This window comes from Puma concolor, chromosome C1 (genome assembly GCF_028749965.1).
Source record: "Puma concolor isolate L17-30 chromosome C1, mPumCon1.1.hap2, whole genome shotgun sequence".
NCBI lineage: Eukaryota > Metazoa > Chordata > Mammalia > Carnivora > Felidae > Puma > Puma concolor.
Window position 1 is genome coordinate 194,011,902 of NC_141674.1, and position 144,179 is coordinate 194,156,080.

A 144,179-nucleotide genomic window follows, 5' to 3' on the forward strand; every position below is an offset into this window, starting at 1 on the left:
ACAGATGTGATCCCTTATGTTGACATTAAAGTAAAACCCAAGGAGGGGCAGAAAGAACACTCCGTTGGGAACTGAAAACCCAAGTTCTATTCGCACTTCTTCCCCTAAACTAACCTTAGCCAAATCACAGTCCTCTAAATATTTCTCTCTTCATCAATAAAATGGGGAGGCGGGGGATAGGCCTGTCCTGTTTATATCACGCCAAAATTGTGTGAATCCAATGAAAAAGTTTATGTAAAAGTGCCCTGAGGGGCCGCCTGAGTGGCTCAGTCGGCTGAGCGTCTGATTCTTGATTTTGGCTCAGGTCATGATCTCACGGTTTGTGAGATGGAGCCTCTCTGAGCTGACAGTCTGGATGGAGCCTACTTGGGATTCTCTCTCCCTCTCTCTCTGCCCCGCCCGCACTCGTGCTCGCTCTCTCCCTCTCTCTCTCAAAATAAATTAATGAACTTACAAAAAAAGTTCTCAGAGAAGCCAAAAGTGCTATACGATGTGCTTCCTATCATTTCAGGACCTTATCTGCTCCTTAGAGGATGGGGAAGGTGGATGGGTCATACCTCTATGCACAAAGGGACATAGAGTGCCACTCCCCTCTCCAGCCTCATTTTTCACTCCTATACGTTATGGTTCTACGCTGCTTCCCTCTGCCTGGAATGTCCTTTCGTCACTGATCATTCTTTTGTGTCATATTTCGAAACCCATCTGGAGTCTTACTTTCTTTGTTCCTGATTTCCTTTTTGGCAGAGTCCTTGTGTGTTTTTAGAGTGATCTGATAGATTTCTTTTATTGAGTTCATGTAATTATAGTGCCATTATTTGTTTATATGTCAGGACATTGGGAGTTTCACGAGAGTTGGGATTGTCCACTCTTCAGAGGATTGTCTTCTTCACACCCCTCCTCTAGTGGCAGCTCATTTTCACCTTCACCCACGTGGTTATCATATGACCCATCCTGCTGGTCCAGTGTAATATCATCCCTACCCCCAACCAGTTGGTTACGAGTGAGTACCTGACCAAAGCAGAGTATCCTGCTCCAAGGGGCAGAGTCATATGACCTAGGGTGAGCTTCTGGTCCAGTTTGGGGATTGGAACTAAGGAAAGGAGCCCAGTCTCTTGGTTTGAAAGTAATAAACTCCAGAGTTATCAGCAGCCATGTTATCTGACATGAGAGCAAAAGAAGGGGAATGTTTAGAAAGACAAGAATGAAATAAATGGGCCGAGAGGAATAGAGCTGAGACAGAGGGTCCTGAGTGTTGGAATTACCATTTCTAGTTGTTTTAGAAGCCATATTCTACACCTAGGGTTTCCACAAATATACTCTAAGATCCCTATAGTGAATTATATCCCAATCCTTATAATGTATTCCCTTTTGGGCATAGACCATTTCAGGTTGAGTTTCTGTCACTACCTAACATAAATAAGTAAACATAAAAACACAATTCTAAAATATTTGCCTGGGCACCGTTGAATCTTCAGTGTTGAACACAGTCTTTAGCTTATTGTACCCATCAGATGAGCTAGTCAATAATTAATCCTTGTTTGAATTCCTGTGTCATACCATTTTCACAATCCTAAGTAAAAATGCCCGATCTTATAAATAACCAAATGTAATAATGCAGCTGTGTTTTTAATCTTTAAATATGGACCAGTTACTTAATAAAAATATAGCAAAACTCATTTTTGAATAAACTTCCAAAATATGAGGATAACTTAATTATAAGCATAAGTATCTATTAAATGAACCACATCTTTGGGTAACGTTTGCTTCATAAAGTGCTGATGGGCCCATGGTAGATGAGAGAGAGAATTAAGAGAAGAGAGATGTTATCATGTCAGCCCTAGAGCTTAGCGCTTTTGTGACTTCGGACAAGCCACCCAACCCCCCCGGGCTTTACTTTCCTCATTCGAAAGCGAAGAAGGGGCAGGGAGTTAGGCTTACATAATATCTACCCTCTTGACTGCACAACTGGTGTTGTGAATATTAAGTGATTAGTATATTCAAGCTATGGGCAAGCTATTTAAATAATAGCTGCAGTGGAAGATAACTTTTGCTCTTATCCTAGTATGTCACTAGTGAATACTTGGATAAGTCGTTTTCCTTCTTTCTGTGCTTATGGAGAGCTGACATCAAAAATCTAAATAATCAAGTCAAATCAATCAATCCCACAATCCTATGACTGCTGTACTATAAGCACTGTGACTTGTGATTAGCTGGTGAAAAGCTCTACAAAGTTATTTTTAAAGAGAGGCGGGGGGGCGGGGCATGTAGAGAATGTCTCAACGTATTTTTCTATAACTCTCTTTGGTGCCTTTCCCTTTTGAAGATGTCCTTTCTTCACCTCTCACTGAGTGCTACCTCCCAAGACAGAAGCCTTTTACAACAATAATATTAAGCTAGACTTGCCTGCCATCTTATCCGGAGGGAAATCCAAATCATTTATCAAGCACATATCGTCTGTTTAGGGGCTGAAGAAACTAGCCCAATGAGACACGGCTCTTGGAAAGCCACTGCTGGTGAGTGACAAAACTGAAGGGAAAATGCTGAATCTTCTGCTCATATCATCTGGGGTCCGTTAAACAAAGGCCCTGTTCTTTCTATACAAAAATAACCAATACAAGAACATCTCAAAACCCTTTCCTGCCGTCGTGAAGGAAAAGGATGGAAGTGAGTGGGCACTTAATCACTGCTCCCCTCTGTGCTGAGTTTCCTGACCCCTCTTCCTCCTGGTACTCTCCAAGAATTGCAGGAAATCGGACCTCTAATATGGAAAAAATAACACTTAGCAAAGAAAATGGCAAACATTTCCACCGGGGTAGTGTTTTGTGAGAACACACCGATTGGCTTTTCGGGGCTGAAGTCTCTGGAGAAAGAGAAGGATTGAACTTGGAAAACACTCAACCTTCCCCACCACCCCCCGCCCCAACCCCCGCCTGCCATTCCCCCTAGCTTCTTCTCTGGCGATTTCAAAGTCAAGAATCTGAGACGGGTGAGGAGAGGTGGGGGCCGGGGGTGGGCACAGCAGTTGGGGTGGCTGCAGGAGAGGAGGGAAAAGAGAGGCTGTGTGCTATGAATGGAGATCCTCTTGTGGCCTCTCCTTCTCTGAGCCCAAAGCAGAGGCTGCCAGTCTAAGACTTGGGGTGCATGTGAGCAGCACGGCCAATTTCTCAAGGACAATGATTAGATTCAGATCCAGGAAACTCTTCTCTGAAATGTTTAAGCTTGCTATTAGTAATAATAATGACAGCCAGAACTTACTGAGCATGTGACATACGCCAGTCCCATCATTTCCATGTATTAATATATAACATGTAGCACGCAACACGTAAGTACTTGGCTGAGCATGTAACATGCGCCAGTCTCATCATTTCCATGTAGTAACTCATGATTCCTTTTTTAATTAAAAAAAAATTTTTTTTGACATTTATTTACCTTTGAGAGACAGAGTGGGACAAAGTGAGAGCGGGGGAGGGGCAGAGAGAGAGGGGGGACACAGAATCCGAAGCTGGCTCTGGGCTCTGAGCTGTCAGCCCAGAGCCGGGTGTGGGGCTCGAACCCACGAACCATGAGATCATGACCTGAGCTGAAGCCGAACGCTCAGCCGACTGAGCCGCCCCAGTGCCCCTTAACTCATAATTCTTAAAGCCACCTTCAAGTTGCTAACAGAGGCTCAGCCAGTCAACGTGGGGGGCGATTCATAATCAACATGTGATCGTGTTTCACAATCCTTTTACATTTGTCTTTGGATATAAAGGCTTCTGGTGTTTTTAGAACTTATTCCAAACCTGAAAATGAAGCTTCGTTAGGAAGACAGAGATGGGACAGAGATGAGCTAGCACTCAAACGTTCTCAATAAAGTTTTGTTTAAGGAATGAAAAGAGTGGATGAAAAGAGGAACCATTCTTGGCGACCACTCTACACCTGCTGTCCTATAAATTTTGTATCGTACATTTCTCGAAATTGTATTATCACAGAATTTAAGAATAAGGAAGGACTTGCCGATACATCTAATCTGTTCTCTACTGAGGAAGAGAAAACGAGGCCCAGAAAGGCTCAGTGCTTTGCCTCAGGTCCCACAGCTCACCAGAGGCATCATTAGAGGTAGGAAAGTAGTTCCCGACTCCTTATCCACTGTTTTGGGGTTTTTGGTTTTTGGTTTTTTTTCTGCCTTCACTGCCTCACATATGAAGTAATAGGGAAACTCGTCTTTGTCCTTAATAGAATTCTATGTTTTTCCCCGTTTGTTGCAGTGTCTCTCTTGGTTCTCCTGATGCTCTGATTTTTTTTTTTCCCTCCTCACTCAATCTCTTGAAAGGAGATGTAGCAGAAATGTGAATGGGGAGGAGCTGGAGGTTCTGGCAGAGTGAGTGTATCAGTGCAAGTGTTGGAGTAGAGGATAAATGAGGAACCGGAAAGAAAACCAAAACTATTTGCAAGGCCGTGTTGGATAGTTCAAGACGCCTGACAGAGGACAAGGCCTTTTACGTTGTCCCGAGGAAGATCGTCAGAGCTGCTGGTGTTTTGACATCTGGGGCCCAGAGACTGTGTCCGTTCCTGAGGGTAACCAGGCGACAGGCCCTGCAGAGGCTGGAACTTGAGGAGTTATTTGGGGGCCGCTGAAGGGAAGGTATCCGGACTGTGTGTAGTGAGTGAGAAAGCGAAGAAGCTTATTTGTGGGAGGAAGGGCAGATCAACAGGTCAGGGAAAATGGAATTCAATATGGGAGTGGGAGTGGGGGACCCGATGACTCTCAAATTCTCTCAGGGACAGCTGACCCAAATTCCCTTGAAATTCATCTTGAGACAATTGTAGTGAAGTCGCGTCCTTTGCAAAGAGAGGGTGACTTCTGAGAAGAGCCAGGAGAGGAAAGGGGCAGGTGAGCCAGTGCTGGAAGGGGCATAGCACTCAGAGAATGAGGCCGAACGGCAGAGAGCCGACAGACACAGGGACTGGGACGGGCAAGACCAAGGCCTGGCGGAGCCGAGGGGAGAGGGGTGACGATGGCTGCCTTCCAGATCTCCCACAGACTCGGTGCCCAGCCAGACTCACTTTGCATCCCCAAGAGCCAATCAGCGGCTCCTGGCCGCTGCGCAGGGAGAGCATCAAAGGGATTTAATAATGGTTGGCAAATGTCAAATTACATTGAATCGAAACCAAATTCCAGACATTTCGGGCTGCCTAGTCATTAGCCACCAATTAGTGAACTCGCTTTTCAGTCAAAGCATTTTTTTATGCCCTCTCCTTTCCATGACAAGGAAGCACGTGCTGGGGCGGCCGGGGCCCGCGCATCACTCCTCAAAGCTTAGCCAAGGAACAATCTAGTCCCTGTTCTCTCGCGGCTCTGTTTCCTTGCTTGCTCTCCCAACAGCACTTTCAGGAGTGGAAGGGAACATTGAGTGGCGTGTGTACCTCCGGTCCCGCAAACGTGAGGAACTCAGAGAAAGAGAGAAATGGGTCATTTTCCCCTTTTCCTGGGAATCGTGAAGTCATAAAACGTAGAGAGGACGTGGAGAATCATCTAAAACCTTTTCTCTAGGTGGAAGCAAGGGACTTTGGCTCCTGTGCATGGAAGAGCGATGCGTACCAATTACACAGGCCATGTTCTGATGCAGCGGCATTACATTCCAGCAACAGAGCTGTAAACATTTACCACAAAACAAGACGACGCTCTATTGATTGCTGAGTATCTGCTTCATCCTTCCCTTTCCAAATTAGCTCAGATTTATGGCGATTCCCTTCCTGTTCCCTGAGCCAATCACCTCATCTCTGGGGCAGTACGGGTCAGAGGAAGGAGATAAGCAGGAAGCTGTGTCCACATTTTCAAGGAGAGCTTTTGCAATCATTTTGAAAATTCCCCTTTCCTCCTAGTTTTCCCTGTTCGGTCTTCCACAGGCCTATTTTGGGAATGGCTTTCTCAGAATATAGAAAAACCCACATTCTCCAACTGTGGCATGGATTTCGTCCTCTAGTTTAGTTGGTAAAACCTGGAGGAAAAACCAGGCTTAGCTCAAGGGCTGCTTGACAGACAGCGGACTCCTCTGGGGTCCTCAAGCTCTTAGGGCCGGGGGACTTCTGCTTAAAAGATGAACTTCAGGGGAATCAAGGGGCAGTGATGAAGGAGGCAAAGGTATAAAAAACAAATAGGACTTGACACAGAGACGTTGTTGTTGGCATCTCAGAAGCCAAGGACAGGGTCCAGACTTTGGTCTTATGCCCAGAGGGGATGGGTCATTAAGGCCGGGTAATAGGCTGGCATTTCTATGCCCAGGTTAGGGCTCTGCTAGAGATCATCTCTGCACAGGGCATGAACCATATAAGAAGATTGAATCAAAACCAACAAAGATGAACCTTACTATCCCCAAGGAGTTACCACCAGAGTTCTTTACTTTTTTTTTTTTTTTTTTTTCAATGTTTTTATTTATTTTTGGGACAGAGAGAGACAGAGCATGAACGGGGGAGGGGCAGAGAGAGAGGGAGACACAGAATCGGAAACAGGCTCCAGGCTCCGAGCCATCAGCCCAGAGCTTGACGCGGGGCTCGAACTCACGGACCGCGAGATCGTGACCTGGCTGAAGCCGGACGCTTAACCGACTGCGCCACCCAGGCGCCCCCAGAGTTCTTTTCTAAGAAAAGACCTAGAGGCCATCTGTTTCAGCATACATTCAGGGGAAGGTCCCCGGGACTTCACCTGATCAACTGCCCTGTTGGAGGTCCCCCAGTAGTCACTGGTGGAAAGGCAACTCTCATAGTGACAGATCCTAAACAATACGGTCTGATGAACAGACACACTGTCCTCTCAGCAAATCACAGGTGCACATGAAAATCCATATTTCCACCGAATAAAAACTAGAAAACACTTACATGAAATTTTAAAATGTTCCTTTGCTTTACATGTGAGTGTTTCTCAGGCTCTGAGATGCTCTGAAAATGACCCCGAGAGAACATGCTCGGTCCTAGGACCTAGGTGGGTCTAGGTCCCACCCCCAAAGAATCTGATTCAGATTTGGGATGAGACTCAGGAAACTGCATTTTTGAAAAGAACCTTTGATGATTCTGATGTACGTGGTCATTGGTCTGCCCTCTGTAAAACACTGCACACACCTGGCCTTTGTATGCATTGAAACCGAAATCAATTGCTATGTGGGGCTCAAATATGTCACATAAATCAAAACCCACCTATGTTGTAATGGACAGGACGGTGAGCTAAGAGAGAAAATTGCCATTGGGCATTTTACAATCCTGACTCTCTAAGATTCATTTTATTGTTATTACTTTATGACTGCTTATGTGTCTTGAGAAACATTCAAACAGGTATGCGTGTAGCTGACAAATCTTCTACAACGCACATATCCAGGCAGCCCTCCTGCCTGGAGATCCGTGTTTAGCAAACGAAGATGCGTTCGAATCCTCTGTGTCGTCCCGCAGATTTCTAACTGTGCCTAGGGAAACCAGGAGAACAACTCAAAGCATTGTCTTAGTGGCATCTTTTTAAGTTATGCTGAAAAGCGCACACACCCTTCCACAGGGAAACAGGGATGCTATAACGAGACAGAAGAGGAAGAAAAAGCACCTGGGAAGATGAGGCCAGCTCACTGGGACAATACCAGAGAAGGGGGCCCAATGTGGGCTTTGGGGCGAGTTCCTCACAGTGATTTTCTGAAGACACCAGGAGGCAGAGAGCAGGGAGGGAGAAAAGAGGAAAAGAGAATAAATGGGACCACAAGTGGGAAAAAAAAATCAAGATTGGGAACAGAAAGGTGTTAAGAGTCCCCAGGGCCAAAGAGAAGATTCACATTATAGTCATTCATTAATATTGTCATTGCACAGTATATACATTAGGGTGGGATTAGCCATTTCCAAGCAGGGATGGAAAATGATTTTGTGACAAATTCGACACTGAATCCATTCAGGTAAGGTTTCAAGTGACAAGTCTTTCTGTTTTCGTTTCCGTGAGTCCTCCAGAGCATGTAAATAAGATCAGGGTGTTTATTTCTTATAGCCTGGGTTCTTTGACTGGCAATCCCATGATCCTGGGTCATGTGCTTCTGAGAACAGTCTGCGAACTTAACCCCCCAGTGATGCTGCAGGAAATATATCCTCTTGCTTTGGTTTTGATATTATTTAGAGTCCTTCGGTGATGACCCTTTATTCCCCCAAACACTCAAGCACATTCCCATTTTTACCGAGGGAACCTGACCTTCCTCTCGTAAGACCAGGACCCAGGAAGTTGTTGCTTCAAGGAACAGAACCCAGCCTGGCAACTGAGGGTCTGTCATTGCCATTATTATCTAACTAGAAGCCACCCATTTGCTGGTAGCTGTTTCCTGTGATAAGCTCCGCAGGCCAGCTTCCTGGAAACTCTTATTTTGATCATGTAGCAGACTTTGCCAGCAACAAAATATTGTTTAAGTCCCTTTATGAACTCGTTTGACTCTCCCGTGGTTCTGTAGTGATGGGCAAAGAAGTGCCTGCCTGAGTGCTAACCTCTCTCTATCTCCCGAGTCCCAAAGGTAGCCACCTGTATCTGTGATTTTTTTTTTCTATCCATGATCCCCATATCTCCCATCCACCTTGCACTTGAAGCCTTTCCTTTGAAAGGATAGAATAAACTTGAGCCCAGTAAGGTACACATGATGGATAAGGCATAAAGAGTCACCTCTTTCTGCCTAGCTGTAGTTTAAATACAGGAAAGCCACTAGGCAAAAAATAAATATTTAGGAGTAGACTATCAAGTGCCTGGAAACTGATTGGAAAAATATTTGGAGGGTCACATTGTGTATATGTGTACACGTACAGATGGTGGTCTGGGAATTTCAGAAAACATGCCGCGGAGGTGAGCACATTTTTTTGCAGTTGTATCTTACAGCATATACATTTATTTCTAGGCATTGACTATTGACGGGGGACACAAGGAAAAGGTGATTTCCTGGATTCAGTCAATGCCTAATGTCCAGGGCACCATTTCCAGGATAATGGTATGACCTGGCCATGAGCCCATCCACTGAGAGCGCTTCTCCCTGAGGGAAGATGGGTGTTCCAAGGATGGGAAAACAAGGCAGAGAATGCATGCACACTTCACTCACGGTCACATTATCTGCTTCCTCCTAAGAGACCTCTGGGTCCTTAAGTAACTTCCCAGTCATCAAATCAGTCTTTATTAAATTTTCACATGCACTTAGTTTTAGATTCAATTTGAAATGTGCTCCAAGGAGCATCATATGGACTAAATAATTAGCTAAAGAGAAATGGAACAGAATAGATCTCAGACTATGGCACAGAACAGTGTCTCTAAAAAAATACATATTAAGGAAATAATAGCGCAAGGATATCGCAAGAATCTTGAAGTTCGTACGCAAGTGACTAAATCTGGTGAAACACTGCCGATCTTAGTTGAGCATTACTGCATGTCAACAACCCTGGGTTGACTCCTGTTCTGCAAAGGATGTGCCGTATCACCGTGGGCAAGCTGCAACCTCTCTGAGCCACAGTTTACTCAAGTACAACGGTGGCCTTGAAAGAGATCTCCAACTTCCCTTTCAATTCTAGCGTGTGATGACTTACTCATATTCAAAAGTACCTTTTGTAATGAATCGGGGAGGAAATGGAAATAAAGTCAGCGTTGTCAGCGGTGATGCCATGGCTAAGCCACACACACAAGCATCAAGTTAGCTCCTGGATTCTCCAGAAGCAGTACATTCTAGAGTTACCTCTTTCTGGCTAATTGTCCACTGGATTGAGAATCAGGGGACGTAGGAGCCAGCTCTGTCACTTACTCTGCCCCCTGGGCCTTCACAATTCGCTTACCCTCTTTGAGCCCCGGGTTCTCTATTTGTGAGGGCAAAGGGTCATGGCAATGAATGATACCTATTCCATTACCATGCAGTCTTGCTGGACAGCTTAAATGCAGCGCTTGTTGAGGAGAAAATTCTATACAGACATACGTCTTGTTCTACCACCCTTTTGTACCTGTCTGTTTCTTTCTGTTACTTTTAAACAGTATGGTGGTATGTATAACTATATTATAAGACAGAATTTCTTAAAAAGAAATAGGTCAAGTTCAAGCAGGCAAAATATTGATTGTCTTTGATAGCGCAGATAAAACGTTTAATGTTGGAGAAGGAATCATGAATTGGCTCCTCATGGATAACCCTGCAAACCGTCATGTAGCCGTCACCTCGAAATCTTGTTTCAGTTAAAAGTTTTAACCATCTCCTCTTTTAAGCCTCTACTCGTAAGCGGAAGACGAGCTACATTATTTGATAATTGACTAAATTATTTATCAATTGCACTGAGCTCTGCTTTTTATGAGGCTCCTTTCCATTAGCACAGAGTACCCCACTGGGTAGGCAACCTCAGATTACAACTGTCACGAGGCTTATGCACTTCTCTCCCCTAGGAGAGCCAGGTTACGCTTTTCAGACGACAGCCTGTTGAGTTACAATTATCCTTACGTTTGCACTCGCTAGTTACCAAGCTTGCTTCTCCAGTCTGCTAGTGGACGAGGAGAGAAATATTGCTGGAAGCTGACACAAAGACAGGCAGGACACAGCAGAGAAGGGAGAGGCACCCAGTATAAAGTCAGGAGTCATTTAGGGTGAGCTCAGGAATCCCAAAGTCTGGAGTCCTCCCTGAACTTGTATTATATTGCAAAAATGGATGCTCAAAAAGGTTGTAAAGTGGGTAATGTATTTTTAGCCCTATTTTAAGCAAAAGTTAAGTCTCTAAATGTGGAAGCTTCAGTTGTCTAGAATATCCCCTTATGTAAACCATCTCGTCTCCTTATGTGAAACGATCAGACTTACTACCCGCTCCTCCTTTCAGCACAATGCTGGTCGTCCCCCACCTAAAATATCCAGTTCGATCTCTTTTTTATCAGTCAGCTTCTTGGTACAGAAAAATAACCTTTGTTCCAAGTCGTACTGCAAAGCTATCTTATCCTTCCTCCTGCAAAGAAACATCTAGGCAAATGACTTTGGTTATGAGAATTAAATCACTCATCTGGTTACAGAGCTACTGAAGGACCGGGAACCAGGAGACAGGTCCGTGGTTCCCCCGCCCCCCCCCCCCCCCTAGATCTCAAGGTTTCTCCCCAGTCAACATTGGGTTGCCCTGTTGCCCAGCTCACTTGTCTGCTCCGGAGGTGTGGCAGCTGATACAATTTTCAAGACCCTTTCCTGGCCCCCGCAGCTCCTCCTTTTCCTGGTAGCCTAAATTTTATCAGGGTGAGGACACAATCACTCAGCTTCCCTTCCCAACCCACCGCCATCATCCTTTCTCCTGCTCTCCTCTTCAGAGACTGGAACATGTCTGTGCCAATGGACTAAGTTCGGTCACCGCACCACAGTTTTTCTCTTTTTCCTCTGTGCAAATTTGAAGAGTTTCTTGCTGGATTCATTTGACGAGGAACTGAGGTTACTCACCGCTCTAGCCGGTTCCAAATCCAAAGCGTGAAAAGAAAGCTTGAGTAGTGACACGTCCCCCGTAAGTGAGAAAGGTGCTTACTGTCGGTTCCAGTTAACGATACCACTTCTCTGGGGGAAACGCCCTGCAGGGGATGCTGGGATAACAACACGGGTTCGATTCCCTACCTTCCTCCTCACTCGGTTGTTCTTTCCTGGAGGTCGGGCGTGGGAGACAAGATTTTAGTGAGTGTTCTTTTCAGCTCTGAAGAATTTCCCGAGGCCTTTCACCCCACCCACCCCACCCTCCTCCATGTTTGAGGCTGCTTATATTTGCATCTCCCTCCCCGCCCTATGTCTGGCCACCTGAAGGTCTCCACCTCTGGTTAGCCACCTGTTCCCCACTTTGTTCCCAACTCTCTCCTGGGCGTCGACTCCCCCCCAACCCTCACCTCAGTTATTCCCTCTGACCTCTGCCTCTTTTCCCTCCTCCACAAACTGCTTCTGGGTAGCCTTTCCAAATAAGCTCCTATTTCACGCTGCCCCGGAATAAACTCTCGCCTTCTCGCACCAAACAAACTGCTTTCAATAAGCCTCTCCTACCCCACCCCCAAACAAATAACATCCCGTAACCCACCTCGTTCTGAGATATTGCTTTTCATAACCTCCAACCGTTTGTTCCCCTCCTCTCAGAGAAACAGTTTTCAGGGTTCCTTCTTATTGGGCACTGAGCTACCTCGGTGAAACCATAAAACACACACACACACACACACACACACACACACGACCAACAGCCTCCCAAACAAAGACAAATGACCTAATATAATCTTGCCTTCCCTTTCTCTCTCTGAGAAAGAAAACTCTCGTGAGGTGTATAAGGGCCCGTTTGGGTCCCAATGAGGATTTCCTTCTTCCCGACGAAATGAGCTAAGGAGAACTACAGTAAGGCATTCCAAGGCCAAACACATTCTACTGTTTATTACACATATTACATTCTTAAATAAAAATGCGTCACATAACATTTTTTGCATAGATATCTTACAATATACCAATTTAAAAAAGAATTATGAAACAGACCAGTAACAAAAATAAATTTTTTCTTCATTAATAATTTTGTAACATTAACATACCACCATCATATAATACAAATAATAGTTTTAAATCTTAAGACTTTTGTACAGCAAAAAAACTTGACAAAGTAATATATTTATATATATATATAAAAAGCTTAAAAAAAATAAAATGTCAAAAAAAGGCATAACCGAGGGCTATAAGACTGGGTACTTCTGTGATATATTATAAATACCAGAGAAGGCCTGAGAGAATGTGACCTGGGGGGAGGCGGGGGAGGGGAGGGGGCTGGGAGTAGGTCTCTCCTAACACACTTGTTAGACACATCTGGCAAAAAGAAAATGTATAGTGCAAAAATAAATTTCTTCAAGCAACTGTTAAGAGGATAATAGAGATTTGAAAGAAAGTGGTGGTGGTCGGGAAGTTGTGTGCTGGGTATGGGGACAGGGTGATGAGAGAGGAGGAGTTTGGGGCGATTCATGGAAAGGAAGGGCAGGCTGCAAAAACATTCAACATTTATTTTTGCCTCTGTGTTAGCAAGGAGATCTTGGCCATAATAGGTGTATTTTTCCTCCCTGGAATGAAGCAGAAGTGAAAGATAAGGAAATTAAATCAGGTCTGGGTTTAGATAGGAAATGCATGCTGGAAAAAAAAGAAAGAAAGAAAGAAAGAAAGAAAAAAGAAAAGGAAAGGAAAGGAAAGAAAACGGTTGAGAACCAGCCAATGAGCCCCAAAGCCTTTCGGAACCTAGATTTGCAGAAATCATTCTGCCTCCGGTCCCAAGGCCTAGGATTAAAATGTCCCCTCTCCCCACCCGCCGCCCCTCCCCTCCACGTGGAGCTCCCAGTGTGGTTTCAATATACTGGCATTATAAGCATCCGTCCCCCCCAAAAGATATTAGGCACTGGTGGCTACTCCTCTTAAACGTCAGTAGCCTGTTTTCCTTCTGCGAAGGTACAATAGGTACATCTGCACGCCTGTCTAGGCGTGGGCACACATACCACCCTCATTATTCTGACGTGGGGTCCGTTTTATGGCAGTAGACAGAAGCTGGAGTCAAAGCAGTTTACGATTCCAAAGCTTACAGTTGAAAAAAATTGTATAAACAGTCCCCAACAAAGAACGTATCACCCTTCCCTCATGCCCGCTGAGAGGGAGCCCTGTTTGAAAAGAGTATCTGGTTGGGGATATTAGTGAAGTGACCGCCTAGGATTTCGCTCTCCATTTTTGATACCTGTTTCCCGAGGACTTAAAAACGTAAATGCAAAACACCTGAAGAATACAGTACTATACTGGAAGGGCGCACAGAAGAAAAGTGAATTGCAGCTTTATTCTTCCCCCCTTTTCCGGGATCTATTTATCAGGAACCAACAGAGGGGGGGTTAAGAGTGTTAAAAGCAAGAGAAAACCCTGAAGCCTCAGGCCATTAGTCAGGGGATCTCATGTTTACAAGCAGTTTTTGTTTCCTTGGACGCATTTTTGTTATTCCGTCTCAAGTATTCCCGAAGATCCTCACTGAGGAAAGGAGGCCGTCAAAGAGGCATTGGTGTATGCTCAGGCCAGCCCCTCTAGTTTCCAAACTGAGAGATCACCATGTTTACCGAAATTTAACCCAAACTCAGAATTTGAATTCTCTCCTCCAGCCCCTACCCTCCCACGACCACCCACCCCCCCAACACTTGGCAGGTGGCCACTTCCGGAAGATGCCAGGGAAAGCTTCCACATGTACATTTCAAACAGGCTCTGCTTGACGAATTTTCACTTTGGCAAAGATCTGGGTGCAAAATTATGGCCAGAAACGCTGGCCCTCATGAGATCTTTTAAAAAGAAAGAAACGACAAACCTGATTTTTGCAGTTAAATACGTCGCATCTCTCTGACTTTCCCTACCTTCTTCCTTCTCCTAAAACCAACTTGTGCAAAAGAGAAGACAAAAGTACTCTGCACTGTAGTTTATATTTTATGAAGCGACTTCCATGGCGGAAATCATTTTGAACCAATGAAACTGATCACTAGAGGTGGTTGTTCTTGCCATTTGAGTTCATTCCTTTTGACTTTGCCATACAATTCGGGCATGGGGGCTATGGGCGGAATGTTCTGAATGCACTAGGTGAGCTGCCCTGAAAGTCCCATTTATTTCCCCTTTTGATGCAAATAGACATGGCTAATCTGGAAGCTTATCCCAAAGGAAAGTCCTTAAAAAAATCTTCTCTGGCTTCTGGATTCAAAGAAGATTTTTTTTTTTTTTTAAAGATAGGAATCAGTTCTGCTAATCATGCGTGAGGTTGGCTGTCTTTTTACCCTGTTATAATCAGGCAATCGAAGATGTAAAAAGGGCACAAGAGGTGCAGGAAGGGAGGAGATGGGGTGTCTGAAGGGCTTTGCAAGGGAAAGCACATAGAGAGGAGGAGGAAATGGCCAGCATGAGTTCATTTTGGGGTTTCCGATATTTTTATAAAATGCAGCTTTGTCATGGAATCTGAACATTTCTTTTTCTGGACATAGGACTCATCACCACCAGGCTTTAGGCTGGGCCAATTAACTGTTAGTGGGGCAGGAGGCCAGTAGCTAGGAGAAGCATGATAATTTCACGTTTCCACATCTTTGACTCACAGCCATGTGGCAGGAGGATTCAGAAGCACAACTTGAAAGAAAGGAAATGGTCAATGGCTTAGAAACACTCTTCCTCTGAACATCAAGCTCTGAACCCTGGATAAAATGTGCTCGAGAGGACAACCGCAGGAAACACCATGCCAGGTTTTTCCTTCCAAATTTGGGATCCCCGGGAATGTCAGGAGGTAACGATTTAAATGAGAAAGCGGTTTAATGTGTTTTAAATGTCCATTAAAGCACGGTTTTAAATAACCTGTCCTCTTGGGGGGCAAAGCATCTTCAGATGGTTATTTCCTGGAAAGCCTGCTCCCGCTCACAGGCTCTTACCAACCATCTCTGCCATTTCAGAGACGATGGACATTTTATCACGAATCCGTTTCCAAAATGATGGGGTGTTACCCTCGCTTTTGTGGCTAGGTCACCGATCACAGGTGTCAACCAGGCTAGAGAAGAACAGTTTCAAAGCCATACACTTAGCACCCACCGAATTTCAGGCCAATTCTCACAGCCCACAAAGGACTCTGAAGCAAGTAAGCCTCACCATCGTGGTTCAGCGCGCCCTGCTCCGACCAAGGTCAGGAGCAGATTACAAAGGACCTCACTGATACAAAAGAGAGAGGAATTACTGAACATTTCAGACACTGATGAGGACCAAAAGGGCCTTTGTTCCGCCACATTCAAATGAGAACTTTTCAAGACCACAGATGACAACAGGGAGCAAACAAGCAATGATTACTCTTTTGCGTTCTTTTTTTTTTAAACTTTCTTTTTAATAGAGCCTTGCATTGGTCAGTTCAAAAATTAAATTCAGTATTATAAACCCTTAATAATAGCATTTCGAGAGGCAAGAGCAGCTCCAGCAGGGGAGAGAACATTTGTAAATCGTGGCAGCCACGGCTAATGCCATCACTGGTCTGTGCGTGCATTCATGCTGGAGGCTGCTATAGAAAGGGAAATCAACGAACCAACAAAATCTGGGGTGTCTAAAGTTTCATCTAGTGCACTGACTGGAGGCGCTACAGTTTAATACAGCTGAGGTTTAAGGGTCCCTCACACATCCTTCATCCAGAAAGGATGCACCACACATTCAAATAGAATCCCATGATACGCCCTGATGGACTGGCCACAAAATGCACTCAAATGCAGTAGAGAACTAGAAGATTGTCAGCAAGCAGTGCTCCAGAAAATGTTTCTAAGTCATGTCTAGTTTTAAATCTTTGGAATAAAACTGATTTTTTTTTTTTTTAAATACCCTCCAACTAACATATACAGAATTGCCTCCGGCAAATGGGCAGATTTTATTTTATGTGTGTGTGTGTGTGTGTGTGTGTTTTAGGGTGGTTTTTCTTTTTCTTTTCTTTGTTGTTGTTGTTGTTGCTGTTGTTGGTTTTTGTTGTTGTTGCTGTTGTTGCTGTTGTTTTGTTTTTGGTCTACATCGGAAAAAAACGAAAAAGAGAAAGAAAACTTTAAGGGCCAGACCTCAGAACGCCCAAGTGTCCAACTGGCAGTTATAGCATTTGTGATAAGGAGGCTCCTTTACCCTTAGACGAATAGTTTCAACATCTCAGTGAAATCAAAGGTTGCAGAAAGCTGAGAAACCAAATGCCAAGGATCTTGAAGGTTGCTGTCAGAAATGTATTTGTGTTGCTTAGATTATTATTTCCTTTTAAAGACTTCAGTGTTGCATCCCAAATAGATATGGGGCGGCATTTTAACAGTCAATGAGTCAAACAGTCAAAGGAGGGCAGAAGGGGAGCCAGCTGGTATGAGGGAGCAGCAACCATGTGCGGACCAAACGCCATTTTTGTTTTTTTTTTTTAGACGTGTCTTGAAGGGATGGTCCCAGAATATACAAAATATACAATCTGTCCTAATAACCACCCCGCTTGCTTGCATAGGCCATTTAATGGTCCTAAAGGCAGTCTTTGGAGTTGAGGCCAGGGCCAGCTAGCTAAGAATGCGGGTAGATAGAGACCGATATTGGATGTGTGTGGGCTGAAAATGAGGAATGTATGCCCCCTTGGAGTCAGCTTGCAGAGTACGTGTGAGGCCTCTGTTGATCCTGGGTGCTCTAGGTCACGAGTCATGGGGGGTCTAGCCAAAAAGAATTAGAAATATGTCTTTCCTTTCAGACAGACCATGAGAGAAACTTCTCGACCCTTTCCTTAAATGTCCACCCTTCGTTCCCACAATGGCATTTCGAATTGTGTGTTTTAACAAGTGGGGGAATATGAGCTCAGTGGGTATGAGAGAGGAAGATAGGATGATGTTTTCGGAAGCCACTAGACTCGGGAGGCATCCTCAGTTCTCCCCACTCCTGGAAAGAGTGATATTTTTGGCTTTTTGTCAGGTCAGAACCCAGAGTTAGGCTAAATATGCAGCTGCCCTTTGAGACTAGCGACATCTATGCTGAAAGTGGTTCTAAGGTGGCAATGACACACAGCACGGGGTTGGTCACTATGAGCTGAGGTCATGATGCCTCAAGGGGGATGAGAGAACTGTGATGTCCCATCTGATTGGCTGCTTCGAGAGCTGGACATCCAGGTGCCGAGAGAGTCCTGGAGAGGTTTAGTCCATGGAGAAAAGATAAAACATTTAAGCTTCCAAATAAGCTTTTTCAAGTTTTCGTTAGCAAAAACAGAGAGATTAAAAAGAAAAAATCTAGCACTGGCAATAAGGTGAGGCTCAAGGGATATACTGTGATTTATCATCAAGGACTTTATTCTCTTGGCCACTTTGCAGTCATGCTAGAAGTTTCCAGAATCCCTAGTGCATATGGTGTGCAAGAGTCAAAAAGTAAGAAAAGAAAACTCCTCCCTTGAGAGTGAAGTCTAGAGAAATGCAGGCCAGAAAGGTGTAAGGTGTTATTCCAGAGTCTGCCGCCGCTAAGGCCGTTGGTATTGACTCGAAAGATCTCAATAGTACTAAGAAGAACCAAAACCGATCAACAGTTCTGTGAGGAAGTCGGACGCACGGAATAGTAGGACTTTTCACACACAAAGGACAAATAAACCAAGAGTTAATTTTGGCTACCAAACTGCAATTTGGTTTTCTAGGTCATTTTCCCCCAACTATTTAAAAAGAAACATCAGTGCTACACATATGCAACTTTAAGACGTTGTATTCTCCTATCAAGTTGCACTGAGAAGCAAGTTAAATAAGCCCCTCTTACTGCCGTCCACCTGCAGAGACGTCACATCCATTTTCTTTGATTTCCATTGGCAACAGCGGGAAATAATTCCAATAGTGCTGAAGTAAGCAGCCAGTCTGCCTTGCTGAGTTCACCTGGTTTCCTTCTTCTTCGTCTTCTACCATCTGGCAAGGGCAAGGCATAAAGAATAGACGTATATATTTTAAATATAGCTGAGTGCATGACAGTGCGTGTGTGTGGGTCTATGTGAGTGCGTGTCTGTGTGTGTGTGTGTGTGTGTGTGTGTGTGCGTGTGTACACAGAGGTTTATACGTGAGAACTTTCTTCTGCGAGGCAATGGCTCCCCGCCTGAAGTCCAGCCCCCTGCCTCACGGCATTTCCTTTAGACAACGGCCGACGCCATGGCAACTCTGGCCTTTAGGGTTTTTAGATATGTCTCTTCATATGGAGGGCAAGATGGTCAGACCTGGAAAAACACCTAGGAAATATAAACAACAATAAGGATATAAGAGGGGTCCAGGTAACAAACCCAACTTCCAGCACCGCTTAGAAAACGATTAGCCCTACCTTAAAGGGACCCGGTACATACGTATCGAGAAATAAGGCAGTGTGTAGGGAAGGTGAGCTTGAGGTCAGACTGCGTGGGTTCAAATCCCAGCTCTTCTACTCTTTGTGTGAGTGACTCTGAGCATGTTAACCTCTCTGGGCCTTAATTCTTCCTCAGTAAAATGGCAATAATTATAGTACTTACCTCACAGGTTTGTTTGGGGGATTCAATGAGATGATCTATGTAAAGTGCTTAGAATATTAACTGGCACATAGGAAGATGTCAATGAATGTTAACTGTTATCATAGTTGTCATTATTAAAGAAGAAACTAACGAGAAAGTGCTTCGGAAACATGGGACATGCCCGTATGCTGCCCGTAGTACGGCAGAAAGTGATTAGCTTGTGTCATTGAATGGTGGAACTCTAACAGTTCAACGCCCAGATTTTAGTCTTGAGCTTTACAGCGAAAGCACAGAAATGCTGCCTGTGATACCTACGGGTCTGTACAGACACTCTATTACATAGTAAGTCAAGAACAAGAACGGAGAAGTGAGCTCACATTTATTGAGAATGAGAAAACACGCAGGCATGTGCTTGGTATTTCCCCAGTATTATCCAGTAACATTCTCAGCAACCTTCCGTGGTAAGTGTTCACACCTCTTGTGTGTGTGTGTGTGTGTGTGTGTGTGTGTGTGTGTGGTAAGGAAACTGAGGCAAGGGTCCTGTAGCTAGCAAGCGGCAGACTTGGGATTAGAACCTAGGTAGATCGGCAAGCCCACTCTTTCAAATGCCCACTCTTTCGAATGCCCGGTTTCTTGTTGCCTGAGGTCCACCACTGAGTGCCCTCCTCAGGCTCAGATCCGGCACAGTGGTCATCTTCACTCCTCCCCCTTTCCTCTGGTCCCAGCAACTTTATCTTCTCTTGGCTAGCCATGCTTCTGCACTCCCAGGAGTACGGGGCTGACCCTCCTCCTAAGGCTAAAGCTACAGCCACAGTGGGCCGACAGTCACGTGACCCATGAAGATTCATGAGAGCCAGTCCTGGAACGCTTGCTGAAACAATTGGAAGACAGAAGCTCTTTTCCCACTCGGGCTGCTGAGCTACTAAGATTGAAGCTGGAGCTGCTGGTGTCCATTTGGCCACGTGGGAAACAGCCTGCTTAAGAATGAAGTCAACGGGGCAAAATGGGCAGGAGAAGAGAAAGAGAGAGAAAGAGTCCTGATGACCACATCTGAGACCCTGGATCCAGCCAAACCTAAAGACCAATCTAACTTTTGTCTTCTTAGTCAGTTGAGCTACAAAATCCCCTTAGAAGCTAACACCAGTCTGAGTCAGGTTTCTGTATCATATACCTAACAGAGTGGGCATTTCCATATGCCTGCAGCCTACAATCAATCTAAGGTTCTGGCTAGAATCTCAGTACAGTCAGCACCCAAGACAGCAATCATTCTGAGTTCTGAGTGTGTGCTCTCCCTCTGGATTCTTCTCTTGAAACTGGCCACTCTCTTACCTGTGAGAATATTCCCAGGCTCTCCTGAGGCCCAAAACATGCTCACAGTCCAACATTCTTGTTAGGATGTTAGCAAGCTGCCCTGATCAGGTTAGCAAGATTTCCTGTTTGGGGCAGGATTTCCCAGTGTTTGTTCATTCTTCGAAAAAACAAACAAACAAACAAAAAACCCACCCTACCTCCTGTGTTGAGTGAACCCACTCTACCCACTCTGTGTTGATTTTTTAAATAGGTACACATGCAGGATATAACCCCAAGGAAATGAAGCAAAACAGAACAAAGGCCAAAATGGAAAACATGTAAAAATGGGAAAAGTGCAGTAGAAAATAATCGAATCCAATAATGTATTGAATAATATAATTCTAATTCTAATCACACCCACTTATTTCAAGCCCTAATTTAATATGAGCGAGATATTTGGATAATCCCTTAGAGTGCCATCTAAAGGGGATTTAACTTACTATAAAATAGGGATAAATATTCTTTAAAAGTAAGTGCTTGATGTTCCTGGTATGCAGATTAGCAATACAGCCTATAGGGAATTCAGCAGTTAATTTCCATGACTTTGTCTTATCCTGAGGGCATACTCAGTGTTGACCACTGCCTGCCTGTTCTCTTTCTTCCCTCCCTCCCTCCCGTCCTCCTTTCTTCCCTCCCTCCTTCCTTCCTTCTTTCATCCCAACAGCCTAGGGAAAGAGGATCTAAGTTGGGAAGTTCTTTTTGTAGGCATTTTTTAAAAAGTTAACATCCTCGGGGCGCCTGGGTGGCGCAGTCGGTTAAGCGTCCGACTTCAGCCAGGTCACGATCTCGCGGTCCGTGAGTTCGAGCCCCGCGTCGGGCTCCGGGCTGATGGCTCAGAGCCTGGAGCCTGTTTCCGATTCTGTGTCTCCCTCTCTCTCTGCCCCTCGCCCGTTCATGCTCTGTCTCTCTCTGTCCCAAAAATAAATAAACGTTGAAAAAAAAAATTAAAAATAAATAAAATAAAATAAAATAAAAAGTTAACATCCTCAATAAAGACTCTATAAAGAAGACGCCATTCTTATCTCCTCCACCAGCTGAGACAGTCATCAGAAGGAGGCAAAGCCAAAATTTGAACCCAAGTAGTGTGACTCCAGAGCCCATGCTCTAGCCACACCTGCTGTTTAGACTGAGACGAAGGGAAAGCTGAGCTGTCAATTTGAGGAGTTTGTAGCAAGAAGAGTAATGGGTTTGCCCCCCACCAAATGTCTACACTGAATCCCTAGAAACTGTAAACATGGTAGGTTACGTGGCAAAGGGGAATTGAGATTGTGGATGGAATTAATTTGCTGATCAGCTGATTCTAAAATAGGGAGATTATTCCGGATTATCTGGGTAGGGCCAATGCCATCCTGGATATCTTCAAAAATGCAAGAGGGAATTGAAAGAGAAGACAGAGAGATGGCAGCAGACAAGAACTCAACAGCTTGGATGAGGAGGGGATGAGTGAGTAGGGAAGAAATATGGGCCACCCCCAGAAGCTGGAAAAGATGAGGAGATGAAGTCTAGCTTCTAGCAAAAAAATGCAGCCCTGCTGACAGCTTGATTGTAACCCAGTGTCACCTTCTAACCCACGGAAGGTTACTCGTAAGAGGGTGCCTATGAGAAAATGCACTTATAAAGTTAAATAAAAATGATACTAAATTTGTGGCAATTGGTAATGGCAGCAACTAGAAAATGAATCCAGAAGCGCATGCGGTCAGGCCTGAGTGGTGAGCACCCGTGAGAAAGCAGTAAAGCAGGCACCAGGAAAACGCTGGCTGTCTGAAAGAGGAACACGGGGATTGGAGATGGTGGCGGTAAAAGACAGGTCTTGGCCTGTGGACGGAACCTCTTTCCTTTCTATATCCTGAGAACCTAAGGGAAAATGGTAATCTTGATACGGAGCTTCATCTGAAGAAACCCCTCGGTGATGCACACGTTCAGATTTTTATTCTGCCTTTACCAACTGCCTACCACTACGTGCTGGGCATCCAGCGATATATGCGCAAGCATCTATCTTTACGCTTCGAGATCTTTCAGGGAAAAAGAAAAGTGAAAAAACAAACCAAGTCTTTCACGTGATATGAAATGTAACTGCACTCTTCCTGAATCGAACCAGCCTCATTATTTGTGCAAATTCTTGTAAGTGTATGGTGCTTAGAATTCAGACGAGGTCCCTCACCATTGGGGTTGTATTTAAATTCAATATACCAGCAAGATACTTAGTCGTGATTAATTTATATTTATTAATTTATACTTACGGAGAGCCACATAGGAATAGAAAAAGGTAATGCATAAACTCACCATCTAGAAATGCAGAATCAAATGATTCTAAGGGTAATATACCCCCAGAGGGTATTTATGACTATACAGCAGTCAGATGACCTTAAATAAGAAGGTCCTTAATGATTGAAATTTGTTCATTACAGAGGATTAGTCAAACCACTATTGTCATTTTGCCTGCTTATGAAAAAGGCACAGTAAAGTCATGAGGGCATGAAGTCAACGGCAACCCTCTAAGGCACCAAAGGGGCTAGAGATGGGTTGGTATTTGTTACCACCTATAAGTGGGCTGACGCAAAGATCACAATGTTTCCTCTCCACTGCCCAGGATCTCGAAGGTACTGTCCTGATAGCAGTCTCCCTGAGTTATAACTATGCTGAGTTGGCAGAACAATGGCCTATATATCACGGCTCATGGAAACAGAGCCCTGTTTACCAGCACCAGCGGCCTCGTGCCGCATGGACTGAGACACAAGACTCATCCCTCTAGCAAGTGGTCACTCCACGGGCTATCCTGTTCAGTCTGATGGCAAGCAAGTGGCAGAGGCTCACGGCTTTCTCCCCCAACCCACACCTAAAGCCAGAGGTCACAAAACCCAAAGTCTTCAGGGGCCGGGCAGATAAAGTGAACAGGTGCAATGGGCCAAGGACTGACTATCTGATTGTACTTGTGATAAGGCATGGCTGTGAAGCAATCCTGCTCTTCTCTAAGAGGAGACAACGGAGCAAGCGAGGATGCATGGCAACTGGTGGTCTGGCTTCACACTGGGAGACATGCGGTGTGGTGGGAACGGTGAGAGAGTAGTGAGCACGTGGCCACCACGAATGCGTAGTGACGACTGTTTAGCTCCAGAGAATTCTGGCCACACGGGAATGCAAGCCCAGCGTGACCGGATCTTCTGATTTTTCCGGACAAAGCCAGCGATGCAGACATTTTTGTGGCATCTGGTAATTTTAAATGTAAGCAAAGCAAATACACAAAGAAAAACTCATTTATTTTTTCAACTTCCCCAATCGGCAAAATAAAAGTCTAAATTAGACTTGGTACACGCTTTGCAGACAGGAAGCCCCATTCCAAGCTTAGCCTATGGAGTGGTCTGCTTTCTCAAATTACAAGAAGCAAGAGGGAGGTTTCTTACATTTATCCACGCTGTGGTACCAGCGGGACTCACAGTCCTGCTAAGGGCTACAGATGCCCTCTTTTCTGAAGGTTAAAGTCCTTTAGGAATGCCTGCTCCCCAGTCATACCAGGCTTGCCTTTCATCTGCTTTGGGACCACTCCAATCCCCCAATGCCACCTCCCAGACCTGCTCTATTCTTAGCACAATCGCCACCATTGAAACATAAGGTGCTGCCTGTCGTGAGACACTAAATGAGAATCCAACCCCTTATTCCGGACATTGTTGAGAATGCACTATTGGCCAATGCCACGGGACTTTGACCCAGACCTCTCCCAAATCGCAATCTCCCCCAAATACTGTGTCACAGAACTTGTACCATCTGCCCAGTGAATTTCTAGCTCCAGAAAGCATATATTTTGGAGAAGAAAATAAAGCAAAAGACTAACCAAATTACGCATCTCTGACATCTCCTTCACTGAAATACCCAGTGGGCTTGAAGTTATCTCTCCACAGAAATCATACAAACGGTCAGAGTTAGTCCTAGCATGTCGACTGCTGGACAGTTGTAAATTTCTTAAGAAGTCAGTTGATCTGAAGAGAGGAATACTAACTCTGGCCATTTCCCAATAAGAATTGTTCATCCATTTCTAAGGATCAATGCAGTCCACAGTGCACAATCTGAGCCACGGCCACACCACTCTTCAGGGATGGGCGTCTTTTGTGTATGCCTGCTACCACCACACTTGGACAGCTCACAGAGGATTCATCTTCATCCCAGTTGATATAATCCTCTCCCTCAGAGAACTGTGGGCAAAGAGCCACACGCTATGCAGCTTCTTTATTAGCAGCCAGGACTAGAGAGAAATGAACTTGAGATGGCAGTTGAGGGAAGATGTCAAGTGAGAAACATTACTGAAGTATAATCTGTAGAAAAGCAGCCGATGCACATAAATTCAGGAGGCCTTGGCGGTAAGGGATAGAAATTAAAAATCAGGTTCTGTTCTTGGGGAGCAGAAGAGAACTCCAAGGGAATGAAGGACAATAGCTTCATAAAGTGGACTTCCTCGGCCGGCCCTGGGGTGGGAGGTTATCTCTGGGCTCCAGGAGGCATGGGGGCTTTATTTAGTGCTTAAAGAATGAAGATAAGAGGAAAATAGCCTCTTCAGGAAGAAGGAAAAAAAGGAGGAAAAACATGAATGCTCCTTTACAAGCATCTTAAAGGAGCACCAAGCCAACCGGCCACCCATGAGACCTGGCTACTACTGCTCTGCTCTCCAAACACACACATGCGCGTGCGCGCGCACACGAACACACACACACACACACACACACACACACACACACACACACACGACTCCAGAGGAAGGCCTGGTGCGGGGAGGTGCCAGCACAGGCGCGGGGAGGCAGGATGTGAAAGCGATCGCATTTCCTCCCACGGAGAGCCAGGCCTCTACGGACATCCTGCGGGCTGGGGAACCCTGAGGCTTTCAGGGCTTTTATCGTATTAGGAGCATTTTTCTCATCATAACTGAGACCTTTAGTATTGCATTAAAAAGATGGTTAATTTTCTTAAGCTTCCTTTTAAACACAGAAATAGGATTAGAAGGATAACATGCTCAGATGCAAGCCCGTTATTTGATTATGTCTAAACCTAATCCTGCCTTCACCTTGGCCTGCAGAGTCTCCATTTTGGGGTTTATTGGTTGATAATGCCAAGGCTGTCAGATACTATTACTTGTGAAGTATCTGTTGCTACGTGCTCTTTCTTCTACTATCAAATGCTGAAGGTTTGAAACTGAATTATAGGATAAGTTCTCAAAGCCTCGCCATCTTTTAGACTTTAGTCCCTATTTTCAAAGGAGAATGAGTGATTCAGGCCCCCAAAGAACGGGGACTCTCTCCGGTAAATTCATGTCTACTAACGCTTCAGAGGAGAGCCTTATGAGCAGCCTTCCTTCCGTTCAGCAGGCTTTCCACTCTTTCATGTTATTAAGCGTGAGGAAAACTGCTATTGATGCTAATAAAAAGATCAGAAGGAGCAGCTACAGGTGACCATTCTCTAGCTTATTACTTTTCATATTACAGTAAAATCATCTGCCACATCATCTCCTTGAGGGTAGGAACTGTGTCTTATTGCCATTCAGTGACGAACACGATTCCTGGCCCAAAGCTGGCATTCGCTAATTACCCATGTTACCGGACCACGAGTCCATATCATCTCTTGATTTTACCCTGAAAGGCACCCTTATCTCCTCGGTTTTCTCAGTGGCCAAGTAAAAGGCATTCCCAGGCCTGAGTCTCTGGGACAGAGGCTTGGGATAACCCCAGAAGCATATGGGCAGTCCACCCCCAACCCGCCTCACCTTCTCCCCTCCCCATCCCGGAAGCTTCCTCGTTTCTTTACCTGTCGCAGTGGTTGCATTTAAAGGGCTTTGCACCTGTGTGTTTCCTGTAGTGCCTCGTGAGCTCATCGCTTCGTGCAAAACGCCATTCACACCCTTCCCATGAGCACTTATAAGGCTTCTCACCTGCAAGAAGAGACGGAACGACCATGGTCAACAACGGGAACAAAATGGCCACATACCTGATCAGGTTCTGCTCTCTAGCCACCGTCTTGAGAAAGGACCGTAGAAATCATTCTCGAAAGACTACATTGCCTAATACGCTGTGTCACATTTTCTTTAGTCTCCTGGTGTGGTGTCGTTGCTGTTGCTGTTGTGGTTTTTAACCTTCAAAAGTGGTCTCACAGGATCCTCTAATCTGGAGCTGTCATTTCAGTTCACAGAGTCAGAGCATTTCCTTCAACTGGTGAGGGATCAATTTTTATTTATTTTCTATTCCCTGGAGCACTTTGACCCCCACTGTCCAAGCAGAAAGGAAATGCGCTATTTTCGTCCGAACCGCAAATGCTTCTAATTCTATTTTTCTCCAGTACCTACAGTAATTTACCATTTCAGCCTTTTTAGCTTTCTCCCTCCTCTTCCCTCCTACCACAAACTGGAGCCAGGGACCCGACTGACAAGGCAAACAGCTCAGGTCTCCCAGAACCACTGTGCCTTCCAGTAAACGGGAGTGGATGGACAGTCAGGAGAAAGGGCTACAGTTTGAGAGTAAAACAGAAATCCCTTGACGATTCCTGCCATTTATGTAAAATACAGTCACAAAGTCCTATTTAAGAAGGCCATAACTTAATGGTTCCAGAGCTTTCATAGTAGAGAGAGATACAGAGTATTACAAAATATTTTTAAAGCCAATTTGTAGAGCAAGGTTTTAGCCACAGTGAAGCTGCTTATAAGTACGAAATTCGAGCTCTTGTGCTCAAGTGACCTTTTCGCACAGTAAATACAGATGGAGGGATATGCGAGAGAAAGACACGATTTTTCCCTAGACCTTTTCTTTTAACCCATCAACGTCTGTCACCAAACATGGCAAATATTTACCCTTCCAACTGTATGGTGGGCTGGTTCTGATTACGAAGAAAAATAATCTTGGGGCACCTGGGTGGCTCAGTCGGTGAAGCATCTGACTTCGGCTCAGGTCATGATCTCACGGTCCGTGGGTTCGAGCCCTGCATCGGGCTCTGTGCTGACAGCTCAGAGCCTGGAGCCTGCTTTGGATTCTGTGTCTCCCTCTCCCTCTCCCTCTCCCTCTCTCTCTCTCTCTCTCTCTCTCTGCGCCTCCCCTGCTCATGCTCTCTCTCTCTCTCTCTCTCAAAAATAAATAAAACATTAAAGAAGAAGAAGAAGAAGAAGAAGAAGAAGAAGAAGAGAAATAATCTTTACAACACGATGAAATCATGAGAGTTACCGAGCCCTCATAACTGACAGGTAGGTTAGCACAGTGGTCATGAGCTCTGAGGTCAACCTTCCAGGGTTCAGCTTTCAATGCTGCCCCTAACTGTCTAACTTGGGGCAAGTTAAGAAACTTGCCTGTGCCTCTGCCTCTGTCTTTCTAGAGATAATAACAGCACGGACCTCAAAGTGTTTGAAGAGCATAACTTAATACACATATGTATTATATGTTAATTAGAACAGCGCCCAGCACACTCGATGTTGACGTCACTGGTAAATATTACAAATTGCCAAACCTACAACTTCAGGATACACACACAGGTGCCCAAGTAGTCCTATGGCTGCTCCATTATATCTCTATTTTTAACAGCTAGACCTTCACTAGGCAGCGCTTAAGGAGACATTGCCCAGGTACTATACTTGACCCACTTTCTTCTTTCACCTTTCTCCTTCCCTTTATACCAGACTACAAAGTGTTCACGATTCTTTATTTGTATCACCTAGAATTGAACCAAACATGATTGAAAATTTTATTTCATTAAATCGATGCCCCAGTGAGCCACTGCTCTATAAGACCCATAGAGAAGAGGAATGAGAAACACAGGCATTTCTTTTAAAGGGAACCAAGAGGACATGAAGGAGGGCTAGAAGCACAGGAGGAAACCCATTTGGTTTTGGAAACCAGAAAAAAAAAAAAAAAAAAAGAATCACTGAGCAGTGTTAAAAGTTCACCTTCTGAATCCTTAAAGCCGAAATTTTAGAAAATTGCACCTGCTGAAGAGAAGGTAGCAGAATGGGGCTATCAAGTCAACTTTGGGGTTAACACACCTGGAAGCTGAGTTAATTACAGACCCTATGCCTCAGTGTCCTTCTCTGTCAAATGGGGCTGAGCTTCCCATGTTTGTTGTGAGGTTTAAATATGTTGTCAAATATAAGACACATATCCTGAAGCCTGACACGAGGTAAGTATTCAATCAATTTCAACTTCTCTTCCTCCCACGTTTACCTGTGTTCTCAGAAGCTGTCTAACGGCTGTCACCCAAAACTTTCAGAGCTCAGGCTCCAGACAGCTGAGCCTGGAATCACTCTGGGCAACCTAAATATTGGAAAGTAGTGTGTATTTCAGTTCTAAATATTTTCTCCGTATATCGATGGAAAATTCACCAGAAAAGTGACGTGTTCTCTAGATCTACTCTGAACGAGTGAAATGCTGAAGGGGAAATTGGAGACCTTAGTTGGGGAGAGGTGTGCCCTCTTTGAGAGGTGTGTTGGCATCATTCACTTAATGTGATTGATTACCAACCAGGCTCTGTTACTTCAAGGAAATCTGGCACAAACAAACAAACAGAATGAGGCACCAAAGGTGTTAGAGATTCACAATGCCCTCCACCCCCAAGGCCCTCAAATGCAAGTAAAATTGGGGTTTCCTGGCACCCAGGGGAAGCAAACACACCCCAAATGCAACAAGGCATCTGGAAATCCCATGACATTCTACAGCACCAAGCAGAGACTTCCAGTCCCCAAAATCAATCCCGCAATCGAACTAACCCATCCATCATAAGCAACCACATTTTGAAGGACACAGGAAGGACAGAGAGAAAATGGAGGTTCAAATGGATGTCTTTGGGTATTTTTTTTTTTTAAATTATTATTTCAAACTGTTTGGTTTTCCTCTTGGTGAATTTTTAAAAATAGTTTGGTTTCCTTTTATTTTGACAAATAATATGAAGGATCTATTCACTTCCTAGAAAATAATGTCGACTTTTAATTAATTCTGGCACAAACCAACTATCCTATCCAGTAGCTTTTCAGTGTCCCTTTCGCCCGTGTTCAGACAGAAACTGCAGATAGTTTGACTTGGCTTTGAATTGTATCACCAAACACAGTTTCCTGCTTGCACCCAGAACAAGTCCCTTTGTGCCCTGATAGTTTACCCAAGTTATATTATTGTGTCTCATCAAGCTATTTTTCCAGCGTCTGATTCATTTACCTACAAGCTGCCATTTCTGCAAATGCTCAATAATGCAAAATTTAAAAATAACCAAGAAAGAACTCAACCAAGTGAAGGAGGAGTGCCTGATACAGGGCAGAGTTCAGAAATCAGAGGAGCAAAAAAACGTTTAAAGAATCGGGAATAAGACTTCTTTATTTAGGGTTCAGAAATAGCGGGGTTAGGCTGGCCTCATTTCTGGGTTCCATATCGGCTTCTGTAAACCAATGTCTACTTGAAAGACAGCCGTGAAAACCCTCTGTCAGTACTTTGCATGGTCAAGATTACACCTCCCTGGACACCAGCACCCACTGCTTGATCTCGGGGTTGGGGCGGCGGGGCAGGGAGCAAACCATCTATAATCCACGATGCGTTAGTTTTCATCCGAACAGCCTACCTAAAGAATTCTGTGCATTTCATAAAAAGCTTGGCTTTCTTTCTTTGTAAAAGAATAGCTTTCTTTCTAAAAGACAGGCAGAAAGGAAGTGAAAGGGGCCAGAGGGAAGGAGGAAAGGAGAAAGAAAGTAAGGAGGGAAGGAAAAAAGAAAAAAGGGTCGTTCAGTTGTAACTGGAGCAGACCTCATGCAAAATCAGCTTATCTCCTTCATCCTGCCCTCTCTTTCACTCTCTTTCTCCCCCTGCTCCACTCCAGGTACTAGTTCGGGGCAGAAAGCAGAAAATGGCATGCCCTTGCCAACGCTATCTGGTATGGCACCTGCACTAATGCCCACCACTCAGCTCACTGCAACTCAATAGCGATCACAAATGTTCAGGAGGGGTCTCTATGAGACAGGAAGATGCAGAGAGGCTTAAAACACGAGGACCCAGGTCTGGAAGGAGTATGTGGATGAAGGCGGCCTACAAACCGGATGGACGAGGGAGCGTGCCAGGGCCTGCACAGCTCACAGGGCCACAAGTGAGGACTCGGTCAGAACCCCCTGAATTGCAGGGGGAATATCAAGATCTACTTTTCCTATCTGGAAATTAGCCCCAGGAGACGTGCTTCCCTCAGAGGTGATAGTAGGTCTAATCAGGTGTAAATGGATTTATAGCCATACAAGGGCTCTTAAGGAGAGCTAAGGATGCTTGAGAAACAGGACTTGACATTTAGCAAGGTGAATCATGGCAAGAATTCATGCTCTCCCACAGAATGGCCTCTGAGATGGAATGTGGGCTAAACCAGTATGGCTTTTTTTTTTCTTTTAGTTTCTTACAGAGTAACTCTCTCTACATCACGATCATCAAATGTGATTGGTCCAATGCACGTAAATACTTTTGAACATGCATCTCCGATATAAGTAGGTTTATTCATGAATTATATAAGTTTACTGATGTCCTAATACATTAGGATATTATAAAATATGCATTCACTATAGAAACTAAAAAGAATGAGAGTAAATTAAATATAAATAGGAGGTATGCATTTTTCTTCCTGTGCTCAAAAAGACTATGTTGCACACCCTACTTTAGAGACCAGTGCCCCATAGAATAATTGGAAGCAGCTTGGCTCCCAGCCCATTGGTCCTGGTGCTTCCATACTCGGTCTCTGCAGTCCATTCTCCCTACAACACTCAGACAAACCCTTTGAAAATATAAATCAGAGCAGGTGGGTTGTTTATAGGGGATTTTGGTCTTTTTTTTTTTTTAATTTTTTTTTTTCCAACGTTTTTATTTATTTGTGGGACAGAGAGAGAGACAGAGCATGAACGGGGGAGGGGCAGAGAGAGAGGGAGACACAGAATCGGAAACAGGCTCCAGGTTCTGAGCCATCAGCCCAGAGCCTGACGCGGGGCTCGAACCCACGGACCGCGAGATCGTGACCTGGATGAAGTCGGACGCTTAACCGACTGCGCCACCCAGGCGCCCCATGGGATTTTGGTCTTTATATTGCCATAAATTGGTTTCTCTGACATCCCCTGGATTTTACTTTGTGCATTTGAAAACATTCTATGAAACCTTCTACAGATTTCACCAGACTGCCAAAGAAGTTCCTGACCCAAACAAGGTTAAGAAGAAATTAAAGTATAAATGCTGCACTGGCTTCCTGTCATTCTCAGAATCCAGGTCAAAAGCCTGTGCAGCCCTGTCGTATAGACTCCACGTGATCTGGCCCCTTTTTAATCTCATCTCCTACCCCCATCTCAGGGCCTTTGCACTTACTAAACCCTCTGCCTGGAATACATGCTCCCTCATGCCATTCAGGTCCCTGCTCCAATGTCTCCTCCTCAGAGAGACCTACCCTCATCGTCCTCCATAAAACAACAGGTTCTGTCACCTTCTCCACTCAATCACTTTGAAATTAGATTGCATACTGTTTGTGTGTTTTACTGCCTGCTTCCCCTACTAGAACGTAAGTTTTGGGCAGGCACCTGTTTCGTTCACTGTGACACCAACAGCACTAAGGCAGGGCCTGGCTCAATCCTGTAGAATACAGTGAATATTCGAATACGACATCCTGATCTACAACAAAGAACCGAGTGCACCCAGAGGAGCAGGGCAGCCCGTGTGATTTCAGTCCCTGTCTTTCTATACATTGAACTGGCCTAAGAGTAGAAGATGTTTGTTTGCTGGCTAATCCTCTACTCCAGGGACTAAAGTATGGAGCTACAATGGATTAAGTATTCCTTCACCATCAAAGGTCACTCTTCTTCTCTATCTGCCTGAGCCTAAAGAAAAGCATATCCTGAAAATCTCCCTGTAATATTCAGCTCACACCTGGGACCACAGTCTCCTGGGCAACATCCCCTCTGGGAAGCCAAGTGCGTCATTTTATGGAACTCATTTGTAAAGGTTCTCACTGAATATGTGTTTGGGAGAGCATAAGTGATATGTCAAATGTATTGTGCCCTAAATTTGCCTTTAAGATATAGATTGTAGAATAAAATATGAACATGTCTGAATCTTGCATACCAGGTTAAAAGTCCCTTGAAAATAAACATCGTTAATGCAAATTTTCTGCATTCATTTCCTGATCTGCAAATTTTCAAGTCCCTAATCCAATTCCTAGAGAGACTAAGACCTTGACGCGCCCAGATTTCTGTTAAAACTAATTTTATCTACCGCTTTTTACTTTTTAAAAAGTGTTACTAGATTTCTGTTATCTGGGCATGTCAAGGTCCTAGGCTCCTTAGAATTTGGATTAGGAACTTGAAATTTTGCAGATCGGGAAATGAAAAAGTAAAATGGAAAGGAGGAAGAATACTTCGTAATGGGTTTGTATTGCCACTGAGTACATGAAGAGGAAATCAGCAAAGACCCATCAATTGCTTTCACATCACACTCGGCGGCACCAGAGAATTTAAGCCACCTGGGGAATAAAGACACCGAGAGAGAAAATGTCACTAAGCTTTCTTAACACTGGAAAAAGAGTAAGCAGTAAACATCACTCCCCAGCTTGGCAATCCCTTCTCAGGGTATATAAGCAGCAAGTAGAAAAACCCTGTTATTAACTCGGCTTTGGAGAACCGGCTCAGAGTTCCTCTTAGATTCCAGCTGAATCTTCAATATTTTTTTTTTTCCAAGGAATTTTAGTCAGGTGATTGTTGGAAAACGAGACCAAGGCTTTCTTTTCCAGAACTTGAAACGCATTTGTAACCACACCATAAAAGAAAATGTGTACTCATTTGTTCATGTTCCATGTTGGTTTTTTCATTCATCCATTACTTGCTCACCCAGGAGCTATAAGGCGCTAGGACCTGAGTGGTTCAAGTTGCATAAAGCAGCGGTCACTGCACGGAGCACACGTTTCCTCTTTTTTTCTTTTGTTCATGAAACAACTAATAAAACAATAACTGGCTGAGGTCTGGATAAGTCCTTACAGCCTGGATCGCCACCTTAAAATGGCCGTTTAAAATGTATAACCTAAAATTTAAACCATACCCTCCGTAAGGCAGGGTTCCTACTTCAGCATGTGGAGAGGAGCAAGAAAGAATTCTGACATAACCCCACAAATACTGACGTCTTGGTGTCCAGCCACTAGCCCCATGTGGCTACGAGCCCTTGAAATGTGGCTAAGGCGACTTAAAGAATCGAACTTCTAATTTAATTTTAATTAAAAGTTAAAGACTGAACCATGATAAAGCATAATTTATATACTCTTGTTTTGGTAGGGCTAACTACATTTAGCTTTAACCGTGGAAAATTTAGCATATGGATTTAAATATGCTGTAAGTATATATAATACTCACTGGATTTCAAAGACTTAGTTTTAGAAAAGAATGCAAAATATGTCTTATTAATTTTTCCCATATTGACTTTATGTTGAAATGATCGTATTTTGGATATATTGGTTTGGGGTAAAATATTATTATTAAAATTAATTTTACCTATTCCTTTTCACTTTTTAAAAAAGGTGGCTACTGGAAAAGTTTAAATTATATATATATGGCTTGCTTTCTATTTTAGACAGCACTGGTTTAAAATACATTTTCTATGTGGAAACTCCACCATCACCTCAAGCATAAGGATTCAGCCTTCCTAAACTTTTCCCCACGCTCAGTCCAAAAAAGCTTGTTACCACCTTGCCTTCCAGATCCATGAACCCTAGCATGCGTTATCTCCAAAACACCTCATCTCTGTCCACAGCTGAGCAGGCAAGGTCAAATACCTAGACCAAAGCCTCATTCATGGATGATGAAAATACAGCCTCTTCCGTGTGACAAGTTGGATTCAATCTACATTAATTGTTGGCTCAAATCTGTACCGAGCAATGACACTGCTGGAGATTAAAGAAAAGCACAGGGTCTCTGTAGTAGGTGACTCCCATGTGGGGAAGTCCCACGCATGCATACAAACAACACAAGGCCCATGTGTTTGATAAATGCGTGTGAATGACATGTGGAGGAGGGGATCCCTAAGGCTCTGTAGAAACATTAGGGTAGCCATGCCTTGATGCCTTGATGAGACTTGAATCATTGCTCTATTGGAGAAAAATGGACTTGTTATCAGAAACAAGGACTAGCCATCAAAACCACCTTTGCTGCCTAATAGCAGTGTGGCCTTGTAGAGTCAGTAAACTTCTTTGGGACTTGTTTTTAACTGTATAGGGAAGGAACAGAAAAAAAAAAATCTGTCCTACTTCCCTTCTAGTTATCAAGATGCGATGGCATTTACCATATAAAAGTGATTGGTCGATTACAAAGTCCCAAACGCGTGAAAGATGTTCTCACGATGATGGGGATATCAGAAGGGAGTGTGCAGGTGCGTGGAGGCCAGAGAAGGCTATGGGCGCAAGGGCTTCTCCATGAGATTTAAACTAGAGCCCAAGCATCACTTCTCAGACCCACTTTACCTTGCGAAGCACAGCCAGGAAACACACAGTATTAAACAAATCTTTGGGGGCCAGCTTCCATTTTTAATGACTCAACTTTGACCAAAAAGTTTCTTTGGGAGGGATGTGTTAGGTTCTTGGTGAATTGGTTTGAAATGTTGGAGGAATGTTTGAGGAATGTTTGAAATGTTGGTCATGAAAACTGGCAACTATCCCAGAGGCTGGAATAAGTATAGCTGTTGGCAATTGGAGTTTTTGCAATGTGCAACCCATGATTCCAACACGCGTGTTTCAGAAACCATAGTGTGTTTCTCCTAGGCCAAGGGGTATCATAATATTCTCAAAGTCAAACTGAATCTTTATTTAATTAGAAATGTATGCAGTGTTCTAATATTTTGAGTGGGCTAATACCCTTCCCCCCAAAAACAAAACAAAATCCCACAAGGCTTAAGATAGGAATTATTGTAATTCTCAAAAGACGGTAAACTCACTTAAAAATTTAGATTTCAACACTCGTACCTAAAGTTATATGTTCTCAAGTCATGACACAGATAAGCATGACTATGTAGGTAAACTCCATGCTTTTCTGGCGTTGAGGTTAATTTTTTTTTTTTTTTTGCATTTTTTCTTATTTGGCTTTATTCTTCTTTGTCTTTGTTGCTTTAATTTTTAAAAATTATTTGTATCAGCTTTTTTAGAGATAAAGCCAAAGAAAGTTTAATGTCAATTTGGAAGCTTAAGTATATTTTGGTAATTGCCAAAGTTACAAAAAGTTAAAAGCTAGACAGAAACTGAATTTGAAGACGAAAGTTAAAACATTTGTCTTTTTTCCTGTGAAGATGATGACACCATGTAAATTTACTGAAAATGAATTTATAGGAGACTTCTTCCACTTAGTAGTAAAGGTACTATTCTGTAAGCCAATTTCCCACAATTCGATTTGATGTATTTAGATAGGAACATGATTGCCTAAAAATATGAATTTTAAGCTCATGGCCAATCTTTCGTTTTTGCATTCAAATGTGAAGATTGTGCATATCAAATGTCACATTGCAGAGGATGTATGCAGGCACAGCCTAAGACCACCACGTGACCAAACTACTAGTTTCTGAATCACTTTTAAAAAGGTAATTTTAAGAATGAAGAGAAAGAAATGTTACTTTAGCTCCACACATGTTCCAAGTTTAGTTAATATCCAAAGTTATCAACAAGCCACTCAGAAAGTGACATCTCCAAATGCAGACGGGCGCCCTCAGAAGCAAGCCAGTCCCAGGTGGGAACGCTTCCCCCGAAGGTACAGTTCATTGCAGAGGTGGGCAACTCAGGTGTACAACTCCCAGCGAGCACTGCAAGAAACTGATTCTTCTGCGCGGAGGGTAGTAGTAAGGAAAAGAACAAATGTGGAGTGCACAGCTTTGAGGAAAGGTAGGCTTACTGGACACTTTCTGGGGAGGATTTGAGGGGGCCTGAGGTCATTGTGAGAGGACTATACCTGGGAGTGATGGAAACAGGGGGTGCGTGAAGGTCCAGTATAGGTGGGTGGGGAGGGTGGGGAAGGCTGAAACAAGTCTCATCAGACCCAGGACCCATGGTAGCCATCAATGGCACATACACAGTAGTTGAAGATACCTCATCTATTATCCCTGAGCACACTGAATTTTTTACTAAATAAAAATTGGAATATATAAGCCCAAAGCATTTACTATCAGGATGAAAGTTAACTTTCTGCTACATATTTGATAAATATGAAAATAAATACATCAGGGTGCCTGGGTGGCTCAGTCGGTTAAGCGTCCAACTTCAGCTCAGGTCATGATTCCACAGTCTGTGAGTTTGAGCCCCGCGTCAGGCTCTGTGCTGACAGCTCAGAGCCTGGAGCCTGCTTCGGATTCTGTGTCTCCCTCTCTCTCTGCCCCTTCCCTGCTCATGCTCTCTCTCTGTCTCAAAAATAAATAAAAACATTAAAAAAAAAAAGAAATACATCGATGGTCTAGAAAACCCATGGGAGTAGACAATCCAAAACCCACCTCAGATATGATTTGAGAAGCTAGCAAATGATTGGTTTCAGCATCCTGAATTTGTTCTGATTATGATAAAGTTAATATTAATTGTTATTCCCTAATTATATAAATGCAGATGGTGGAGAAGTGACCCAAGCATATGATTATTTTATATGGCAATTTGCCCTAAAATTAAAAAGAAAAAAAAAAACCAGGTAAGTTTATCAGTCTTCAAGAAGCACAAATTGGATAATTTACATAGAAATGATAAAGAGATGGGCCCTCCCCTGGACCAGCTACTATTCAAGCATGGATCTAATTCTCCAGAGATTTTTAGAAGTAAATATTAAAGCAGCCAAGCTTTAAAACATCCATTTGTCTGTGTAACTCTTTTCCAAGATGATCAAACACTGTTTTTCAGAGACTGAATTTCCTCATTAACTAAGGCAACCCAAATATGTACCTTACCTGAATATGTAATATAAGGAAAGGGTAACTCAAAAGGGAAAGCTCAGCGTCTTATTTTGACAAATAACAACCTAAGACAGAGATGCTCTTCACATACCACTGCCTATGTACTCAAAAAAGACGTCCACAAAACCGTCTCACTTATTTTTCTACCCTAATCTATCCGTTGCTCCTTATATAAACCCCTCACTCTCCATCATCCTTGAGTAGCCCTCCCCAGCCTGTCCCACTTACCAGAATGTCCTGTACTCAGAATTTAATCTGTCTTCCACATGTCACCCCAGCCTAATGGATTTCTCCCGCTTAGAGAGCTGAAATCTTGTCAGAGTTTTCACTCTTTGGCTACTTATTTATTTACTATGTCCTGTGAGATATTTAATTTCTTACGTCTTGATTCCTTGCCCTGCTTTCCCTACCCACATTACATAGAAAGTGCTTTTAACATTGGAATGCCTTACACCTCCAATTCAATAAATGGGATTAAGAATCCAATGTGTGTCCAGGAAAGGGGCAAGGTGAGTCTCACTTGCTTCTGTGTCATCATCCGCAGCGTCTAGCACAGGCTCAGGCACGTCATACGGAATCAATACAAGGCTTGCGAATTAACAGATTGGTGATCCATCAAAAATTAACAGCCCCAAAAGTTGTTACCACCTTGCCTTCCAGATTCAAAACCCCTAACACACATTATCTCTGAAATACCTCATCTCTGTCCACGGGTGAGCAGGCAAAGTCAAATGTCTAGACTTCTGGTCTCATTCACTGAGGGTGAAAATACAGCCTCTTTAATGTGACAAGGTGGATTCAATCTACATTAATTATTGGTCTCTTATGTACTGAGCAATGACAGTGCTGGAGATTAAAGGTAAAAGCAAAGGGTCCCTGCATTAGAGGAGTTCCCGGGTGGGGAGGCTCCGTGGATGCATACAACAACAACACGAGGCCTGATATATCTGGTAAACGTGTGTGCATGGACATGTGGAGGAGGGAAGCCCTAACACTCTGTAAGAACATTATGGCAGGCATCTCAGGGGGAAGGAACAGCATGTGCAAAGGCTAGAAATGAGAGACAGTGGTTTGTCATAGCTGAGGCCAAGGACGAGTTTATAAGGAGGAATTTCAAGAATGGCTGAAGAGATGGCAAGACCCTTGTGGGGTCTCGATGACATGCTATCCCCCCAGGAGACTGACTGCCTTGAGGTCAGAACCCATGCCTCTGCATATCTGATGCCTCAGAGCCTCCCCCAACACATGGCATTAGTACTTTAAAGAACATATCCTGTGCGAAGTGGTTCTAGACCAACTCTGATAGAGTTGGGTGCTCCTTCCTCTTTGGTCCCATAACTTCCTTCCAAAGAGTCTTATCATATTGCTTGAATAATTTTTTACCTGCTGTGGCCTCACAAAACCAAATGGTTCCGTCATGGACAGAGACCAGGTTTATTCACTTTAGTGTTTCCAACACTCAGAACGCTGAAGACAGGTCAAAGACCCTCGACTAACTTGACTGGATGAACATGCGCATACGTTATTAGTCCTTCAAAACTACTTGAAACACCGCAACCTAGATTCTCCTACATCCTCTTTCTGCTGCTCTGTAATATGAATAATTAGGAAGAAAACCAATGGTTGAAGCCACCCATGGAATCTATATTCACACATACACATACACACACACACACACACACACACACGCACACACACATACGACATCCCCCCCAAATCTGCAAACAATTCAGCACAAACATATTGACACCCACATATATAGAAACACCCCCACACAATCTGTCAGCCTACATACCTCTAACCTGAAACAGCCTTGATTTTGTCTGTGCTAAACTCACAGCCACAAAATACTTTCTCTTTATTCTTCTACTTAATTTTCATCCTGGGAAAATGTCTAGGCGATGTGACTTTACCCTTTACCTTTTGGGGGGGTGATGCAAGAAATATTAAGACGTGGTTATTCTGACACTTTAAGCTTGCTCTCCCAAGTTATTAATTTCCCATTCACTTCATATTATTCCAGTAATGGGCTATCCTCATAAAATGCAAAATGTAAATTAAGTTTCCATTCAAAACTTTTGGCATTCCACAGACACCTAGTTCTCATGAAGTTATTTTGATTTTGCAATGTGCCATGAACTAGAATATACTAAAATTTTTCCCTTACTGTATTATACATTTAGACTTTCAGAACTCAAGTGTTTCATGTTCAAATGCCTGCATTACAAGCTAAAATGGAACTATTCTTAAGACAAAGAGCATAGCACAATGGCCAGGTGACTTTCCATATTCATTTTCCCTTTCTCTATAAGAGAACCCCCAAATTTTAGTTGGGCTCACTGCTACCCAGAATAAAGACTATTTCTCAGCTCCTTTGCAGTGACTTGTTGACATATGACTAAGTTCTGGCTGATGAGATGTGAGTGCAAGTGACAAGTGCAATTTCAAGCTGTACTTTCAAAGGTTGGGACATCCTCTCCCCTTCCCATTTTCAAAATAGCTGTATGAAAACTAGGTTCCTGGAAAGCAAGCCTGGTGGCAGCCATCTTGAATTGTGTGGACACAGGCAATTCCTGAAGGGCAGAAACCCTAGGGATGGGGGACAAACAGGACAGAAGGAGTTTGGGCTGCTGACAACTTCTCAGAGTACAGCCGTCTGAGATTCTGGATTTTTATGTGAAAGAGCAAAAAATCTGATATCTTTTTAAGCCCCTGCTAGCCTGTGTTTCTATTACAAATAGCTTCATTTATGTTCTTAATAATTCAAAGGGTAACGGAAACTGATGAATGAAAACAATACATGCCTAAATGGCCCATACTTGCAGTGTAAACATTATTTCATATCTCAATCACTTCTTTTACTCAGAAAGGTTATCTGAGCTCCTGTAAATGGTGTCTCATGTGTGCAGGTACAATTTAGTAGAACACACACACGTACACACGCACACACATGGCTCACAATCAGGAGACCTGGGTTCTAGTCTCCATTCTCACTACTTAGTATATGATCTTAGGAAAGTGACAAACTCTTTGAGTCTCACTTTCTTCCTCTGCAAAGTGGGGCTGACCACTTCTTTGATGTTGGCCTTATAGGACCATTGTGAAGTATGACGAGAGATAATATCTGTGTTAATGCTTTGTATATTGTAAAGCAGTTATAGGCATGGTGATTATTAAAATATTCCAAACAAAAATCCTTCTTTATGCAAGGTGGCTCGTAAAAACACCTAGTGCCTGAACATACTTTCCTAGTGAATAAAGGGCCTGCCGTCACTGTTTTCAGTCAAGATGAGTAGAGATCTGTGTGCCAGTCTTAGAAGCAGAAGCCTCCTGGGGCTGGCCTTTTATTTAATTCAATGCTCCAGGCCTCAGTGCCTCAACCGGCAACATGTCATTGATTAGAAAGCCAAAGAATTTAGACCCAACTGCACAAACCCAACACCACATATAGAAAGGGAGCCCAAAGCCTGTGTACCAATAAAATATGGTATATATCTCACCATGCCTTATGTATCATGCACTAAAATATATTTGGCTTTTTCTAGTGGAGATATAGATGACAGAATCAAACCATGATGAGATGTCTATATTTTCCTTCCTCACAGATATATACATAGTGTAGAAAACTAAATGTGAGAGAAAGACACAAAATGTTATACACAAACTAGACAATGAATGTATCTGTTCAGAGAAAGCACCTTGAATGACCATCCTGAGCCAAGACTGTGGCCCAATCCAGCCATCCTCAATTAATGATAGTGTTTTACAAGTCCTGAGGCAATGGGCTATTAGGCAATATTTAGCGAGCTCTCCTTATATGCTGGGCACTACAGGAAACTAAGGGCTTTATGTATATTCTCTCCTTTAATCCTCTCAATAGCCCTATGAGACACATCATTCCCATTCCACAGACGAGAAAACTGAGGGTCAGAGGATAAAACCACTCACCAAGTTCTCCAGCTTATAAGCAGTCCAGTCAAGATTTAAATTCAGGCAGCTGCGCCTTCAGTCCACAGGCTTAATTAACCACTACGTCACTCTGACTCTTACCGAAATGCCAGCAATTAAAATAGAATAAATGTTTACATTCCCCTTGAAAATATTTTCTGATAAAGTGAATCTTTCAACTGGAAAGAATGTCAAAAATATTTAGATGCACCCATATAATAGCTGTTGTAACTTTTTAAAACTGAGTAAGTGAAGGAATGTAATCTATTGAGACTAGAAGCCAAGGGTGTGGACTACAATTCACTCCTCCTCCCCTAGGTCCACCTTGAGCTCACAGAACAGTGCTACCCACCAAAGGACCTCTGTGTGGGACAGGCAGTTGATTTTCCTCAGAAAGGAATACCACATATCAACTTTACCAGTGTTTTTCCATTTAATTCCCTTCACTTTCTCAAAAAACATCTGTTTAGCCTGACACCGCCTTAGATAAACCAAAAATGGAAACCCCCCCAAGGCCAAAAGCAAAGCCAAGGCTTCATCCTTAACCCACACCTCCAGCTGCCTGAGAGCCCCGCAGAATAGAACTGTAAAGTGAAGATGGCCCAGTACTGGGCTATGTCTTCTACTCCTTAGCAGGGGTGAGTTTCTCCAGCCCTCTGCCACATCCTGTCCCACACCGACCCCAGATGCCCAGATGTCCCACAGGGATAGAGAGTCACAATGTGGCTGGAGAATCAGGCAGGGCTAGACCACAGGGCTTAAAGATGAGCTCTGTCCGATCTGGTGGCCACCAGCCACATGGGGTTCCTGAGCACTTGAAATGTGGGCGGTCTGAATTGACATGTCTTTTGAATGTAAAATATACACTGAATTTCAAAGACTTAGTATGGAAAAAAAAAAAGGACGTAAAACTGCTCATTAACAATTGTTTATATTGATTACATGTTGAAATAAAGCTTGGCGATATTGAGTTAAAGTCTAGTATTAAAGTAATTAATTAGTACAACTAATTAATAAATGAATAATTAATAAAGTAAATAAACCAATGAAAATAAACAAAGCTGCCAGAAGATGTATATGTAAGTGTACACATGGCTCACATAATTTATTTCTATGGGACAGTGATCTTAGTGGCCACATTTAAGAATCTGGACCTTAACACAATGGTGGCCATTGTGAACTTTTAAGCAGAGCCATAACATGATCAGATGTGAATTCTCACAGTATATCATTCTGGCTATAAAATGGAGAACGGGCTGCTGAGGGAAATGAGCTGATGTGAGAGGACTTCTGAGAGACAGAAGATAGTGGCTGAAACACAGATGTCATCGCCCCTAGCAGCAGAGATGGAGAGAAGTGGACAAATACAAAACATGCTTAGAAAGTAGTGCCAGCCCGATGCAGATGTTGACTGAACAAGGGGAAAAGGCAAGGATGTGTATCCGGGATGCCCCCCGGGGGGGTTTGCTATGAAGACTGGGTGGCCATTCAGCTTCCACACCCTAGCAAGCATGCATCCGGGTAAAAATGGCCCATCAGGTTATCCCGGGATTGCAGCAGGCTGTCTACCTGAAGTTCCCCTGCAAGGGGTATGAATCATGGGTGTTCCCGGACTCTGGAACCAGCGCATGCTGCCCCAAAGTGCTTTCCTTCTGAAGAGCTCCAGAACAAGTAACCCAAGATGCTGCTCAGACAAAAACACCCTGGAAAGCTGTCGGAAACGATGAGGGTAATTGCCGCTGAGACCAGGAAATGAGCCGAAAGCACAACACATGGGATGGGCTGTAGTGGAAGCGGGGTGGGGTCTTTGCTCCCAGGCCTCTTCCTGGCTTCTTTCCTAGGAAATTCCAGGAGAATGCTGCCGGAGAACGGGCTTTGGAGTCAGACCGGACTCATAAGTCAGGTCCGCCCCTTACTCTCTGGGTACCCCTGGGCCGCTTGCAGGGTTACATCTCCTCCTGCCTCCGTGGGCAAAGCCCCACCTGCAGGACTCAGGACAAGGACGCAGGCACAGCACCAGCGCGCTTCCTGCTAAGTGGAGGGACTGCCCGGAACCCCGGGCTGGGACCACTAGGCCTTTCTCCTTCGCTGCAGTGCGCTCAGCACCCACCCCCCAGAAAGGGGCGGCAGGCATGCCCGAACCCCCCAACCTTTAGCCGGCTCACCTGTCGCGGGCGAGAGCACAACACAGCTCCCCGAAAAGCCGGGCAGGCTGGTTGGGTGTTCACCGCACCGAGGACCGGACCGGACCGGACCGGACCGGACGCGGTGCCGAGGGAGGCACGCTCCTTGCAGGGCAGGCATTATCATGAATAATTAAAGCGAAGCTCTGCTTATCTAACTGAATGAACAAAGGGTGCCTCTGACACAGCAGCCACTTTTTGTTGTTGCTGTGGTTTTAGGAGACCTTCCCCCCCCCCCCCCCCTCAGTTACTGCTTCTTCAATTCTGATCATTTCAGAGGTCTCCCTATCAATTTGGGTAAATTAGCACGCTTCTCCTCCGTAGGGAACTGCGGCCGTAAATCACGGATATGAGCGTGTGTAAAATTATATAGCATGGGCCCAGTGTAATAATAAACACATTTATATTTTATAACCGCTGTTTTCTCCGCATTCGAGCCGTCTCACTGCCTGGGCCCCAGGGGCTCGCAAGCGCTCCCCACCCGCCCCGTGCGCGCCCGCAGTCCTGCTTTGTGCGCAGATTGCCTGCCCCCTCGGCTCGGCCCGCTATCTGCCGAATGCCAGCCGGCTCCTCTTTGTGCTGAGGCGGCGGGCAAGGGAGCCCACCCGCTCACGGCACTCGGTGCAGCTCGGCAGAGACACAAATGAGCAGGTGACCTTTCCAACCGTGTCAAAACGGGCCCTTGACCCAGAGACCTCAAAACTTCGGCGGTTTCGCTGTCTGAATCAGCCCGCTGAAAGGACCTATGTTTGCACAATGTGATTGTGTTTACACAAAGATTTAACGCCTCAATAGAGCAAAAGCTGTTCAGTTAATTTTAATTATTGCTTTATTCTTCCCACAACAGAGTAAAAAAAAAAAAAAAAGGTTAACAGGGAGCTCGTGGTAATTGATCCCATAAGCTTTGTGCCCAGGGTCCTTCTAGCTCCGGGAAGGGCAGTAGAGGGAAGGAGGTATGAAAGGATTGTTTCCAGTCTCTGCCTTTGCTTATTAAACATGCTTTGTGGAGAAGACGGATACCAAAGAAAACCACAGGAAAACTTCAAGACCTGACTGTGGTGAGGGGAAGACTCACAGGTGGGTGGGAAGCGTTCTACACGCTTGGCAGTGAACTCAGTCGCAAGCAAAAGGCGAGTATCAAATGCGGACGGGGGCCCTGCCGAATATACAACGATTCATGAAGGTTATTTCTCTAGCAGGTAGAATAAATAAAAGGGGAAAGTAGATTTGAAAATACAAAGATAGACAGGAACGTAGGATCAGATAAAAAAAAATATATATGTAGGCAAACAATCCTCAGGAACCCACACGGGTCATGCGCGCTGTTCCTAGCACCTTCCAGGGATTTGTCTCTTGGTGTGAAAACCTTTCCTTTCTGCAGATCTCTGGAAGACAATGCAAGTGCCTGTCGCTTGGCGGTTCCCGTAGATCCTTTCGGCAGAATGTTAGACACCAGCTATTCTTCCTCACCGTGTGCTTTTGTGAATACGGAGGAGAGACTGCTGCACACAGCAGCAGAATCTTAACCTGAGCTTGGGATCGCTGCCCATTAGGGGATCGAGAATCCCTGTATCGCACGAGGATTCTTCTCCATAAGACATTGAATACATCCACAAATATCCTCCAAAAAGTGGGGGGAAAGGGGGCTAACGCAGGATTATCCTGAGTCGACATTTATCGTACAAATAAAAATAAAAGCGCAAATTGTTTGTTCGCACTCCCCTAGCAAAGCTCCGGTGTACCTAAGACAGCAATGTGCAACTTGGGCAGCAAGATCCATCCACCCCTAGCTTCTTCTGACTTCCCGAAGGCACCTCCGTTTGGATTTGCCCATTTAGTAATAAATGAGGGCTGTTAAGGTGCATTCTTGTAAGGGGTCAGGGAGAAGTGTCTCTGTTCACGATTTCTCTCCACAAATTTTCTACAACGTGCAAATGCACGAGTACTGAGATAACGTTTTGTGAATCAATCCCTTGCATGTGTTTGCATCTTCGAAACCAGCTTTCTTAAAATGGAAAAAAAAAAAACCCCTAAGATCAAGGATTTTTAAATTCAATCAAACTAGACAGGATATAGGAACATACAATATTCCTATCCATTATATCATTCTGTCCTCTTAGCTCTTCTGAATTTGCTGTCATGTTGGACAAGTACGATAATAACTCGTGTTACTTAGCATATGTGTGAAATAAGTAGAATGGCAAACAGTAGGCCATTTATTTTGCTCAACTATAACAATATACCCTGCATTCATTTATATCCTGTTTTAATTCAGGCACTCTTGCAAAACAAAAACAAAACAAACAAAAAAACCACACTTGATTTCTACAGGAAAAACAGCATAAGGCAGGCTCTACAGCCCAGCAGAGAAACCTGTGACAAATCACCCTCTGAGCCTCAGTTTCCTCATCTATTAAGTGGGAACAATGAGAATATCTGTCCCGTAGGTAAGCGAAGGTGAAATGAAATGAGGTGTGTGAAAGCACTTGGTAAACTCTAACGGCTAAGGCAAGTTATATTATTGCCTGTTTACTCGGAAAAAGCAATAATGTGGAGGTAGCCATTCCCAGGCTCGGGACCCAATTGCCTTCTCCTTCCCAAAGCCAATCTGAGTAGGAATGCCTCAGCCTACCCTTTCTTTAGCCCATCTGCGCTGGGGAGCTGTCTAAATAACCACTGCCTCTTCAGGTCATGGAGCTAAATATTACTAATTCCCTATTGTGCCTAAAACTAAGGTCCGATAACAACTGTGATCCAAAACATGGCACTTGCCGTGACCCCAGGAGGCCGGCCCACTAATCGCAATCCCTCCAAGAGGCAAGGGATAAGCTAATCTGTGTGAAAGACACAGATGTCACGTATTCCCTACAGCCACATTCACATGTATGAGGGGAATAATGTCAGCGGTATTATCTCCAAACAGCAAGGACAATGCCATACAATTCTAATAGCATATTGTCCATTGTATCGGGGGACGACACTTCTGACAATGTTATTTTCTATGCGTGCGAGCGTAGCTGAAAGGGCCGATGCATGACTCACATCTCCCCACAAAAATGCAAGCATAAAGTATGTGTCCGTTAGATACTGCCACTTAAATCTTTTTACCTTCGATGGCACCTTTCTCCCTGAGAACTCAAACTGCTTCACAGTACTTTCCATGCGGTGTTGGTGCAAAATGGAATCGTGAGCGACGGGAAAGGCGCTGCAGTGGCACATAGAAATGCAATACGGTTTTCCTAACAGAGGTTTCTATTTTCTGACTCAGACACCTCTTTCTGCACCAACGGTCGAACTTCTTTTTAAAATTTTTTTTTAAACGTTTATTTATTTTTGAGACAGAGAGAGACAGAGCATGAACGGGGGAGGGGCAGAGAGAGAGGGAGACACAGAATCGGAAGCAGGATCCAGGCTCCGAGCCATCAACCCAGAGCCCGACGCGGGGCTCGAACTCACGGACCGCGAGATCGTAACCTGAGCTGAAGTCGGAAGCTTAACCGACTGAGCCACCCAGGCGCCCCTCGAACTTCTTTTTAATAACAAGGAAACAATTGTGATTATCCGGTGAGGCTGCCGGATGCCAGAGGACAGGTAGAATATGATCGTCAGTGCCCAGTCCGCAAGGCCCACTTGGCTAAAAGCCTCCCTCCCACACACCAGCCTGGCAGCTCATGTGATTCAAATCCCTGCCTCAGCAAAACCTCAAATTATTACAGGTCAGGAGCCGTCAGTCAGCAAGAGGGGAGGGGATGTCACTTGCGAAGAGTCCCAATCACAAACGTTAAATCTAGAAAGCTGAGCGTCTCGCGGAGGTGGAGAGAGTTCTCTCATGTTATAAGGAAGGGCGGGGGGGGGGGGGAAGGGGAACCAGCACATCTAAGTCCTGACAGAAATAATAAATCATACAATATTTATACTTAGTCAATTTTTTAAAGATCATAAAAGGGAACCAAGACCTGGGGCGTAGTCTTAAGAGGATGAGGAAATACTTTGCAAGTGGTGAAGAGTAACACAAAGAGAAGAAAAGGATAGCCGAGGTTGCACTGGGCCAGGGTTTCTCAACCTTGGCACCGCGGACCTTCAGGGGGCGATGATTCTTTGTTGCGGGCCGTCCTACACACTACAGGATGCTTAGCAGCATCCCTGACCTCCCTTTACCAGATGCCAGGAGCAACACCCCCCCTTCCAAGATGGACAACCAAAAATGTCTCCAGACATGGTCAAACGTCCCCTGAGGGGCAAAATCAGTCCAAGTTGAGAATCACCGCATTAGTCAACTAATGATCTCACATTTGGGAGAACGGCTGGGCTAAAAGGTTTGCTCTCATGTATAATGGCCTCTTTAGCCATTGAGAGCAGGCCCCAGAACCACCACCACCCCCCCACCGCCCCCGCCCGCCTTCAACAGTCACGACTTTCCCGTTCCTGCTGGAACCTCATTAGCCTCACAAGTTCCTGAAGGGTCAGGGAAGGCCCGCTGGAGTGGATCAGCACCTGTGGTGAGCAGGCGGCCATGTGACGTGAGCACAGAGCGTGCGGCTGAAGGGCTGAGGACTGCCTCCCCAGCTCTTCTCCAGCACGGGGCTGCTATCTGCCCCCTAAAAGGGGCACTTTTTTTCTGATTCCCACACGGGCAGAATATGGGTTAGCAGCAGCCCTGCTGGGCAGCCCCGCCCCCTCAGATTCCTCTTTGCTAGGTTTGTCAACTGATTTACCTCATATAAAGAGCCGTAGTACTGCATGCAGATGAGAATGAGCAAAGCAGGTGACTGAGGAGAATGGAAAGGTTGAAGCAGTGAGGTTGAGGACTACCTCCTTTCCTCAACCCCCCAAGCGTGCCTGCATGCCCCCGACTGCTTTCATCCAAAGAATAAAGACTGCCCACCCACAAGAGCATGAAGATAGGAAGCTCAGAATTGGGAACTGGTGTTCACTCGGGGCTGAGGCTACCCATGACCATGCCAGTTTTCGAAACCCCCTGTTTCACAGATCTTACCAGAGCCCGAGTGTAGACATGTAACGGCACCCAATGGACGGGTGAAGGAACGGTGGAAAAGACAGACACCAGGCCATCTTTGGACGGTTCACTCCAGATACTGCTTCGGTTGACTAGGGACGATCCATCATACACATGCAAAGTTGTTATTCTGACGATCTCCCTCAACAAAGACTAAACACTCAAGCAGTCAAAACCGCTCCCTCCCAAAGTCAGAATATAAAACCTGTCGAGCGATGTAGGAATGTTCCGACATCTGATGACTCCCCATAACCAAATGGCCAAGTCTTTCCATGGGGAAATACTCCTGAGTGATTAACAACTGGTCCTTTGAACAGAAAGGGCAGGAATAATATTTTGCCGGTTCTGTAGTTATCCTCTGATGATAAGGTTTTCTTTTGCAGTTTGAACGCTACTAATGGTTAGAGGGTTTAAGGCCTATGGAACATTATAATATTCTCTCCGTCATCCTAGACTAATTTGAGGTCTCCCACCTATTTTTTTTTTTCAACGTTTTTATTTATTTTTGGGACAGAGAGAGACAGAGCATGAACGGGGGAGGGGCAGAGAGAGAGGGAGACACAGAATCGGAAACGGGCTCCAGGCTCCGAGCCACCAGCCCAGAGCCCGACGCAGGGCTCGAACTCACGGACCGCGAGATCGTGACCTGGCTGAAGTCGGACGCTTAACCGACTGCGCCACCCAGGTGCCCCTCTCCCACCTATTTTAAGGATACTTTAAGCAGAAAACATTCCACAGAGCCTGATCTGGTCTTATAAGTGGCTTGTTGCTTTGAATAGAACTTCTCCTTTTTCACTTTCGAGAGGGAGTGGTACATCTCATTAGTATGGAGAACCAGTGTCCGCTACTCACGTCGAATAAGAGTTGCCTTTGCTAACTATTTCTGAGCACAGTCACACAACGGTGGGCCGAGTCTTCTCACTAAAACAGCTCCTTTCTAGAGCAATGAAGCTGCCTCTTCAAGGGGCCTCAATTTGCATACACCTTCTCAACCATTTACAGTGGAACCCCCTTGAAACATCACTTCACTTCTGAAGAACCTTCATCCCCATACTTCCAAGGAGGATTTCGATAATGAGGAAATGGAAACCTCTACTTCAATAGGAGATGCAACTATATGGAAAGCGATTAGACTTTTTTGTACATCACAAAACCAATTTTAGGATTCTCTCGCACCCCATTTGTTCATTTGCTATAAGGAACGAAAATAAGGTGTGCGAAACATGCATTCCTTCTGTGGAAAGCAATGTCCCACCAAAAAGCATTTGAGACCTTCGCTATGCTTATCAGAGGAATGAAATCCATAATGTAAAGTCGTGTGTCTAGAAGTCTCCTTTTACTCCTTAATGAACAAAACAGTTGGGAAAATCCGATGATTGCCTTTAGTCCATTTTATTTCTTACTTTATACTCTGTAGGATACCAAGAAGAACGGCTACAAAAGACTCTGGTCCATTTAAGAGATAAAGAGCCACTACCTTTAAGATGTTAAAGATCCTGCTTTGTTATTAAGTTAGTGATTTTAACGTTGTGCAAATGCTCTTAGTGCCCATATCAAGTATAAATGTGTAATAATTTGCCAGTTCTTTCTAAAGAAGACCAAATCCACCATTTAAGTACTAGTCGTCAAATGTCTTATTTCTTTCAAGTTCTAATCAAAAGGTATGCAGAGAAAAGAAAGACTCCAAGATTCGAATCTATTTTCACAGCTAAAGGATCTAGTTGAGAAAGCAGGATGAGGGGACGCAGGTGCCAGACATTGTGTAGAATTTGCACTTATGCTCCATTAATTGCCAGCATATCTTCCTTTTCCTTTTTCCTCTCCTCCCCCCCCCCCAAATCCCTTTGGAGAACAGCAGAGCAGCAGGCCCAGACTGGTACCCAGCAGCAACACCAGGAGCAGAAGTAGCCAATTAGCCTCCAGAATACAAAGAGGGGGGAAAAAAAAATGATGCAGTTACCTAGCAACCAGAAAGAGCAGAAACAGCTGTGTAGCAGGCCCAGGCTGGTACCCAGGCAGAAACAGGATAGCCAATTAGCACACTGTATTTAATGCTGATGTGGTTTCCTAGTAACAGGCTGTACAAGTCTGTCTGTTGCGTTTTCTCCCTCCCTTCCTCACATTTTCCTCAATCATGCACAGTATTACTATTTGCCCTAATTACTGTTTCTCCACTGCTTCGAGCGGCCATTATTTTGTCCCCAGAGAAATTGGAAGAACTCAGGAAAAAATCTTCTGTAATGACAGTATTTAGTTTCAAATTTAGATTAGCTGTAAGCCTTGAGACACCAAACAACAACAACAACAAAGAATGAAAAAAAAAAAAAAAGCCAGCAAATCGCCTTCTGCCTAAATTTGTAAGTAGCCTATGGTACCTTTTCTATATGCTAATATTTACATGTGGGTGAAGCAAAAAATATTTAATAATGCATAATGTCATTTTGCCATACGCTACACTTCCGAATAGGCTGAATCCTCTGTGTACTTGAATTTATTCATATTGATTTTCTGACACTCTCTCCTGAACACCAGGAACGTAAGATGTCTTATTACCTATATCAGAGAAGGGAGATGTATCTTTTGTTTTCTTTTTAAAATACCAATACTAGTTTCAACAAGCTCGTGACCAATGGAGAATTCAGTATGAACAATCATTATTTCCTTTCTACAACAGAACTCGAGTGTGGGTAAAGAGTGTGCGTTCCCCACAGCAAGGAGATACAGACACCGTAAGTTCCTAATCCCTGTAATGAATTCCAGTAAGGTGACATTAACCACGTGAACATGCAAAATGAAGACCGAAAACGTTTAAAAATGACTGCTGCACAGCTATCCTCTGCTACTCCTACTGCATCGTGCTGCCCTCGGATACTAGAATATGTACCAGTCAAGCTTTTTCTTGGGTTCTATTCATCAGGGCATAGATTATATAATTTTACATTTTTTAGGGCATCCATTAGATGCCTAGAACCTTCCTCACTTAACAGTGCCTTCGCTTTTGGAACAATTTATAGTCCTTTTTACAAAATTTCTCTGATATGAAAATAGCAAGGGCTCCAAAGGAAGACATTATATACCATAACACACTGAACTGGGCGATAATAATCTACCATGAAGGGAAAGTTTTTTCTCAACTGAAGATGGTTTCTGGCTTCCTTCCCTAAAACAAAAGGATTGATTGCTTTTATCAACTTTAGCTTGACCTAGTGAAACAGTTGAGACTGTTCTGTCCCAACAAAGTTGGGATTTTGAAAAATTGTATTGTTTGCCTGAAGACAGTATGTGTAATACTGTTTTACTTTACTGAACTCCCTAAGTTAAGTGTCAATTATGGTAATGAATAGAGAAAGGATACATTCCAAAGGCAGAAACAACAAAAGAAGCCTAACTCTACGTTTTATGATACTGGATGAGTGGTTTGCAATATAAAATGGGTTTTAAATTATAAATATATTTTATTTTGCAAACAAAATAAAAGGGGTCTAACCTGAATGCAGGTAACTTTTGAAGGGAAGAAGGCAAAAGACTCAGGGTCTAAAAAAAAGGGGCGGGGGCAGGGCAGTCTGCCAACTAAGCCTAGTTCAGGGGGTCCAATCCCAGGTCAGTCCCTAACTCTCCACCTCAATAAGCACAGATGGTGAAGGAGAAAGAAAGGTGAACAGAAATATGGGACAAACCATGAAAAGCTTATTCTCACTGCAGACACTCTTAAATAATTTAAGTGGGTTGACCTCCATTATATAAGCTAGTCAGAGTCCAACATTGGCTACCAAACATAGAGACACTGCAGGAATGAGGAATAACTCTTGTCATTGGTTGGCCAAATAACTAGCACATTAAAAAGTCACTAACTTTTGATTACCTTGAACAATCTTGCTTCTACTAACATTTAGCTCGATAACTGTCATGTCAATAGGACTTTTAAAAACGGTTGAAAAGAAGTTACTTTTAGAAAATGTAGAACATCCAGGAGCAGAAGACGGAAGGTGGAAAATGCTGTCCCAGCTTCCAAAACGCCCCCATCTTGTCTCCCTGCTTGCTTGAAGATTCCTGAAATTCCACTAACTGCCTCCCGTAATCGAAGATTAGAAAAATAATAACAAGAAGAAATGTCATTCTGACGTAAAGAAGGGTAATAAAGGAAGGCTTCAAAGGCAGGAAGTGACTCAGTGCAAGAAAGCATCAGGTGTAAGGTTCTTAGGTGGGGCCTGAAGAAGGAACTGAGATTTTAGGAAACAGGTTTGCCCACGGCCATCCAGTTCACCTCCATTAGGGTGGGGACAGACAGAAATCACCTGGCTGGAAAGAGCCAGACTCTCACCATTACTACCTGAGTCACCTGGCAGAGCTCTCAGTCCCACTGCACGTATGCCCAGCATAGGCTCGGTCCCCAGAGAGTTCCATTTGCTTACCAGAACTAACTTCCTTACACGAGAAGTTTGTTTTCTCTTGATCCATTTTCAAGGCTTCCACCATAATTTCTACTAAATTCAAGCCAGGTATCTTTCAAAGAAAGCCAATCATTTTACAAATACATTTTCATCTATCCTTATATTCTAACTTTTTAAAAAAAGATATTCCAAAGTTTAAAAAAAAAAAGTTTTGTTTTGCTTTTTTTATTACACACTACCTTCTTCAACTCCTTTTTTTTTTTGTCTGACTCAAACAGAATCACTCCATTTTTGTTTTAATTTCAGAAGACATGAGACATTAAGTATTACCTACCCCCAGCTAATTCTTATACTGTCACTTAGCCTGTACTCTTTACAAAGCTTCATTTAATCTCCTCAAACCTCCCAATGTAATACGTATAGGACAACCACACTCCTCACAGTCATTAACATTCTTATTATAATACAAACAGCTCTGTACATTATCTATTTATTAAACAGAACAGTTACTTTTTTTTGAAGTTCACATTTGGCCTTCTCAGTGTCATTCCTTCATTTGCACAGACTTCTCATGACCTTCTTTTTCTTTTCTCTATCAAACAGAGCTGGCCCGACCTTTAAGTCTGAGAATTTATAAAATTCTATTACTTCAACTGCCTTTTCTGAAATGAGATTCCTCTTTTCTCTTCCCTCATTCCTACCTCCCACCCCCAATCCATGCCATCTTCTCTTTTGAGATCAGCTTCCAAATATAGTGACTTTGTAAAACCACATTTCAGGCTTTTGCATCAAAAAGCAAAGTCCCCAGGGCTGGGGGAAGGAACAGAGTCTAGTATAATGGGTGTTCAAGAAACATCGTTTATGATGAAATACTTATTAATTTCATACTTTTTTCTTTTCCTTCCATTCTTGTTTTAACATGCTTATTTACTTTGCGACCACCAATTATCCATTAAAAGGACATCTGGAATAGGCATCCCGTGAAGCCTACATTTATTACCATATTAAAATAATAAAATAAACGTGCTTGCTGTGTATATGCCGAGGTTTATGCCATTTCAGCCAGTATATGTTTACCTAAATTTATCTTCATAAATGTTAACAGCCAGCATATTGCTAAATTACCATGTGGTGAAGCTCTAAGAATTTCTTGAATCATAAAATTCTCCCATCAATTGTTTTCCATCATCTCATTCCCACCCGTTCTTTTCAAACACTTTCTCTTAAGCTCTTGAATATGCTAAACCCAAACTATCACACCCTCCCATTAAACTCTCTCCACCTTGTGAACTGAACAGTTAACCCTTATTCCAGTTTCCATCCCATAATAGGGGTTTAATGAGTTTCTGCCTCAACACATGGATAAACTTCATTAGCAGCCATGTGTCTCAGCATATTAAAGGCCCTTTAATGTCTTAAAATTGCCCTATTTCAGTTGCTATTGTATAAATTCAAAGAATTCTTATCTATGGGGCTGAGGAGGTTGAAAGTGGTCGATGGGCCCCCTACAGTTCCAGACTGAGGTATTTAATTTTATCCCGCTGATACGCCTGACCTTGAATTAGGGCTTCTATTTATACAAATGGGTGTATTATCACATTGGCATCATTTGAAACGATGAACAGCATTAATAAACACCCTGTTCAAAAAGAGAAAAGCGACTTTTTCTGAATCATGCTCGCTACTTCTGACCTCTGATAGGCACCCCTGCTCTCATGCCATGCTATGTCTCCCTTTGCACTCTTTCTTGGAAGGGCTGCCCCCAGCACTGCTTACTCAGTGGCACAGAGCCCGACATCTCTGGGCACTTACTACCCCATTTGAGGAATGACTGATAGAACAAACAAAGTGACTAAGAGGATGATCCATTAAATAGCACGTAAGCCCAAGGGACAGGAGGCCTGGGTCAAGTTTTAATTCTGCCAATGACAGGTCATAGAACCCGGGCTGGGGCATTTTTACACTGTTGGTGCTCAGTTTCCCCCAACACGTGATAACGCTTGCCTGATTTCATAGGGATAGAGTATTAACATTTGTCATTTTAATGAGTGCATTGGGACTGTTAGAAGAAGTCTCTCTTTAATCCTAAGGTAAAAAAAAAAAATGGTTTAATAGTAATGACCATAATGATAGTAACTATAACAGTAACAATAATGGGCCTAGAAACGGAAGACCATTCTTTTGTAATTTCCTTGTTCTGGTACTTAGTCACTTGATGAGGCAATATGTTTAAGGACCCTCCCAACTTTATTCTATTTAGAAGACACCGAAAGTAGTTTTCATTGTCAATTTGTATTTAAACTATGTCTCTCATTTCCTCTTAATAATGAGTTATTAAGAAAAAATATCTACTTGATTTCTTTTCCTCTTGTTAGTTAGCATAGAAGTTAAGAGCTCAGATTTGAGCAATACTGTTTGGTTTGAATCCTGGCCCAACCACCTAGGAGCTGTGTGACATTGGGCAAGTTACCTGACCTCTCTGGGCCTCTTCCCTCCATATTATAAGAATAGCACCTATGTCATTAGATTAATACGAGGACTAAACGGATTAAATTTGTAAAACACTTAGAACAATGCCTAGGATGTAACACCCGCTTTATCTTTGTTGAATAAACAAAATAAATCATATTTCAAACTTTGAAGAACTTTCATTATGTAAATTAAGCACTTTTATTCACCTGTTAAACACAACGCTCGTCTTTTCGTTTATAATATTTTTAGCTACCTTTTCATTTGAAAACAAACTATTTCCCCAGATCCAAGTTAAGCTTAGAATGGTGCCACCCCGTGATTCAGTGAGACCTGTCCCAAAGCAGACATAAACAGTTAAGTAAATTGCACACTTGTGTTATCTTTCCACCTAAAAAGCACCCCTTTACGTTCTTTGGCACAAAAATCCAGAATGTCCTTATCAACACCCGTTGATTAGTCTAAAGCAACCCCCTGTCCATAGAAAGAATCCTCCAAGTAGAACATGTGAGAACATGGCCTTCTTTTTTACCCTCTCTGTGATCAGCAATCAAAGATTTCATTCCTGGCCTTTGTCCTGACTTTGTCAACATGACTCACTCTGCATAGTGTACGTGAATCTCCATATTAGAAAATTTTATTTGAATTTCCATATTAGGCAAGTCTGATCAATTAACACAAAGTGCCATTTCAATCCCAGGCTTTTTTTTTTTTCTTCTTCTTCTCAGAAGTGACCAAGAAGAAACGTGGAAAACAATTCTTTCTCTTTTTGCATAGAAACTACTAACATTTTAACAAACTGACTTGTGCGGAACATGCACATAATAAAGTGATTTTTTTCAACTGAAAGTGAAGATTTCCTTTGCATCAAAATATAAGGACAATTTAGCTGACTCCAAGAAAATGAATAAAACTATGATCATGATAATTGAATTATTGAGCAAGAAAAATCCGTTACACAAAGACCAGAAGACGGAGTGGGAGAGAAAGGTCTGTAATGGTTGGCTGCTAAAGGACATTTTTACGCACATGCCAGCACTAAGTGCTCTTCGCGATGAATAAACCATATGTCCATTTTTATATGCTTCCTTTCACTAAGATCCTGAGACTTCACAATATTCCCTTTGTCCCAGTCCCTGCCTTGTCTTCCCCCTCCCTCGGTTCCCCCATCCCTAACTTCACCTCCTTGGGCAAACAATATTTGTGCCCTAGCTACCAACTTGAACATCTGCTACCTTTAAAAAAAAAAAAAAAATCACCTCATTGCCTAACATGCTCCAGGGCAAAAAGTTTGAAGGATTCAGCATCCTCAAAAGAACAGCCACAGAAGGGGGGCTGGGGGGGGGGGAGGGGGTGGGGAGGCATATCTTTTCCAGCTCAGTAAATTCTATCTATATAAAGATTAAATGAATAACATTTTAAAAATTCTTCAGTGCAAGCAAATCCATGTTACCAACAATGTATTGTCTTTCTTATGCATACAGGGAGACCCACACGTTTTATTTTATTTCATTTTTCCAACTGTGTCTCCTTTTCAACATATTACCGTATAGAAGAGATACAGCATATACAGAACTCTAAGGAAAAGGAGGCCAATGGTTTCCCTCTTTTTACCAATTGTTTTCTCATCTTCTTTTTTTTTTTTTTTCTGTCCCCAAACACTTACCCATCTGAAAGATAAAGAAATGTTTCCACTGGATTAAAGTGAGCCCTGTGTTAAAAGAGCTTGCCCGAATCCAACCAGAGCCCATTTCTTTTAAACTCCATTTCAACACTGGGTCGGCAGTTCTGCCCTTTCACTCGCTTCTATCGGCGACTCCTCCAACCAGAATTCCCATCACCATATACCTTTGCCCTCAAGCTTGTACTAGTCCATTGCTTTTATATGTTTGCACTTAATTTGATTCCATCCTTCATGCTTTTTTCATTATTCTTAGTTCATCCACACCACATAAATTATCACCTTTGTGTTCAGTTCCCCATGTGCCCCATTCACACCAATTCCAAATAAATACTTCTGATTCTCATCCATTTGATCCAAATTAATTCACACTCTCTCTCCCCATCCTCCACCTCCACCTCCCCTCCTGTTTCTCTTGTGGCACCTACTTTTCCTTCCATGCTTATCTAGGAGGGAGGTTTTACAGGCAAAAGGCTTCCAGAGGATGCAAGGTGATTGCTTTCTGCATTGTCTTAGGAAAGCCGAACTCTACGGTGCTTCCACCTTCAATGAGCCGACGGCTGCACATCCAGATGCACTTTCCTCAACTGGTGTCCACGAGCATCGTCACCCCCTGCACAGGGTGACGAAAAAGGCTTCTTGCTTTTCGATGGTATTTAACTTTGGCAACGGCCTTATTTCCAGTATACATAGAGCTGTTTTTTCACACGATCATCACTAATCAATGGCAACAGCAATCCTACTAACTACAACCAACTCCACTACCATCTTTCATGAGCTCTTAAGGCCTGCCAAGTCTTTTACATACGTTTATTCATTGAGCCTTCAAAACAATCCAGAATGTAGACAAAATTATCCCTGTACTTTACAGACGGCTACACTGAGACTTAGGGAAGACAAAGCACTTAACCAGGTCACAGATCTAAGAAGCAGAGGAGCCAGAATTCAGACCGAAGTGCACCAAACCACAAAGCCCCACTCTTCACCACTCTGCAGTACTGCCTTTCAGTAATGCATGGTGCCTCCTTGGATAAATCCCCCGCGGAGAGGAGTCTTTCCACTAAAGTCCACCCTACGGCAAGTGGTTGCAGGTGCTGGGGAACATAATGAGCTCCACCTTGGTAATCGTTCCGAGTAGACGATGCCCAAAAAACAAAGCACCGAATAAGGGATCACTCCTAAGAGGTCTCCTTCTGACACGTCCGTTGGGCAAAGGGGATAGGAAAAAGGAGGAAATGCTCTGGACTCCCCCTTGGAAAAAAGAATCCTGCTTCCCCAGAGCCTTCCGGCCTCCATACTAGGCAGGATGTAGCCCGTCTCAAAGTCAATAATTCAACAATGTGTCCATACTCATGAATTCCACACCCCCAACGAAGCTCAACATTCTTGCCTCATCCTGCTTTCTTGGGTTTCCTGGGGAGAACAGGAAGTGAGTCACCAATGAAAGCCCGGGAGCACTGCAATATCTTGCCATTACTTTCCTCATTGACTTGAGAAGAAAGAAATATGAACAATGATGACCTTCAGGACACTCTCAGGGAGGGAAAGAAAGCTGACTCTCGCAGGGGATGTTAGCCTTGGTGTCTGTGGAGTGGACAACTCAGACCCAAACCCTCACGGGGAACCCTAAGTGGGCCTGAGCTGTGGGGTTCAAGAGTCACGTTAGGAGACCGTCCCATGAACCGAGCAGGAGCTACATAGGCAGTTAAGTGCAGAACTGGAGGAGTACGTGCCTCAGTCCTGTATAGCAAGGAAGCAATGTATTCTCATGCTCCCATGGGAATGGTTTTGAGGTTCAAAATGGTGATTTCTTCTGGACATGTATGCTGCATCTTACTTCAGGGAAGTACTCCTGTCCTGCACAAAGGCATTTCACGCCCCCCCACCCCAGCGCACCAGAGCCGCAAGGGGCCTTAGGCCAGTCTGCGTGACAGACGTGGCAAACGGGGCCCGGTGAGGTAAAGGGACATTCTCAAGGTCACAGAGCTAGTTAGTGGCAGAGTTAGAACCAGAACTAGCTAGTTCGTTTTTCTGATTTTCCAGCCAATGAACTTTTCACTGCACACGTCCTTGGTGGCACAGACCAAAACCTGCCGCAGAGCACCAGGAAGACGAGCTACAAGACCAAAAAGAACTCCCGCCAGCCACTTCTCCTGGCTCAAATCCAATCACGCATTTCTCTCTGGCTACACTCTCACTCTGCTGCTTCTGCTTCTGGAGCTCTTCCCTACTCAGTTGCAATGTACAAGCAGTATGCACAACCACACAGGCGATACAGCCGGGACTCATTTAAAAGCCACCAATGACCGTAATTGCTCCTAGGATGCTAACGCCAAGAAGAAACACCATCCCTAAGCTTGCGTCTCAAAGCACACGACGAAGACCAGGTGTCAAGGAAAATGCCAATCTCACTCTTTTCTCTATAAACCCCACTCTTCCAAATTATCCCATTGCTCCAAAGATCACTACGATTCCTGGGAATCACGCAGATAGTCCTGAGAAAAATATACAGTCCCCGCCAGTCCCTGCCCTCCCCTACCACACACATAGCAATGTAATCACTTTAGCAACTTCTCGGTAACAAGCTCATTAAAAAGCAATTCTGCCATCTCCCCATAAAGCACGCGCCAGAGAACAATGCAAAAGAGGAGATGCCAATTAATTATAGAATGATCACATCTAATGAACTCTGAAACCCTCCTGCTGTTGGTGACTTTGACGAAAAATCAGGGACGCCCCGACTACCTTGCGTAACTGTGAATTCTTTCAAATGGGCCTCCTCAGATTCCACGGTTGATCAAGGCTGCAGAACTACACTCCTGAAACACTGAGGAGTGTCGGGAGGTGACAAGTGCCCGGACGGCCGGAGCCCCCCCATTGGGGCATCCTTGGAACCGCCTGGTTCCACGCCGGGGTTGGCACGGTCAGCCCGGGGCCTGCACCCGGGGCCTCTGCGGGGGCTCAAGGTCACGCGTGCGTCCCTCGGCTGTCCCGCCCCCCGGCCCTCGGGCCTGGCTCCCACCCCCCGAGGCAGCACGAGGCCGCTCCTCGGAGCCCCGACGCCCTTCCCACCGCGAGGCTAGAGGAGGAGGAAGAAGAAACCACGTGCGGCCAACTTGTACCACTACCTGTGTGAGTCCTCTGGTGGGCCTTTAGGTGGGAGCTTTTTGTATAAACTTTCCGGCACCCGTTAAACTGACAGCGGTGAACCCTCTTCTTGTTTTCGGGGCACGCCTCGGCCCCCACCCCTCCTTGCTCGCTGTCGCTCTGTCCGCTCTTAACTGTCCCCGCTGCCGCCACGGCCGCCGCCGCCGTCGCCACCCCTCCCACCTTTACTGAGCCGAGCGCAGCCTTCTTGGCCACCAGTTTCAACGTCACCGTGCCATCCACGGCTGAGAGAGTCTGTGAGGTTTTGACCAGATGGCGGCTGAGCTCAGGGGACGAGGGGGGCGTTAATGAGGTCACTGCGTTGAGCTGGGCCTGGTTGACGGCCGTGTAGCTGTCGAGAGAAGAGCTGGTTGGCTGGAGGCTGAGGCAGGTCTCAGAGAGCAACTTGTCCCGAGAGAGCAGAATGTCCACGGCCGAGCTCTTCTCGCAGATGGTGGCTTCCACGGGGAGCAGCAGCGGGTCCAAGCGCCGGAAGCTCTCCTCAATGCACGGGGGAGGAGAAGCATGGAGGAAACAGTCCAAGTCCTCACCGAAGGTCTCCGAGATCCTCCTGGGCTCCGTCTGTAGGTAGCGTTCCAATTCAAGGCATGTCTGCAGGGGGGAAGGCGGGAGGGAGAGAAACAGCCATCAGAGGCAAAGAACACCATGAGGCCACATGTTGACAGGCAGAGCAGGGAGACACAGAGAATGGTTTCGCGGCCGGAGTCTGAAATTCTCTTGGTGGAAGGTCTGCCCTTGTTATTTACTCCCTGAAGGCTTCTGAAGGGTTCCTAAGGGCCACATCACGTGAGTTTAATGAAGGGGAGCTAGAGGCCCAGAAGGGCTGTCTCGCCCCGTCGGGATCCCAGAGAATATTCGGGGTTAAAGTCATCTCCTGCCCTACAACCCAAGTCGGCAGGTGAGATGCTCCAAGCAGCCCCAGGAGTTCCCGCGTAAGCAAGAGGCAAATAGAATCACGCAAAGTTTTTCATACCAAAACAAGACTTCCCGTACTCCACGTTCATTTTTCAAATAGACGGGGGCAAGTCACAAAAATAAGTCAATTTTCCAACCTGCCCTGAAGAACAAACCATACCCACCCAAACTAAGAGGTGACCTCGGCCACGATGAGCCAACAGCAAGCTCTGCCTCGGATTCCCTAGCTGGCAGGAACAGACACTGTTCTCAAGAATGCCTTTCACAGAATCTTTGATATATAAGACAAAACTCCCATTGTCTACAGCAAGTTATTCAAAATACGATTGCTACCTATTTTGTGGCAAGAAGCATGAGTCCCATTACAATGGTTTAGTATCTCTGACTATGTGATAAGAATAGGTTCAAACACAGCTACTTGACTTGCTAAAAGATAGGACCCAATAGATTTCAACGTAAAGCTTTCACCTGGTAAAGAAATAGAGCAAACTGAAGAGTTCAGAGTTGCAACAAATCTTCACCCATGGTGCTCCTCAGACTTTGTAAGGTGGTGGAAACGCTATTGCGGCAACAGTGTGGATATTTAAGTTGTACTAGAAAGCTCTCCTCACTTACAAATCCCGCTTTTCCAGAATCTTGTGTAAAACGATGGCACTAACTTGCACCATCAGCTCAATTTGCTCTGGTTTCTGGGCTCCGACAAAGAAACACTGATGACCAATTTAAAATGAGACTAGCTCCTAATTTACTGCCTCCGTAGAGCATCTTCGATTTCAACCAGTGTTCAGAATCTAGGCTTTTATTCTGTTAAGAATAGATTTTAATGATATGCCTCATTGTGCTGTATATGTTAAGGATTTTATTTTGGTGACATTTCAAAAGGTTGTTTTTGTTTTTGTCTTTGTTTTTCTCTTATCCCATTTATTCTCCCATATATTTGTAACAGAGATGCACTATCAGTGGGGTTTACCTTTCCCCGGATATAGAATCATAGAACCATGGAGTTTCAGAGCTCTTTGTCTGGATTTTATGTAGACTGTGCTTCTTTACCATGTGCATATGTCAGCATTTTACCTGTTTTTCTTAGACTGCATGAAATAGCCATTGCCATTGCTTCCCTATTTTGACAAGGTTCTAGCTGCATTTGCACTAGGCTTAGTACTTAACCTCTAAATCAGAATCCATTGATGGTCACTGCCTTTGGTATATTCTCTGCCAGCCTGCCCTTCAGGGCTTCCAGTCCCCATCTGTATCCTCGTGACATCTCATGCCCAACTTCTCCTCCTTGCTTGTCTCACTCCACTCCTCTCTGAATAACCCAAGCTCTACCTGTGAAGTTTTCTTTCCTATTTGCCAAAGTATCTAATACCATCGTATAAACTTTAAACTTCAAAATCTTTGAATCACTACTTATGGTCTCTCACTGGTTATACATTTATTTGTCTTGTGTCTTCTGTTTATTTTTTGTTAGTGTTTTTTATTGCGGTATAATTGACCTATCACATTGTATCATTTTCAGGTGTATAACATAATGATTCAATACTTGTATACACTGCAAAATGATCACCACAGTAAGTCTGGTTACCAAAAAGATTGGTTTTTAATCAGCCTTATGGTAAAACTCGGCATTAGCGAATAAGACAAAATAAGATTGTTAACTATGAATTAACTTTGGCTTTCACTGTTGACTTTTAATAGTATAAACTAATGAACGAGTCTAATCTCCATTCAACACTCATGTCACAAGTTTTCACTCAACTACTGTGTTCACAGCAAGGTACAAGGCTTTCTGTGTGTTGGAAGCAGATATTAATAGATCCATGCGAGGTAGGTGCGGAGTAAGAAATTACAAGCTAAAAATGACATGAATTTACAAAGCAAAGTGATACCAAATAACATAACATAAAGTATATTGATGAGTTCTTAGGGGATGAGTGGACAATGAATTCTACATTCTATAATATAATGGTATTAATCAAGAAAAGCTTGTGGGAAAAGTAAGTTTTGATTCTGTTTTACTTATTGATTAAATAATAGCTCTGGTTGAGTAGCTTCCCATCACTTCATATTTGAAACCAACACTGCCACCTTCTCAGGTCTAGAAATCTGCATTATCTTCAGTTACCCCTTTTCTGAATTCCAGGTCTCAAAAATTTCTTTTCCCTTTTTCCATCTCATTGCTAGAAATTGCCATTTATCTCTCTCCAATAATGAAACCCTCAGGCTTAGCTCCAATGAATTCACTTCTGAATCTTACTCCTAAAACCTCCCTTTAATCTCCTCTTCTCTTTTAAAACCCTCACCTACCAAGCACAGTGCCTGGCACCCAGCAGGTATATAATATCTATCAAACAAGGACAAAATCAACTTTATACTCTTACTTTGATTATTCTATCTCCTCCACTCCACAGAAGTCATCTCCTGACACCCTATCCTGGACCATGCTGAGACCAGCAATCTTAGAAATGAACACTAATACATGTCTTCTGGAACGTAACTGTAATGCTTCTTCAGCTTTGCCCAAAACTGATGAACCAGATCTTTGAGACACAGATATGTTCTGCGTAAAAATCAGCTGAATCATGGATGATAAGTTGTCCATCCTTGAGGCAGTTTTTTGCTTCACACACAAAGATTATTCCACAACATAGTCACCTCTGTCTTTTGATAGAGTTTCTGTATGTCATGTCTTCTTACATACTTTCTAGCTAGAAGATTTGAAAGCCACTAAGAAATTGTTGTGATCGTTAGGAAGCTCAGATCTCTTCATATTCAGAGTTGTGGGCAATGAGAGATTCTAAACACATTTACATACTTTTCTGGGAAGTTAAAAAAAAAATCTACCCAGTATGCCCTAGTTTAAATCCCAGGGGCACACAGGTCACACTAATGATCTAAAGATAGAGATACATCTACTAAAATGTGGGAAATGCTGGACCACTTAAGAGCAGCTATCATTTGCAACTCTAATGCAGGGCATTCTTATTCCATCTGAGAATCGGAGAAGCAGGAGTACCCATCAGGATGTGCTGGATAACCCTATGAAATCATTTTGTAATGGTTTTTGTCTTGAGAAATCCACTTCTTATAATATTCTACTTAGAGAGATGAGAAGATTTTGTTAATCAGAAACTCATCAGAAGTGCTGGGAAATAAAATGTCAAGAATGAGAATTTTAATGTTAGATTATTTATAAGCCAAAGAGAAAGTTTATCTCCAATGTTTTTCTTTAATGATTACAAGGACTCCCTTAAGAAATGACTCTGATGTTTAATTGGAATTTACTCATAGATGTTAATACATATATACAGAGAGAGAGGTTTATATAGAAATAAACATGTATATGTGTGTGGGGGTTTACATACATATTTCCTAGTTCTGTCTATAGGAAGAGTCTACAAGCAAAGACACCTTGGTAGCAGTGAGCACACCTACTATACAGATCTTGGTTTCTAAATATCATCATCCAATAAAGGGAACCAGGGCATATTGGAGAAACAGTTGATTCAAAGTGTGAGGCAAAGTAAATAAAAGATGAGCCTAGACTATCTTGTGGTACTGGAAGGTAAGGAAGTGTTCATAAAGTGGTAGATACATGTCAGAAAGACTCAGGAGCCAATTTGAAGGAGCTCTCAGTGGCCAAATCTGGACAATATGAGCAATAGCAATGAATAGTGATAATGTATTTTTAACACATGGAATAAAATTAATATCTATGAATCCATAGTGATAGAAATAAATAGTCGAATCAATAAACAAATGGAAAGGGTTAGCTTCTCCTTCTAATAAAACTATAATTAATAAACATAGAAGTGATGATGGAAATAGAAAATCACCATTAAGCAAACAAAAAAGTAATAATGACTACAGGCAAGAATCACCAATGGATGCTAAAATTAGTACATGAAACTATAATGAGAAGCAAGATATTTGCCAGTCTCAAAGTATCCCCCCCCCAACAAGGTGGATATATTTTGACTACATAAACAAAAATAATAATTTAACAGTAGAGAAGCCTGGCATGCACCACTTTAAATATACGATCAAAGTCAGCAGCACCAGTAATAAAACATAATCATATTTTGTACCCTGGTATGATAGGCTGCAAAGGGCACAAAATTATTCTATTCCATTCCTGCCAAAAACATATAACCTCGGTGTAATCGTGAGAAAACATCAGAACAACCCAAACACAGGGCCATGCTACAAAATAACTGGCTAGTATTCTTTAAACCATATCAAGATCAGGGGTGCCTGGGTGGCTTAGTCAGTTAAGCATCTGACTCTTGGTTTCTGCTCTGATCATGGTCTCATGGTTTTGTGAGTTTGAGCCCCCATCAGGCTCTGCACTGACAATGCAGAGCCTGCTTGGGATTCTCTCTCTCCCTCTCTCTCGGCCCCTCCCCCACTTGCACTGTCTTTGTCTCTCTCAAAATAAATAAATAAAAACTTTAAAAAATATATCAAGATCATGAAGAACAAAGGAGACTGAGAAGCTGTCCCTGATGAGGGGATTAAGAAGATATGATAACTAAATGCAATGGACTTTGGATAGGAAAAAGACTTGGATGGGAAAAATCATTTAATTCAAATAAAGTAAACAGATTAGTTAATGGCATTTTATCAATGTTAATTTCCTGGTTCTGATCATTGTACTATGGTCATGAAACATTAGGGGAAGCTGGGCAAATGTATACAGGAACTCATGCACAATTTTTGCAACTTTTCTGTAAGTTCAAATAATTTCAAAAGAGAAAGAGAATAAAAAAAGAAATGACCATTAGCAAACTAGGAGTGTCTCCAGATTGCAAATTTGGATGTAAAGTTCAAATATTTGTTTATCTACCAGAACCAGAGATTTACTCTGTCCCAATGACACTGTAGCTAGCAAACCCCAACTCTGAGACAGCAGATGTCAATTTAATTACATAAATTATGCCTTTCCAATACTTCATGTGGGAGATATAAGACTTCCCTCAACCTGACCTAACAATACAACTTAAGACTTGAGCCGCTGGATCAACTTCCACTCCCTCAAAAATCCATTACAGTCAGCAACGGGAAGGAAATGTACCCAAGTACCAAGTGATTTTCTTATTATTTATGAGGTCCAAATGAGCTTTGTGAAGACACTCCAACATCTCAACTTCAAAATGTGTGGTTTCTTCTCCTAGTTTCATAAGATCAACTGAAATTGGTTTTGAAGTCATCTTAAAATTTGATCATCCTGAAATCTTTTTTAATACTCTCTCCATTTTGTTCATAGTACTTACTGAAACATGCTTATTAAAAGTGATAACCCAAGCCTTAGTTTAAAAAGAAAAAAAATTCAAACCTATTACTGCCATGCCTACAACTTCTGTGACAGGTTCTGGAGGCAGAAATTGACAGAGAACAGAATAACCCAAGTCTTGTAGCACAAATTAAGTTCCCCCAAATCTCCCAATGTTGGCAAGAGGTAGTTACTTTAATGGGATCAAGAAATATGTAAGAAACTTGGCCATATATGGGCATGATGATGCCAAGGTTACCAAATGGTTTTCATTAAACCTGTCCTTCTCTCATCATAAATTGTATGAAATTTGTCATTCAGGATTGCAAACATCTCCAGTCACTTTTGCCATTTCCCCTACAACCCTCCCCTAAAGATTCTCTTTACCTATTTTTCCACTCTTTACTTTCCCTCGTATTCATATGCTTGATATAATCTTTCAACTTCCCTCCCACTAATCATTCTTTCATTCAAAGTTCAACATAGTCTATCTTCTTCAGGAACCTTGGTCTAGAAAAAAAAAATGGAGTTAAGAAAATATGCTGACTGCCAAGTGTTGAAATACACACCTCCTCAATCCTGGACAAATAAACAGTATCTCCAAAATGAATCTATGAGTCCATAGACTGATGGTATGCCTGGTTTATTAAGATCATAATCTCCTTGTGATTTTAGTTTGCATTTTTCTAATGGCTAGTGATGTTGAGCATCTTTTCATGTACCTGTTCACCTATTAAGGTCCTCTGCTCATTTTTAAACTGGATTATTTGTTTTCACGCTATTGAGTTGTACGAGTTCTTCATATATTTTGGGTATTAACTCCTTGAGTACAAGGTTTGCAAGTATTTTTCCCCCACTCCACATGTTTTCTTTTTACTTTATTGATGATTTCTTTTGCTGTGCAGGAGGCTTTTAGTTTGAGGTAGTCCCACTTCTTCATTTTTTATTTTGTTGCTTCTGCTTTAGGTGTCATATCCAAAAAATCATTACCAAAGCCCACGTCAAAGAGCTTTATTCCTATGCTTCCTTCTCAAATGTTTTCTTTACACCCATGCCAGCATGACATGGGTGCAAAGGAAAGGGAACCCTTGTACACTGTCGGTGGATCATAAATTGGTGCAGCCACTATAAAAAACCAGTATGGAGGAGCCTAAAAAAAATTAAAAATAGAACTACCATATGATCCAGCAATTCCACTTCTGGGACTATATCCAAAGGAAACAAAAGCACTAAGTCAAAAAGATATCTGCACCCCCGTGTTGATAGCAGCATTATTTTTAATAGCTGAGATAAGGAAACAACCTAAGTGTCCATTACTGGATGAATGGATAAAGGAGTTGTAGAGTATATATACAATGGAATATTATTCAGCCATTAAAAAACAAGGAAATACGGGGCGCCTGGGTGGCTCAGTTGGTCAGGTATCTGACTCTTAGTTTGGTTCAGGATATGATCTCACGGTATGTGCTAATGAGTCGTGTGTTGGACTCTGGGCTTACAGCGCAGAGCCTGCTTGGGATTCTCTCTCTCTTTCTCTCTCTCTCTCTCTCTCTCTCTCAAAATAAATAGGTAAACATTAACTAAAAACAAGGAAATCCTACCATTTGTGGCAAATGGGTGGCCCTTGCAAAAATTATGCTAAGTGAAATAAGTCAGACAGAGAAAGAAATATGCTGTATGATCTCATATATGGAATCTGAAAACAAACAAAACAACAACAAAACTCATAGAAAAAGAGATCAGACTTGTGGTTACTGAAGGCAGAGGGTCGGGGGAGAGGATATTGGAAAAGGTGGTCAAAAGGTATATGAGATATATAAGAACTAGAGATGTAATGTAAAACATGATGACTACAGCTAACGCTGCTGTGTGATATACAGAAAAGTTTTTAAGAGAGTAAATCCTAAGTGTTCTCATCACAAGTGTTCTCCTTCTCATTTCTTTCTTTTTATTGTATCTAAATGAGAAGATGGATAATGGGTGAACCTACTGTGGTAATAATATATGTAGGTCAAACCATCATGCTGTGCACCTTGAACTTACACAGTAATGCATGTCAATTATTTCTCAATAAGAAAGAAAATTTAATAAATTAATTTTTAAAAATTACAATCTTCTTAAAAGCAATGATCATCATATTCCTTAAGTTACATGAGTACTCAAACAATAACAGTAATATTTCAGAAATAAACTTCTCCCTTATTATCTCAGGTGGCAAAGATATCTAAGTGTTCGAAGTGGTGTAAAGTTGTAAGAGTTAGAACTTTCTAAAATAATGAGCTAAAATCTCCTTACAACCCCCATCCATAACCACCACCATAACTACATCCATAGTCAGTTGGGCACACTCTAGTCCAGTCTCCTCAATGTCATCCCTTTACAAACAAAGTGTTTAGAACATAAAAAGTTCTTGTTTTCATTTCTGTGTCTTTTAATGTGAACATAAGATAAAACCATTGGTCCAATATTTTTGCCATCACTCATTACTGTGTCCTTATGATTAATTATTTGGAGTCTTTGTATCCATGAATACTCAAGTTGGTGAATCAAACACAAGATAGAAAAGAAAAGAAATCACATTTTGTGAATTATTTTTTTCTGGAATAGTATAGAGTCAATTAAATAAAATGCCATCTACGACTACCTATGTTTATAATTAATTGTCAGTCATCTGTGGTCCTTTTAGTCAGCTACCCTTAATCCCAATCATTCTACCTATTTCATTCACCTAAAAGATCCAAGAGTTAAAAGGGCAAAGAGATCAAGCAAACTGGGGAAAGAATAGAGATGCAAAAATATAAGGATATATCGTTTTCTATTTCATGGAAACTTGCAAAGTCATGTTCTTCTGAGATCAGACCTGGACCTGATGATGATGATATTGATGATGATGATGATGGTGGTGATGGTGATGATATTAACGGTGACGATGCTTCTAGCAAGGAAGAGGTGAACTCTGTTCCCAGAAAGAATGCTCACCCAGGTAATTACACATGCAAGTAACTGCATCCGGCTACCCATGGGAGCCCCTTCCGATATTTATTATGTGTGGTTTTGTCACGTGCTATTAACCATGGTACCACCATCCCCAAAGAGCGTGAAGTGCAGAAACAGGGAGATGAATCCCTTACCTTTCTCCTGGGATTGTCCCAAAGCTTAATTACTTTTTTGCACTTTAAAATCTTCACACACATCCCAGAATGGAAATAAAAGTGACACAAGATAAGCCAGTGATAGTGGGGTAATTTGAGCTTCTTTTTAAAAATTATCTTCTAAAATACTCTTTTTTTCCTAATTCCTTCTTAGATATACTTTATGCTTTATGTATACTTTATACTTTTTATACTTTATACTTTTTAGCAAAATCTGTATTCCTCTGACTCCTGAAACCAACTCTGTAGGACTGCAAAGCTTGATATGCATGGGAATTTTGTGATTTTTTTTTCCCTTTAAAGGATGATATGATGTAATGGTTCTGACATGTTTCAAGTTTTTAAAAATTAAGTCAGAGTTGAAAGATGGGAAAGGAAGTGGACAGCACCGTCAGAGAGTTCTGGTACCATTTTTCTTAGGAGTGAGTGGAGAGATAGGAAGCACCATGATTATGATTAATAAGTTCATTTAAGCCCACTGGAGAACCTCAGACACCAAGTAGTTGGACTTTATTGCACATCTTCCTGGGTTTCAACATTTTAAAGCGGGTTTGAGGAGGAGAATGTAATATTAAGTTTAACCCATGGTAGAGACTGTGTATGAGCCAGTGACAAGAATCAACCACATAAGACCCAAAAAATGATTCCTTTTAAACAAATATTCACTCTTTGTTGACTTTCATTGCCAGGAAATATTAAGGTGGAAGGCTAGGAGAGAATGATTTTGTCTAGAAAATAAAGGTAAGTAAATATATAGTACAAGTAAAAATCTCCTCCTGAATTTTTTAGTTATTAGGCTAAAAAAAAAACCAACCGCCCCAAAGCCACATCAATAGCACACCCCAGAGGTGCAACAGCATTACACATCACTGTCAGAACTGCTGAATTCCACGAAACAACCATGGGACTACAATGTCAGATCGCATTCCTTCCCTCTGTTTCTTACATCAACCGGTTGCTGGAGATGAAACCAAATTAAGTATTTCCCTCTGGTAATGTGTAAATTCTGACAGACAATGCAGTGAAAATTAATTGAATTCTAAACCAACATGAAAGTTAGGAAATGTGTACCAAAACTTCTTCAGCATCTCTCCTCTCCCAAACTATTTTCCACATACAGGGCCGCCTGGGTGGCTCAGTCGGTGAAGCGGCTGACTCTTGATTTCAGCTCAGGTCATGATCTCATCGTTCATGAGTTCTAGCCCCACATCGGGCTCCACAGTGACAGTGTAGAGCTTGCTTCAGAATCTGTCTCTCCCTCTCTCTCTTCCCCACTTGCTCTCTCTCTCTCTCTCAAAATAAATAACCAAAAAAAATTATTTTAAACATACAAAGAAAATATTTGTTTGTATATTCTTCCTTGGGGAGGTGGGGGAGGAAAGAGAGAAGATTAAAGGCCTGGGGAGAGGGTGCTGTCTTTGAAATAGGCCGCCTCCAATACCCCTTTCATCTTCCAAGGATTCCTTAGTTGCAGCGCATAAAAGAAATCCCCAAAACAACTCAAAGCCAAATTAAATGTTAAGGTGAGTTGTAAAATCACATAACTTGCGCAGAGCGGGGGCCCAGGTCTTACGCTCCTTGAAGGAAGGCACTGGAGTCCCCCACACCTCCAACAACTTGGAAAAGGACTCCCTCCTTCAGAATGTCTGTGATCCTCAGAAATAAGTGTCCACAAGGGACAGGATGGCCCATGCCCTGAGAAGGCTTCCTACCTTGCTTCAGAGTTGTTTCTCCAGATGTCACCTGTTTCAACATACTGATCCAAAGTCCGTCACACTGGCCTCTACCCACAATTGCTGCACCTACCCTCCACCAGCCCTTAAGAAGAGTCACTCGCCATTACTTGGCTGCTGGGCTAGAACTAAATTCAAACTCATGAGTGGTCAAGAGACACCATGGCTCACGTACAGCTGGATCCCATGAGATGTGTGGCTATGCTACCAAACCAAGCCCGTACTCAGTTCGACATACACGGGAGGAAACCCCGTGTTTTCATTTACAGCTTGAAAACAAGTTTCATTAGACGCCCCTGCTTTGGTCATTACACTTTCATGGACAAAATGAAATTCGTGCTTTAACAGTCAATGAAGAATCATCCTACACTGGGCCAAAGATCTAGATTTGGGCTGACAGTGAGGTTTAAGAAAGAAGAAAAATGCAGAGGAGGCACTCCTAAAGGAAAAACCCATCACTGTACAGAAGAGTGCCAGCCAGGCCTTGCTCAGGAAGGGAGGCCCACTATCCCCACCGCTGATGACAGCCCAAGGCCTTGGGAGAAGGCTTCCCCTCTGAGGAGTGATGGCTTCCCAAGAACAACAATGGCCCTGACAGTTTTTCAGCTTCACCATTAATTTTCCATAAAGAGCAGTTTTCTCGATGAGCGCTTGTGTCAGGCAGGGCCTGATGCTTCAGAAACCTGTAATTATTCTTGGCTCCCCACCCCCCACAGCCTCTGCACCTGTGTCAGTTCAAGGCACCAGCTGGTCGTGTCTTGCCTCCTGCCTCTTAAGGGGGTGGGGTGGAGGGGTAGGGGAGCCTTCATTGAAAACCCAAACTCACATTACTTGCCTCTTCTTCCAAAACACAAAAACAAACAAAAAAAAAAATTTTAACTCACCAATCTCATCCCTTCCCCCAACGGGTCTTGCCAAAGGAAACAAATAAACATTAATTGGCTAGAGAGCCTTCATTCAAACCAAAATTACTGAAAAACACAGTAACAGGGAAAGGTCTGACAAGGGGTTATTAACCCTGTTTTACAACCCACTCTTACCCAACCCCCGCCCGCTCCCGTTAACTTTGCACTCACATGCACACACCCTCCCCAAACTCCCGGGGCCCCTTTGCACTGAGTGGCCAAGATGGGAACATGCCGAACCCATTACATCATCTCCCCTGCCTCTCCCAAATCACTCGCACAGGCTGACTCAGGCTACTGGGATTTTTTTTGTTAAAGCAAACTCATTTCATTGACTCCCTTCTGGAACACTGCTTTATCCTTTTCATTTGGATTAATTAAATATACCTTACCCCTAATCCCCCTTGAAAATCCATGTATGAGTGTTTCTTTTACCCAAAAAGCACAGTTGCACACATGTACAATGTACAGAAACATGCGTGTGTACACACATTCTCTCTCTCTCTCTCTCTCTCTCTCTCTCTCTCTCTCACACACACACACACACACACACACAAAGCTTGAATCCCAAAAACAACAGGTTCAAATCCCATAGGGCCCCTTATGGCAGACGCGATTTAGTGGCTGGTGATCATGGAGGATATTTTCAAATCCAAGAGAGTTTTCAGGAACTTCCATTGTGGAATGACCTGGGAGCACTAGGAGGGGTATTTACTCTACTCCTCAGATGGTGTAAAATGGCAGCCAAAAATATAACAAAAACAAGCCCTAAGTCACTTTTCCTGACATGGATGGTTGTACATTTACTTAAGTTGAGGTACACAGAATCAACTCCCCAAAATATTTAAGGTGACTGCATATATGTGCCGCTGTACTGCCCACCCCAGTTAAGGAAATAGACAGCCCTGTGCACACTGAGGGGCAGAAGACAAGGGATTAAGAATATTGGCCCTGGAGCTAGACTGCCTGGGTCAAAAATCAGGTTAAACTACTTACTGGCTTGCATCATTGTTGGGCAAGTTACTTAACCCCTCTGTGCCTCAGTTTCCTCATCTGTAAAATAGCTAACAGTAGCAACCACCACACAGGAGTATGTGTAAGTCCCAATCACTTGACATATGTCAAGTGCTTAGAACAGGGCCTGAAACATACACTATGTATGTTGTAGCTATTCTCTGACTAGTGTTATTTTCACTACACTTCCAAGAAGACGGTAAATATAAACAAATATAACAATGGCAGAGAAAGGGAAAATAAAAAACACCAAATAATTCTCAAAGTAAAATAAACCTGTGGCGTATAAAAGGTTAAGCAAAGCAGGGGACTCTAGCTGGGCAACTTGCCTCCCTGGGGGCTCAGTTTTCTCTTCTACCAAGTGAATGGGTTGGACTTATAAGGAACCTACCATACTAGTCTGGAGTTCTATGATGCTGTGAAATCATAGTGGAAGGGTAGAGGGTGAAACGTGAGAATGGCTCCTTCAGAGCAGGTTCGAAGGAACTGACCCATGGCTCTGCTGCCCCGCGGGGCCGGGGGTGAGAGGAAGGAGGTTGGAGACTCTGGAAGAAAATGGTCCTTGGACTCTGTTCTGCAAAGGATGCTGTGAAACTAATTCTCTGGTTCACCATGGATATCAGCCTCACATCTAAATGTAAACTTCACTAGAATGGAGGCTACGCAAAGACACCTGGAGCAGTCCCTGAATCATCATGGCCTGTCTCGAGCATTTGTCAGATGAATGAATGAATGAATGAATGAATGAAGCAACTCCCAAACAAGCCAGTCAAAAGTCAATGGTGATCACAATCCTGAGCAGGCAGGAGTACAACAGTATGATGAAAGCCAAAAATTCTTCCTTCTTAGAACAAAGAACATCAGAAACACTGTGTATGCATTTACTACCAACATTTCCTACAGGATATGTCAGTATTTTAGGATCTAGCTATAGGTGATATTTACTTATCTCTACAGTGTTTTTTATTTGAAAAAGAAATAGTTCAATGTTTCCTGTCTGAGCTACATCCAGTATTCTCAACTGTGAGGCACATTTAGGTTCACAAAAGGCCACAGGACAACCCTGGGAATATGTACCTGGGTAGGAAGTAAGAACCATTTTCTCACCTGGGACAGTGTCTCCCTCTTCTGCCACTTGCTTTTTTTTCTCCTCTGACCTCTAGAAGCCACCAGAAAGAGAAGCAATAAAGACAAGTGGATAAGATGCTATTTTCAACTCTTGTTCTTTACTGATGAAAAGAACCTGACCTAGGAATCAGATTCAATCCCCTGCTTTCCCCACACTCTCTCTCCCCTCCCCACTCACTAAGCTACTGAACTTGAGCAGGCATTCCACTTCCTTCTCCATAAAATGAGTGAACCACACTCTCATAAGCCCCTTCCAGCTCAAAATACTTGCTGCCAATCCTTCCGTGGCCTGCCATCACGTGGACCTCCTTGCCGCAACACATCAGCTCCTCTAGGATCTAGCCTTGCTTCCCTCCTCTCTTACCCCTGTCCCATTCACACAAACACACCAGGCTCATACCTTGTCTCAGAGCTACAGCGCCACTGTTCCCACGCCCCAGATGCAGACTGCACACCTGCTCTCTTTTAAATCTATTGGGCTTAATTGTCACCTATTCAGTGTCCTTTGATCTGCTTAGATAAACTAGCCCAAACACCCTATTTGTTCTTCATCAGGATACCTCATTTTATTTGCTTTTTAGTATTTACCAAGTCCTGGAAAGATCTAAATTATTGGTTTTCATGCTTATGGTCTATCTTTCTCTACCAGGCTGGAAGTTCCAAGACAGTAGGACTTAGTCTCATAAGTCAATGAATCTCCGGGACCTAGCGCAGCACCTGGAAAAGGCATCCAAAACATACGAGTTGAATGAATAAACAAATGAATCAGCAAAGCCATTCATCAGTCCTGGAATTCTAGGGAAGAATAACTGGTCTATCCTAAAGCTGGCCTACAATGTCTACCTTATCAGGTCTAAGGCTTCATCGTCATTCCTCCTCGATGCACACTCGATGCACATTCATCAAGCAGAAGTAAAATGGAGCCTCTTCTCAAGACAGATCAGTCTTGGCTCCTCAGATCTGCCCAGTTCACACAGATGCCAAAAGGGCATTTCTTCTCAGCAGTGTATATTGCATCATATGCTCTGAGTGTCGCTCAGATGAACAAAACCCACCCCTCTCCAGGCCTCTGCACCAGGTGCTTATTAACTGGTGCCTTGAGGGAATAGATTAAAGGCAGAGGCTCAACCCACATTATATCATTTATTCCCATTTCTTTCACCTTGAAAGACCTCCCTGAAAAAAGTAATTCTGGCCACTGGTCTTCAAAGCTCTTGAGGGTCACATCAGTTGGGTCCCCAACATTGGCATCCTTACTATCATCAGTCCTTAAATGAAAGGCTCTTAAATGAAAAAGTTCATTCAACTTTAGCAGTCATCAAGGGCTTGTGTTTTCTGTCACCCTAAATAGTGCCACACTCCATTTACATAGGCGAGGCCCCCAGAAATCCCTATTTGGGCCCATTCTGGTGACTTTCCCATAAATTCCTAAACACAGAAGCGTTTCGTTTCTCTCCATTCCCTTTAAGAATTTTACATAAAAAGATATCTCTACTGAGAGGTGCTATTTATTTCGGGATCATTATTTCACAGATACAGAGCCCTCAAACACTGAACCTGGAAGTAAGCCAAAATCCAATTAAGAGGGTATGGCGTTTGAACTAGGCAAGAGCTAAGGGTGAAAATGTTGAATATAGCTGTACTGGGTTTGTGTGTGTGTGTGTGTGTGTGTGTGTGTGTGAGTGTGCGCGCGCGCGTTCGCGCGTGTGTCACCGACAATGAAATGTAGATTCTTTTTCATGTATTTCCGATGCCTTTCTCTAAACCTATCGTTGTTCCAGAGCCACAAAGCTGTTCCCTTTCTTGTTCATTAGGTCAGGCAGTAGGAATCTTTCACATGCTGGCTGCACAAAGACGAGGGAGAAATAAAGAGAAGGTTTTCCATCATGTAAAGAGAAGTAAAATTGTGCTTGGCCCATTTCTGAGCCACATTACGATGTACAGATTTCAAATTAACAATTCAACCAAACTTGACAGGGAAGAATCTAGTGCTGGGGCCCTGAAGTTTGGATTCCAGTAGCTCGGGGACCTCGCTTAACCTCAGGTGGCTCAGCTGATATCGGACGACATGCACTCGCAGGCACACCAGACTCTCATTGAAGAAGAGACACTAATTTGAATCATCACTGCCATCCCCTCTCCCCTTTGTTCCTGTCTGAACCAATTTCCATACAGTTTCAAAGAAATCATCAGCCCATGCAAAGGGGAAATCTCAATGGAACAAGAACTACATTAGCAGCATAAGGGGGAAAATCTAATTTCCAATCCGGTTGCTTTGTTGTTTCAACCTCTGAGGAAGGTTCCTACATATGCACAACGTAAATTAAGTTTTAAAACACCACCGCAATTCACGATTAATAAAAACTCTCATGGGAAAAAGGTGGTTCTTGGTACAAATCTCCTTACACGATGAGGGTCCGCTCTACCCGGAGCTTGTGGGTGGTCTGTGTCTTTGAGGTCTCAATCATCTCAGCCAACAAAATATTTTAGAACGGTATATATTCATTGAAACCAATGGACTTGCTACTTAGTAGATTATGGAGAATGAATTCTCAGTGTGAGGCAGTACCCACCTTAAGAATTCTTAAACTACTTTGCTGACAGAGCTTCCTAAGACATATTCTAAACACTGAGATGGTCCAAATTAAGGATTCCTTTTTGGCATGACAGGCTATGCCAATACAATTTCCTAGTGCCCTACTTGCTGGAATAAACTCATGCAAGACAGCAGTGTGACTACATCATTAATTAACCTGAACCACATACCGGAACATTGCTGCTAATAAAACTCCCCTATAAAGAAAACATGTTTTTTCTACTCAGAATCCTGGAATGTGGGCCCCAGCAGTGCCACTGCCTTAATGAAGGAGATATTTTGATGTCGTGTCTCTATCTGCGATTGCCATGAAATTTGGTCATACTTGGCTTGATCTTCAGTAACGTGAGTTCTTGAATGTGCTTTCCAGAAGAAGAAAATGGAACTGTCATCCACACTATCAGGGTGTGCAAACAACTATGGGAATGAAAGGATCACTTTTGCTAAGGTAGGAGTGCTTTATCTGTGCTGTTCTTAAAAGCAGTCTGAGCTCTCAACCTATGATCCACTAAATCAGAGATCTAGAGAAACCTGCCATTATCTCTAAAACACACACACACACACACACACACACACACACACAAACAGGCTAACAGCATCAGGAACAGAGTCATAACTACAGCAGCCAGATGAAACTGGGACTTTTTAAATGCAATCCACACGAAATGATGTATACTTTTTTACAGAGAATTCCTTTGTGTACAGCTTCTAAAAATGCTTATCAATATTGATCATGTGACTTTGGAGTTCCCCCATGAGACTATCTAGGCAGCAAAGGATTAAAATCCCCATCCTATTTATGGGGAGCCCAACCTAGTAAAGAAAACTGGGCTTTCCATAGTTCTGTAGCCATACAGAAACAGAGCTAAAAGTTTCTTGGCTATTAGGCTTTTTTTGGTCCGACTCTTAATCTTCTACCAGGATCTCAAACATTCTAAAAATTCAACAGGGGTTCCTGGGTGGCTCAGTAGGTTAAGCATCCAACTCTTGGTTTTGGCTCAGGTCACGATCTCATAGTTTTGTGGGTTCGAGCCCCGTTGTCAGGCTCCTCCGTGCTGATGGTGCAGAGCCTGCTTGGGATTTCTGACTCTTTCTTTCTCTGTCCCTCCCCCACTTGCAGTCTCTATCTCTCTCAAAATAAACAAATAAACTTAAATTAAAAGACTTCTAAAAATTCAACAAGTCATCATCCCTCAGGATGAAGGAATAGGATTCCGAACAAAAGCTCAGGATCTTCCCAAACTGGAAACGCCACACCTTATCTCAAACTTCACAAGCTTTTCAACTACATATCTCTGTGTAATTTCTCCTGGTGAGACTGGAAGAAGAGTCTTGGTTTTGACACCACCCTTTACTGAGAGATTCCTGGGGTTTCTCTGATTGCTCCATATCTTGCTTGGACTGTTAAAAGTAAATAGGATTTCAATCATTCCAACATGTCCATATCAAGAGTCACTGTTGAGATAGGAAGATATGAAGCTAGTATCATTTTTTAAGATCTGCATTAAGAAAACTTATCATAACTGTTACTGAGAACCTAATTTTACTTGTTTATTGGATTAATGTCAAATATATGAAAACTAGAAATAATACAGTTTTAAAGGGAAACTTGAACCTGCTATCCAACATTAAAAAAAATTTCCCAGTTGTAATAAATATTAAAATTCATATTTAAGTAAACCAGATTCAACATTTCCCCCAACCAATGCTGTTCAGAATCGTGGCTATTGGCCCATTTCAACACAAGTGTTATCAATCACTCTTTTCTTTTGTTCAAGAGTCAAATAGAAAATGCAGCTTTAAAAAGGACATGGAAGGAAGAGAAGCAGCAAAAAGAAGAGGGGGGAAATACAGCAGCAATGGAAAATAGATGAACAGTGAGCATCTCATTTCTGTGTATGAATCCTGGATGCCAACAGCTCTTATCAGATTACGCACCTCTAACCAAGGGAATCCATCAGACTCTGGGCAGCAGAGCAGCTCGAGGGCATAACTGACACTTGGCCCTGCTCCCTACATGAAGCCTAAACATTAATTTTAAAGTGGTTTTATTTATAATCATCTGGTAGCAACAAACTAGAGAGGAAGATGGTCAGTGGGTGAATAACATGACCGTGATTAAGAAATGTGTGGTAGAAAACCTTCTTTGTTTAAAAACCAGGTGTTGCACTGGGATATTGTGCCTAACCAATCTTAGATATCAAAATCCTTCAACTTTGGGACTTTTTGTGGATATATAAAGTCAAAGGCAATGCAGTGGCATGGAAAGAATACAGACCAAAGTCGGGAGGCCTTCTACCAGCTCTTCCTCTGTAATTAGCTTTGGCCTTCCTCAAGTCAGTTCCCCTTTGGTCTTTGGCTTCTCATGATCAAATCTTGCTTGCCTAAGGGAAGCAAGGCATGAGGAAGATGGAATATACTACCCTGATCCCCCTGCCTAAAGAAGTACCATGCCTCCAAGTATCTCAATTTCAGACTCTGGACTGCAGTTTCTATCCTATCTCTTAGATGAGGACCCATCATACAAGGCCACATGGCCGTCCTTGAGGCGCTGGAGTAGACAAGTATTGTTTCTACCGATGCTTTACTCCAGAAGTTAACAACGCCATTCCTGATAAATCTATGTGGGGATTCACAAACTCAAATACCTACAGGGACCTGGAGGATCACATACATTAGTAAAATAGTCAAGGAGTGTGACTGTAGGGCCTGGTGGAGACCATGATAAACGGTTCCCACAATTTTCCATGAAACTCCTTATTTAAGGAGAGACTCAGCTTTTGATAGTCTTCTGCTCAGCTACTCTTGCCCAGCACCACTCAGCCTAAAACCCTGCTCTCAACAAGAATCTCGTCACCAGAATGGAAAGCTGCAGAGGCGGCACCATGAAATGTCACACAGAAGACAGTGAGAACTGTGACAAATCTACAAAAGCTTGGAGGTCTGGCACCAAGTTTTAAACTTCCCTTGGGCTAAAGCACAGTGTTTGGCATAATCAACTGCTCAATAAATACTTCTTAAATGATTTTTTAAAAATCTTAATTAAGAACCACTATTACTTCTCATTGCATGCTCTTCCCTGGGGTGACTGGGTCAGACTGATAGATTTATCCAACAGGATAATGACCAGAGAGCAAGAACTCTGCTAGGATAAGCAGGTTACACCCATTTGAATTTTGCTGGCCTTTCAGGGGAAGGTACTATATCTTATATCTCTTTTAAATTACTTAAACAGTATTTACTGAGCTTCTACCTTCTACCTGATGCTTTGCTAGAGACTTCAGGGAATCCTAGGGTTCAATATCCTCCTACAAGTTGCCCATGGTATATAGTAGGGAAAGAGGGACTGAAATGCATACAACTTAAAGATAACAAGGTGTACGGGCGACTAGGAAACAGAATGAACAAAATGTTATGGCAACAGAAAAGAAGGAACAATTCACTCTCTTGGAGAGGTCAGTGAAGGCCATGTGAAGAAATCACATTTGAGCTAGACCTTGCAAAATGACTGAGAGAAAAGGAGCAATGACATTCTAGAAAAAGCATATGACATGAGAGATAGTGTAGACACATGAAAGCCACCCCCCGCCCTGTGTATTTGGAAAGGGAGGAACAGCCTAGGGGTTCTGAGCATGGGGTACATGTTATAGGGTAACAAGAAATGCATCCCTGGGTCCTAGAAAATGCCAAATATTTTTGTCTGACAATGCTCTGGCCTCAGGCCTCCCTCCTCAACACCCCCATTTGCTCTGGCCTCAGCCTTTATACTTATGAATAGCAGTGGCTGTTTCTCTAGCTGCTCAGTGGTAGCTCAGGGAAAAACTAAGAGCTGAAAAGACAGTAGCGAGGCCCAGTGGTCATATTAATGTTGCCAACTAATATTCCTGAATGTAAATGTTTTAGACAATCATCTCAGGAATTTCCTTTACAGATTTATACTCCTAATTTAAAGCACACATGTAACACTTCTTCAAATGAGAATAAAAGAAGACAGGAATAAATATTACCAAAAAAATCTTAGCTTAAAAAAGAAAGCTACTGAATCAAGCGCAGAATTAAATTTAGCCCTGAGTAGCCTGGTAGGCAAGGCAAAAAGATCAAGAATGAGTTAAGAAATTCTCAGCAGCAAATAAAAGAAGCATCAGTTCCTTAGAGATAGTTGATCTGTGCACACCAGGTTTACCAAGAGGAGAAGAGGAAAAGAAAATGTGGAAGAGACGAAAGAACAAAGGAGAAAAAGAGAGGATTTAAAAACATATCTCCCCCTCTTTAAAAAAAAAATAAAGGCAAAATTCCCTCATTAAAAACCATCAAATGTTTTGTTGGTGAGGGGACCAAAGGTTTAGTGCCTGGATATGTTTTTCTCCTTTGTAGTCTCTCTCTGTTGATGTTTTTCTGGCTTTCTAAGCAAAGAGGAAACCTCGCCCATTCCTGTAGACATGCATTTATGACCACATTCTCCTGGCCAATAACCCTCCGTGGCTCCTTGAGGCACTTCTCAAGGGTGGAGTGTCAGCAGTTGGATCTGGTTATGAAGCGACTGCTCCTACTGCTCAGGTTGAACGCTGGCGAGTTCAGTAAGGGCTTCAGGGCAGAGCTAAGTCATTAAGGACAAAATGTGCAGGCACATTTGACCTTTGGAAATGCAGCCCTCGTTGGAAGCTTCCAGATTCAAAACAAAAGCTCCAGGGCTGGAAAAAGAGTTGGAGGAAGCACGCTGTGAGTGCTGGGCCCATCCCCCACGCATTCCCCAGTGACTGAAAGGCTCACAAAATCAATAGAGCAGCATTATTAACTTTGCAATATCATAAGAGAAGGCTTCACTCTCTGCCTGGGTGGAGGGGAAAGACTGGGAGAAGCAGGCTGGCTCCAAGGGAAAGGATGCTTCATTAAAGTCTTAACTCTAGGGAGGCAGCTGCCACGTAAGCTCAACAGATGAACCTGGTGTTGACAGCCTCCCAGAAAAGTCTTGCCCTCGATCCAGGAGTTACGTGGAAGAAAGTAAAGCTGGAGCAAGGTCTGAATGGCCAAGAGTTTTTGTACGGTACAGACTTCCAGAAGGTCATGCCAGGGGACTAGCCAAAAACAAAATTTTAAACACATCATTCAAATGTAACACTCTTTCAATGGCAGTGTCGAATTTTAAAGCATCCCACTGTTGCTAATTTTTCACTCACTTTTCCTGGGTTACCTGCAAGTATCCAAATAAATACTTTGTTTTCACCAGAAGAAAGTGCAGAGCTATTGTTATACCTGAATGGAAAGGAAACCACCAACTCTATCCTTATGCCCTCTCCGATTTGCCTAGAACTCCCATCGGGCTGGCTCACCATTTCCCATTCTCAGATTCAAGGAGCCAATCCCACTGTCTCTAGGACCAAGTCAGTGTCACCAACAAATCTTGTGCACACCTAATGACCAAAGAGGGGTTCATTTCATCTTTCCTTTCATATGAAGTATGCTTTGGTCTCTCCTTTATTTATCCTGCCCCCAACCCTCAATAGTGACAGTAACTGGCATTGCAGGGCTGCAAATTGGCAGACATTAAAGGTAGGCAAAGTAAATTTTCAGATACGTCTTAATCCCAAAATCCTTCCTCCAACCCCGCAGATTAAGCAAATGTCTTATCTCTGTAAAGTCATTAATGCCTTCAGCTTCTCCAACTCTAGACAATAGCTTAAGCATCCCCCGTCGCAAATCATACCTACATCAATTCAATCCATTTGCTGTTAAAGAAGTATCACACTTCCCAGAAACGTTTTTCCCTTTAACTACATACCAAGGCAGAATTAGGAGAAATATAGCTTCATACACTCATTGTCACTGTTCACATCACTCAACAGGGGACAATGGCAACTTGCCAATCAGTTCTGGAGCAGAACGTAAGAAAAGGAATACTCATCATAGCTACATTTTTAAAAACCGGCACCATTGATGACGATAAAACACCTCCTGCTTTTACATGCACAGACTTTGTTACAAAGGAAGGCCTTCACGGACACGCAGAGGCAAAATCTCTCACCTGCTCTGCTTTGCTATGTAATACGGAAAGACCTTTAACTTTTCCTCTCCTTCACTTCCCTCATTTTCTTTTCTATGTAAGGAATACTATGCATCTATTAGAAAATAAGTTAAGGTTAAAACCAAAATCTTTAAACAGTAATACATGTACTCAATGCCAGCAATATCTACGGAATATGGGATGTGATGACTTCTTTGCTTAGCAAGACTAAAACTCCGGCCACAAACATAGCAGGGAAGTTATAAACCCAAGAGGCTAGTCGTACATGAAATAAAAGTATCTAAAGGCTCTAAGTTTTGTCAACCCCGAGTATCTGTTCCATTTTAGATTCCTTTTGAGTGGTAACTGTAAACTTTCAGGAAAAAGTTCTGGGAACATGTTGGGGAAGTATACCAAAGAGCTGTCAGATGAACAGGAAAATTCCTTGACTATTTCAGATGGGACTGGGCAAGTCACTGAAGAAATATTCTGTCTTGGCACCCTGTCCTTTTCCTTATATCTCGGTCATGATGCAAACTTCTGTGTGTATTTATTTATCTTTGGGTTCTACTTCTAGACTCTAAACTCCATAAGAGCAGGGACGATGCCCACCTGGGTCACTACTGCATCCTTAGCACCTAAATCAGTGCTTAGCATATTGAAAACCCTCAACAAAAGGAAGAAAGGAGGAAGGGAAGGACAAAGAGAGGGAGGACTTAAATGAATGAATGAAAGAGAGAACCAGGAGAGTGATGTCACCAAGGTGGCGACACGGTTCATTCTTGACTCCACTTCCTCTCATAAGATGAGCCACTAACAACGATTCATAAACAAGGCACCACTGAGAAACTCAAGAAAGAGAACCCTCCCCCAACAAATCACAGAAGAGAAATGAAGCACAGCTACAAAATTAAGCACTCTCTACTTCCCTTTCGATAATCTCAATGGTTTATTACGGACCAGTCTTCATCCCTTGTCCTAATGTCTTCATCCCTTGTTAATGAATGACATACTCTGATGAGCAAGGGCCAGTTGACTTCAGAGACTAGGAGTGAGTTCTGCTCTGAAGTGGCCAAGAAGAAGTAGGTGGACAAGTGGACAGGTAAAGGACAAAGCAGTCCCCACAGCCAGAGAGTTTAATAGAGACATGGGATTCTTCTGTTCTCTTCTCTCCACCTCTACCACTCTTACATTAAGGCTGCTGGTCCAAAGTCCTCAAATTTTTTCCATTTTTACTTGTAGGTGAGGTTGGGGAATTCAAGATCCACTAGAACCAAACACACCTTGCATCATTCCCCTTCCCTGCCTACTCCCTGAACATTCTCTCTCTGGCCAGTGTTCCTTAAGTACCAGGGCCAAGGATAGTGTACCCTTGACCCCTTCCCCAAGTCAGACAGACCAATGTAAAACCATCACTGCTGACTCCTGTCTTCTTTCCTGCCACCCTGAGGCCTCCCACTTGCTTTGTTGGGCTCCCCCTCCCCTCCTCTGGAGGCAAGGTATTCCTTCTTCCTCAGACTTCATTCTGGGTAGAGGGAAGCCTTTCCCTTGTTCTTTGTTTCCCTGAGGGCCCTCCTCCCCCAGAAACAAATACCTCCCAGAAGATCCTGAAAGTAAAGCTTCCAAACTTCCTTTTACTTACTTCACTCATGCCTGCTCAGCAAAGAAAGTAATTGGTGATAACAGAAGGAAAAGTGGATAGGGGAAGGGAGTGGAGGGGAGGGGAAGGGAGAGAAGAGGAGAGGACAGGAGAGGACAGGAGAGGAGAGGAAAGAAAAACAGTGTAGTGCTCACATCATCTCTCTTTACCCTGACCCCTCCCTAGAGGGCTTGACTCTACCCCCTGCCATGAAGGAAGCACCCTGGGGACAGGTTGGCCTGGTGAATCCCTGGTGAGCTGCTTTTTAGTGGATCAGATACTTACCTGGATGGGCCAGCCCAGAAGCTTAGCAGGAGATGGGGACAGGTAAACACTGGGAAGCCAGAATGAAACAGTACTTCCCAACTGGATCTAACTCCAGCTTTATCAATGATAAACCTGATACTCAACCTCTGTCTCGCTGATTCTTGACTCTATTTTCTCAAATACATTAAGGGCAGGAGAAGTGGGCTTAATTTACTGACTGCACTAAAAGAACAGCAGTCGTGCTATAATTATAGACCACTATTAACAGTCTAAATTATTGATCCTCTCAAGAAGCTTGGTAATTTTTAAACTAACATATAAGACTTAAAAAAAACATACAATGAGGAAAACACAAGTGGCCCATTATTCCATCACCTGGATTGCTCTTTAAAAAAAATTAAAGCAATGAACATATGTGAAAGTAAAAAACATTTATTTTTTTTTAATTTTTTTTTTTAACGTTTATTTATTTTTGAGAAACAGACTGAGACAAAGCGTAAGCGGGGGAGGGGCAGAGAGAGAAGGAGACACAGAATCCGAAGCAGGCTCCAGGCTCTGAGCTGTCAGAACACAGCCTGAGGCGGGGCTCAAACTCATGGGCCTTTGAGATCAGGACCTGAGCCGAAGTCGGACGCTCAACCGACTGAGCCACCCAGGTGCCCCAAGTAAAAAACATTTAAATGGAACAGAAAGGGTATAGAAAGTAAAAATTTCCTTTTCCTCACCCCCCATCATTCTCTCCTCCTTCTCCCCCAAATTGTCGACAAATACTTACACGTATCCTTCTATTTGAAATGGTAGGCATATCAGCATATATAATAGACATTTGTATTTACTCTTTTTTCTCATTTACACAGAAGACAATTGGCTTTTCGTTTTAACAGCCAAGAGAACCCCGTTGCAAAGAGGCTGGGGTTGGGAGACCTGATTCCTTCTAGCTCACTGCTCTATCCCTGCCCACAACCACATTTGCCCCTCCTTTTCTAGGTGTTTCTTTCTGCCACACCTACCCCACTAACTCCGAGCAAGTGCCTCAGAAGGAACTAAGCCATCTGATAGCTATATAATAAGACATCTCCTTTGGGGGAAGCTGGGTGGAGGGCGCAAGGGACTCGGTTAGATTTGCAACTCATTGCTGAGTCTACAATTATTTCGAAAATAAAAAATGTTTTTAAAAGGGAAACTAAGTCAGTGCCTGATGGGGAAAGTTACTGTGGAGGAACCCTCAAGCGGGAGGCAGAGGAGGAAGCGACAATGGCCAAGCTCTCTGCTAACAGAATGTGCTGAAGGCCAACACCAGCCCTTAGCCCCTGCTGCCCACGTGGTGCCTGCTGGCCGGGCCTGCAGATGAGCCAGCTCTTTAAATGTCTTAGGACTGGTTTGATTTTCTTTAAAAAAACAAAACAATGTTTTCCAATAAAGCTATTTGTCGTGAACTTAGAAATGTTACCACTAGATCTGGAGCATGTTGTGGGGTTTTTTTTTTTTTTTTTTTTTAAATAGTTGAGCATATTTCTATCCTCTTTTAAAAACTCAAGGGGCGCCTGGGTGGCTCAGTCGGCTAAGCGTCCGACTTCGGCTCAGGTCATGATCTCACGGTCCGTGAGTTCGAGCCCCGCGTCGGGCTCCAGGCTGACAGCTCGGAGCCTGGAGCCTGCTTCAAATTCTATGTCTCCCTCTCTCTCTGCTCCTCCCCTGCTCACGCTCGGTCTCTCTCTCCTTCAAAAATAAATAAAAACATTTAAAAAAAAATTAAAAAAAAAAACTCAAAACTAAACCCTAAAAGTATATAAATATTTAATTTTGTAGAGAAAGGTATGGTTCTCCAGATGGGGAGCCCGTCCAATTCATGATCTCAAGCATTTTATGGCCCCACTTCCCTGCAAATCACACTGATGGCAAAAACCCAGCTGCATAGTCAAGTGTTTTGCCACATTCCTGACCCCGGAATCAGATTTCTCATGCGGGAGGTTGAGCCAAAGGGGTGTCCTGACAAATCCCTACAGAGGTGGATTGAGAGGCTGACATTCTGGCCCTCTTCGTCTCCACTTTACGTTGAAGGTCTGGAGCTTCAGCAAACTGGAAGCTGCGAGCCTCAGGGGCCCCATCCCAGTCTACCTACACCAAGGGAGGAACCATATCTGCCATCGGACCCAGCAGACAGAGCAAGAGCGGCCCGTGCCGAGCCACCACACAGGCTGGTCCCCAGGGCCATCCCAGGTGCAAACTTCCATCCGCTTCTAATGGATATAGAAAGACAGAGCCACTCAAGCCCGAAAGAGAGAGAGGCTAAAACCCTGGTGGCTCCTCATCGACAGAGGAGGTGTGCTCCCATTTCCACCAGTGCTCCAGGTGAGGCAGTCTGCGACTGGACCTTTGGACCTGACACTGGCCTCCTAAGTCCTCATCAGTATGGCACCTGTCTTAAGTAGCATGGAGATCTGAGCATCCTTAGTGGAGTCGGTGTGGCCCTCACGTCGTAGAGATCAACCTCCCTTTTTATCTATAGTTACCTCCTATGAGGAGCATACTGTCACTCCAATCCCTATGTAATGTAAGCTGGGTTTCCCTGGAAGTCAAGCTAAGAGGTCACGGTAAGTCTAGGACTTCCTACCCAGGTAAGTCCCCATCCTCTTATCATCTATCAACATGTGACAGTACATTGTTAATGAGTCACACAGTCTTCCACTTTCAGAAGCAAACTGTCCCCAGAATTCTTACTTCTACACAAACCCCAAACTTCCTTCATCTCTGGGTACAAACGCACGCACACACACACACACACGCACACAACTGTTTTGTGAATGGTAAAATACTTTAATCTTTAAAAATTTATCTTAAAAATTAACTCAAATGTGTCATCTTTATCCAGAAGTTTTGACATACTATCGACTATAAACTAAGTTTACTTTTTCAAAATTTATGTGAAAAGCCAACACACACACACACACACACACACAAAGTAGAAAGTTTTGTGTCCCTGCTTTTAGACAGCCAGTAGGAAAATTCTTTCAAAGTGCCATGAGTAAGGCACAAATAACAGCCCTATTTGAGCCAATAAGAAGCAACTATATTCCTGCTCAGAAAACTGAACAGAAATCCTAAGGAGGAAGAAAGCGAACAAGAAGTGCTAGTCCAAGGCTTGAAACAAAAGCCTTCCCTGCCGAAGAAGAGAAAATAATAACACCGTATGGCATGTGACAGTTTACAAGTCACTTTCACATCCATGTATCATTTGATTATAACAATCCTATTATTATAATCCCCATATTGCAGATGGGAAAATGCAACTTTGCAATTTGCCCTGGTTTATACTTACAAAGTCAGGACAAAATTCCAGGTTTTCTGACTCCAAATCCCTTGACTTTCCTACCACACTAGGATTTCTCAAACTCCATTTGCATTCTACCTTTCTGTATTTTTACCAAAACAGCGTTCCATCTGTACAACCATTTCCCTATCGTTTTCTTTTTTCATTGCCTCACTAAGGCATTATGCATGCATTAAGGCTACATGTATTTTTAAATACTTGTCCTGTAAATGTCCGTCCATAAAAGCTAACCATAAAATTAAAAACAAGAGAAGCAAAATGATAGTAACTTTTAGCTAGGTGTTCGCCTGCCAATAGTTCTGGGTCTGAGATCTGGTCTCTTTTTTGTGAGAAGAAGAAGAAGGAGAAGGAGATGGGAAGGAGAAGGAGAAGAAAAGGAGGAGAAGAAGGAGGGAGATGGAGGAGGGAGGGGAGGGCAGGAAAGAGAGAAAGAGAAAGTGAGAATGCAAGAAAAGGAAAAGAGAAGATGGAGGAGGAAAAAAAGGAAAGATTATCAAGCCTTTGTTGTTAAAAACATACGACTACAAAGCTGAGTCTTTCTCCTTGAGTTGGTCATGGGAGTGGAAGGAAAAAAAAAAAAAACTGAAAAGGGGAAAAGATTACCTTCCGTGGTGATTCCTTGTTATTTAACAGTGTTCTTGAAGCTCAAGAAGTGCAGCCAGCCCTTTAAGAGGCATGGTCTTCAGCTGTGCTGCACCATGCATTGTGTTAACATGGGAATGCATTTAAAATATTGAAAACGGACTCACAATTCTTGAAGGCCCAATACTGGCTTGGACTTACCTAATGATCTCTAAGGCTCGGACAGGTTATCTGCAAATTGAGGAGGAGGGAGAGGAATTGCAATAAGGTGTCCCATGGTCCTCAAATTCTAATATTTGTAAAATCCTAGTCTCTATGAATAAGGAGCATAAAAAGGAGATCATGGGGGCAAAAGCAGGAGGAGAAATAGGCAGACACATCTTGGGTAGAAAGACAAAGGTTTTTCTGCATTCTGCTTCTCTTTCATGGAAAGCTGTGTCAGAACATTTTAAGTTCACATAACGTCTACATTTTTCTTTCTTTCCTTCTTTCTTTCTCTCTCTCTTTCTCTCTTTCCTCCCTTCCTTCCTTCCTTCCTTCCTTCCTTCCTTCTTCCTCTCTCTCTTTCCTTCCTTCCTAGAAATATTTTTTCAGAAATGTTTTAATGGTAGCTAATTCACACAGGAAGGTAAATAGTTATTAAGTTAAAAGTAATGAATATATATATGAACAAGATAATGACCCTCGACCTTTACTTAACACTCAGAAATTTTTAAAAAGGAAAAGGAACTGGAGATTGGAGAAAAGGAGGAGAAACCCCCAGCATCAAGTAATTGAAAGGAATGGCTTTTTTAAACAGGAAAAGAATGACCCTGAAAATCACCATCTGGTCAACCTAAGTGATATCCTTACTAATCTAAGGGAGCCACTATAACATAATATATTTTTTTAAATACCTTTAATGTAGAACAGCATCCTGAAAGCATTAGAAAATGAAGGCCAAGTGCCTTGCTGGCAGTATTTGCGTGCCAAGGGTAGGAAGAAAGCAAATTACTGGATTCTCAGGAAAGTACTTTATTATAATGCCCTGGGGTTCTTCACACAAAAAGCATCACTTCCTCAGTGAAACAAGTCGTCTAAAATCCACCTCAACAACAACAAAAAAAATCAGCCGTTAAAGCAGTCAATAGGATTCTGTACAACATGTCTCTATGTCAGACTAAGAAACCTCAGAACTGGCTATATGTTTTTCTTCCACAAAAGGAGTTTTTCCCACCACTGACCCATCGGGTCTCTGGGAGTGACAAAAGAAACCCTGACAAATAGCAGTCATTTGGTAAGGAGGGCTGTCTGACCAAAAAATATGTTTAGTTCCGATTGTCCCTTTTGCTCTCACTTAGACCAAGGGGAGGCTGCACGCTCAGGAAGCTCCGTTTCCAAATTGGAAAATGTTGCAAATACCAATAAGGAATGAACATGCTCTGGAGCAACTGCTCGGTGCAGGCAGGGAGAGGGGTAAACCAGATGGTCTTCTCCATCCCAGATTTTGAAGATCTACAACAGAACCTGGATGACTCGGAGAAATTCAGATGCAATTTGGAAGCTGCTTTATAAGACAGAATCCTAAACAAAGGCACTCAACAAGGCAAAGAAGTCTAAGATGCAATGAAAATGGGTTCTGGGCAAGAGCAGAAAGCCAACCGGTTTGACACTGGGTGGAGCGGGGGAAAAAAGGTTGTCCCCCAGTCATAGCATTTTGGAGGGGAAGGTGCCTTCAAGAGCTGCCAGTCTAAGGGTCACAAATCCAGACGCATGCTCACCAGGTCAGAGATCAGGAAGGAAGCTAGGTAGAAATAATCGGTACAAGGTTAATTGAAGAGTGCCTGATCTGTCTAAAAGCATTCAAACTAAAAAGAAAATTGAAATAGGTGTGCTGGTCAAATAAAACACCTCTTCAAGCCAGTTCAACCTAGAAGCTTCCTGCTTGTATCACTGATAATCTAACTTTCCCTAGCTCTACCCCATGGTGTAATGCACAAGGAAACATACTAACACCTAAGGACCAGAGGGGTCACAACATTTGATGACAAGCGCAAAACACTGGGTATATGTGAGCCAAAATGGCAGGATTATGTTGCAGACTAAAATGACGTTAAATAGAAAAAAACTAAATGATATTAAAGCAAAAATCTTCTGCATGTCTTAGGTTTGGATATACTAAGTTCACATGAAAACAAATTACCATCCAGTTAAACACAAAGCTACTGAGAAGCGGGGGAGGATGTATGCAGAGAGAGGCTGTATGAAACAACACCTAAGCAACCAGAGACTCAGGTAGTTAAATCTGTAGTTAGATTTGTCACAATGGACCTGGATTAGCGGCAAATGGAGCTCTGACTTCCATGTTCCAGGCAGAAAAAGTGGGGTACTTAGAATCCTTACATCTTGTTTTTAAAAATATTTTTCTAAGTTACATGTTCAAGGTTCCTTCGAAATACGTCTCAAAGAGCAATATAAGAAAATTCCTATCCATTCCTGGTATTGGCTAATGTATATTTTTACAAGATTGGATAAGTGTGGGACTTTTAAAAATGTTCATTTATTTTGAGAGTGAGAGAGAGAGAGAGAGAGAGAGAGAGAGAAAGGAGAGGGGCAGAGAGAGGGAGAGAGAGAATCCCAAAGCAGGCTCCACGCTGTCAGCACAGAGCCCCACGTGGAGCTGAACCTTACAACCATGAGATCATGACTTGAACCAAAATCAAGAGTCAGACGCTTAACCAACTGAGCCACCCAGGCGATCCACTTGAGAACTTTTTTAAAAGTGAAATGCCAGGAAAAAGATCTCATGGATATAGTAAGTCGTATGAAGTCTTCCCAGGAAATCTATGAAGTGGGGAGAAGGATGAGAACATTTTCTCTCGAGACAGCCGGAAGCAGACTAGACAAAGAACTGGAAATGTTCTTTCAAGGAGCCCCCCTCCTGCCAACCAACGGGACCTTCCTTCTCTGGCTTCTACGTATCTGAGAAAACACAAATGTACACACTCCACAGAAGGAGGGAAGGCAGTCTGCACACAGAGCTGGCATCCCTGAAATGAATCTCTCCATAGGTGCTGGGCTAAACCTTCAGTATGAGGAAATAATCTTGGCGTTTTATAGCAGCATGTGCGTGATTCTTCCCCCTCCCCCATAAAACTCCCAACACGAACAACCACATCAAATTATTGCTTTTCAGAGGCCAATTCAAAAACGCCCCACTTTATCACAGAAAGAATATTCCTTGTGTATGTGAGTGCTTCCATTATGTCTTATTTGAAGGAGGAAAATGAAATAAAAATCCTATCTGAGATATTTATAGATCTCATAAAACCTGATTCACTCTCATAAGCTGCTGTAAGCTCAGTCATCAGGTAAGGCAGAAATGGCAGGTGTAGTAACCAGCACTGTATTATGTTATATATGCCTAATTCTGGCTCTTAAAACATAACCACATGCTGGAAAAACTTAAGAGAAGTAAGTCCTAAGTAAGACTGGAGAGAAAGAAAGGGGAATGGCTTCGACACATGCATGAGCGGGCCAGCCCGTCATGTAGGCCCCCGGTCAGGCCAGTCCTGCCCCAGGTCTAAGTATAAGAGACTTCACAAGAGCGTCCCCTGTGGGATGGATGAAGGAATGCCATGCCCGATGCCCAGCCCTCACTCTCGCCCTGCCTTCCACCATTCACCTTTCCCTAGCCATTCCGGTGATACCATTTAGAGAAAAGAGCATCGTGTCGCTTTGCACTGTAATTGGGGAGAGGGACGATGGTTGAAAATGGAGAAGGAAAGGGAATTTGTTAAGTGGATGCTACATGCCAGACCGTGGGCCAGAGAGCCAACGTGCCTGCCCTTACATGGGCATTATTAACTCCATTCCACAGACGCCAGAATGAGGCTCAGAGACGCTGTCTCAAGGTTTCAGCTCTGCCTTATTCCAACACCTCCATGTAATTTGGCTACCACCAAACACTGTGACCTCAAGGAGATGTAGCACAATCCAGTCCTCTTAGAGATGACAAAACCAAGCCCCAGAAAGAAGCCATACCAGAGAACGGTTCAAATCCATACAGGTCCATTGGTTGCCAGGCCATCGTCTTTAGCTTCTGTCCTGGTGTCTCCTATCTAATCAAGAGTCTGCATAAATGTTAAAAATTCAGAGTGTCGAGCAGACTGCCTGAGTTTGGATCCTGGCTCAATCGCTTCCAAGCCACTTAATACCTCCAACCTCGAGGTCTCCCTCCGTAAAATGGAGATCCACAGAATCTGTATCTCACAGGGTTGGAAGGACTAAATGAAATGCTGCAGATAAGGTGCTCCAGTGAGATCATCCACAGGAATGAAGATGTTAGACATATATTAGATATTATTATAATGCTTACTTGGCGATAGGAAGAGTCACCAAGTGGAAAGAGGGAAGAGGAAAACGTGTTCCACCACTGGTCTTGCAACTCATTTACTTCGCAGCCACAAGAAGACAACTTGCTCAATCTTCCTCTGCTTCCATTTTCCCACCTCTGAACGGGAAATTCTGTAATATCTGCCCGCTCCTTGGCCACAGGAGGAACATGCTAACGACAAGAGACCATGAGCAAAACACCCTGATACCTTCTGAACAAAAGCTTAATACAGATGTTTGTTAGACGCTCAAAAGCAGTGAGAAAATCCCCATCACAGAGGAAATTATCTCCTGGTCCATACTGAACACTGAGTGAGAGAGGCAAATGCACAGGTGGGGGCTGAACAATCTTAAGAACACAGAAGTGAACCCAACGACTCAATTTGACACGGAGCAGCATCCCCAGGGGCTTACGGAAGAATCAGCTCCGCACGGGGCCTCTTCCCAGAAGACATCTTCTATCATCATACGCAGGGACTGTGCTCTGTTATCGGGATCTATGGTGGCCATATGAACAAACATCAAAAGCTCAAAAGGTATGGGACGGGGGCAATCTATTTCCACTCCTTTGCGTGCTGACAAATGTGCCGCCTCTCCAAAAATAAGAGCCAGCACCGTGAGCACTCCGTTGCATTCCTGCTACCCAAGCTCCGGAAGATGAGCCCATGGAGCGGGGTCAGGAACAGGCAGGCACTCCCTTGCACAGCAACTGCTCCACAGCTAATTGCCGTTTTCACAGCTGGGTTGAGCTTTCCAAAAGGCATCCTTCAACCCTAAGCTCTGAGCTCCTCTCATGATGTTCTTTCTCCCCAACCCGTACCCCCATCAAAGGCAGTTTATAGATAAAAGGATGTAGCTACAGTACATACATTTTTGCAAACATCACAGTGTGAAATGGAGGCACTTCTAAGGCTTCTTTGTGAAGATCACCACATGCCACGGTCATTACCACAAGAGCTAAGCCTTCCACGGACAAGGAGGCAGCCTCCTTGCCTGGATGTCCTCCGTGGCAATTTTTCCACAGTTTATTTTTGCTCCTCTTACTAGAGACATGGGCCCTTTGAAATCCTTTATAAACAGAATCTACTTCCAAACAGTGAGGTCAGTAAGAAATATGGGGAGCTGCTTCCTAACGTCTATCTGGCATCATCCAACAGATGTTCATGCATGCATCCATCCCTGTGAAACCACAGAGCAGGCTGAGGTAAGTGGAAAATCATGGTCAAGGGCCTGCCGCGAATGAATTATTTGAAGTACGGCATGGCGGCAGTTGAACGCCCAACACCACAAAGGTACCAGAAACGGAGTTTGACCAGGTTAAGTAAACCTGTAGAGGGTCACAGGAATGTGAGCCAAATGGGACCACACTTGACACTTTAAGGTGAGGGAAAGCAAAACAAGAAGGATGAAACAACGCTTGGGCAGTCGCTATTAACCAGTGAGCTGGATGAAGTGCATCCACCGGCACTGTCCTGCTTTATTCTATACCTCTGTTACACTTGGACTCCAAGTTACACAAGAAATCAGGTATTTCCATATAAGCAGCAGGCACCGACGACTCTGATACACCTGATATTAACTCTCTGAAGCTTAATGGCTCAAAGCCTTGGCTACCTATTGGAATCACCTGGAAGCTTAAAAACCAGCAACAACAACAACAAAAACAACCATGCCTGGCTTCCGCTCAAAGGGATACTGACTTAATTCGTCTGGGGTGTACCCATGATTGAGAACTATTTGCTGCAGACATAGTCAAATGTTAACTCCTGTCATATCATAATCGCTGCATATGTATTGAATGCCTACTGTGTGCAAAGCTCTCTATGAACCTGAAGGGTTACATATTAAAAGTTTATTAGCAGTGCACCTGGGTGACTCAGTCAGTTAAGCATCTGACTTTTGGTTTTGGCTCAGGTCACGATCTCCTTTTTCATGAGTTCGAGCTCCACATCGGGCTCTGCCCTGACAGTGGGGAGCCTGCTTGGGATTCTCTCTCTCTCTCTCTCTCTCTCTCTCTCTCTCCCTCTCTTTCTCTCTCTCTCAAAATAAATAAATAAACCTTAAAAAAAGTTTACTATCAAAATTATAATCAAGGCATCAACTCTGCTCTAAAATATACCACCTCATTGGAAAACTAAGTCAGCGGGAAAAAAGAAAAGAAAAAGAAAGGAAAATTGTACTATAAGACAAAACTAAAAAGCATCATGAAAAATGAAAAAGCTCTACACAAGAGCGTACAAATAGTAGCAATTACTATCGGCCAAGGGAAGGGAAAGGAGTGTCCTGGAAGATGTGGCAACCATCTGAAACTTAAAGGATGGGTAGAATTTGGACAAACAGAATCAGAAGGGAAGAGGGAGGAAGAAGGAAAAGGCTAAAGGAAATGACAGAAATAAAGACAGAAGCAGGAAAGGCACAGTCATCCAGTTTGGATGGCATTTACTGCACTCAAGAGGGGGAAATGTGACTATTACCCAGGCCGGGAACTGGAACATCTTAGAATATCCTAAGTCCTTAAAGTTTGGCCTCATCCTATGTGCAAGAGAGAAAAAGCCATCGACAGCTTGAAAACATGGTGATGGAGGTAGAAAGTCAGTCCAGGGGAAGTGCAAGGGGCTGCTCTGGGGCAATGGCAGAGGGAGCAGGAAGTTGAAGAGCACGGTGTAGTATGTCAGGGGCCAAATCAGTGGGATTTTCCACCTGATTGGATTCAAGGGAAGAGAGGAGCCAAAGATGACTAGAGCTTTCAAACCTAGACCACAAAAAAGAAGGTCATCTCAAAAAAGAAACTGGGCAGCCAAGAAGAGGGGAAAAGAAGTTGCTGAGTTCAAGCTTTGGAACACATTCAACTGGGATGATCCTGGGACAACCCCTAAGGGCTTTATTGTCAGTCCCATGTTTTCAATCCAAAAGTGGGGCCTGAAATTCAAGAACATATCTGGAGTTGGAGATGGAGGTCACAGCTTTGAGGAAATAAAGAAGTCCCCTTTAGAGAGGAAACTGCGACTTCTAACATCAGTGAGATGCGTTCCCACAGAGAGTATCCCAAGATTGGGTTGAGAAGGGAAAAAATCATCAGGCACAGGGGCAAAGAGCACCCTTCATTTCCTTTGCTCAGGATGGCCATGTGGAATCAAGCCTGCTTCATCCACCAGCCCCAAAAGGACATTCTGAAAGGTTACAGAAGTTGACTTTCTTCCCAACTGCTTATCCCAATATGGAGTATTTTGCTGTTGTTGTTGTTTAAATTTGTAGAACATTACAACCTCACTGCCCATCCAACCTGCTCTAGAAACTTAGAAACACTTCATATTTTTTTTTCCTGAATTGGCACATGATTGCTGTTACAGTTTTGTTCAGTCCCTTTGTTGGCCTGGTGTCAGCGACAAAGCCATTGAACATTCGATGCTTTTGACATAAAACTCCAGTTCTATGGTCCATCCAACCCCCCTACTGCCTACATCCTACACCCTCCTTACTCCCACTCTACGTGTTATCATTTAAGTGACAGTCCTTTTGTAAACAAACCTACACATATAATTGGGGGCTTTTGTTCGTTTTCTTCAGGACAGTGTACATTTTCCAGGTTAGCACACATTATTAAAAGTGGAAAAGGGATTAAATCATACACATAAGCCTTAGCCAAGAAAACCAAGAGCTTGGTTTAGGCCCCAGATAATTCCAAAATTCCATGTACTAGTCCTGTTCTAAGTAAAAAGGGCATTTTCTTGTTCCCTTAAAGGGGAGAGAGGAAAAGAGAGAGGAAGAAAAAATGAGAAGTGACTCAAATTATATTCAGACAGTGTAACAAAAAGCAAGCAAACTGATGTGGGCATCCAAAAGGGTCCTGAGCCCTGGAACCACCAGCGCTGTTAACCACAGGTGTATGACCTTGGAGGGTTCAATGCCTCATCTGCTTTAACAACCACTTGGTCCAACACTACAGTCTTTGAACTGAAGAAACCAAGACCCTTTTCAGGATTTGAAATTCCAAGATTCTATGTTCCTAGGTTTGGTACGAGGCCTGGGGCCTGACTTTCAATATGGACCCTCAGGGAATGTCAATAAACCCAAATTCAGAAATAGATATCGCATGTGGCTCTACATTAATTATTTTAATTACCTCTAATCATTTCCGAATGACACAGACATGGATGCTGTTTCCTGGCCATTATGGACATGTGTATTCACACTGTATACTCATCTGCCCTACAAGGGCCACCAGCCCCGACAGGCCATTAGCTAAAAGAGCAACAGGAAGTAGTAAATCTAAGGCACACGTTATGAACAAGGTTGTAGCAAAGTGGGGAAACACAGATAGGCATAGGGCAGTACTCAAAAACTCACAAGACTTACAATTTCTTTTTCTGGCAGTTATGTTCTGATTCTGTACTACTGAATTTTGAACATGTTGACTTTCCCCTACTGGGAGTCCAGCTTAGAGGGCAGATATGTAGTAAAAAGTACCTGCAGTGTAACCTTCACTCACAAGCTTATATCCAAGTCAACTCTGCATCACCCCAAGAGTCTCTTTGCACCTAACCAGCATTAAGAAAGGACTAAGTCTTTACTGTGACATATTTTCCATATTTTAATATAAATAAAGAGAATCTCACAAGGTGTGACCGACTGCATTCACCAGCTCAATCAGGAACGGTATCGCCATGAAATCAGAAGTCACCCACACCTCAAGCAGGCTGATACTGGACCCCTAACCAAGACTGCTGCGGACTCTTGGCTGTGATACCAACGTTACGACGCATGTGATGGCGAGGACAGCTAGAAGCTGCTCTATTGCAGGGAGAAATGGACACAACACCCTTAGCAGGACGCTTAGCAAGTTCTCCGGCACACCAAAATACCAAGGGAGGAAAACAAAAAGGAGTCAAGATGGTAGAAATAACCCTCCAAATGAGCAGCAACAGATAAAGGCAAGGAAGGGGAAGGAACACGATCATGACCGTGTTTAAGTGAAAGCATATCCTGGTAAAGGCAATGCTTCATTTATTTGGGGAACTCTTACACTAAATTGGGAAAGGACAGTTTCTCAGGTGGATGCTCTAGGGCGAGCACACGATGTAACAGGGTAGAGGGGTGTTTCTTAAGTTGCCCACGTTACATGCAATGCTCATGATTAGGTACTGCAAATCGTTCCACGGATTTTAAGCTATTAGTAGTTGTAGAGCTTCCTAATCTCTGTACTTGTTAAGATTCAGCAGTTTGGGTTAAAATGTTTCTACTTGTTTATGCTAAGTAAGCATTCAGATGATTCAGGAAAACAAAGGGATTTCTTTGCAGAGACCAAATCTCCACCCCTCACTCTCCTGGCACCACTCAGGTTAAATCGGGGAGCTGTCCTAAACTTTCAGCAAATCCTAATTCCAACATACATGCTAACTGACGTACTGAGTGAACAGAATCACAGAGTAGTCTGCGTTCACCAGTCACAGGGTCCAGCATAGGAGATAAAGAACTCCTTGCCCACTACTACAAACTGCAGAGATAGGGGGCGTCAGCCATTCGATCAACACGAGCCAGTTGGGGCTGGCCAGAGTAAACTGTATTTTCCTTTGCCCCATGGGCACAGAGTGATTAAAGAAGACTGCAATGCCTTCTTGGACTCAAAAAGTTAAAATACAGGAATTCTCTGAAGGGAGAAGAATCTGAAGATTTATAAGAGTGGCTACTAAAAGCCCCATTAGGACCCTCTCTAAACTAGTCCCATTTAAGTGGAGAGGCAAAGAGCCCCCACTGGCATTTATATTTAAAATGGGCTGGAAGAGAGGAAGAACCCACATCTGAACACTGAAGGTCTCTGACATACCCACACATAAATCATTTCAGGGTGAGGCTGTCACAGTGCATCTTCTGCTCTGCCCTTTAAATGGATTGGACCCCAACATCACATTCTCCTCAGGGTAGGGGGGGTGGTGGGAGTTGCATGGAGAACAAAGAAGTCACCGTTTCCTTTATCCCCCCACGGAAGACAGATGTAATGAGAATATCTGCAGTGTAGCATCCACTCCCTTTAACATACTAAACTACAAACAGGTAGATGGAATGATCGTGTTCGTGACCCCTAAATCGACACAAAGATGTCTCCATTAAAAAGAACGTGGAAAGAATCTATTAAAGAAAGGCTAAGTGTGTGATTGATTGCATACACATGTGCTTTCATTTGTAAAGCTACATTTACTTAGTGACTGCATCCTTATGAAGACCATCTGAATTACAGGACAGTTTTCTTTTCCTTTTTTTTTTTTTTTTTTTTATCTCCCAAGTCATTATTTCAAATTAAAAAAAAAAATAGATTGATGGTAACTAAAGAGCACCCACATAACATACAAAAAGGCAAAAAAGCCAGCTAGTTTATCCTTTCAGTGTGGTTAGCTAGGCTCCTTTGTGTCTACAAATTTCCCTGGGTGGTGCTGTTGCCAAGAAATTCTAATTCATGACAAGGTTTTCTGCAAATTGGGGACAGAGGCAAACCTACAGATGCAGGGACCCTACAGTTTGCTTTGTCTTTCCGGCTGAGACAGCACCTGGCCGCTCAGGCCTGTAGACGGCAGTGCACAGGCCAGGGCACCAAAAAGAGGAAGCAGCAATGTAGCTCAGAGAACAAATCCCATCCCTGGTATCATGAGGCTGTTCTTGGAAGGCAACCATTTTTGTAGGCTGTCCCCTAGAGATGCCTCGTATCAAAAGCCCTTGTAACAAGCGTTACAGGGTGCCTGAAACCAAGATGAAATTGCAGTGTTATGGGGACACTTTAGTTCTTACTAAAGTGCCATTAGTTTAAAACAATGGGGGAATGGGGGGAGGAGGGAGGAATGTTCTATGATTTATTTATTTGTTTCCAGTAGCAGTGGAAAATTTTCTCTGAGCAAAAAGGAGGCCTGAAACTGACCCCATCTGCCAATTATGAATCAGCATTAATGACAAGCATAATTCCATAAGAGTTTTCAAGCAAACATACCATGCTCCTCAATGACATGAAGCAAAGCTAAGTGCAAATAACAACTTAGAACTTCATTACTTGACCCGCACTCCTGAAAGAGCAGGCGAGGTATGGAAAATATATCCAGATTCTAAAAGTCTTTGTAGCTTCTCGGAGAAAAATAACCAAGTGTATCATATCAAATCCTTTTTATTTTCCAAGGCAACAGCGGGTCCAGAAAAATCATGATTTCTATTGGCAACAAAACTCATGAATGTGTTTCCCTTTATCCATCAGCAAGTGGTACCCTATACGCTACTCCAGCTTCTGTCCTACCTTTGACTTTTTCCTACTTTTGCTCAGACAGCTCTTGGAAAATTTCCTGCAAGTTTCCAAAGAACTTAAGGCTAGTAGCCTTAAGAGTTGTGCGTCAGCTGAATTCCATAAAATAATAGACCACAGAAGCACAGTGTAATTTACAGTTATATGACAGGCAGAGATGATGTTACTTGGGCCAAGTGCTTAAGTATGCAGTCAGAGCCGGGGAATGGAGAGCTGTTAATGTAGGATGTCCATCTGGATTTTAAAATTACACCGGCAATGATTTTCAGAGTTGGAGCTGTATGTTGCTATAGACATCACTGCCTGAAAGCCCAATGTCAAAATGACGACCCCTGTGACAGCAGGACCATCCCAAGCTCACTGACGGTTAAGCAGGACGATGATCCCAGACCCCAGTTTAAAATAACATCCCCAAATAGTCCATCTTTAATTTTCAAAGGCACAGATGTTCTTGGGTTTATCATCCAAGCCACTCTTTCTCTACAAACCAAATCAGATTATTAGAATCTCTGTATTTCGTTCATCTCAAGGCCAGGTACACTGTTCACTTGCAGAGAACATCTAATAATTGCTCCCCATTTGACCTCCAAAATCTGATTACCCCAGAGCATCAGGAAACTTCCTCCTGCCTGGGGTTCTTTGCAACAACCTTCTTAAGCCATTTTGAGCAAAGGAGTCTCAAAATTTCACCATCTGATGGTTGATTTGGCCCCAGCAGTTGCATATAACCATCCCCCTCTCCTTATACACAGAAGCAGCAAAGGGTGGGGGAGGGGAGGGCCAAGGAGAGGGAGGAAGGAAGAGATGGAGGTTGGAGGTTTTGTCATCAGCATGAACTTAAGAGTCATAGTCACCTTTAAAGAGAGCAGTTGTGACTATAGAGAGCAGGGCAGAAAGGTCCTTGGAGTGATATCTTATTTAGTAGTGCTTCCCCACAAGTTATGTTTCGGCATAGACTAGGAGCATGCTTCTCAAACAGCTTGGCAAAGGGTCTTAAGGTAAGAGTAGTTGCCAGTTGGAGAGGGTTAAGGCAAGAAGTAAGGAGGGAGGTGTGTGTGTGGGGGCGGGGGGGGGGGGGTGATATTCCTTGGCCTGCGGTAGAAGCTAAGCTAGAGGTTCCTTGAAGGAGGTGAGTGGAGACGGGTAGAGAGAGGAGGGGGAAGGAAAAGCAGAGAAGGCTTCTGAGGAAACAATAGATCTAACACATCCCCGAATTATCAAACCAGTGATGCTTCTTTACATATCCAGACTTTCTCCTGGACGCTCTAAACCAGATCTAGAAAAGCAGGTTTCCTCTGGAGTGGCCTTCCCCCGAAGCAGGCTTTACTACTGTGAAAACTTGAACCAAAACAAAGTTGTGTGATTCATCAGGAGGGAACGCCGTAACAAATAAAGCCAACTTTCTTCCCTCCAACACTGCTTAACAGTTAGTCACAAACAAGGGCTGCCTTGGGCAGGCTGACTAAATCAACAGATTCCCTACCCTAACCTGTCTAGACAGTCGTTAATACGCAACCGGTTTGACACCAGTGGGCTGACAATGTGAAATGGAGGCTATTTCGGAAAATGAAATTCTGGCCACATTTTGGCTTAATTAGCATGTGAAATAAAAGGAGGAAAAGATCTATCGAGACCCTTCATGAGACAGTCTCATTAAGGAGGGGGGGGGGCGGAGGAAGGATGCACTGAAGAAATGCCTTGCGCTAAAAAACGTATGAACTATGTGCGCACTGAGAGACAAAGTCGAGTGTATCTGCCAGCATCCCTGGGCAGCAACATACATGTGGACACAGGGGCCGGTACCTGGAGGAGAACTCACAGCCTCTAACCAGGGGAGAACAGTAACTAGTAACAAAGGTACAGTCAGAGGATCGGCTTTGCCCCTCTTCACCCTACACCAAAAGCCAAACCTCACCCGCGAAAGCGGCAACTGTTACTTCCCAGCCTCGAGCTGGCAAATCCCGCTTTGGATCCTGGCAGGAGAAATTCAGCCGTTCATTAGCCTTAACAAGCTGCTGTCATGGAGCGAAGTTACATGAGCAGCCACACACCGAGCCTCTCTCGGTCTTCCCCAAGGGCAGGCTGGTTTCTCCAGGACGGACTGTGCGAGTTCACAAGTCCGATGTGCAAACCCAGCCTGTGTTCTTGGACGTTCCATGGGGCACAGTGTAGTATTTGTAAAGGATACCCCAACCCCCCGCCCCCCACCCACCATCTTTCCTGCAGAGTGTCCCTTCAGCAGCTCCTAATCCATGCTGAGAAAACCACTGTTTCCGCAGCAGATCTAGCACTTTCCACTGACCAGCACTTTCTTTATTCCACTTCACAAAGCCCGGTGAACTTGTCACCAGACCCACTTTGCCCTCAGTGGGACGCCTAGCCAACTTGGCATCGGTGCCCTTCAGCATCATAGGAGTTTCTTAACTAGTCCTCTAAGACAAAGTCAGAGGCACGGAAGCACATACCACCCTTTGTCAGAGGTTGTGCTGTCTAACTAGGGAGGGACCCCAAACAAAAAAAGAGAAACAGGGACACATACAGAGGCATCGCACTGGGGAAACCTACAATGCATGGTCAGCATTAGGTAGATACATCTTCCCGTGCTCCTCCTAGATATCCTGGAATATCTTTTGTCACTGGGCTCCTCTCCCCTCTGCCCACCTCCTCAATCTCAAAATCAAGTTTCTCTCTTGTCTCGACACTGGCTAATTACTGGGAAAACACTCCGCTATGCTCCTACCTCCTGACCCCCATCTGACGGTCGTCAGCACCAGTTGAAAGAACTGAACCCGATTTAAGGTACCAAGCAGGTAGAGCTCGAGCATGTAGGGACGCGGTATCCTGGCATTAATGGCTCATCGAGCCCCAAACCACCTTTCCACCCGGTTCCTCCGAACCCCAGAAGTTACGCAGGTCTGTGCTGGGGACAGTGAGCCCGACAACGTGTGCGCAAGGATGTGTGTTGGTGACTGAAACGCAGGCAGCTCAGACCGGCTGCACAGCTCAGCACGCTAAGGGGTTAGAGGGTGGGTGGAGAGGTAAGCGCAGATGACTGTTTCCGAAAACATTTTAACCAACAAACAGCCAAAAAAGGGTGGGGGGAATAAAACAAACAAACAAAAAATTCAACCCCGAGCCCACACCAACGCAGCCCCTGCGCCTCCGCCGCCACCACACGATTTACACAAGTAATTTAAATCGTTCACCTGCTGCCAGGTCTCCTCCAGGGATGGCAAAGCTGAGAAGTAGCCGGTGTCGTGGACAAGTTGTAGCTCCTGGAATATACTATAACTAGCCAACACGTCCATGCTGCTGCTGCCGGGCAAAACGGGAGGAGAAACCCTCCCCCGAACACAGTTGGGTCTGTTTGTTTGTCAGTCTGTCTGGCTCACCCCCCAAGAAGGCAGACATCCAGTGGCCCTTTTGTTTTGTTTTGTTTCGGTCAACTAAAAAGGAAAAAAAAAAATCAATGCAGGAGAGAGGAAGAGAGGAGGTGAGAGAGGAGAGAGTGAGTGGGGTGGATGGAGAGAGGCATCCAGCGTGTACAAGTGCAGACCGCTGCCAGGAAAAGGGGACTTCTCCACGGGAGTAACAATTCCCTTCCAGGGCTCTAATCACTCCAGCTCGTGGATCAGGAAGGGGGATGCAAACTCACTGACACGAAGCTGCCATCTATTTCTGCAGCGCTGTTCGCTCCTAATGCAATCTTTGCTCTTTATTTTGGGAGGTTGCATTTTTTTTTTCTCGCGATCGCTTCTCTCCCCCCCCCCCCCCCCCCGTCCCTTCCCTCCCCACCCCCCACCCCATCCTTGCTAGTTTGTAGTCTCTCCCCCCTCCTTTTCTCCTCCTCCTGCTCTTCCCCCTCCCCAAACTCCCCCCCTCCGCCTGGCTCTCCGCGCAGCCGTGGGATCTCGGAGGAGGGCGTCCATTAGGCCGCGTGTGACCATGTAAGGTAAACAGGGGGCTCATGAAGTCACTGAGGACCAATGGGGAGCGCGGAGCGGGGTCCGGGGCGGGGCTCGGCTCTGGCGGCGAGCGCGGATTGGCGGGCTGCGGATCTCCCTGCTGCCTTACAAGGCGGTGCGAGGCGAGCTATTTTTAGAGGGCTATATAAGGGGGCTGAGGCGGCCGCGCGGCGGCCGGGGAGCGCGAGCGCGAGGGACGGGGAGGGCCGCGGCGACACTCGCGCCGGCTCCCGGGACGCCGAGGCGGCCGGGCTTGGGCCGCGCGCCGGCCTCCGACCTTCGCTTCGGTGCCTGGCGGAGCCCCGGGCGCCGGGAGCCTGCGCCCCTCGGAGGGGCGGGGTCGCGTGTCGCCTTCCTGGCGGTGACGCGGCCGGTCAGGAGGTGAAAGTCCAGAATGCGGGCTTAGGATGCCTCCTGGAGGAGGAGCGGGGCGGGAGCCTGGCGGAGCTGCCGTCGGGGGGTGGGGGAGGAGGCAGTGACACTTCCCACTCCGCCCGGCTCCGCGACCCGGGGGCGGAGAGCCGCGAGGGAGAGGCGTGCAAGGGGGGGGGGGGGGGGGGACTCACTAAAAAATAAGCCGAGAAAGAAAGAAAAAGGTCCCCAAAGCCCTTTCACAAATTGCCCACAGGCTGCCAGGGCGCAGGAAGAGGCGCCCGAGGAGGAAGTGGCACACAATGGAACCGAACAAAGGGGAGCGGCGCGGAGACAACGACCGGCGCCCGCCCCCCGCACTCAGTCCCCGCCCCGGTGCGCGCCGCCAGCCGTCCTCCCCTCGCTGGGACCCCACGCGGGGTCCGCGTCGGGAGGCCGACGCCCAGTTAGCGTTGATCGAAAGGGGACATTTCGCGGGAGTGGGAGTCAGAATGGAAGGCGCCCGGACCGACGCGGGGCGCAGGCAGCTTCCGTGTCTCCCCATGTGGCTTAGGGAGAGAGGTGTCTAGCGAGCTGCGGTGGTGAAGAGTCGGAACCGGATCCGGCTCTGGAACTGGCACGTAGAAATATCCAGAGATACTCCTCTCTTAGATGCAAACCCTGCACACGCACGTTTCTAGGGTCGACCAGTTGTTTGCTTGACCTTCCGTGGTCAGTGTGATTCACGTTTCCCTGAAATGTACCATGAGCCAAGCCTACACCTTTGGAACGACTGCAGAATTCGGTACTTCTTCAGATGAGAAACTTAATTTTACTCCTAAGAAAAGAAACCCATCCACCTTAGTCGCCCTTCTCCGCCTTCTCTCCTTCTGACTCTGTGGGCCTCCATATCATAATATTTGTAAGATTCTGCTTTATAGAACGAGCATAATTTGAAATTTAGTTCTTGCCAGGGGAAATGAAACAAATTACTGGGCTTGAGGAAAGTCTAATTTATTCGCTTTGTGATGTCTGGAGTTCTGTTGGTTAGACCTACAGCATCCGTTGTAGGAGAATAATTGGCAGAGTTACTGGAGTGTATATAAGACGTGCAAGGATCTTAGTGCATTTAGTATGAGGTATATACACATTAGTAGTGCTAGGGGAATGATGGTACAGAAAGGTTAAGCGGCTACATGAATAAGATGATATCATGATAGCACACATATGTGTTAGCACAGGGCATACTTCTCATGAAGGCCTCTCTTTGAAAGGCCAGATGGGCCTTTCCCAGAAGTAGAAAACCACTTAGAGCCATCACATCCCAGTTAATGCGTTAACTTGATCCTTATGGTCACTGGTGCTGCTGCTTACTGGCCCTGTGACTGAGCTTCCTAGCTCAGACCCTCTGATTACCCATCTCAGAAATAGAAATAATGGTATCTGCCTCGCCTGGATGTTGGGAAGAATCAAAGTAAGGTTTGCAACTCACCTAGCATAGTATCTGGTGCTATTAGGTAGACGCTAAATGTTAACCGTCATTATCTCCTGGCTTTGGCTAAGTAGACCAAATAAGATATCTGAACTAATGAGACCCATGGAGGGGTGGTGGGAAGGGACATACCAAAGTCTTAGAGACTAAGAGGAGCGGTATAAGCCCCTTGCCAATTTGTAATAAGTATTACGAATGTAATGTTCCTATTGTGTGGGGGGATGGGGAAGAGACCATTGAAAAGCCCTGAGGCAGAAAACAAGTTCTCCAGTAAATAGGGGAAGGAAAAGAACTTAGACCCAGGGAAACTCAAGAAGCCAAAGGCAAGGCAAGGCCAAAGCATGTAATTTGATGTCTGAACTCAAGTGAACTTCATTTCTGTTTTGTGCATTACCCTCTTGCCATTTTTGAACAAAATATGACATTCTTGTTAACCTGTGAGTTCAAAGATTATACAGATAATAGTTAACTAGTTAAACACTTTCAGTATGCCAGGCTGTATGGGCACACAAACGATTTTTATATGCAGTTCTTCATTTCATCCTCACGACAACCTGACGGAAGTATTTTTGTATCTCCAACTTTATAGATGAAAATACACAGGCTTAGAAATAGTTGGTCAAGGTCACACAACTGAGAAGGAACTGAGCAGAGGTTCAAATCCAGGAGCATCTGACTTTCAAGACTTTGCTTTGCCTGGGGGTCTGTGTGCAGTGAAAGACTTAAGTTTCTTGTTTTAAGTCAAGATTTGTTTACAAAAATGCTTCAGTGTGGAGAAGGGGGGCTTCCTTTGAGGTTTTTCTCCTTGTAAATATCAACCGTCCAACTTACAGAACTCAACCAAAATCTCACAGTGTCAATCTGAAAGACCTCATTATGACTCTCTTCAAAGCTTTATGGAACATTTTAGAATTCATTCTAAGAGATTTGTGCCACAAGGCACTCCTAAAGTCACATTTCAAAAAGCTACTTTTTATAGCCTAGAGACCCTAGTTTCACATTGCAAAACGCATACAAAGAATCTGAATGTACAGAATAATCAACAAATTAAGATAACAAGGGGGGCGCCTGGGTGGCGCAGTCGGTTAAGCGTCCGACTTCAGCCAGGTCACGATCTCGCGGTCCGTGAGTTCGAGCCCCGCGTCGGGCTCTGGGCTGATGGCTCAGGGCCTGGAGCCTGTTTCCGATTCTGTGTCTCCCTCTCTCTCTGCCCCTCCCCCGTTCATGCTCTGTTTCTCTCTGTCCCAAAAATAAATAAACGTTGAAAAAAAAAAAAAAAAAGATCACAAGGGAACTTTGGCGGTCAAACAAACCAAAAATAAACATCACCACTCTAAGCACCATATATTGAATGCCCTCTCTGGATCAGGCATTTTAGACATGTTCTCATCCGATCTTCACCACGATCTTGTGAGGGAGCTGTCCCTGCTCCATTTTCACAGATGAAGGTATGCAAATTCAGAGGGTACATAATTTGCCTATTACCATATGTCTGTTAGGTGGTACAAACCAATTCAAATATAGTTCTGATTCCAAGATGACTCCAGAGTCTGTGACCTCTACACACGTTGCCTTAGGAGACACTGATACTACTGTGAATAATATCACCCTTTGGGGGCGCCTGGGTGGCGCAGTCGGTTAAGCGTCCGGCTTCAGCCAGGTCACGATCTCGCGGTCCGTGAGTTCGAGCCCCGCGTCAGGCTCTGGGCTGATGGCTCGGAGCCTGGAGCCTGTTTCCGATTCTGTGTCTCCCTCTCTCTCTGCCCCTCCTCCGTTCATGCTCTGTCTCTCTCTGTCCCAAAAATAAATAAAAACGTTGAAAAAAAAATTAAAAAAAAAAATAATAATATCACCCTTTGGAAGTTATCCCGTAGGAAACACCTAAGAGTAAATAATGTTTGCCTCCCCCACCCCACAAAACTAAGAATTGAGGACGTTTTATGAACAACATAGAAAAATTTGATATGTAAATAGATGCAACCAAGACATCAGACTGTTTCTACTAGAAAAGTCTCGTTCGTTAGTATAGGAAGTCCTTATTAGCCACGTGTGATTAGCGCTGGTAAAGCCTCCTAAAAATAAATCTACTTAAAGCAGGGGCCAAATCTCAGAGCAGTTGGTGAAAAGTAGACTTCACCTGAAAATAAAACTCGACGTTATTAGAATACGTTTACTCTATCTTTTATTGAACAAAATTTATGTTGTAAGTACCACTATGCTAATTTTAGAATGAATAAACAATAAATCAAGATTACCGTTGGCTTCATTTGTTTTGACCAAACGTGAAGAGCCTTACAACATGCTTTAGTTCATTTTTGACTTTTATGCCATAATCAAAAGGAGGGTCATTTTATTAAAATGTTCGAGGGCTTCATCAGTTTTCCCCGGGATCTCAATTAATTTTGTGATATTCGAAGTATCGTCTTCTCTTCTTTTAAAGCATCAACATAGTCATCATCCCTGTTGATTTTACCTTCAGTTGTCTGTTTAACTTTACAGACCCTCACTTGCTACTTGCTTTACCAATTTCACTTTCACTGACATCACGAAACCTTATACCTTTCGCAAGATTTGCAATTTCACTTCGCAATAGAACTAAATTTATTTGCATTGGATTACAAATGTTTACCACCATGGGGAGTAGAGGAGGGGAGCCTTGTGTTCAAAAGATGTTTGAATGGGGAACTCATTTATAGGTGGCCATGTCATTAATAAATATTTCCACATACCTAGGATTGTTGCTTCCCTTCACAGTCTCACTACAATGAAAGAACGTGTGAACTTAGGGAGCATGTTTTGATGATATCACAGAAAATAAGCATGTCAGAGGAGGTGGAGGTTAGTAAACAAGACTGAGAGACACGGTTTGAATCTGGAAGAAAAAGTATGATCGTATGTGTCATAGAGTGAATGACATAGGTATATACATATAACCAAAGAGTTGTTTCATCCTTGAAAAAAAATGGCACCTTAATCAGGCTCTCATGTCCTGGAAAAAATACTCCTCACCGATAGACATCACCTTCTGTTTTCATTCTGTACTTGCTATCTGCTCATAATTTGGTTTCCCCCTTGTTCTGCCTGCAGGGAAAGAATGTACTGGCTACAACCACAGGAGCCCCGTGCTCATCATGACAGTTTTGGTTGTTTTGTCAATACGAAGACATTTTAGTTATAATTGTGTTTTCTGGGAGTATAGTTAGCATGGGCTTGGCTCCCTGGATGTGTTCAGTTTTGACACTCTGACATGTTGAGGTTTCTGGACAGGATGAGCTAAAAAAAGGAAGGAAGGAAGGAAGGAAGGAAGGAAGGAAGGAAGGGAGGGAGGGAGGGAGAGAGAGAGGGAGGGAAAGGAGAGAGGGAGGAAGGGAGGGAGGAAGGAAGGAAAGAAATCTTGGTCTTAACGAATTAACCAAAAACTCTTGGCAGATAGTTTGCTGATCTCCAGAAAACATGCCAATATTGCTATTGCTTGTCAGAATTCTTCGGGTATGTTATAGTTTAATAAAAAACAAAATGTTTTTTTTTTTTTTTCACGAAATGTTAAAGCCAACCCTGAATGTTGAATTCTTCATTGTATTGGGTCATACAAACAGGATAAAGGCGCATTGCTGGTGATGAGCATGTTGCTCTGACTCAAGTAGTCTTTTGCTTAACAAAAATTGACCTACCGGAGTGATAAAGGTAAGGCATTCAAAAATTTCTTTAAAAGTTTACTGTCAGGAATGTCCTACCCAGACCTTAGAATTGAACATTTAATGTTATTATGACCTGTAGTGCATTATTCCTGTGGTGATTAATATCTGCAGTCACTTTTTTTTAATGTTTATTTTTGAGAGAGACAGAGAGACAGAGTGCAAGTGGGGGAGGGGCAGAGGGAGCCAGAGACACAGAATCTGAAACAGGCTCCAGGCTCTGAGCTGTCAACACAGAGCCCGCCGTGGGGCTCGAACTCAGGGACCGCGAGATCATGACCCGAGCCAAAGTCAAATGCTTAACTGACTGAGCCACCCAGGCACCCTTGTAGTCACTTTTCCAGCTTAAGCTACCAGCACATACAAGCGTCAGTATCCTCTAATGAAGAACAAAACCGTCACATAAATTCAATTAGTTATTCAACAAATATGATGCGTGGCGCCTGAGTGGCTCAGTGGGTCAAGCAACCGACTTCGGCTCAGGTCATGATCTCATGGTGTGTGAGTTCAAGCTCCGCGTTGGGCTCTGTGCTGACAGCTCAGAGCCTGGAGCCTGTTTCAGATTGTGTTTCCCTCTCTGCCCCTCCCCTACTCATGCTCTGTCTGTCTGTCTGTCTCTCTCTCTCTCTCAAAAATAAATAAACATTAAAAATTTAAAAAAAATATATGATGCAAAACATTCAGTCATTTGTTGTACAGTAGGCAAAGCGTTTGGTCATTTAACATATTAAGCAGAGTGCATAGGTTGAAAATAGAATTGCAAGCAGACACATTACCAATGTTGGTAGTATTATATCTTAGAAGTTTGAAAAGGCATTGAAGTGTCTGGTCCAACCTTCACAGACCCACTGCTTCCTTCTGCAGCATTCCTTCCAGGAGAGGCCCAGTTGCTTCAGTGATGGGGAAACCCCAGCAGGCAGTGGGATAAACCACTGTGATGGAACCTAGCAGGCTCATTTTCCCTTCCCACCTAAGAATAGCATCAGAAGCTATTCTGGGGGTTCCGGACAAAGATTTTGGGAAAGAGGCCAGCAGAAAACGAGGAAAGATTTTTAAATAATAAAAGAATTCCTTTGGCTATGTAATGATAGGAATGCCAAGACAGTTTGAAGCCTGTGTGAAATCAAGTTGCTGATGTTTTAGGGATTATTGCCCCTTACAGCCTGTGAGGCACAGTTTGGAAAATTGTGTTATGTTTCATCCTGAGTATTTGTTTGCAGTGACATGTTGAATGTAGCCCAGCATTGCTATTAATATATTAAACATCACTGTCAATGTTTTATGCGAATATTATCATTTTTCTTTTAAACATGCCATTTGCAAAGCGTTTGGTACATGCTTCATGGGATTTAACAGCAGAATGCATCTCAGATTTTGTAATGGAAATCAATGGGAGAACAGATTGATTTGATAGAAAGTCTCTGTGCTGCAAACTTTGCTGACAGTGACCATTCCTTTAAGTGAGGGATACCTATTCCACAAGTGCCCAATGATGAGTTTTTCTGTGTATGATAGATCTGGGTAGTTTGGAAGATTAATAATGTCAGCAGCAGTTTTTTGCTGACTGGTTGCTCATTTGAATTTCACTGAATTCTCTTTACCGGAAGCATGCTCGTTTGCATGGTTAGAAGAGTCAGCTGAGTCAGTTTCGAATCTTGGTTACCGCTCTCCTCCGGAGTAAGCAAGGCAATGCCCTAGCCTTCCATTTGTGCCTTCTAAATGGGTGTGCGGGGAGGATGCCTCAAGGTCCACCACAGCCTCACAACCCTCTCTCCACTCTCCCCACTGTTTTGCAATGCTCATAGACCATTCTATGCCAATGTGGTCAGGCTTTACAGAGAGCCGTTTCATTTGGGCCTCTCCCAGACTGGGTCCCACATACAACACACTCTTCTGTTTTGCTTCAGTGCTCGTCATTATTTGGGAAGGTAGGGAAATGCCACTGACGAAGGCCAAAAGGGGGCAGAATGAAAGGGGCTCACTCCCTCCCCCCGACATGTCCAAACGTGAAGTTCTAACCCAGTTCTCTTTGCCTCCCACATTAATCTACCCTTTGCTTTTCTGCAATATCGATCCTTGAGTTTCGAGGGATGTCGATGTTAAACCGATCCCGAGTATTTTCGTCCTTTCCACATGTTCAATGTGCATCGTTGCCCTTTTGAGATGATAAATTTCTGGGGAACGTTTGTCTGATCACCCTATAGAGAATCCAAGATCTGTTGTAGTATACATAAAGTTTTTTAAACCCAAATTAAGAGAGATCAGACAAAATATTTTTAGTAAAATTTAAAAATAGTATTCTCCAGTACTGTTTGGACACTGTATTATTTGTGCAGGTTTCTGTGAGACTGGCCTAAATAGGAGGAAATGGCATTACCTCAAATGATGTCAAATGTGGTTAAAAGAAAATGAAGATCTAAGGCACTTAGCAAAAATGTCTGTAATTAAAATTACCAACATCTACATAAAGTACATGAGATGCGTTGTCAAGGAACCCACTTCCCAGACTGATTTGGAGATCATAAAAATATTTTAAAATAAGGTACTTCCCAGTCTATCAGGAAACAGAGGCTGTTACATTTGTTACATTGTAAGAGAGACTGTAATCCTGAATATTGTAATATTTCACAGAGTGGTGTAATAACAGACTTTTCTGGGAACTAGTAACAACTTTAGCAAAAGGAAAGCTGGAGAACAAGAATTTGTTAAATTTAAGTTTCTTTCACACCGACCTGGATGAAAGGATGTCCTGATGCTAAAAGGGCTTTAAAGATCACTTAGAATAGAGATCTATGTTAGCAACTTGAAAGTAAGTGTTCAGTAACCTTGAATTTCCTCTTTCTGTCTTACCTTTACCATAGCAACTTTCTCACCTGTAATTTGGTCTTCTGAGTGGACTCACTTATATTGCCTTTTGTAAACATGTAGCGTCTCTTTTTATTTATTTGCATCCTTTATTATTTCATCTAGGTTCAGAGAGGAAGTATGAATAAAGGCAATAAAATATGAGAATGACAATACAGAAAACTATTAGCATTAACTGAAAGACAGAAGTCAAGTGCTCAAGGGTGAGGGAAGAAGAAATGTAATAAGGATCCATTATCATTCCAGCTGTGTCTCCTAGTCAACACTGATCCAGCTATGTTGTTACTTAGATATTATTTCCTTGTAAACTTGCCTTGTGTGAACCAATTCCCCCAGAGCACAAGTTACTTGGTTTATGAACTGGCAACACTGAGCTTCATATTTTTCAGTTCTGGTGGCTCCACTAAGATGCCCAGGTAGTCTTATTTAAAGCCACATAATTTCGTTTACTTAACATTTATTGAGCACCTATTCTGTCAAACAGGAGGCTGGGGGCTGGGACTATAAGGATAATGAGATGATTCTTACGCTTCTACATCTGATATGTTAAATGAGGAGAGATACAAATAAAAAATAATATGGATAATATGGCATACTAGATTATTGAGACATACTTCCTCCTTGTAAAAAATGGCCAAAATTCTGGGACCTAAGCACTGATGAGCGGACAAGATAATAAGGAATCATTGGGCTAAAATCTAAGTGACAGTGAGATTCAACATCACTTCTGGCACAGAGCACTCTTAAACTCAATATTCCAAGCACTGGCTGTATATTAGAAAAAGTTTAAAAAATACCATCGAGTGATATGGCTTCCAGCAAGTGTAGACTAGCTGTATTGGATGAGTGCACCCCATCCCCAGAACAACTAGGAAATCTAGAAAAAATATTAAAATTACATGATGAAGGTATTGGAGAAGTAGCAATGCAACAAAAACTCACCAAGCCTGGATAAGACATAGTGCTTCATTCTTATCAGAAACATTGGAAGCAAAAGACAATGGAATGACATATTCAAAGTGCCATAAGGGGGCGCCTGGGTGGCGCAGTCGGTTAAGCGTCCGGCTTCAGCCAGGTCACGATCTCGCGGTCCGTGAGTTCAAGCCCCGCGTCAGGCTCTGGGCTGATGGCTCGGAGCCTGGAGCCTGTTTCCGATTCTGTGTCTCCCTCTCTCTCTGCCCCTCCCCCGTTCATGCTCTGTCTCTCTCTGTCCCAAAAATAAATAAAAACGTTGAAAAAAAAATTAAAAAAAAAAAAAACAAAGTGCCATAAGAAAATAAGTGCCAATTTAGATTTCTATACCCAGTGAAAATATCCTCCAAAAACTGTTGGGGGCAGATCTACTCTAAAGTAATACTAAGCACAGATGTTCACCAGGAAGATAATGGTACCAGAAGAAGGTATGGTGATGGGTGGGAGAAAGGAATATAAATCTTGATTGTATAAGACAATAATAAGAAGATCTATGAGGTTTTAAATGATGTGAAATATAAAATAACACAGAAATAGGGAAATAGAGTTAAAATAGTCTAATACCCTTGCATTGTCCCAAGACATGGAAAAGTAGTAATATGTATTAGGCTTTAACAAATCAGAAAAATGTTTTCATTTCTAAGGCAACCTAAAGAAAATAATTTAAGAATCTTAAATAACAAGCTAGTAAAAGGGGAGAAATAAAATTATTAATCTAGGAAAGGATAGCAAAAGAAATAAGATGTAAAAATAGAGAATAAATAGTAAGATGGCATATTTAAACCCAAAATTTTCAGTTATTTCAGTTTTGCAAACAGACTAAAATATCCAATTAAAAGACAGTGTATAACTAAATAAAAAACAAAACTCAAGTATAATGAAATTCCCATTTTTATAGATTGGAAATGGTCTAATACTGGCAGCTTGAAGTACTTTTATCAGAAATGAATGCTATTTAGAAAAGATACTTATTAAACATAGAGAGAATGAAAAGAAGAAAAAAGATAAATTATGCAAATATAACTAAAACAAAGTTGGCTTAGCTCTAAGAATGCTCAACAAATGAGATTTGGGTTAGTAAACGTAGTACAGATAGTGAGGTATTTTATAATACAATAGAGTACACGAAAAGATACAGCACTTCTAGATCTATCGATATAGACTCAAAATGGTAAAGTAAGCTGGAAGAAGTAGGAGAGAACTAGAAAAATCTACCATCAAACTGATAGAGTTTAACTTTTTTTTTTGTAACTGACAGAACAAACAGACAAAAATCAGTAATGATATAAAAGATTTGAGCACAAAGATGTCTACCTAATTATCAAATATAGAACCTGACACAATGCTCATAGAAAACGCATTTTCAACTTCATGCAGAAAATTGACCCAAACGGATCATATATTGTGCCATACGCAAGTCTCAGCAAATTCTAAAGAGTGAAAACTAGACAAAATAGATGATTTCACTGTAGTGGGAATTAAGCCAGAAATCACTAACGAAAAGCTAAGTGTAAAGTTCCCATGCATTCAGAAATGAAGAAATATACTACTACATAGCCTGTAAGTTAAAGAGAATATCACAGGAAAAAATTGAATATATTTTGAACTACTTAAAGATGGTATGTAGACAGATATGTAAGCAAGCATAGTAAAATACTAATGGTAGAATACAAACAGTGAGTATACGGTTATTCACTGGAAAATTTTGTTACTTTCAGCTCAGATTTCCCTTGTGTCAAAAATCTTTTTAGGCTCCTGATTTTGCCGTGTAACATGCTTCCTTCCCTCTCAATTACATGTCACCTACAAATTGGATAGGCCTAATAATAACCGCTTATGTGTGTAAACCTTCCTATATACCGGGCCCCATTCTGAGTGTCTGCATGCATTATTTCATACTCACGACCACCCTCTGAGTGAGGGACTAATCATATACCCATTATACACACTTAAAAACTGAGGCATAGAGAGGTGAAGCTGTGGGCTACACAGCTTCTAGGTGACGGGCCAAGTAATCAAACACAAAGCCTGCATGCTTAACTTTCAGCTTAACTTTCATGCTTTGTCCTTTCAGATTTCTAAGGGCAATTTATATAGATGAGACTAAAATGCCGAACCCTTCTAAAGACTACCTTCCAGGTTGAGTCTTTATTGGGGGGAGGGGACCATGAAGTCAATGGACTACTTGTCGCACATTCTACACATTCTATATCTTGTCAGCTTGTCCACGAGGATACCATGAAAGTTCTCGCTGGCTGCTTTGCTTACATGAACCATGTCCACGAGCCCTTTGCCTCCGGCCAGGTCATCCCCCAAACAGGGATATTGTTTGGTCTAGCTTGGCCTGACTCCATCTTGTGGCATGGATGCTGGATCCTGGGGACGGTGGCTTCCCTTTTGGGGACCGTGGAAGTCATCAGTTTAAAAATTAAGTCTGGGATTTGACTAAGAAATGATGTCAAGAATCAAAATACAACCTGACCCAGGAGGGGATTTTGGTGGGCCCCCAAATAGATTGTTATAAGGATAACCAGATGTTACTATAAGAAAAATAGGATTCTTAGCCACAGGCCCACCTCCTAGGCATCCCTCCCATTGCTTTATAAATTTAAGTAATTTATAGATAACATAGCTTACTCTGTTCTAATACCTTCTAGACAAGTCTACACTGTTTGTAATTGCCCCTGGTCTTATGTCTCTGCTTCCAACTTTTATACATTCTTCTAGAAGCTAAGTTTATTGAAGATATCCCCCAAACAGGGCAGAGTCTTTAGATACTTTACACATTTTCCTCATTAGAGTCATTCATCAATACATTGTGAGAGTTTCAGTTCTGAAAGGTTCCTACTCTTGGGTTCAGCTTCTCTTTCAGCGATACAAACCTTGCTATTAAAAGTGTGCTCCTTGGACCAGCTATCTTGATATAGCTGAAGCTTGTTAGAATTGCACATTGGCGAACCACGCCCCAGACCTGCTGAACTCCAATATGCATTTTAACAAAATGCCCATGGGATCTATGTGCATACAAAGCTTGAGAAGCATTGTCATAGGCCAAGGGCTCGTGACCTCTCTGTTTCTGAACTTGTTATAAATGGCTTCCTACACTTATATTTATATAAATTTGTATTCCTATCAGAGCATAGCTTATTATTCCCATTTGTCGGGTGAGAAAGCTGAGGCTTACAGCTTAAAGCAACCTTGGTGAAATCATATAGTAACTAGTGGCAATATCCGTGGTAGCATCCAGACCCTTTGCTTTCTTTCCACTGCACAACTCTATCTCCAATGTATTGCTCCAAATTTCTGAGCAGTGCTGGAGGGAGAGCGACCCATCCTAGCACCATTTACCAAGCGCAAACACTTGCTCCTCTGTGGAAAATGCTCTTAGTTGCCCAGCCAACTCCTTTTTAAATTTGCTACCAGAAACCTAATGTTTCCGTTAGAATATGTTCAGCTATATACATACTTGCTCCTTGTAGCTAGGGGTGGCCCATGGCAATTCTGGTCAGTGAGCTGTAAATGGAAGTGTGTGGGAGGTATGAGCTTGCTGGGGCTGTGGTAACAAAGTGTCACAAGCGATAGCTTGTAAACAACAGAAACGTATTGTCTCACAGCTCTGGTGGCTGAAGTCTGAGATCAAGGTGGATGCAAGGTCAGTTCCTTTCCCGAAGGAAAGGTCTGTTCCCCGCATCTCTCCTTGACTTGTCAATGGCTGTGCCCCGTTCACATGGCATTCCCCCTGTGTGCACGTTTCTGTATCCAAATTTCACCTTCTTATAAAGACACCGGTCATACTGGACTAGGGCCCACACCAGTGACCCCGTTTGCACTTGACTACCTCTGTAAAGCCCCTATCTCCAAATAAGATCACACTCTGAGGTACTAGGGGGTTAATATTCCAACATATTCTTGAGGGGGTTGGGAGGAAAAGCACAATTCAACCCAGCACACGGGAGGAGTATGGTGTTCTTGGGGCGCTTTGGCTTCTCTCACAAAAGGGGACAGCCACGGGGTGCTCTCCTTCCACTGTCCTTTCTGCTTTATATTCTGCCTCCATAGCTGGAGCTGCTCTGCCTTATTGGGATTAGGAGAGAAAGACCAAGAGAACTAAGGAGTTGAACCGACATTAGGAGGTGCCTGACTCTTCATATCTGTTACAGGAGGAAAATTAACCCCTTTGCTAAAAGTCCTTGTAGTGGGGCTTTCCCTGGCTTATAGCCAAACACGTTCTTAATATACTTTACCACTCTCCAATAACTGGCGTTACATGATTTTATCAAATTATACAATAAGCCAGAGTAAAAGAGCTAATTATTACAGGCTATGCTTATAAACGATTTAGATGGAGAAGGAGGTTGAAGGAATTGAATAGTGGAAGTTATTGTGCCTTTTTAGACATTTTGCAAACAACGTCTAAGAAGAATATGTGTGTTGGAGGCTGTCCACCAACGGCCTTCAAGCTCCCCTCTGTCTCTAGTTCTCGAAGGAGACGGGCGTCTCCCACCCTCCAATGCTGTTCTGGACAAGCCATTAAAAAAGATCCTGCTTGCTATTCCTAGCATTTATAGCAAGGTCCTGGCGTGAGAGAATGAGGTCATGACTTGTTGCCCTCAACAGTGGAAATTTTAGTAAGTCCCTCCATGTACTTCTTTGACGACTGAACGTGGGATCCTCTCTGCAGTTAAAATTTATAGTCTTAAATGCACCTAGGTTCCCTTTCACGTGCTGTGCCTTGTAATGATCTCTTTGGGGCCCTTTGGGGAGCCAAAGGAGTCTGACAACAAGTGGCTCTTGTGACTCCAGATATTGTAAGTAGGAAGGAAAGTGCCGGGGAGGAAAGTAAGGCAGTTGCCGATGAACCAGGGAGGATGTCCTCTGAACAGGACGGGGACTCGGGGAAAGCAGGAGAGTCTCCTCGGGAGTGAAACTGAAGGAGGCGCTCACTCTCTGTGCGGTGCAGTACAGGGCCAGCACCTCGTAAGTTTCACCCTGGGCATTTCTCCTGTGTTCCCCCTGCCTTTGGCTAAGAATGATCTTCAATCGACACTATGATCTGTTATTACTTTCAGTTGAATAGCTATACTCCTAATAAGAACACGTTCACAGAAAACGAGATTTTCTCCCCCTCATAGCCAGGCATTTCATTTCTTACAGTGATACCTCAAACAAGCAAGTACCTATGTACTCAAACTGTATAGGTATTGTGCATGTACTATCTGTAATACTAAGAAATTCTGCAATGCAGGCACCATCCGGGTCCCACTTTGCAGCTGAGACCAAGACAGATGAAATGACTGACGCCTGGCCCCCCACCTTGTTCCACTCCTACGTTCACTGCCTGCATCCTGCCCTCCCTTCAGGCCTAAAAATCTCCCCTCTCTGTTTCTCTTACTTTAATTCCCTCAATCACCACAAATTCTACCTCTTCGTCTCCTGGTCAGATTTTTCTTACTTAACTAAAAGATATTATTGTTGCTTTGCTTTTGCGGTTTCTTCCTCTTTTCCAGCTTAAAAAAAAAAATTCATTGAGTTTGAGAGTAGATCAGTATGTCAAGTTTTCTCAAAACATTCTTTAAAGCCATATTCTGACTTAAATGTCTAGAGGGCAGAGCTAAATGGGGCCACCAGGTAAAAAAGCAGGACGGCTCCACACACTTAGAGGGGACGGGGCGGGAGGAAATGGAAAGGAAAAATCTTATTAGGTTTTGTAGGTCAGGGAAATCCTCTCTAGCCTGGATTCTTAAACCTTCTGAATTTTAATTGAAAGTATTTCTCTGGGGTATTTACTTTAACATGACTGTGCACTCTCAAAAAAATATTCCCTATTCATATTAGAAAACTATTACAAATTCCAGGAAGACAAGATTGCATTAGAAGGAAGAATTTGATGATGTGCCCTTTCTGCTTCGGACAGTAACCGTGAAATTGCTGGCAGCTACGAAAGCTGCCAGACTTCTGCTGAGCATCTCTGCTGGGAAAATCTTAATGCTCATGGGCATGACACATGACTGTGTGCTCCCACCTAGAAATCGCCAGTAATTCTTACAAGAAGTGAGCAGGACTCCTTTCGAGATTTATGACTATCTGCACCCAAAAATGCCCCCAGATTAGAAAGGAAAAGGTTGGTTTTAACATATCTGGGGGCTATTGTAGAAAGGTATGAAAATTAATGAACAAAACTTGAAGCCATACTGATTTCCAATTTCGGCCTCCAATGCAAAATATTGCTTATTCTTTGTATGGTTCTCTCTCTCTCTCTCTCTCTCTCTCTCTCTCAGAGAAATTCTCAATTGTTTTCTTACAACAAATGGAAAATCAAGTGATAGTTAAATATTACTGCTCCTCTTTTCTTAATTCAAGGGCATGTGTTTACCAAACTAGAAATTAGTCAATTCTCTTTTTTCTGCACAGAGGCATATTACTACAACTATCATTGTTAGTGGTAATTCAGGTTAGAATAATACACTTGTTTAAATAGAGCTTTTTGTATTTCTGGCTCAATATACTTTTCATATTGTATCTTCTCATCTTCATTATGTTCCTACAAAGGAGGTTATTTATAATTTCTGATTTATAGATGTAAAAATTATGGCACTGGAAAGCAAGAGGACAAAATGTGAGGTCAAATAGTCGTGAAAAATTGGTCCTTCAACTCACTTCCCAGATTCGAATTATTTAGCTCTCTTTAGAGACCAGAAATGGAATATAGTAACATGTAAGGAGGAATTTTTGGTTGAGACGGTGCTTCAGTGTAAGAACATGTTTCCAAACTAGGGATCTTCCTTTCCAAATGCCTTTAAACATAACACAGAAGATCGGCTATTTGGATGATTTCAAAGCTGACCTACCTGAGTCAGGGAATTTAGTGGACAACCTTTTAAGGACTCTTGAGTAGCATTCTTATGATGCCATGACTAAGTGATCATGCCTTGACTGCTTCATCTGCCTCTTACTCACATTTTCTCAGCACTTTGTTTATGAAGACTCACTTTGGCCCCTCCTTGGAAACATACTTGCCCACAGTACTTGAGAGGTTTTGCTGCAACTCTGCTGCAGTGTCCCCACTTGACACGGCGTCCCCGCTGTGGGGCTAGAGGGAAAGCTTCCCTCCCACAGGACTCCAAGCCGGAAGTGGTCTCCACGCCAATGAAGGATGCACAATATGTCTATTGCTCTGCTATCTGGCCCGATTTCCTGCTTTGGGTAGAGGTGTCCCTTCTCTGCAGTTTGCTGCTTGATTCATTGGTGCCACCCCCCCGCCCTCCCGCCCCCCCCCCTCCCCCCCGCCCCAGCTTTGGTTCTGTTCTGCGAGTCTCAGGGATCTTTGCAGTCAAAGGAGGCTCAGACAATATATGGGCATGGCCGTGACCTCCACTGTCAGCATTAAGAATACGGGATAACTCAGCCCAGCTAAGAAATGAGAAGGTGGGAGGCAGGGTGCTGGCATTACGAGAGCAACCATCCACTATGTGCAACCTGGGCGACAGCTAACACTCATCTCAGCAGTGGCCGGGTACGGGTAGCTCAAATCAATCTAACACTCAGGCTCTCCGGTTTCTAGTTTTACTTAGGTGCATCCTTCGCTTCAATTTCCACATTTAGACTTAACAACTTTTTTTCTTGATAATGACTACGCATTGGGTACATGTTCCCAGCTTTTCCATATAATATTACTATTGGGCAGTTACTGGTTTCTGTTCCAGCATCCTGAATCGCTTGCTTTGCTAACCCCACTCTGGTTTTCCTCTGAGCTTCAGGATGGAGTAAATCCCTTCTCAGGTCTAGGAGTGAAGCATGTGCATTAAGCCTGCCCCATCAGCATTTCATATTTCCTTGGATTTATGTGGATGATTCAGAGGTAAACAGCCAATCAAAGTGAATCTTGGGACTTTACCAGAAGTGACCTGAAGAGACTTGTTCTAGCTCTATCAGTCTGACCATTGGGAGCCTATGTCACTGAGCCACACTACACAGAGCCTAAGAAGGAGCAATCCCAGAGGAAGAAATAAAGCAGAGCCAAGAAACGGATGCTGGTGGCCTCATTGAGGAATGACTCACACTGATCTGAAGCTGTATCTATTCCTACAAATTTAGTAATAAACTCTCTTTTTAGCTTAAGCCAGTTTGAGTTGAGTCTTGTGCCATAATTTCAATAAAAAATGCACTAACTGGCACATTATCTCATTTTTTTCTCACTGTTTCTATTTGCATAAACACTGAGTGAGCTAATACATAATATTGTTGTAAACAGCAAATGAGCTAATGCATGTAAAGGAAATTTCAAGAGTATAAACAGAAATATGAAAGCATAAAAGATCATTGTTTAATGTTTATTTACTTTTGAGAGAGAGAGACAGAGCGTGAGTAGGAAAGGGGCAGAGAGAGAGAGGGAGACACAGAATCCGAAGCAGGCTCCGGGCTCTGAGCTGTCAACACAGAGCCCAACACGGGGCTCGAACTCACAGACCGTGAGATCATGACCTGAGCCGAGGTCAAATGCTTAACCAACTGAGCCACCCAATTGTTGGCTGACCATAAAGGTACCCTCCACTTGCCATTTTCTCTTTTCAGTCATGATATTTAAAATCTGATTCCTGTGAAGAAATTGGGCAAACTGATTTATGAAAGAAGACCTAACTCATTAAAGGTTATTTGGCTTAATTTTTCTTTCATTCCTTTGGAACTGAATTCAGCAAAACATAAAACCAAGTGAATAAATGCCTATCACTCTCTTACCCCCCACCTCCTGTTACCGATGCTTCCTTTATGTCTACATAGTCCATTCACTTCTTGCCACATCCATTATCACTACGTTAAACCAGGTCCTCATTATTCCTTGCATGATGTGGTGAAATTATACGCTGGCATACATGTCTGAAGAGGGAAACACGGGAGGAGTTTTAGGTTTGGTTGGAATATTGGTTATATATTTGCTGCATGACTGCCAAACTTAGTGGTCCAAAATGACAGTAAACATTTATTTTTTTCACACCATTTCTATGGTTCAGTGTTCGAGAGTAACTTAGCTAGATGGTTCTGCTTCAGGGTCTCTCAAGAAGGGTCTGTCAAAATGTTGGGTGGGGCTGCAGTCATCTGAAGGCTTGACTGGGGCTGGAGATTTGCTCCTAGTTTGGCTCACTCAGAGGCCTAACAAGTTAGTGCTGGTCGTTGGTAGGAGGCATCTTCCATGCCACATGGTCTTCTTCCTAGGGTTGTTCAGTGTCCTCATGACATAGCAGCAGGCTTTCCCTTGAGCATACAATCCAAGAGAGAGCAATAAAGAAGCCACAGTTTTATGACTAAGCCTTGAAATCCACACTTCATCATTTCCACAATTTTCTCTTGGTTACACAGGTCAGCCCTATCTAATGTGAGAAGGGATACAACAAGGCATAAAAACCAAGAGGCAGGGATCATAGGGAGGTCATTCTGTCAGCTGGCTATCTCAACTGGGGACAGTGAAGGTTTCAATCTGGGGTGTTCAGGTTTGAACATAAAGTACTTATGTAGCGTCAAGGTGGGTGGAGATGCACAGCAGAGAGCTAGATTTGTGAACTGTGATTCAGAAGAGAGATGTGCCCTGTGGTCATCAGCACAAAGATGGCAGCTGAAAACACGGGAGTGATTAAGATCCCCCAGATGGAGTGAGAAAAACACAAAGGACTAAACCACCAAAACCTGAGGATGGACAGAGCATGAAGAGGTTGCACAGAAGACTAAGAAAAATCAACTAGAAATGTGGAAGAAAAGCCAAGTTAGAGCAATATTGTCAAAACCAAGGGAGTTTTAAGGAAGGAATATCTCTAATTTCCCACTGAAATCTAGAATTCTGTGATCCCCATTGACAGTTGTAATGATATTGGGTTTTGCTAAGGGACTGATGTAATTGACATAGAACAGGAAAAATCCAAAAGTCTTTGAAAGTCAATATCTCACAGATTAGTTAAATGTCTCATTGTCTGAATTATTTTTGGTGGAGGTGATAGATTTTGTTTATTTTGTTTTACAAGTTGAGTATTTTTTTTCCCTATAAATTCTGTCCATATAGCTCCTCATAGGCTCTCCTGGGCATTAAAAGAATACTCATCATTATCCGGAATATCCGGCTTCATTATAACTTCTTATATTCTCCTATCTTTTGAGGCAGCAATCATTCCATTCTCTATGATTTTGAAAGTTCCAGAATCTTTAGACCACCTCTCTGGTCTACCACATCATGAGATACCATAGACTAAAAATTCTGTTAAGCTCATGGTTTTTGGTTGGTTCATTGGTACTCTGGTCATCTATAGTTAACAGAATAAAGCTTTAGGAAACATACCTTTAATAGAAATATGAACTGATCGTGAATATATTAGATGTTTTGTTTGCCTATTTTAACTTTGAAAGCCTTCAGGTTGGATCTGTGTGGCTTAGAGATTTGTTTTGTTCTGTTTTGTTTAGGACTATTTTAGTCAATCTATGATCTATTTATCCTGCACCTGACCAAATATATTTGCTCTGACCTGTTTCATAAATAGCTGTTTGCTGTTTACTTTCCAGGGAGAAAAGTGCTTGGTCAGCCAAGGAAAATACTGCCAATGTTAACAAGAGAATCTTGTGTGGCAGCTTAGCAAACCAATTGCATTTTGACCCTCTTCTCTCTTCTGAAGAATTCAAGTTCAGGTCTCTTCAAGCGGAATTGAATCAGGAGGAAAATAAACCAAATTTATGTTGATTTATAAATCAAATTCTTTCCATGAAAATGAAACCCACAAATAAGATTAAAACATGCACTCCTGAACACTTATGAAAATAATTGACAGTACTAATGTCCCCAATTTTCTCTTCTCACCATCTCTCATTACAGAAAAAGCACAGGAAACATTTCATTCATATCTGGAATATAGCCACTTCTGGCATGGAAAGCAACAAACTTTATTTAACAGCTACACAATAAAGCATTTCACAATAGTAAGTAAAGATAGTCCAAGCCAGGGAAAGCTACTGTCCAGTGTGCATTTAGCTGTAACTTACCTGGCATGTTAGGATGACTGTCCGGCCATCACCTTGGGGAATGTCACTATTTGTGGGTTGAATTGTGGCCCCTGAAGTTCGTATGCTGAAGTCTTCACTCTGAGTATCTCATAATGACTGTATTTGGAGATGAGGCTTTTAAACAGGTGAAAGGAGAGATGAAATGAGACCGCTAGGGTGGACCTTACTTCCATATGTCTGGTATGTCCTTATATATGCCCTCATAAGAAGAGGGGATTAGGACACAGGTACACACAGAGTAAAGACTATGTACAGACATAGGAGGAAGGTAGCCGTCTACAAGTTTAGGAGAGAGGCTTCAGAAGAAAACAACCCTACTGACAGCTTGGTCTCAGCCCTCCAGCCTCCAGAGAACTGTGAGAAAATAAATTTCTGACATGGAAGCCACCCAGCCCGTGGTGCTTTGCAAAGTAGCCCAAGCAGATTGGTACAGCCACAGTGTTAGGCAGAAAGAGCTCTGCAGCTAGATTTACAGGGGACTGCGCCTCTGAATCCCAGAAATACAGAGAGGGTCTCTCTGCTTTTGCCCCCATCAGCCCATCACCCTCTCCTCCTGAGTCTCAGCTCCATTCACTCTTGGATCTAGTTGTTGTTCCCCCCCCCCCCCCCATATAACATATTATAATCTAAACTAGCCCGAACAATAAGCAGCTGGAGAGCGACATTTCTTTCAGCATGTGCACACACACATGCAAACACACTTTCCGTGTTAATAACTAATAAATATTCCAGTAAGTGTTCTGATGGCCAACAAGAGGCAGATTCTCAGCAGCCGAGGTACTCTCGTAAATGAGCTACATGGGAGAAATTCCGAGTCCGCTTACGTTATACCCCTCAGTTGTATATTAAGGCACGGGGATTCAGTTTGAATCTGTCAGGTATAGTCAAAAGCTTCTTCCAGACATTTTTCTTTTTTTGGCTTCTTAATTTAATTCAGAATATATGTTTGGGAGAATGCCCACAAGCATGAATTAAACATAGGAAGTGAAAACCATTAACATACGATCTAAAATAAGTCCTATAAAACAATTTTTTAAATCTGAATTAAATTACCCCAGTTCATGCAGAATGTTTATGGCATTTTTGCTCTTTAGGGCAACAGAGTTCTCTCTGGACCTCCCAACTTCTCTGAAAAGGAGGTGGCAGGAACAGAGGGGAGAGGAACTGCAACCTATGAATGGAGACTTCCATTTAATGCAGGATCTCTAAGTCGTGACTGGGCACTCCTATCGCTAAGCAAATTTTAAGCACGTGCCCTCAAAGTATACCTTTGTATTCATTTCTTTGTAAGTGATACACTTGTACTACTGCAGTAATGCATGAGGTACATTGTAAAGCATACACCAAAAATAGACATTGGGAAAGGACGAGTTTAAAATTTGTTCTCTTCTCATGGATTAGGCTGCGTTCTCTCTGCTTTGGAAACCACTGGATGATTGACGGCGGTGTGGGAGTGGGGGCCAGATCCTTGGGCTGCCTTCCACACATCTATATGGTCATCCTGCCTCTCTCCAGTTTTAAGAAGTATGCACTTCTGAGGGTGCAAAGGAGCTCATGCCATGCACTGCTTATACTCAGGGCCACAGCATCATCTCTCTAGAAACTCCCTGCGGATTAGCCATTAAACACAAACATGTGGACTTTTTTCTTTTCTTTTGGCTAAGCAGTACCTATCCCCATGGAACCATTGGTCCAAATACTCAAGTTTAACTGGAATTACACTCTAAGGTAGAGACATATGTTGCACTTAACTATCACAGTAGAAGAAAATGATAAAGTTATGAGAATGAGCTCGGCATTAAATGTTTTGGTCTCCGTACCCCCTTGTAAGTGAACATAAATGTGTGGGATAAATGTATGCGATAAAAGTCATCTTGCCACAACAGATGGGGAGCACGCGTTTATTTTAAACTAGGTAATTCCTTTAGTTTCACTTCAGTTTACATTTATTTATATTGCATTTGAAATTAAATTAAAATCAACTTTCTTTTGAGAGAGAGCACACATGCTCAAGCAGAGGAGGGGCAGAGGGAGAGGGAGAATGTTAAGCAGGGTTCACGCCCAGTGCAGAGCCGACGTGGGACTCGATCTCACGACCATGAGATCATGACCTGAGCTGAAATCAAAAGTCAGACACTTAACCGACTGAGCTACCCAGGTGCCCCTAAAATCAATTCAAGGGGTTTAAAACAGTAAGTGTAATATTACCCAGTTTTATAAAAACATTTCTATTTACCTATTCTCTCAAAGTAGCTTCATTTGAACAATCAGTGATGATGATTTCTGGGTTGTAGGATTTAGTCTGGTTTTTCTTTGCTGTTTGGTTCCGTTTCAGCCTTCTGCTTTTACTCTCCTGATTGTTTAAAATCTCTTTGTGCTGTAAAAAGATATATTGTGTAAAAACTATAAAGTAATTTTCCTTTAAAAGAAATGTCAGATTCATATATAAGTGAATGAATGAATAAATCTGAAAAATTGGTTGTGTCTAAAGCTGAAGGGACACTTTGCAGAGAAGAAGACAGTAGAAAATACTGTACTTTGGGGGTTAACTGCATAGGCTATCCCTATGAAAATAAAAACATGGTCAGCTTTGAGGCTCACCCTCCAACCCCTCAGTGGAGACAGGCTGTTGTTTTCTGCATTTTCTTGCACTGTCTACACCATAAGCAAGAGAAACCCCATCTCCAAGATAACTAGCTAGACTTACTAGACACTCCATCGGCCCTAAAACCATTTTTTCTTTATATTCAGATGACTGATTCGTACAAGCCCCAAACTGTAGAAATCTGGAATTTCAAAGATGGAGGATATTTCAGAAATCATCCTATAATGTAATCCCTGTACTTTCCAGAGAGATGCAGCATCTTGCTCAAGGTCACCGGGATGTTAGAGATAGACCCTGGACTGTAACCTTGCCCTGGCCACAAGCTCCACAGCAACCCTCGTGACTGTAGGCTTGGCATATTTCTGGTTCTCTTTGCGTTCATCCTGCCTTATTACTTCCATTCATGGCTTCACTAATCTTGCGATATTGTTATAAGTAGTCTTAAACCATTTGTAGTAAGAGGTGGGGGGCTAAATATTTATACTATAAAGGTCGGGACAGCTCTCCTAACCCCCAATCCCAGTGCTCCTTCCAAAGAAGGTAGCGTGTCAGAAGCCTGAGGCTCACTGTTCCTTCACGGTCATTGACAACGTCTGCCGGGTCCCCAGGGCCACAAACACTGGCAGTAGTGGGGCAGCATGCTGTGCACGCTTACAGGCTTCCTTCCTAACTGGAAACTCCTTGAAAATGAATTTTTAAAATGCTTTTGCAGGTAAAAACCGAGGCAATTCATGTGTCTATTCAGTAACTTATTTAATAATCATGAATAAAAATTACCAAAGGTGAGAGTAGAAATCCTTGGTAGGTACCATGACAATTTGAAGCTTTGGAGAATGAAAAATAAGCACCTATTTGGGGGCAGGGGGATTTGTGTGAAGTAGTTTTGTGTTGACTTAGGAACTCAGAGATAAAAGCTAATAAAGAAACATTCGGGGGCGCCTGGGTGGCTCAGTCGGTTGAGCATCCGACTTCGGCTCAGGTCATGATCTCGCGGTCTATGGGTTCGAGCCCCGCGTTGGGCTCTGGGCTGACAGTTCAGAGCCTGGAGCCTGCTTCAGATTCTGTGTCTCCTTCTCTCTCTGCCCCTCCCCCGCTCATGCTCTGTCTCTCTCTCTCTGTCAAAAATAAATAAACATTGAAACAAAATTTTTAATAAAAAATAAAAAATAATAAAAAATAAACATTCGTAAAGATTGTCTGAGACAACAACAGCAGTAGATACAGTAGGTGAGGCAGAGGAGGTAAGCGAGATCATTTTCTGGGACGTGAAAAGAACCTTCTATTTCTTGATCTTCTACAACTTTCCATGAAAATACACCACTCTATCAGAAAGACAGGGAGGTAGAACATCACAAGGTCTTTGACTGACTAGAGAATGAACAACTAAACCCCGTAAAAATATTTATCTATGTAACACTTGAGTGGTAGAAGGACAGGAAAAAATACACTGAATATTTCTGACCGTGAAAACATAATTAATTAGCAATAACACCAAAAGGAACAGTAAGTTGAGCTTCCAGGTCTGGTAGGATGTGAAATTAACGATGACTTCTAACAATTCAGTTATAGTTCACTTAATTATCTCATGCTAGATGACTGCTCATGATTGGTGTAAATAATCTTTTTTTTTTTTTTTTTTTTTGAGAGAGAAACAGAGAGACAGAGCAAGATTAAGGGAGGGGCAGAGAGACAGGGAGACACAGAATCCGAAGCAGTCTCCAGGCTCTGAGCTGTTAACACAGAGCCTGATGCCTGGCTCGAAATCACAAACCTGTGAGATCATGACCTGAGCTGAAGTCAGACGCTTAACCCACTGAGCCACCCAGGTGCCCCTAGTGTCGATAATCTTTTAACCAAGTAAAATCATAAGGAGAAGAGAACCTATTACGTTAATAGTTTCATACATTTATATTTCCCGCTCTTTGTTTGAGAAGCTCTAACTTTGTGGACTGTGTACTGTCTGCAGACCATTCACATCCTGATAGGGAATGGTAGCCGTCCTTTGAACAATCTGCCTTTAACTCACTGGTCTTAAATCAAGGCTGTCAATCATTGTTGGAACAGGACAGGGTGAATTTGAGGCAGTGAGCACACATCCATTAAATGCCAAGTCAAGGAATATGAACTGTTTTAAATGAAGCTTATGAATAACACAAACCCTTCCATGGTCAAACACAGGAACAAAGCTCTTAATTATTCACTTCATTAGAGTGTATGTGGAGGAGTGATTACATACCATGGGACTCAGATGTAAAGAAATGCCAAATTCCAAAGCAAAACATTCTAAACATAAAAATTACATTGAGGAGTAGCCTGGTACCAGTCCTATTTTCTAGATCAATATAAAGAAATATTCATCATCTTCTTTGAAAAAACAAAGACCTAATATGTAAATGTGTATTGATTTCACCTCAATAACAAGATCAATAGTAAAACTACTAGAGAGTTGTCTCACCAAAATTAAAGGTTTTATGTTCTGTTTATGTTTATAATAATAATAATAGAACCTCAAGGTGTAGCAATGAAAAATTATCTTATTTTAAAGCAATTATGTGGGAGGTAGCTAATAAAATTACATTGACATTATATATACTTGTCTTTCCAGAAGAACCACAGCAATCAAATCAAATTAAATTTAGAAGAAGGTACTAAAATACTCACTATTCAAAGGTGATCAACAGATCTTCCTTAAGCAGCTAACTGTGATAATTAGGAGGGTAATGTTTGATTTGCCCATAAAACTCATTATTTCTTATTCTATTTCTGGGATTCATTTATCTCTCTTACCTGTGACCTGTTTAGTATGGATCTAGGTCACTTTTAAATTGAAGAGTATGCATTTTAGGGTAATGAGAAGTCCACAAAAGGACTGTGGATATAAATAAAATGCAGGCATTCCCTAAATTACAAATATCCAACTTATGAATACACATACATAAGAGCAGAGCCCCGGCAAAGGAAAAGTATAACCAGTCTTGCTAACCCCAATACCTATAGGAACATGCAGGTAACATAAATGAATACAACCAGTCTCTAAATGGAGAAAGCCACTAGGCAGGCCACCAAATTATTGCCATGTGGGAAGAAGAAGCATAAAACCACATTTTTATTTTTAAAAAAAAAAAAACCTCTGAATATTTGAATTTGAACACACGAATTCAAAATTCTTAAACATACTGCATAAGCCACACGGAAGACTTCTATAATCGTCATGAACCTTCTTCAGCAGAGGAACTCAGGATATTCAAAAGGAATAATTCTCTAGATCATCTTTATTCAGAATGTGAAACCTTGTCTGTTTTACTTCTAAACATGTTTCCAGAATGTAACAGACCTAATCTATGATTGGAAAATAAAAGAACTGTGTTAACATAAACGACACGTCGGTTCACACAGAGTTTTCTGCCAGTGCATGGATGCTTTGTGTCATAAAGCAATGGCAGTTGGATACAAAGCACATCCGCCTAGCTCGGTGCAGCAAATCACAGAGGAATACAGCATTGTTCTGTTCACCCCTCTCTGTCTTAGAAGTGATCATTTACACAGTTTCCCCCAATCTTTTTGTATCTTGCTTGGCCTTGTCTCCATCATCTGCAGACTCAATGTTTCCTTTAATATCCCTTTTATCAAGCCACCTTATTTTTAAAGTCTTATATATAATACTATAGTATGTATTTATTAAGAAATTGACGTGATTTGATTTTTTAAAGTATGAGAATTTTAAAAACATTTTTTAATGTTAATTTATTTTTGAGAGAGAGAGAGCGCACACGCGCAAATGGGGGAAGGACAGAGAGAGAGGAGACACAGAATCCGAAGCAGGCTCCAGGCCCCGAGCTCTCAACACAGAGCCTGACGCAGGGCTTGAACTCATGAACTGTGAGATCATGACCTGAGCCAAAGTCAGACACTCAGCCAACTGAGCCCCCCAGGAGGCCCTAAAAATATGAGAATTTAATTGAAATTGTTGTTTCTTCGGTACTCTGTTTACAATATTGTCTCAGTGTTAGTTGGTCTGCCTCAATATTATTTTTACCAAAGGTTCTGCTGTTTTCAGTGTGGGCTTTTGCAGAACACAAGCTTTTCTGTTGTTTTTTCAGGCATATGCATATCATATTACAGCAAAAGTGTTTTACCCCTTATTATGATATGGATGCAGGATTTCAAGTTAGATCTTCACTAATTAATTAGTATAATTAAATCAGCCTTGCAATATATGATTCACTTTTGGCTAAGTCCTTTGGATTTAGTCAATTCACACTGCTATAACAATAATAGCAGATCTGGTATCTGGTGAGAAACTGCTTCCTGGTTTATAGACAGCTGCCTTCTTACTGTATCCTTACAGGGCAGAGGAAGAGAAGGGAAGAGAGAGGGAGAGAAAGAGAGAGTGACAGAGAGATGGGGGGGAGGGGAGATCTAGTCTCTTCTTCCCTTTATAAGGGCACTAATCCTCTTGTGAGAGCTCTGGTCCCATGATGTCATCCAAACCAACTACCTCCCATAGGCCCCATCTCCAAACACCATCACATTGGGGGTTAGGGCTTCAGTGTATGAATTTTGAGGGAATACAAACACTCAGCCAATTTCTACATATGACTTCATTTAATTTCCTCAACACACTTACCCATTCAGCAGCTATATCCTCCCTCCAAATGGTTCCAGGCAGCCCGCTAAGCTATGTAGACATAGCGAACAAAACAGATCTGCCCTTACTCTCATAGAGCTAAGCTCCCTTAGCTATATGCAGGTAGATGTAATAATGCCTATGATGAATGCTTACGTGCCTGAACAAATGTTATCTATGTCAGGGGAGCACTCCAATCCCCAGAGGCCAAGAGAGAGGGGACCTCCCACTACTCTGTTCCTTGCTTCCACTGCCCTTGGGAGACAGAAGCTGAGTTCTCCCATACCACGCACCTGCCAACACCTCGTTCTCCTGGTCCCACCACTACCACTGAAAGATGCCGTAAGCTCCTGCGGACTCTGTGGCTGACTTCCTCTTGCCTCTGAACTCTCAGCTGTGTGAACCTTGCCCTCTGACCGCAGAACTGGTTGTTGGGATTTTGTTTGGGGCTTGAGCCCCAGCTTTCCTGTAATTTGCAAGCTTAAATCATTCCCCCCCCCGTCCGTTGCTCTCAGCTTTTGGTCTTGCCTGAGGCAGCTATCCCCTATTCTTTCTTAGCTCTGCAGAACTAATGTCTGCATCTGGCCAATGCGGGCTCCCTTCAAAGCGGGTGTTTGGAGATTGGATCCCATGCTCCCCAAGTCTGGGACTGCTGCAGAAGCATTCCTCAGTCCTCCATGATCCTGTCTCTTCAGGCTGCACACCATTGTGTCATGGAAATAAGGTGTCTACCTGCCAAGCAGTTCTTTAAATTTATTAAAAAAAAACAAAACAAAATAAAACAAAACAAAACAAACCTGTGCTTCAAAGGATGTGGCTTGGAAGGGAGAAGTGAATGGGGCTTTTGAGCCGTGGGATACCTCCCAGAAAACAACAGAAGAGGAAGGAACCAACTTTACTTGGAGATAGCAGAGAGTACAAAGGAAGGAAAGATGCTGGTGATTAAAGAGAGGGATAGAGAGAGGGGTTTAGTTGCACTGAGAGGGAGTTTGTGAGAGACCTTGGTGTTTGAGTGAAGAACTTGGACCCATCAATATAAGCAATAGGGAATTCTTGGTCAGTGGAGTAACATGGTGGTTTCTGAACTTGAGGACAGTTGCATTCCAGCTGACTTTAGAATGGTTTGGACAAAGGAGAGATGAATGTTAGAATAATCTAAGAGCTGTTGCTATCTATCTATATACCTATCTATTCACCTACCTTTCTCTTATCACCTACTTACCTACCTATCAGCTACCTATCAGCTATCTATCGGCTATCTATCTATCTGGCAAAGAAAGCCCAAACAACAAAGAGTTTGAAAATTAAAAGGAGGTACAAACTCAAGGGATATTGTAGGAATTGTTATGAAGGAATTAAAAGGAACTTTATCCACCCAGATCATCATTCCATTTTCCAAATGGAGACCTCAATCTAATGAAGCTCCCACCAGTACGGCTGTTTTTGAAGACCTTCAGAGAGAGGGATCATGCAAACAAAAGAATTTCCGTAATGAATGAGATCCTTGGGCCCTTCCATTCAGTGTGCCACCGATTACAATAACACAGGATGCCCTGAGAGTAACTGCCTCTCCTTTAGGAGTCCAGATATAGGGCCAATGGACCACCAATTATCTATCCATAAGGTACACATAAGGTCTTAGGTGGTCAAGGCACTGAACATAGAATATGTCAGAATGCAGTTCAGAAAGGCTCGTAAAAGGACTCATACATCAGTTACAAAACTCCACTGCACATAGCATGAGCATTTCAGCACTAGCTTTTCCTATGTTGAGCAGCATCCATTCAGGAAGGAAAGGGAGACCTGACGTGCTTTTTTCTGCTTTGAGCATATGAGAAGGTGGATCCTCTCTCAAATCACTACCAGTTCATGTCCTTCACTTTCAGCATCTCAACTGAAATTCACTTTATCTAGGAAACTTTCTCAGGTTACTCCTAAACTTGGTGTTTCTCCTGGCCCAGGAGTCTAAAGTACATAACCTACTTCAAAGAACAGGGAGTTTCACAAACTTTAGAAATTTTAATATCAATAAATTAGGCTATAAAATAATCACAGTTTACCACAAAGGACCCCTATAAATAGCTATTTTTTGTTTCAGTGCTTCACAAGCTTCAGTAACAATTTATCTTTTCAAGAATATGGCTGTTGCCCTATGTTTGTGATACAATATGTATTAATCTGGTACTTCCTGTTATTTGTTTCATAATTACATTCTTTAATCATTTTATAAGTGCCTTCTGTCTAACTATATTGTAAATTCCCTGGGGACACAAACCCACTGTATCAATTGTCTGATATCATCCTGTAGTAACCACTGCTATTTCTTGGTACACAGTGGGCATTCTATAAATGCCCTTCCCATCAGATCAAGTAGTTAAGTCAGAAGAGAAGTCAGTGGTTTATAGCCAGGTCTAAATCTTTTCTGACTGGAGAAGAAAAGAAATGGGCAGGTATTTTAGCTTTAAAATGGCATGGGAAATTTGTTTTTTTCTCTGTGGCAATTGGAGTAGATGATATTGGATTTACCATGTAGCAAGGATCATGGAAGTGCAATACAAAACCCAGATGACAGTATGAAATGTATTTTGTGTGTATTCACAAAATTCCACAGAATCAATCACCATCCCTTTGACCGAGTTAATATGAACTCCAGTGGCAGTAACCCACGGACCTCTAATAGAATTCACCGATGGGAAATAGTAACAGTTCCCGTGGAGGCATTACCTTCACTGCCGACTGTGATCTATGGATGACAGCCTCCCAGAAAACACATTGACACAATAGGCTGTAATGGCTCAGATGGGGCCTTTATGTGATATCGGGCCAGTGATCTGCAGACAATGTCTCGCCGGGAGGTTTCTCAATTGCCTTTTCCAAAGCTTTCCCTCATGCTTTCAGGGCCTGTCCAGGTACTTTCCTGAGCTCAGGGATGTCTGCTTGTGTTCTAAGGCTATCGAAGCTTGCCTTAAGGCATCTCCATTACACTAATGAGCTGCTACAAAGCCAATGAGAAAATGAAAAATAGCTACAGATGGAAGATTTTCTCCACTTTGCAATGATGCAGGTGTAGATGTGTTTGCTTATAAAGTGTAATTAAGCTCCAACAGTCAGATTTGGGCTTTATTTCTTATCAAGCCCAGTTAACCAGTTTGGAAGCTGCTTTGTCCACACCTAAGGAGACTCAGCTACCCCTGGACCAGTCAGCCAACAAAGAATTGGTAAATGTGCTCATAATTGTGCAAGGCATTTTTGTAGATGTAGGATAATAGTTGGCTTCTGCCTTCAAGGAGCTTCTGTTTGAGTTAGAAGAGGTGAAACTGACCCATGTGAACCCATGTGTATTTATGGCTAAATTGCTAGGTTGGTGCTCTGGACTGTTTGATAATCATACATTCAAAGCTGCCTGATAAACACCTGTACCTCACTCAGCGTTACACCTGACACCGAGCAATAACTCAGATAGGTAGTGCATAGCAGGACAAAGAGTGGATTTATCAGCAGATGCCGAAAAAACCTGACCTTACATGCTTAGAGTAAATTAAGGGCATTTGAGAAGGAGGACCGGGGAGAAGAGAAGAGATAAGGAATTACTAACATTTATATTCCAAGTATATGCCCAGCCACTTCACAGGTGACCACATTTTCCCTTAACATGGGCTCTATAGGGATCAACATCATCATTTTACACATAAAGAAGTAGCAGCTCAGAGAGATTACTTGCCTTGCCCCAGGCCACACAACCAGAAAATGAGCCAGGACTCAAACCCAGATCTGTCTGCTCCAAAGCTCACACTCTTTCCAGTTGTCACTGCCCCCATCATATCTTCTATCATCTTGACCAAATCATGCCTATACCTGTTGTCACCTCCACCTTGCCTGTGAATAGTCTTCTTCAAAATGGCCCCTGATTCTGGGTGGGGTGGGAAAAAGGAGAGATCAACACAAGAAGACAAAGGTGAAAAACATATTCAAGGGACTACCTTCTACCACTGCTCAAAGCTCTGGCCAGGGCTTGTCTTCTGTCAGGATACCCCAGTCCAGCATACCAGTCTGCATCTGTCCTAACTGGTCAGTTCAAAAGTCATTGAGGATGTGACATATTTTAAAATATCATCTCCCTTAACTACTTACTGGGTCCCTGAAATTTGTGGATGCTGAATATTGTTTTTTCAGAAGAATAATGTCAAATCTGAAAGCAGCTCTAAGGTTAAAGGAAGGCAATATGAATAACACTCTTTGCTAGGAGAAAATTTATACCAAGGAAAAGCTAATTCTTTTAGTTAAATGCTTTATATACTTCATTTATTTTAAGGTTTATATGAAAATTTTATTTAATAAAAAATTTATTTATATTAAAAAGTTTATTTATTTTGAGAGAGAGAGAGAGAGAGAAAGCATGCATGTGCACATGAATGAGGGGAGGGGCAGACAGAGAGGGAGAGGGAATCCCAAGTAGGCCCACACTGCCAGTACAGAGCCCAACATGGGGCTTGAACCCACAAACAGTGAGATCACGACCTAAGCCAAAATCAAGATTCAGACGCTTAACGAACTGAGCCATCCATTTGCCCCTGTATAAAAATTTTGGAACCTATTATAATTGGCTTGTGCTTTGGTCTAAACTTAGGACATAGAGACCTTAGATTTTTTATTTGTTGTATAGATACTTAAAAAATATAGTAACTATTCTTCCAGCTTCCCCAATCAATTTCCAATATCTAACTTCTCACAGATAAGCACTTTTAACAGTTTATCATGTACCTAGATTTTTTCCTACCCATAAAGATAAAATATATATGAAATATATGTTTGTATCACAAAAATTTAGTCATATGGACTAGTCTACAGCTTGCTGTTTGTACATACTGTGCCAAAGGTATCATTCCTTATCAATATATAGAGATCTATTTTGTTCTTTTCAATAAGTGCGTAGCATTGTGTATAGATATATCATAACTTCAAGCCTTATTGACATATACTTAGAGTGTTTTCAATGTTTTGACATCTTAAACACTGCTACCAAAAAAATCTCTGTACATTTTTCCCACTGACATATTTTAATAAGAAAAAAATGTACTTTCTTGAGTACCTTTATTTAAATATTTACAAATTCCTTTCAGCAAATTAATGTCAGGTATTCATCTTTACCTATTTTACAGAAATTCATGCCTATATTTACTATTATTCTGTATAATTTACTGACATATTATTATGTCAATATGATCGATTGGTATTAAAATAATATATTTGTTGTAGTTCTTGATCAGATGCAACCGGCAAATACAACATTGCACTTAAAACTTTACAGTAATTTACCTTCAGTCACAGTTGATGATCACCCATTGCAGGGAAAATCAGGCACTATCCTAACAGGTTTCAAAAGCACTGTCAGGACTCAAAATAGCAATACAATGAAGACTGGAATAATCAGAGAAGGTTTCTTGGAGGAGCTGGCACTGCAGCTGTTTCTTGAAACAGAAAGAGGATTTGGATAGCCTAAAAGAGGGGAGAAGCCAAGAATGTGAACCTGAGAAGTCAGGACCACGGACAGAGCAGAGATGGGCCAATGGAAAAATACACTTGGAAAGGAGTAGCAAGAAGAGGTAAGAGAGGCAAAGAGAGGCTTTACGATGAGGATTTTAAAAAATAAATCAGCAGCAGCTTCTTACTAGACATGTCTCCAGAGGCAAGGGAAACAAAAGCAAAAATGAACTATTGGGACCTCATCAAGATCAGAAGCTTCTTCACAGTGAAGGAAACAATCAACAAAACTAAAATGCAACCAATGGAATGGGAGAAGATATTTGTAAATGACATATCAGGTAAAGAACTTATCAAACTCAACACGCAAACAACAAATAATCCAGTGAAGAAATGGGCAAAGGACATGAATAGACACTTTTCCAAAGAAGACATGCAGGTGGTTAATAGACACATGAAAAGGTGCTCAACATTACTCATCATCAGGGAAATACAAATCAAAACCATAATGAAATACCACCTCACACCAGTCAGATTGGCTAAGATTAACTCAGGCAACAGCAACAGGTGTTGGCAAGGGTGTGGAGCAAGGGGAACACTTTTGTACTGTTGGTGGAAATGTAAACTTGTGCAGCCACTCTGGAAAACAGTATGGAGATTCCTCAAAAAATTAAAAATGGAACTACCCTGTGACACAGCAATTGGACTACTAGATATTTATCCAAAGGATACAGGTGTGCTGTTTTGAAGGGGCACATGCACTCCAATGTTTATAGCAGCACTATCGACAGTAGCCAAAGTATGGAAAGAGCCCAAATGCCCATCGACTGATGAACATATAAAGAAGATGTGGTACACACACACACACACAGACATACACACACAATGGAATATTACTCAGCCAACAAAAAGAATTAAATCTTGTCATTTGCAACAGCATCGATGGAACTAGAATGTATTATGCTAAGTGAAATAAGTCAGTCAGAGAAAGACAAATTTTATATGATTTCACTCATATGTGGAATTTGAGAATGAAAACAGATGAACATAGGGAAAGGGAAGGAAAAAATAAGATAAAAACAGAGAGGGAGGCAAACCATAAGAGACTCTTAAATACAGAGAATAAACTAAGGGTTGCTGTAGGGGAGGTGGGGGGGGAGGCGCTAAATGGTAATTAAGGAGGACACTTGTTAGGATGAGCACTGGGTATTATATGTAAGTGATCACTAAATTCTACTCCTGAAACCAGTAGTATACTATACGTTAAACAATTTGAATTTAAATTAACAAAAATAAAATTTAAATTAAAAGATTTTGAAAATAAAAGTAAGAAACAAGTCAGAAGGTCTAAATTATGTAGAGATGAAACTTCAGGACCAATGGACAGTTTGGGAGAGTATTTAACAAAGCTAGGAGCCATATGTCGTAGGGCATAAAGAGGGGAGAAATGAGGTATTACAGCAGTAGTAGATTCAGGAACTCTACTAGGATGGGACCCCCACAAGAAATAGTTAAGCGAGAACTTCCATAGAAAAAAATCAACCCGATCCACAATAATGGCTACCACTTAATCAGAACTTACTCTGTGCCAGGACTGTACCAAGTGCTCTAGTCACAATATTTCCTTTAATCCTCCTCATGACAACTTTTTGAGTCTGTATAATAATTAACCTCACAGATGAGACATGCTCAGGCTCATACGGGTTGAGTGACTTGCTCGAGGTCACAGAGATTACAAATCACGGAGTCAGGATCCCAACCCGTGTCCAAATCCAAAGCTAGGAACCGGCCCTAAAATTCAGGTTTACACCACAAACATTATGGAGATTCCCTTCCATATTAACTGATAGCTTTAAAAAGAAGATGGTTCTTCTTCTTCCACTGTGTTTCCCTCCTTCCATGGAAAACTGTGAAAAGGTGGTTTAAAAAAAAAAAAAGGTTTTTTTTTTAAAAACTAAGTTCAAAACACCTCTGATATAGTTCCAGCAGGCTCAAGAAATCCTTGAGAAATTAAAAAACAAAACAAAACAAAACAAAAAAAAACCCAGATTGTAACACCAGCTTTGTCCATTCACTGAATTGCCTCATACAATGTCGCCTAACTTCTTGGAACTTCAGTCTCCTCATTCACAACAAGGTAGAGTAGATGATGTAATTGGTTTCTCCTAGCTCCTAAGTTCCATGTTGCTCTTACTCTTTGTATTTTTGTTGCCAAATGATGTTGACTAGAGGACTGAGCTGACAAAATCTAAATCTTACTTCGCTGTCAGGACTGGGTATAATCCCTTATAATTGCCTTATGCATTCATTAATTTAATCATTTATAACAATTAAAAGATCTGGAGTATCTACTACATGCCAGAAGCTTCTCTAGATGTTGTAATTATAGCAAGGAACAAAACATTGATCTTACCTCTTGGTAGAATAACGATAGCTAACTTTTAAAGAGTGTGTCTTTTGTTCTTACATATGATTTAAGTATTAACTTATTTAGCCTTTACACCAAGCTTGTGAAGTATTTCTTCATAAGAATGAGGCACAATGAAAGTAAAGTAACGTTAGCTATATAGCAAAATCAGGTCTTAAGTCAAAGCAGCTGGGTTCCAGAGCCCCTTCTCAACCTCAGTACTTTGCTCAATAATCATCACAATCTCTTCCCCAGAAAGTATCTCACTGTGAGTAGCGCCATGACTTGGTCAAGGCTGAAATGAAAACCTTCAAGAGAGGCTACAGGATTCTTTGGAATCCCAAGGCTGTATCTGAAGTCCAGTTTTGACACACGCCTGTCAAATCAGTGATCTCAATTTCTCTGCAACTCAGTTTTCTCATCTATAACACTGGGAAATATAGTGTCTTCCCCACAGGGCTGTCCTAAGGCAAAGGACAAAAGTGAGTGCTGCGGTGGGAGTCAGAATAAGTACCTGCGCGGATTCTTTAAGAAAATACACTAGCGCTTTGGATGTTGGAAAGTATTTTTTTTAATGTTTATATATTTTTGAGAGAGAGAGAGAAAGAGAGAGAACGTGTGTGCATGAGTGAGGGAGGGTCAGAAAGAGACAGAGAAGCTGAAGTGGACATTTAACAGGCTAAGCCACCCAGGCACCCTGGATGTTGGAAAGTATTTATAGATACAGAACCCCATCCTTACGTCAGCCATCTGATCACCTACTTCGAAGAAGCCCCTAGAGCCTAAGATGTGCTAATTCCAAACTTTAGGCATTAAAACACTGAAGTGCATTTTCACAGAAGAGCAAATTCTTAGAGATTTCCCATGCATTCTATAAACACTATAATCACTAGGAACAAGGGTGGGAAAATCGTAAAAACATCCTGGAACTATTAACACTGAAGGGAGGTTAAGTTTCCTCTCTGATGAAGGCATGTTGAATATTAAAGATGCCTTGTTGTTTTGTGTACCGTTGGTTGTAAAATGATCTTCGACACCTGAGGATCATTGTGTTGGCACCAGTATAGCCCCAAAAGGGAGATTAGCAGGACTATTTTGCACTTTAATTGATTCCTGGAAACATTTCCTAGGTGAGGCCATTATTTGCATTTTCCTGATGGCTAATCCCAATGTAGAACCTCTAACGGTTGAGATAAGACACACAATAAGTTTGTGTCAGTGAAGAGCGAAAAGAAAGAGGAATCACAGTACCTGGTCCCACTTCTCTAAACACTAAACTGCTTTTCTCTTCCCAATAACTATGACTATATAAATAAATAAATACTCAGGCTCATGGAGCTGCAATTTCAGAGTATGACAAGAATTCAATTAAACCTACACGGAAACAGGCAATAGATGAGATATACTCATCCCTAATTCCTTGTGGTAGAATTATACGGTGCAAGGCAGACTCTAAATCACAACCATGACCGCCATTTGACTAACCCTTATAACTTAGTCTTTAGTAAAACAGAATCTAGAACCAACAGATTAGGGTTTATATCCTCATTTTCCCACTTACTAGCCGGGGAAATTGCTTCAGCAAATTATTTCTCTAAGACTCAGTTTCCTTACCTGTCAAATGGGAAATAAAAATACGATTTACCTCTATGGGCAATAATGAGAATCAAATGATAGAATGCATATTAAACTGCCTAGCATGGAGCCTGGCAGATAGTAAGAACTCAGGTTTGTTACTGTTTTAAAGCACCTCGTATACATTATTTCTGATCTTTTAAAACAACGCTTCCAAATAGACGGTCACTCCATTATACATATATGGCAACACAGGTCCGGACCAGCCGTGTGACTTGCGTGAAATTAAATAGCTGCCAAGTGGCAAAGCCAGGTCTTTCTGACCACAGAGCTCAGGCGCTTTGCACTGGTGCCGTTCTGCCTCCCAGAGTCACCTTGGTCCCCATACAAGCCACCATCCTGACTGAAATGCTCAAGTAACCCCATCCTAAGTCAGTTTCCCCCAGAGCCCAGGATTCAGCTCTAAGGACCATACTTCAGCGAGACTCGCCAACTAGACAAAGAAATGCCGACATGGACTTGTTTATAAAATGTCTTTCACCATAGAAACCAGCCACTTTGACAGGCATATTTTAACAGGAAACAAGGTAGCTTGCTTTCCAAAGTGCTTGCTCTCGCATCTCATAACCAAAGGAGAAGAGCAGCATCTTTTTTTTTTTTTTTTTTTTTATTGGCCCATAACCTTTTAGTTATGTGAGTTTGGCACAAAATGACAGCTGTTAACACAGCAGGCCACCTCTTGGCATTCCAGTGATGGCTATATTAGTGCCACCACAGGCCCAGGCCTGTCATAAGCCTTTCGTGAATCAAAGTGCCACTAATTTTCCCCTTATAAAGACCACAAGATGGTATCCAGGCTGTGCCTTTCAATTTATATTGTTCTGCCGTGCAGCAGCAAGATCATGAATTTTAAATGCCTACTGTGATTTGGTCCTATAACTGCACTGTGGGCCCAGTGCCATTACTGAGAGAATAGTGCAAAGTAAGTATAATAGTATTTTTACAGTGAAATCTACTTACAATAAATCCTGAGGATGGAGAATAAGTTCTATGGAGGATCCTCATTAAATACTAATTTCCCCTTTCTCCCCCTGCCCCCACCCCACCCTCTCACACATTATATAAGCCTTATCTTAAGGACTCAGCATAAGACTAAAACGAGCCTCCTACGGTCTTCCGTAGATGCTCGCAATAAAGAGGAGAGATCGAGGGGATAAGATAGAGGAGGAAGATAGAAAAAGAAAGAACTGGAGGCCAGTGTTGAATGTAGCTTTGTTAATAATTCATAATCTGTCTCTCCAAGCCAAGGCTTCCTCCCAACTTCCTTTCTCAACCAGTATTACCATAATTCTCCTAAACATCCAGGCTTAAAGCAATGAAACCAAATCTCTGCCTTTCCCCACTTTGCCCCTCACATGTAGGCTCTAGGTCTGTGAATGCTTCCTTTACATTATCTCTCATCCCCCAACCTTCATTTCCATCCCCACTGCTATCACTTCAATGGAGGTCATCATAACTTCACAGCTGAATTACCGTACTCATTGGTTTATCGGAGAGTAGATAAGAATTCAACTCTGGAGACCAACAAATCCAAGTGCAAATTCTGGACCAGCTACCTGCTAGCTGTGTGCCCTTGGACCAGTTACTTAACATTTCCAAGCCTCATCTGAAAAGTAGAGATAACAAGAAGTAACTATCTGTAGGGTTGTTATAAAAATCAAGATACTGTGTGCAAAATGCTTATGTTACTTTTTAACTGTTTTGCATAACCAATGTCTTCCCCCTTTATTTCACTCTATACACCTATTTCAAGTTTCTCTTTCTAATATAAAGCAGCAAAATGGCATCTTCTGTTCCAAAACTGAAGCTAGATCCCCGGCATATAAGACAAATACCAAACACCTTGGTCTCTCATTCAAGGGCTTTTACCACCAGAACCGAAGTTACTTTCCCATTCAGCCCCATTTCATTATTGTTTATGGGTCCTATCATTCATTTCCCCTTCATCTCCATCCCATCGTTCAAACGTACACAAATGTTAAGGTCTAGTTTAACCCCAGCATCCTTCATAAATGTCTTCTTGATACTTAACCCAAACGAGTCTCCTTTCTCCACCAAACCCTGTAGATGACACCCATTTCCTATGTAATTTATGTTGTAAAATACATATTGTCAAGCTTGACCTCCTTCTTTTGTGTATTTATGTCCTATTTGTGTAATTAAATGAGAATGTCTTTCGGTTCCAAGCTAAGGGAACACCTTACAGGTGGTCAAAGAACTGCCAAATGCCAAAGAAGAAAGCCTTTTGATTCTTTAGTAACTAATTTCTTTGGGACGCAATTCAAAATATCTACATCTTGCATGGCACCTTAGGGTGATGACATTTGGAAGAAAATGACTTTAAACATTTAAGCTTGGACCCAGAAAGGACTGAGAAGATTTCAGAATCCTCAATGCTTGCTTGGTAGCAGCTGAGGTGAAGCCACCAGTGAATATTTTAGGAAGAGGCCCCTTCTTCAAGGCAGAGGAGGGTTCTTCCCCCAGGTGTCTGAGGCAGGTCCCTGGAGACAGGAAAAATGTTCCCTGGGTTATGGCCATATGTCAATGGATAGATGTCTTCATCTCATGAAGCAGAGACCAAGGAGCCATAACCTACCTCACATGTTGAGGGAGCAGAAGGAGGGAACCCCATCCTAGACAACATCCATGGGCCTCCCGTAATACTCTTGTTTTTGATAATAGAACTCATACCACAAAGCGTGTTGTTTGAATGGAGCCTTTTTTGTATACAATGAATCATAACGAATAAGAGATAAAGTACCGGGGCGCCTGGGGGCTCAGTCGG

The 144,179-nt window shown here is 42.9% G+C and overlaps 2 protein-coding genes across 4 annotated transcripts; one reads left to right on the forward strand and one right to left on the reverse strand.

The window, feature by feature from the left end:
- Positions 1-16,389: 16,389 nt before the first annotated feature.
- KLF7 (KLF transcription factor 7) lies at positions 16,390-103,602 on the reverse strand. Of its 2 annotated transcripts, none has more exons than XM_025932086.2 (4): positions 103,469-103,602; positions 60,035-60,665; positions 26,098-26,221; positions 16,390-18,708 (listed from the first exon to the last, which is right to left on the reverse strand). In XM_025932086.2, exons 1-4 carry the CDS (start codon positions 103,568-103,570, stop codon positions 18,657-18,659), a joined length of 909 nt encoding a protein of 302 aa, XP_025787871.1. In that variant the 5' UTR covers positions 103,571-103,602; the 3' UTR covers positions 16,390-18,656. The 2 variants fall into 2 exon arrangements, with proteins under 2 accessions (XP_025787871.1, XP_086575575.1); XM_086719449.1 differs by having other exon boundaries at positions 60,032-60,665.
- Positions 103,603-103,974: 372 nt separating this feature from the next.
- On the forward strand, positions 103,975-105,578 carry LOC147578642 (uncharacterized). Of its 2 annotated transcripts, none has more exons than XR_015255475.1 (2): positions 103,975-104,214; positions 104,856-105,013. XR_015255475.1 is itself a non-coding variant. In XM_086719450.1 (2 exons), the coding sequence occupies exons 1-2, from the start codon at positions 104,249-104,251 to the stop codon at positions 105,150-105,152; spliced, it is 657 nt and encodes a 218-aa protein (XP_086575576.1). In that variant the 3' UTR covers positions 105,153-105,578. The 2 variants fall into 2 exon arrangements, 1 of the variants encoding a protein (XP_086575576.1); XM_086719450.1 differs by lacking the exon at positions 103,975-104,214 and adding an exon at positions 104,249-104,608 and having other exon boundaries at positions 104,856-105,578.
- Positions 105,579-144,179: the final 38,601 nt, after the last annotated feature.

Coding starts and splice junctions, on each gene's coding strand:
- KLF7 (XM_086719449.1), bottom strand. CDS start 103,570: ATGGACGTGTTGGCTAGTTATAGTATATTCCAGGAGCTACAACTTGTC. Junction 60,666..103,468: donor TGGAGGAGACCTGGCAGCAG/GTGAACGATTTA, acceptor TCCCCCCTGCAG/ACATGCCTTGAATTGGAACG. Junction 26,222..60,031: donor CCAGAGGACTCACACAGGTA/GTGGTACAAGTT, acceptor CTCTTCTTGCAG/GTGAGAAGCCTTATAAGTGC.
- LOC147578642 (XM_086719450.1), top strand. CDS start 104,249: ATGGGGAGCGCGGAGCGGGGTCCGGGGCGGGGCTCGGCTCTGGCGGCG. Junction 104,609..104,855: donor GTGACGCGGCCGGTCAGGAG/GTGAAAGTCCAG, acceptor AATTGCCCACAG/GCTGCCAGGGCGCAGGAAGA.